At 42.2% G+C, this 134,575-nt stretch overlaps 20 protein-coding genes across 36 annotated transcripts in view; 10 read left to right on the top strand and 10 right to left on the bottom strand.

The window, feature by feature from the left end:
- LOC138405993 (uncharacterized) overlaps nt 1-576 on the top strand; it is a 2,005-nt gene extending 1,429 nt beyond the window's left edge. For both annotated transcript variants that reach the window (XR_011239665.1, XM_069517131.1), the window contains exon 4: nt 306-576. Coding sequence is in view for 1 of the 2 variants with exons in the window: in XM_069517131.1 (XP_069373232.1) it covers nt 306-335 (30 nt within the window). In the remaining variant the exon portion in view is untranslated. The remainder of the gene's footprint in view (nt 1-305) is intronic.
- Nucleotides 577-1,233: 657 nt separating this feature from the next.
- On the bottom strand, nt 1,234-4,007 carry rpp30 (ribonuclease P/MRP 30 subunit). Of its 2 annotated transcripts, XM_020109144.2 has the most exons (12): nt 3,804-4,007; nt 3,291-3,346; nt 3,156-3,212; nt 3,022-3,087; nt 2,833-2,904; nt 2,648-2,737; nt 2,431-2,547; nt 2,312-2,341; nt 2,190-2,227; nt 1,882-1,961; nt 1,692-1,784; nt 1,234-1,422 (listed from the first exon to the last, which is right to left on the bottom strand). In XM_020109144.2, the coding sequence occupies exons 1-12, from the start codon at nt 3,874-3,876 to the stop codon at nt 1,373-1,375; spliced, it is 822 nt and encodes a 273-aa protein (XP_019964703.1). In that variant the 5' UTR covers nt 3,877-4,007; the 3' UTR covers nt 1,234-1,372. The 2 variants fall into 2 exon arrangements, with proteins under 2 accessions (XP_019964703.1, XP_069373231.1); XM_069517130.1 differs by lacking the exon at nt 3,022-3,087.
- A 443-nt stretch (nt 4,008-4,450) lies between these two features.
- On the bottom strand, nt 4,451-7,906 carry nudt13 (nudix (nucleoside diphosphate linked moiety X)-type motif 13). Of its 4 annotated transcripts, none has more exons than XM_069517125.1 (10): nt 7,617-7,751; nt 7,320-7,357; nt 6,958-7,108; nt 6,741-6,883; nt 6,273-6,380; nt 6,091-6,197; nt 5,810-5,935; nt 5,537-5,648; nt 5,266-5,420; nt 4,451-5,151 (listed from the first exon to the last, which is right to left on the bottom strand). In XM_069517125.1, the coding sequence occupies exons 3-10, from the start codon at nt 7,038-7,040 to the stop codon at nt 4,933-4,935; spliced, it is 1,053 nt and encodes a 350-aa protein (XP_069373226.1). In that variant the 5' UTR covers nt 7,041-7,108; nt 7,320-7,357; nt 7,617-7,751; the 3' UTR covers nt 4,451-4,932. The 4 variants fall into 4 exon arrangements, with proteins under 4 accessions (XP_069373226.1, XP_069373228.1, XP_069373227.1 ...); XM_069517127.1 differs by lacking the exon at nt 7,320-7,357 and adding an exon at nt 7,203-7,246 and having other exon boundaries at nt 7,001-7,108; nt 7,617-7,657; XM_069517126.1 differs by lacking the exon at nt 7,320-7,357 and having other exon boundaries at nt 7,001-7,108; nt 7,617-7,906.
- A 310-nt stretch (nt 7,907-8,216) lies between these two features.
- On the top strand, nt 8,217-12,630 carry LOC109647503 (zinc finger protein 226). 2 transcript variants are annotated; one of them, XM_069517124.1, is made up of 5 exons: nt 8,217-8,844; nt 9,076-9,223; nt 9,321-9,379; nt 9,451-9,559; nt 9,702-12,630. In XM_069517124.1, the coding sequence occupies exons 2-5, from the start codon at nt 9,094-9,096 to the stop codon at nt 10,712-10,714; spliced, it is 1,311 nt and encodes a 436-aa protein (XP_069373225.1). In that variant the 5' UTR covers nt 8,217-8,844; nt 9,076-9,093; the 3' UTR covers nt 10,715-12,630. The 2 variants fall into 2 exon arrangements, with proteins under 2 accessions (XP_069373225.1, XP_019968873.2); XM_020113314.2 differs by having other exon boundaries at nt 8,475-8,791.
- A 404-nt stretch (nt 12,631-13,034) lies between these two features.
- On the top strand, nt 13,035-20,425 carry noc3l (NOC3-like DNA replication regulator). Its single transcript, XM_069517123.1, has 21 exons — nt 13,035-13,216; nt 13,926-14,130; nt 14,227-14,350; nt 14,447-14,601; nt 14,678-14,743; nt 14,830-14,960; nt 15,077-15,238; nt 15,307-15,400; nt 15,504-15,679; nt 15,792-15,920; nt 16,006-16,137; nt 16,265-16,345; nt 16,743-16,843; nt 16,920-16,992; nt 17,089-17,152; nt 17,238-17,309; nt 17,691-17,872; nt 18,026-18,154; nt 18,235-18,332; nt 19,802-19,886; nt 19,959-20,425. Exons 1-21 carry the CDS (start codon nt 13,208-13,210, stop codon nt 20,082-20,084), a joined length of 2,394 nt encoding a protein of 797 aa, XP_069373224.1. The 5' UTR covers nt 13,035-13,207; the 3' UTR covers nt 20,085-20,425.
- A 290-nt stretch (nt 20,426-20,715) lies between these two features.
- ch25h (cholesterol 25-hydroxylase) lies at nt 20,716-22,020 on the top strand. Its single transcript, XM_020111748.2, is given in 3 exon segments — nt 20,716-21,214; nt 21,330-21,376; nt 21,378-22,020. Coding segments are annotated over 3 exon segments (747 nt in total). The 5' UTR covers nt 20,716-20,785; the 3' UTR covers nt 21,649-22,020.
- A 6,197-nt stretch (nt 22,021-28,217) lies between these two features.
- acta2 (actin alpha 2, smooth muscle) lies at nt 28,218-35,698 on the top strand. Its single transcript, XM_069517699.1, has 9 exons — nt 28,218-28,358; nt 32,507-32,686; nt 33,144-33,272; nt 33,357-33,467; nt 33,567-33,651; nt 33,804-33,965; nt 34,040-34,231; nt 34,500-34,681; nt 35,019-35,698. Exons 2-9 carry the CDS (start codon nt 32,558-32,560, stop codon nt 35,160-35,162), a joined length of 1,134 nt encoding a protein of 377 aa, XP_069373800.1. The 5' UTR covers nt 28,218-28,358; nt 32,507-32,557; the 3' UTR covers nt 35,163-35,698.
- Nucleotides 35,699-35,705: 7 nt separating this feature from the next.
- stambpl1 (STAM binding protein-like 1) lies at nt 35,706-43,924 on the bottom strand. 5 transcript variants are annotated; one of them, XM_069517695.1, is made up of 13 exons: nt 43,723-43,920; nt 41,963-42,051; nt 41,889-41,922; nt 40,702-40,919; nt 40,537-40,612; nt 38,913-39,008; nt 38,501-38,716; nt 38,074-38,221; nt 37,832-37,956; nt 37,546-37,683; nt 36,766-36,878; nt 36,265-36,364; nt 35,706-36,075 (listed from the first exon to the last, which is right to left on the bottom strand). In XM_069517695.1, the coding sequence occupies exons 3-13, from the start codon at nt 41,916-41,918 to the stop codon at nt 36,019-36,021; spliced, it is 1,317 nt and encodes a 438-aa protein (XP_069373796.1). In that variant the 5' UTR covers nt 41,919-41,922; nt 41,963-42,051; nt 43,723-43,920; the 3' UTR covers nt 35,706-36,018. The 5 variants fall into 5 exon arrangements, with proteins under 5 accessions (XP_069373796.1, XP_069373797.1, XP_069373795.1 ...); XM_069517696.1 differs by having other exon boundaries at nt 41,959-42,051; XM_069517694.1 differs by having other exon boundaries at nt 41,967-42,051; nt 43,723-43,862.
- A 2,573-nt stretch (nt 43,925-46,497) lies between these two features.
- Nucleotides 46,498-49,267, top strand: ankrd22 (ankyrin repeat domain 22). Of its 2 annotated transcripts, none has more exons than XM_020110457.2 (6): nt 46,498-46,646; nt 47,118-47,309; nt 47,773-47,880; nt 48,021-48,098; nt 48,820-48,918; nt 49,002-49,267. In XM_020110457.2, exons 1-6 carry the CDS (start codon nt 46,596-46,598, stop codon nt 49,074-49,076), a joined length of 603 nt encoding a protein of 200 aa, XP_019966016.1. In that variant the 5' UTR covers nt 46,498-46,595; the 3' UTR covers nt 49,077-49,267. The 2 variants fall into 2 exon arrangements, with proteins under 2 accessions (XP_019966016.1, XP_069373804.1); XM_069517703.1 differs by having other exon boundaries at nt 47,779-47,880.
- Nucleotides 49,124-52,418, bottom strand: lipf (lipase, gastric). The gene is made up of 11 exons (XM_069517702.1): nt 52,278-52,418; nt 52,017-52,142; nt 51,501-51,612; nt 51,056-51,254; nt 50,839-50,948; nt 50,623-50,759; nt 50,374-50,520; nt 50,201-50,272; nt 50,021-50,089; nt 49,824-49,934; nt 49,124-49,639 (listed from the first exon to the last, which is right to left on the bottom strand). Exons 2-11 carry the CDS (start codon nt 52,137-52,139, stop codon nt 49,517-49,519), a joined length of 1,203 nt encoding a protein of 400 aa, XP_069373803.1. The 5' UTR covers nt 52,140-52,142; nt 52,278-52,418; the 3' UTR covers nt 49,124-49,516.
- Nucleotides 52,418-56,623, top strand: rnls (renalase, FAD-dependent amine oxidase). Of its 2 annotated transcripts, none has more exons than XM_020110370.2 (7): nt 52,418-53,332; nt 53,762-53,867; nt 53,968-54,110; nt 54,190-54,348; nt 55,254-55,427; nt 55,690-55,865; nt 56,358-56,623. In XM_020110370.2, exons 1-7 carry the CDS (start codon nt 53,215-53,217, stop codon nt 56,529-56,531), a joined length of 1,050 nt encoding a protein of 349 aa, XP_019965929.2. In that variant the 5' UTR covers nt 52,418-53,214; the 3' UTR covers nt 56,532-56,623. The 2 variants fall into 2 exon arrangements, with proteins under 2 accessions (XP_019965929.2, XP_019965928.2); XM_020110369.2 differs by having other exon boundaries at nt 53,107-53,332; nt 55,218-55,427.
- A 1,021-nt stretch (nt 56,624-57,644) lies between these two features.
- Nucleotides 57,645-69,608, bottom strand: ptenb (phosphatase and tensin homolog B). Its single transcript, XM_069517698.1, has 9 exons — nt 69,076-69,608; nt 66,759-66,843; nt 66,644-66,688; nt 66,482-66,525; nt 66,163-66,401; nt 64,264-64,405; nt 64,009-64,175; nt 63,490-63,750; nt 57,645-63,358 (listed from the first exon to the last, which is right to left on the bottom strand). The coding sequence occupies exons 1-9, from the start codon at nt 69,152-69,154 to the stop codon at nt 63,185-63,187; spliced, it is 1,236 nt and encodes a 411-aa protein (XP_069373799.1). The 5' UTR covers nt 69,155-69,608; the 3' UTR covers nt 57,645-63,184.
- A 13-nt stretch (nt 69,609-69,621) lies between these two features.
- Nucleotides 69,622-75,668, top strand: atad1b (ATPase family AAA domain containing 1b). Of its 2 annotated transcripts, XM_069517701.1 has the most exons (12): nt 69,622-69,738; nt 70,041-70,121; nt 71,429-71,622; nt 72,796-72,894; nt 73,150-73,270; nt 73,669-73,869; nt 73,960-74,066; nt 74,297-74,386; nt 74,469-74,519; nt 74,800-74,930; nt 75,131-75,278; nt 75,377-75,668. In XM_069517701.1, exons 3-11 carry the CDS (start codon nt 71,449-71,451, stop codon nt 75,249-75,251), a joined length of 1,095 nt encoding a protein of 364 aa, XP_069373802.1. In that variant the 5' UTR covers nt 69,622-69,738; nt 70,041-70,121; nt 71,429-71,448; the 3' UTR covers nt 75,252-75,278; nt 75,377-75,668. The 2 variants fall into 2 exon arrangements, with proteins under 2 accessions (XP_069373802.1, XP_069373801.1); XM_069517700.1 differs by having other exon boundaries at nt 69,623-69,738; nt 75,131-75,668.
- A 749-nt stretch (nt 75,669-76,417) lies between these two features.
- On the bottom strand, nt 76,418-82,237 carry minpp1b (multiple inositol-polyphosphate phosphatase 1b). Of its 2 annotated transcripts, XM_069517693.1 has the most exons (8): nt 81,650-82,237; nt 81,095-81,295; nt 79,981-80,175; nt 78,296-78,393; nt 78,054-78,184; nt 77,779-77,912; nt 77,186-77,442; nt 76,418-76,857 (listed from the first exon to the last, which is right to left on the bottom strand). In XM_069517693.1, exons 1-7 carry the CDS (start codon nt 82,053-82,055, stop codon nt 77,189-77,191), a joined length of 1,419 nt encoding a protein of 472 aa, XP_069373794.1. In that variant the 5' UTR covers nt 82,056-82,237; the 3' UTR covers nt 76,418-76,857; nt 77,186-77,188. The 2 variants fall into 2 exon arrangements, with proteins under 2 accessions (XP_069373794.1, XP_069373793.1); XM_069517692.1 differs by having other exon boundaries at nt 76,418-77,442.
- Nucleotides 82,238-82,449: 212 nt separating this feature from the next.
- On the bottom strand, nt 82,450-84,358 carry LOC109647371 (leukocyte cell-derived chemotaxin-2-like). The gene is made up of 4 exons (XM_020113162.2): nt 84,129-84,358; nt 83,618-83,729; nt 83,297-83,448; nt 82,450-83,218 (listed from the first exon to the last, which is right to left on the bottom strand). Exons 1-4 carry the CDS (start codon nt 84,157-84,159, stop codon nt 83,052-83,054), a joined length of 462 nt encoding a protein of 153 aa, XP_019968721.2. The 5' UTR covers nt 84,160-84,358; the 3' UTR covers nt 82,450-83,051.
- A 291-nt stretch (nt 84,359-84,649) lies between these two features.
- bbs1 (Bardet-Biedl syndrome 1) lies at nt 84,650-89,461 on the bottom strand. Its single transcript, XM_069517508.1, has 7 exons — nt 89,192-89,461; nt 87,388-87,804; nt 87,125-87,307; nt 86,693-86,824; nt 86,453-86,559; nt 86,197-86,317; nt 84,650-86,039 (listed from the first exon to the last, which is right to left on the bottom strand). The coding sequence occupies exons 2-7, from the start codon at nt 87,757-87,759 to the stop codon at nt 85,209-85,211; spliced, it is 1,746 nt and encodes a 581-aa protein (XP_069373609.1). The 5' UTR covers nt 87,760-87,804; nt 89,192-89,461; the 3' UTR covers nt 84,650-85,208.
- A 379-nt stretch (nt 89,462-89,840) lies between these two features.
- LOC109645440 (kinesin-like protein KIF20A) lies at nt 89,841-99,988 on the top strand. 3 transcript variants are annotated; one of them, XM_069517507.1, is made up of 31 exons: nt 89,963-90,145; nt 90,288-90,447; nt 90,817-90,923; nt 91,001-91,090; nt 91,174-91,278; nt 91,375-91,513; nt 91,827-92,011; nt 92,130-92,172; nt 92,345-92,487; nt 93,134-93,206; nt 93,291-93,402; nt 93,486-93,557; nt 93,640-93,786; nt 93,896-94,058; nt 94,151-94,426; nt 94,534-94,637; nt 94,719-94,839; nt 94,944-95,061; nt 95,158-95,219; nt 96,063-96,182; nt 96,301-96,619; nt 96,877-96,998; nt 97,341-97,514; nt 97,728-97,876; nt 97,970-98,106; nt 98,355-98,563; nt 98,643-98,732; nt 98,901-98,933; nt 99,016-99,100; nt 99,349-99,485; nt 99,668-99,988. In XM_069517507.1, exons 3-31 carry the CDS (start codon nt 90,819-90,821, stop codon nt 99,749-99,751), a joined length of 3,717 nt encoding a protein of 1,238 aa, XP_069373608.1. In that variant the 5' UTR covers nt 89,963-90,145; nt 90,288-90,447; nt 90,817-90,818; the 3' UTR covers nt 99,752-99,988. The 3 variants fall into 3 exon arrangements, with proteins under 3 accessions (XP_069373606.1, XP_069373607.1, XP_069373608.1); XM_069517505.1 differs by lacking the exon at nt 90,288-90,447 and having other exon boundaries at nt 89,841-89,975; XM_069517506.1 differs by lacking the exon at nt 90,288-90,447 and having other exon boundaries at nt 89,943-90,145.
- Nucleotides 99,989-100,546: 558 nt separating this feature from the next.
- Nucleotides 100,547-106,105, bottom strand: slc16a12b (solute carrier family 16 member 12b). Its single transcript, XM_020112681.2, has 7 exons — nt 105,854-106,105; nt 104,952-105,055; nt 104,727-104,870; nt 104,192-104,470; nt 103,712-104,102; nt 102,654-102,913; nt 100,547-101,538 (listed from the first exon to the last, which is right to left on the bottom strand). The coding sequence occupies exons 1-7, from the start codon at nt 105,958-105,960 to the stop codon at nt 101,393-101,395; spliced, it is 1,431 nt and encodes a 476-aa protein (XP_019968240.1). The 5' UTR covers nt 105,961-106,105; the 3' UTR covers nt 100,547-101,392.
- Nucleotides 106,106-116,156: 10,051 nt separating this feature from the next.
- On the top strand, nt 116,157-123,318 carry asah2 (N-acylsphingosine amidohydrolase 2). The gene is made up of 21 exons (XM_069517717.1): nt 116,157-116,214; nt 116,542-116,669; nt 116,741-116,814; nt 117,326-117,469; nt 117,551-117,727; nt 117,948-118,075; nt 118,172-118,249; nt 118,399-118,519; nt 118,630-118,755; nt 118,902-118,988; nt 119,112-119,216; nt 119,363-119,444; nt 119,958-120,073; nt 120,415-120,509; nt 120,772-120,811; nt 120,927-121,025; nt 121,108-121,203; nt 121,655-121,804; nt 122,068-122,124; nt 122,217-122,305; nt 122,595-123,318. The coding sequence occupies exons 2-21, from the start codon at nt 116,552-116,554 to the stop codon at nt 122,791-122,793; spliced, it is 2,181 nt and encodes a 726-aa protein (XP_069373818.1). The 5' UTR covers nt 116,157-116,214; nt 116,542-116,551; the 3' UTR covers nt 122,794-123,318.
- LOC109645046 (protein FAM13A-like) overlaps nt 123,033-134,575 on the bottom strand; it is a 16,022-nt gene continuing 4,479 nt past the window's right edge. The window contains exons 2-11 of the mRNA XM_069517718.1: nt 128,388-128,694; nt 126,947-127,088; nt 126,649-126,730; nt 126,470-126,533; nt 126,120-126,240; nt 125,925-126,008; nt 125,716-125,808; nt 125,374-125,585; nt 125,153-125,254; nt 123,033-124,852 (exon numbers count right to left, since the gene is read on the bottom strand). Of these exons, the coding sequence (XP_069373819.1) occupies nt 124,729-124,852; nt 125,153-125,254; nt 125,374-125,585; nt 125,716-125,808; nt 125,925-126,008; nt 126,120-126,240; nt 126,470-126,533; nt 126,649-126,730; nt 126,947-127,088; nt 128,388-128,694 (1,331 nt within the window). The 3' untranslated portion in view covers nt 123,033-124,728. The remainder of the gene's footprint in view (nt 124,853-125,152; nt 125,255-125,373; nt 125,586-125,715; nt 125,809-125,924; nt 126,009-126,119; nt 126,241-126,469; nt 126,534-126,648; nt 126,731-126,946; nt 127,089-128,387; nt 128,695-134,575) is intronic.

Raw genomic sequence — 134,575 nt, forward strand, 5'->3', positions numbered from 1 at the left:
GAAATGGAAGAGATTCTCAGAGAACTACAGCTGTAAACTGAACGAAGACGCCTCTCACTTGGTGTATGTGTCTCACTGTCAGTGGGGGCGGGGCCTATATGTGCGAGTGTAAACTCCGCAGAGGAGATGAGGACGCTTGTCGATCAGTTTAATGTTTCACCGGAGCTCTGAGGTTTTACAATGTCACCAGGCCCCGCCCAGACACTAAGCCTCGGCTGCAGTCAGTCAAAATTAAGCTCTGTGATTGGATTTATGTATGTGAAAGGCATCCTGGGAATTCAAGTTAACTTGTGCTTTTATCTCAGGGTCACATCAACCACATCATGGGACACTGATCGTCAACACTCCCACAGGAGGGGCCCCGAGTCCAGACGCCCAATTCTGATTCAGTTTCTCTGACTCTGATGATGTTGTTGTGTGCACGCCCACTTATAGGACCAATCAGGAGTTTCTTTATCATGTAGATGTTTTCCAGGAGAATCTGACATCAGAGAAATTCCCTCTGAACCTTGGATGTCCATGTGTTCTTGAATGCACCATAAGGTGGCATTTGGAGAAGCTGCCGTCCAATCACATGCTTCTCCTCATTCCTGACATCTGATTCAGACACAGCAACATCATCGGCAGTGATTCGTCCGTCGCTCAGTGAACTCATCACTTTAATAAATGCGTGTTTTTCTGTTAATAACTAATCAATAATCAATCACAGTAAAGGGCTGTTAAAATGCCACCGCCACTCTGATCACGACTTCTCATCGCTGTAAAACTTCAGATAAACTTTATTGATCCTGAACGATCATGTGACTCGTGTTCAAACTGAGGCTTTTAACGTCCTCACTCAACACTCCACATGATCACTGTCAGCCAATTAACGACTGTCACTTCCTGTTTGTACGTTTATATGAAGCAGAGTTCTATTTTTTAATCCAGTTTGTTTTTGACGTGACTGAAACAATGTAAAACTATTTCCCTCTTTGGTTCTGACCAATCAGAGGGCAGCATTTGCACCGCAGCCTGAGATACAATAAAAATATGACTAAAAAAACTTCTGAGGCGTTTTCTATGATGGAGGAATTGAACCCTGCACTTTGTCTAACAGCAACATCAATAATCAACCATTTAACTCTGTGATGAACAGAAACTGGAGGAAACTTAAAAACAAAGTTCTGTTCTCTGAGATCAACTTAACAAATTATTTGAATATTTGATTTAAATCACTTCATTAAAGACACATTTTAATTCATTTAGTTTTTTATTGAGATATTTTCACATAAAATGTCCCATTTAATAACAAAAACCAGAGTCTGGAGAAGAATAAAACGTCGGCTGCGTCACCCAATGAACCTGAAGAACTCAGTAAGCCCCGCCCTCCTCAGCTGTCAGTCGGAGCATTTTTGTGTTTCTTGGCAGCAGGAGCGTCACCTGTTGAGGTACAAACACAGAACATGAGAACTCTGCAGTCACATGTTCCTCACATTACAGGTAACTACACAGTTATGTTCATCAGGAACATTAATAACTAATGTTCACACAACGTTCCACAGCATAAGGAACATTAACAGGAACTATATCTGTCAGTGTGGAGAACGTCTCTGTCGGAGTGAATAGTTTCTGTTGATCAATGATCAATATTAAATAATAATAATAATACTGATTCCCTCCAAAAGTTTGTGGCTCCTCAAAGAACTTACATTGTTCAGACTGTGGTGGAGCCTCCTGCTGGTCACAGGATTCACTGCAGCTCTTCATCGTGTAGATGATCCCACTGGCCGTCTTCCTGGTTTCTGAACACAGTACAGATAATAAATACAAGTAATAGTAGTAATAATACTCTATAGAAATAGCAATAGTAGTGTGTGGTACTATTAAGAGTAATCTAACCTGCGTGTAGTAGAACTGATCGACAAGTGGAGGAAATAGCTTCTTTCGAATCTTTGTCTGACAAACCGAACAACAAACCTCTGACCAACAACTTCAGGAACACAACGTCTCACACAGTAACAGAACGTCACAGTAACACAACGTCTTGCAAAGTAGCACAACGTCTTGCACAGTAACACAACGTCTTGCAACAGTAACACAACGTCTTGCAACAGTAACATGTCTCACCCAGTAACAGAACGTCACAGTAACAGAACGTCTTGCAAAGTAACACACATACACACAAACACAGTGAAGCAGCAGGATACAGGTTGGTGACATCATAAGGACCTCTGAGTTCCAGAGCCTGAAACACACACATCAGTTTAGATCTATCACTCATCAACATGATGAGTCAATAATCAAAACTGATCACTGATTGATCACTGACCTTCTCAGCTGCACTGGACAGGATCACGTTCTGAAAAACAAACTTTCATCAGTCAACGTCAATCTGTGCCGTCAGAGTGATGTCACTGTGATGACATCACAGCTACGACTAGGACGTACCCTCCCCTTGCAGCTCTCCATCAGACTGACTGCGTTAGCGATGGTGTAACGCCTCATCGTCGAGTCTCTGATGGCCGCAGAGTACGAGACCTCGAACGCAACACCTCTGTCTACAGCCTGGACACGGACACACGGACACACACAGTGAATGCAGCTGTTGTAAAATAAATCACTGCCCATCCTCATTAATAATAATCAATGATGATGATGACCTCACCCCGCTCACTGGTGCCCTCTTGAAGAAGAAGGGAAGTTTCTCTGTGACTAAAATGCAGATGATGTCGACGTCATACAACAAACACGCCGCCTGAACACAAACGCATCCTTATCAACATGCGCTGCATTCAATGACATCATGTGAAAACTTTATGTGAACAGGATGCAGTTGTTAATGATGCTCACATGGAAGAGTTTCTCTGTGGTCGGCTGGACGGCCAACAGGTCAAAGCTCCGATACTCTGCAGCGTTCGGCCTCTGAACACACACACACAGATTAAACATTTACAATAAACTGCAGCTTAATCAACCCTATGCTTTTATCCCGAAGGTCTGAGCTTTTATATTGGTGATCCTGTGAACATGAACACTCACAAAGTGACTGGAGTCTGACATCACAACTGTAAGTCTGTTCAGCACTCTGATTGGACGAGAGCGGCCCTACCAGAAACACACGTTAACACACTGACAACTCATTTCAATCACCATCAGCATCATCCTCACTCTACCTGTACGATGGGCAGCTGATCGATCAGCTCATTGATCGGCTTCGGCGTGGGGATTTCCTGCAAGCAGAAAACAGATGTGTTTTATCCTGCGTGTGACTGAGTTCCTGAACGCTGCACAGAAGGTGACACACTCACCTGTTTCTTCTTGGAAGGTTCAAACACATAGTTGATGGCAACAGTGGAGAAACCAACTGAAAGAACAAGACATCACACTGATCGATCATCAATCGATCACTAACAGATCAGACCTGATAGTATTGATCAGGTTATTTATATATTATATATCCTCTGTGACCCCATGTTGATGATTTCAAAAGCACTGATTTAATTAATATAAAGTCATTTGAGAGAACAGCAGACTGATCACAGATATAATAATTATATCAAAAATAAACTGTAGTTAACATGTACACTTTAACTAGTACAAGATAACTAAAGGTTAACTAATAAAAGTTAACTACAGGTAAACTAACGACTGGTGAGTTTAGACTCTGAAACGGAAACGTTAATATGACGTTTTTTTAAACGGAGTCTGGTGTAAAGGGTCCACAGGCCTGGAGCTCAGAGCGGGAGTTCGCTGACTGCTCTCCCCGCTGCCTGGTGGTGGTCCCCGGGTACAGAGGCCGGTGGAGGCCGGTGCAGACTCACGCTGAGCCGCGGACTCGATCAAGCTCCGGACGCAGCAGCTGGAGCTCAGGTTCAGATCCATGAAAACCGCCATGATGCTGCACGTGCTCAGCCGAAAGGTCTGCTGGGTGCTGTAGTCCCGTCTGCTCTGACGTCACATTCCCACGGGACCGAATGTAACGTTTAAGGATCAGAATAAAGTCAGACATTTCAAATCGCAATGTTTCTGTTTTATGTGATTTTACTTTGGATTCAAATACTAACTACATATTAATACATAATAATGTTACTTTTTTAAGATTCTTGTTAATATGTTTTTACTCCACTACATTCACTTTAAAGCACCATTAAAGTGATAGATAATAATAATCCAGTAATATATAAACAAATGAGTACTTTTACTTGACTATTCTTGATTTAAGTACTTTATTACTTTTATTGCAGCAAGATTGTGAGTGCAGGACTTTTACTCTGATAGTTTATTACTTAGTGGTTTTATTGTGAATTCTCCATGTCAGTTGTTTGTCCCAGGTTTTTATGGAGATGCGATTGATAGAACCTTTAAAAACCGGTGGAATCATTTCTTTCAACTTTTCATTTCAAATGATCTGTGATTTAAACTTGATCAAAATATTCACATATGATCCAAATAAATGAAGCAGAGGAACTTTTTAAATGATCAGTTTAAAAATCTTCAGTGCTTTTTGTGTTTTATTCAAAGTCATCAGATTATATAACAGACAGGTATATGTTGTTTTATTAACATTAACATCAACTAAATTTACATGAATATTCATTTTAATGATCTTTAAAATCCTCATGTTTTCAAGTTGCCTTTGTCGCCATGTTTACAGTCATCATAACCTCTGACTGTCGTGTTGATCTTCATCATGTCTTTGTATTTACTGCATTATGTTACATGTTAGCATGCTAACTCATTAGCCTCCGTAGCTTCTAGACATCAACAGTATCGTTAACATTGGTGTCCATACTGCCTGCCTAGCAGCAGTGTTCTCTCAAACATATGCTAATTAGCTCCATCTAGAGGCACCATTAATTTGGCTCAATCATACAGTGAGCTTTGGAATTATACTTCCCATGATGCTCGGCAGTATGTGTTCCTTTTTTGGCTCTGAAATCTCTCTGAGTTTCAGGACTCATCAGAGCCTCTGAAACATGACGTCACTCTCCTCTCTCGCTGTTGTTCCATCCATTCCGTGATGAGGCGGTGGGCGATGGCGTGTTTCGGGGGGAGCCAGGTGACGGGAGGGTCACCTCTTCTGGGTGGAGACTTCAACTGGAGGGCCAAGGTGATTTCCTCCAGACTGAACCAGCGAGCGTCCTCCAGCTCCGTGTAGTCGACATCCAGCTGCACAGAAAACAGCACTTGCTCAAACAGCTGCTGCTGAGGTGTGCTTCAGGGCTCGACCCTAGTGCCACCTCTGTTTGTAATCAAACTTTTCACAGGTGTCTTTCAGCTCACCTGAGTGTGGGTGGGGCTTACAGAGGCATGGCAGCCCAGCATAAAGGAGCTGTGAGGGAAAGGCCAGTGCTGCGAGGAGCTGTAGGAAATGCTGTCAACTTCTAAACCCACTTCCTCCGCCACCTCCCTGCACAAAGCCTCTTCCACAGACTCACCTGGACCAGACACACACAGGTGGGTTAGACCCGGTGAACAGACAGGGAACATGTGGACAGACAGGGAACAGGTGGACAGAAAGGAAACAGGGGGGTGTGTGACAACTGAGACTGACCCATGTCACAGAAACCAGCCAGAGCACTGTACATCCCCCGTGGGAAGGACGACTGTCGCCCTAACAAACACCGTTTCCCATCAGACACAAGGACAATCACCACTGGAGACATCTGCAGGGAGACCAGAGAGACAAGGTGAGACCAGGAACTAGTCAGAACAGAACATCTATACATGCCACCAACAACAAAATTACAACCTGGTTCAGATCCAGTTCTGATCCAGTTTAGGTTGAGTTTGGATTTTTTTTAAATTAGGTTCAGATTTGGTTTACCGTTGGATAGTGGACAGTCCCACTGCTCCTGCAGAATCTCTGACTTCCTGCCTGATTTCGTTGGGTCGCCTGACCTGTAGCGCTGCAGAACCTGTTGGTTTGATGCCAGTGCAACAGAGCCTGACCCTGCAAGACCATGATCAGGACAAAAATCAATTGTCCACACTGGACACTGCATACAGGTCAAATCTTTGTCTGAGCTGAGCTTTTAAAAAGGAGTATTTCAAAACAAAAGCATGAATCAAATGACAGATACGAAGACTTTTGTTGTAGTTCCTGACCTTGGCCACTAGAGGCACCTCTGAACCGGTCAGCAGAAAGAATGATTTCCGAAGCTCCACAAAGTTCCCCTCACACTCTTCTTCTACTGCTGCCTGATCCAATTCTCCTACAGAACCGAACACAGCAGAACATCAGACCAGAACCGGCAGTCAGACGGAGGTCTAGATTCATGGGTTCTTACCAACGTCCAAACAGAACTGAGCCTGGTTCTGTTCAGAACAGCCGATCAGAACTGACTCCTGCAGCAGAAATCTGTCATAACCAAGTCGCTCCAGAATCAACTGCACATCTGGAATGTAAAACATCACCTGTGTTAGAACATCAAGCATATTTGTGCCTCAGGTTATGGTTCTACACATGATGTTCAGTGGTTCTACACCTGATGTTCTCATTGTCTTTCTTATTTACCCAAATTATATTCCCATCTATTAGCTTCTGTTCTTGAGGTTCTCCACCTGAAGTTCTGTTTTTCTGAGGTTCTATACCAGATGTTCTGTTTTGTGGTTCCCTAACTGAGGTTCCCTGTTTCTGTGGTTTTCTATCTGTTGTTCTGGTGTTCTCTACCTGGGATTGAGGTTTCCACCTGTAGGTCTGTTTTTCTGAGGTTCTCTAAATTAGGTTCTCTAAATGAGGCTTTGAGGTTCTCTACCTGAGCTGTTGAATGTTGCCGGTCTGAAGGTTCCTCTCACGGTACGTTGCAGGAGAGGAGACAGACGGTGGAACAAGAAAATGCAACTGTTCTCCAGCGCTTTAGCACACAATGAATCATCCTCCTTCAGCCTGTTCAAATACCTGAGAAGACGATCAATCAATTAACCAATCCATCAATCAATCAGCTAATCAGTTAGACGTGTATGTTTCTCAACCTCATCCTGGAGACATATCTTGAGCAGCTGCGGCTCGGCGGACCTTTTGAGGTAGAGAGGAGGATCCTCAGAGGTTTCAACATGGCTGCCACTCTGAACTAGTCTGGACCAGGCTGATCTGGACTAGAAGGGTTTGAACCACTTCTGCTTCCTGCAGACAAGTCAGAGGGAACAGTCATCAGCTTTTTACAGAAACAGCAACTAGCTTAGCATAAAGACTGGCGGAGGGGGGGTGTTAGCCTTACTTAGCATGAAGACCAGACAGTTATTGTCTTTAACTATAGACCCTCTACACAGCAGCCATGTTGACATGAAATCACAAGTAAACACAGGTGTTATTACACATGAATGTTATTACTTACTTGTTTACTGTTTATTACTATGTCATGTCAAATGGCTGCTGTGAAAAAGATCAATACATGATTAATACTTCATTGATTCATGTTGATGTAAGAGTGAATGACGTGTTCTGACCTTGTACATAAACACATTAATTCACATGTTAGTGTTTATATCATAAACACAGAATAATGACATGTGTCTGTATGAAACAGTCATGAAGGAAACATGTCTGATGTGATCAAAGTCACAGAACAAAGATGATGAGGAAGACGGAACTCAGAGTCACAGTGAATCATTTCAAAATAAAGCGTGTTTACCTGCAGCTCTTCTTCTTCTTCTTCAGCTGCTGCTTCTTCTTCTTCTGCTGCTGCTGCTGCTGCTTCTTCAGCTTCTTCTTCTTCTTCTTCTTCTTCTTCTTCTTCAGCTTCTTCTTCTTCGTGTGCCTGTTAGAGAGTCGGCCGCCTGCAGGAATACAGGCAAGGAAATAAATAAAATTAGTTTTTATTTCATTTTAAACAAAAACACGTGGATGAATTTACTTAAATAAACGTATGAAACCAAAACTCCACGCTGAACAATAATCACAAATTATACTAATGCTAACCCTGCTCCCTGTTTCATGTCGGACCGGAAGAGTGAAGGACCTTTTCCTGTTCCGGTCAGCGCTGTTTGTAGTGAGTTGATCTTAAACTCGTTTTTTCTCCTCAACCTTCGTTTTGTTCGTTTTGATGAAGTAAAGAGACGAAGCTGGTGCTGGAGCGCGTTAGCTGCGGTTTGCCGGTGTTAGCTGCGGTTATCTGGCGTTAGCTGCGGTTTGCCGGTGTTAGCTGCGGTTTGCCGGTGTTAGCTGCGGTTATCTGGCGTTAGCTGCGGTTATCTGGCGTTAGCTGCGGTTAGCTGGTGTTAGCTGCGGTTAGCTGGTGTTAGCTGCGGTTATCTGGCGTTAGCTGCGGTTATCTGGCGTTAGCTGCGGTTTGCCGGTGTTAGCTGCGGTTTGCCGGTGTTAGCTGCGGTTATCTGGCGTTAGCTGCGGTTATCTGGCGTTAGCTGCGGTTTGCCGGTGTTAGCTGCGGTTTGCCGGTGTTAGCTGCGGTTATCTGGCGTTAGCTGCGGTTATCTGGCGTTAGCTGCGGTTATCTGGCGTTAGCTGCGGTTTGCCGGTGTTAGCTGCGGTTTGCCGGTGTTAGCTGCGGTTATCCGGTGTTAGCTGCGGTTATCCGGTGTTAGCTGCGGTTAGCCGGTGCTAGTTGGTGCCAGCTGTGGTTAGCTGGTGTTAGCCAGGTTGAGCTGGGGTTAGCTGGTGTTTGCTGGCAGGATGAGTTCCTCCGTGGCCTTGCACACTCAGCTGGCCACCATCATGGAGTCTCTGGTTCACGCTGCGGTGGCGGAGCTCAAGAAGCTGGTGGAGAACAGCTCGATCTTCCTGGAGGTCCGGACGGAAGAGGAGCTGCCTCTGCCAGCCAAAGTGCCATCAGAGAGCTGGGAGAAGACGGTGAGGAGACGGGCAGCTGTGGAGCTGGACCCCGGAACCAGAGCAAGACCCTGGTTGTGCAGATTTATTTTAACTCTCTTTATGAGTAAATTCAGTGAAAAAGAGTTAAAACAGCCAGGACATCTGTAACATCTGGTTCAGTAATAAAACACAACATCATATTTGAACTTTTGTTGATAATAATCATTTATAATTTGGTGTAATCAGACAAAAGAGAGAACTACTTCACATTAACGCTGCAGTCAGAACATGTGGAGGTGAGTCTGACCTCTGACCTGTGTCAGGTGCTGTTTGCCTCCATCATGGAGACCCTCGGGAACGAAGCTCTGGGGAAAATTATGAACATCGTGGATGAAGCCGAGCTGGAGTCAGGACGGAGTGGAAATAGGCCTCAGACCAGCGTCCTCAACATCCTCAACAACACATGCGTCGGTATGTAAAGTATCCACGTCCCTGCTGATTACACACCAATTCGGAAATCCATGGTGATCATATCATGCTAACTTGATGTTTTCAATGTCTATCACAGAGCTGGAACACTCGTACGGTATGCGATTGCAAAGCTGCAACATGGACAGGTTGTCACAGGTAAGACCACTGCCCACTCACCTGTTCATCGTGGTGCATTCACTGGCCTGACTGATGTGTGTATGTTATAGACGTCGCTGTTGACCAAACCAGAGAAGGAAACAGTGGAGGTTCCGTTTGTGCCAGCGGTGACAGTCAAAGACGAACATGGAAACATCGACCTAGGAGCCATCGCTGAGAGTGAGCACCTGATCAAAATCAGTCAATATTTGATCAAACCCAGTGACCGTTACATGTTCCTGGTCAGATCAATTGATCAATATCAATCCCTGCTCAGACCTCAGGTTGTGTGGCTCATGATGATGATGGTTTTTCCTTCCAGGAGCTCATGATGAAGCTCAGCCTCTTCTTATTGACCTGCAGGAGGAAATTTCTGCTTCACCTGAGTTTGTTCTTCAGAGCGTCACCTGGAAGTACTTCATATGCACGCTGTGCTGCAAATCCTTCACGTCTCAGAGCAACCTTAAGTCTCACCAGCGCATCCACACGGGGGAGAAGCGGTTCTCCTGCAGCATCTGCTGCAGAGCCTTCCGTCAAAGGCAGAGCATGCAGAGCCACATGCGCATGCACACGGGTGAGCGGCCGTACAAGTGTCCCGAGTGCGGGAAGTGTTTCACCAAACAGGCACAGCTGAAGACGCACTCCATCGTCCACACCGGGGAGAAGCCGCACAGTTGCGACGTGTGTGGCCGCCGCTTTAGCCTGCAGCAGAACCTGTACCGACACAAGCTCACGCACACCGGCAAGAAGCTCTTCGTCTGCAATGTGTGCGGAAAAGGTTTCACCCGTTCCGTCACGCTTAAGACTCATGAGCTCATCCACTCAGGACAGAAACCCTTCAAATGTGAGGAGTGTCCCAAGACCTTTCGCCACGCCGTCAACCTCAAGAACCACCAAAGGATACACAGTGGCGTGCGGCCCTTCAACTGCGACCTCTGTGGGAAGAGCTTCCGGCAGTCAGTGAACCTGAAGATCCACCGCAGAATCCACACCGGCGAGCGCCCGTTTAGTTGCCGGGAGTGCGGCAAGACGTTCAGCCAGCAGAGCAGCCTGATCTCACATGGCCGCACGCACTCAGCCGAGAAGCCGTTCGCCTGCAGCTCGTGCGACAAGAAGTTTAACAACGCCAACAGCCTGAAGCTGCACCAGCGTGTCCACACGGGGGAGAAGCCGTACACCTGCGACATCTGCGGCAAGACCTTCAGTCAGGGAAGTCATCTGAGGACGCACAAGAGACACGTCCACGCTGGTGGCAAACAGTTCATCTGCGACAAGTGCGGGAAGAGATACTCGGACCAACGCAACCTGAAGTTGCACAAGTGCAGCTACGCATGAACAAGAAGTTTATCAAGGTTCTGGACATTCAGGGATTAAAACTCAGTTAGAATTTTATTGAACTTTCAACAAACGTGAATGTTTTTTAACGTTGAAAAATATTTTTTCAATGGTGAGGGAGGTAAAGTTTTAACCAATCAGAGGTCATATGTGTTGGTGTGGGCGTGGCTTTGAAAAGGTGTAAGTGATTCATTTTAAAAACTACATTACCCATGAGCCTCTGAGTGATTCTCACAGCAGTGCACAATCTGTGATGTTTGATATTTAGAAGTGAGAGAGGACAGAAATTATATGCGCTGTGACTATGACTAGACTAGAACAACATGAAGGGATCAGAGGAACTGCACTAGACTGGTTTCTCAGAGAATCACTGTCTGAACAGAGTCACCTTGGTGTGAGTTTGTCCTCCAGCTCCACTGTGAGGAACCTTGGAGTTATGTTTGACCAGGACATTTGACCAACACATAGAACAAGTCTCTAGGACAGCTTTCTTCCACCTGCGCAATATTAACAAAATTAGAAACATCCTGTCTCAGAAGGATGCTGAAAACTAGTCCACGCATTTGTTACCTCTAGATTAGATTACTGTAATTCCTTTTTATCAGGATGCCCCAGGAAATCTGTAAAAAGTCTCCAGTTGGTCCAAAATGCTGCAGCACGAGTGCTGACAGGAACTAGAAGGAGAGATCATATTACTCCTGTCTTGGCTTCTCTACATTGGCTCCCTGTAAAATCCAGAATAGATTTCAAAATCCTGCTCCTCACATTTAAAACCTTAACAATCAAGCCCCTTCATATGTCAAAGACCTACTAACACCATATTATCCAAATAGATCACAGGTTCTCTTGTGGTTCTAGAGTCTAAGAGGAGAACAGGAGGTAGAACCTTCAGCTACCAGGCTCCTCTCCTGTGGAACCAGCTCCCACTCTGGGTTCTAGAGTCAGACACCATCTCTACATTTAAAGTTAAAGTTAAAACGTTCCTTTTTGATAAAGTCTATAGTTCTGGATCAGGTCCTGAACCATCCCTTAGTTATGCTGCTATAGGTCTAAACTGCTGGGGGAACTCCCATCATCCACTGAGCACCTCTCCACTTCTCTCTGTCTCTCTGCCCCCCCCACATTCACTCATTTATTTATTTTAATACATGTCAATGACTATTTCACTTTGTACTCCCATAGTCTCTCTCTCTTTTTCTCTCTCATCTCAGATATCTCCGACCCCGGAACCTCAGGACAACAACTTTTACTATTACTAATTACAATATCTCAGTAATTCATGATGATATCAAATGTGTCTGTTATCAATAATAATTAATCGTCTTTACACTGTTTACATTTTAACTAGTCAGATCTGATACCTGAAGGTGCTCAAGTGTCCCCAGTCTTTCTCGCCCCCCCTCTCCCCTACTTCCCCCTCCCCACTATCCCTCTCTCTTCCCTCCCCTCTTTTCCACCCATCTCTCATCTCCTTCCCCCACTTTCTTTGCTCACCCCAACCGGTCAAGGCAGATGACCGCCCACATTGAGCCTGGTTCTGCTCAAGGTTTCTCCCTGTTAAGGAGGGAGTTTTTCCTCCACAGTCACCAAAGTGCTTGCTCATCTTGGGAACTGTTGGGTTTCTCTATATTTTGATTTTAAGGTCCTGACATTCTATGTAAAGAGCCTTGAGATAATGTATATTATGATTTGGCGCTATACAAATACAATTCTGTGATTGGTTGAAACCATGTATACAAATTATTTTGCTCAATGCGTCTGTAAATATTCGCATTGTAGGATTTTATAGTATTTTAGAATTTTGTAAAAATGTATAAAATGTCAAAGTTCTTTTGCAACTTGTCTGTTCTTAGAGGAACAGTGTCTAATTTAGAGTCAAAATATTTTGCAACAGAATAAATTTGATAATCACATCACGTTTGCACTCCTGTTTGTCTATTTGTTTGTGTGTCAGCAGGATGAACAGAATTTCAGTAAACCTGGTGGAAGATGTTTCATGGCCCAGAGTAGAAAGTTATTTTCATCTCTTTAACATTGTGAGATTGAATGTTTTTCAGTTTTCTCAGAATAATTCATGATGAAAACTTTCAGACTGATGTTCACAAGTCTTGGTGATTTGGTTCAGATTGATTGAATTTAATAATCATTCAAATGAAAAATTAACCAGTTAAAATAATAGTTGGTCTTGGTGGAGGAATGAGCTCAAGAAATGTTCTAGTTTTTTAATGAGTCTAACACAAAGTGAAGTTTGGTACAATGTTTCTGTGATTCCTTCCTCCTGCCACTGGGGGCGCTGCTGTCTCCACGGCGCAGGGCCTTTGTTGATTGTTTCCGGGTCGTCGCTGCGGATCCGGTTCTCACATCAACACACGTGAAGCAGCAAACTGGAGTTTTTCCTCAGAAAGTCTCCGGTGATTGTTCTCAGCGTGACCGAGGAGAAGTAACCGAAACCCGGGGAGAAGAAGAGCACTGAGGCGGGAAGCTGCTGACGTCATGGGTCCGGTGAGTTCACGCCGACGGAAGAAGAAATTAGATCCGTTAAATTAACAATTAGATATTGTCTAATTTATCTATCATCTATTTATTTATCCATCTATCTATCTTTCGGCCTATCTATCTATCTATCTATCTATCCATCCATCCTATCTATGATAGATAGATAGATAGATAGATAGACTGATAGACTGATAGATAGATAGATAGATAGATAGATAGATAGATAGACTGATAGATAGATAGATAGACTGATAGATAGATAGATAGATAGATAGACTGATAGATAGACAGACAGACTGATAGATAGATAGACTGATAGATAGATAGATAGATAGACTGATAGATAGATAGATAGATAGATAGACTGATAGATAGATAGATAGATAGACAGACAGACAGACAGACAGATAGATAGATAGATATATCAAATCAAATTTTATTTGTATCGCCCAAATTCACAAAACACATTTTGCCTCAGCTTTACAATCTGTACAGGGACACCCTCTGTCCTTAGACCCTCGATTCGAGTGAGGAAAAACTTGCCCACAAAAAAACCCTTTTAACAGGAAAAGAAGGTTGAAGAAACCTCAGGGAGACACAGAGTAGGGATCCCAACAAAGAGCTTTATTTTGACAGAATTAATCTGAACTCTTTTATCTGCTCATTTTGAATTCATGTATTTTATTCTAACTCTTGCTTCCCTCCTCTCCCGCAGCCTCGGTCGAAGAAGCGTCGTCCGACGTTCCGCCGCCTGTTGAAGACGAGCGGTGTGAAGCTGGAGAACAAACTGAAGAACCGTCAGCTGAAGCAGCAGAACGTCGCCAAAAAACAACGTAAAGAGCAGAAGAGGCTGAGACAGGCAGTGAAGGATGCTGCCATCCGGACACCCCGCCCACTGGAGACGTACAGGAAGAGACCGGGTGAGAGAATGATGTGTTGCTCTCTGATTGGTTCAGAGTTGAGTTTTATTTCCAGGGGGCCCAGGTGTCTGATGGTCTGCTTCGTGTCTCATACAGAGGAAGAGGAGGATGAGGAGTTTCTGGAGACTCTGCCCACAGACATGATGGAGGACGACGACCTGCAGCGGATGACCGCCATGGCTCGACAGGCATCCTTCATCACCAGAGACCTGTCATCATGGTAACAACACAAACATACACAGAGTTGTGAATAAAGTTGATGAATAAAAAAAATGGTGGCTGAGCTGTGTTTGTTTCTTGTGGCGGTGCGTCCCAGTGGGCCGGTGCACAGTGGGAAGAAGCGGAGCTCGGAGGTCGTTCACAGCTATGAAAAGGTTCCCAGGAAGATGGTGAGGACGGAGGAGAAGGAGGTCATCCACCTGCTGCCAATCAAAGACAAGACAGGAGTCATTCCCCAGACTGTAGAGAGAGGTACGACTATTGATCAGTGATGGATCAGCGATTGATCAGTGATGGTTAAAAAATCACTTGTATTTTGTTTTTGAAGTCATCAAACATCAGAAGGGAGAAGAGGAGGAGGAAGCAGCTGACGAACGAGAGGAGCCAGAGAACGGTATGAGTGAAAACAAGCAAAGATTAAAACACATGAAGTCACAGCCTGTTGGTCCTGATGCGCTTGTAATGCATCCTCTTGTCCAGAGGGGGAGCCAGAGAGTGTTGTAGAACTGACAGCGGAGCAGAGGGAGCGACTCAGAGTTCAGATAATAAACCAGAAGAAGCTGCTCATCGCAAACCTGGCGTCAGCCGTCATCTCTGACCCGTTCAGTAACGTGAGTTTGGATCCAGATCAGAACCTGCTGGATTTACAGAGACACTCAGAGTAATGTGTGTGTATGTGTCTGTCTGTATGTATGTGTGTGTCTGTGTGTTGTGTGTGTTTTTTTAGATCAAGAGGCTGAAGGAGCTGCGGGGGATGCTGATGGAGCCTGACCCCTGCGTGGCGGTGACAGTCAGGAAGCTGGTAATGGTTTCTCTCATGGAAATCTTTAAAGACATCGCCCCCACCTACAGGATCCGCCCCCTGACCGCCGCCGAGAAGGGCGTTAAGGTACATGTGTGTTTGTGTGTTTGTATGTTTGTGTGATGTGATGATGATGATGATGTTTGTGTCTCCAGGTGAAGAAGGAGACTCAGCGTCTCAGAGAGTTTGAGGAAGGTTTAGTGAGTCAATACAAGTTTTACCTGGAGGACCTGGAACAGACCATCAAAGGTACACAACAACTACACAACACAACACAACCTCAACTACACACTGGTAAAAAACACAACACACTGCCACAGACACTCACTGCCTGTGTGTGTTTTGCTGTCAGACTGGAAGCAGAAGAAGAAGAAGCGTTCACAGGTTGTGAGTCTTCAGTCGTACCAGAGTCTCGCTCACGTGTCGGTTCGTTGTCTGTGTGAGCTGCTGCTTGCTCTGCCGCACTTCAACTTCCACAATAATATCGTCGTCGTCCTCGTGCCGCTGATGAACGATCCCGCCAAGCAGGTGAGGCCCCGCCCACTGCGCCATACTGTCACGAAATGGTGATGTGTTCAGGTGACTCTGTGTTTACTGGTGTCAGACATGTGATGTGTTCAGGTGTCTCTGTGTTTTACAGGTGTCAGACATGTGTTGTGATGCGTTCAGGAAACTCTTCCAGGAGGACAAACTGGGCGGGGCATCATTGGCAGCAGTCAGAGTAGTCTCTGGACTTGTAAAGAGTCTAAACTACAACATCAGACCTGAAGTAACGAATCAACTGCACTCAAACATCACGTCCACTGTGTTGGTACAGCTGACTCACACACACTGACGTGTTGACCCCACCCCAGGTGCTGCGGACACTGCTCAGTCTGAGGATTCAGGAGGTCCAGCTGAAGAAGGACGTGGAGGAGACGGCGCCACAAAAGAAATTCATGAACAATAAAGAGAAGAAGAAGAATCTGTCCAGGATGAAGAGGAAGGTTTGTTTATAAACTGTTAATTAATATTAATCATAAGTTTATAAATGTATAATTACACATAAACAACATCTTTGTTAATGTTCCACTTGTTCACTGTGTGTGTGTGTGTGTGTGCGCGTGTGCGCAGTGGAAGAAGGCTGAGGAGAAGCTGGAGAAGGAGTTGTTGGAGGTTGAGGCGTCAGAGAGCAAAGAGAACAAGATAAAGTTGGTGAGTAGAAAGCTGAGAATCCGCCCTCATATCTCTGCAGTCGGTTGCTTAGTAACAGAAAATCCTCTGAAGGAGGAACAGTGATGGTGAAAAATCAGAGCAGGGATTTTTTCTCTGAGCGACAACGAGGTGTAATTGTTACACTGAAGCCCAGGTCATGCTTCTGCTACACAAGAAGCTTACACATGGCGCCAGACTAAAACACAACCCCAGAGTTTTCAAACTAAAACAAGATCAGTTTACACAAGTCTCTGATTTATAGGCTGGTGTTTCCATAGTGATGATGGGTGTCTGTGTGGACAGAGTCTGACTTAAAATTTCAATATAAAAACTTTATTGTAAGAGAAACAACAGGCCTCCTCCTCTAACTTCTCTACCTCTTGCTCTTCCTCCTCAGCACACAGAGACTCTGAACATCGTCTTCCTCATCTACTTCAGGATTTTGAAGAAAGCTCAGAGGTCTGTTCTACTTCCTGCTGTTCTGGAGGGACTGGCCAAGTATGACACCCACCCACGCACACACATTCACACAGTGTACTGCAGTAGCACTGACTCTGATGTCACTTCCTGTCAGTTTTGCTCACCTGATCAACCTGGAGTTCTTTGACGACTTGCTCAGCGTGCTGCAGAACCTCATCCAATCAGGAGTGAGTATTCACTTTGACACTGCCCCTCTGATCAGCTGTTAGTCCAGTGTCATAAACCGATTGATCAATTAATGATTGATGATGTCATCTCTGCAGGATCGGACGAATCGGGAGAGTCTTCACTGCATCCAGACCGTCTTCACCATCCTGTCAGGACAAGGTCAGACGTTTATTTTGAAAAGGACAGCTGGACTTCCTGTGTCAGGAGGTCAAAGGTCACTGACTCTGCCATGTGTTTGTATCAGGTGACGTCCTGAACATCGACCCTCTCACCTTCTACTCTCAGCTCTACAAGATGCTGCCACGGCTGCACGCAGGTCAGTTCATAGCTACCGCCACAGGGGGCAGTGTTTCTGCTGGTAACAGTTCATTGAGACCTATCAATGCTTCCAAAAATCTGTGCAGTGCGACTGAACGTATTTTGGTTGCACCAGTGGGACTAACTACACTAAGCTGGTGTTTGTGTATTGTGTCGCTTCTTTCATGTCCTCGGGTGGAGTTTAAACTTACACACAGGCCCCACCCCACTCATTCACACATGCAGAGATAAAAGAGAACGTTAATGTCCAATTCATTTCAGAAGAGTGGCAACAAAAAGTGTGAAAATAGAGTTCCATTCCGGACCAACGCTGATCACAAGTTATTAGAACCTGAACAGAACTGAAGTTTGAAACATGAAACCGTTCTGTCTGACCCAGGGGCACCTAATGATGACATCATCATCCTGCTGCGGTGTCTGGACACTATGTTGATTCGCCGTAGGAAGCAGGTCACCCTGCAGAGGGCAATGGCATTCATCAAAAGACTGAGCACACTCAGTCTGCACGTACTGCCCAACGCCAGTGTGGGGATGCTCGCTGCCAACAGAGCCACCATGCACGTGAGTGTGTGTGTGCGAGAGAGAGAGACATAGACCATTGTTCATCAAATTAATAAATGGAGAACTTTACTGTCTGAACACATTGTGATTTATTAACTGTGTGTGTGTGTGTGTGTGTGTGTGTGTGTGTGTGTGTGTGTGTGTGTGTGTCAGTCTTTTCCTAAGTGTGACTTCCTGTTAGATAACGAGGTTCAGGGCAGCGGATTTTTCCTTCCAGAACTCGATGAACCTGAACATTGCAATGCACAAAACACAGCACTGTGGGAGCTACACACACTGCAGGTACACAAACACACACACACACTGCAGGTACACAAAGCATATACACATATATCATTGTGTGTGCGTGTGTTCGTTCACAGAGACATTTCCATCCGGTTGTGCGACAGTTTGCAGCTCACCTCAGTCACGGAGCTCCCAGTGAAGGATCGGCGGCGCTCGGCATGGAGCTGAGCCGCAGGTATGATCAGCTGATGTCACCAGGTCCCTGAACCATGAAGCAGGATTTCTGGTTATCACTTAACTTCAGGGTTAATTCAGAGTTTTCAGTTTTACGAAGCTCAATCCCTTGTTATCAGGTAAATCACCATGGTAACATGCTGAACAGCTGACCTGCTCCAGGTTAAGATGGAGATAAAAGATCAAACAGTATTAAAGCTCCACCCACTGACCACTCCCTTTCTTTGAACCATGACATCATGTTGTTATCGTGGAGCTGCTGTGGATTGTTCCAGTCTCTGAGGAGGACCAGGGTCTTCAGAGACCCACAAGATCCTTTGAGATCCTCTGAGGAGTTTCTGAAAGATCTAGATTCTCCTCAGAGGATGAACCTTTGTCAGCTGCTGGAGCTCCAACAGAACCAACCTGACCCGTAGGAGCAAAGTACTCACAGTACCACAGACTGTCTACATGTACTTCACTTACTGATACTGATGTACTGGGAGTGTTAGCGGAGGAGAACCACACATACTTTAGTACTTTGACTTGAACACTCACCAAAGTGACTCTCCACTGTTGTGTGGTGCACACTGTCCTTAAAGGGACAGATCAGCGAAGTTCAAACGTCTGTATGGTTCAGTTGATCTCTAACTCAGTCAGTACGTCTCAGTCTCTCTGTCTCCAGATGCTCTGACTCGTCCTGTCCCCAAAACAACAAATACACTCAGTCAGGTCCTGAAAATATGTCCATGTGTTTTTATTGAATAGTGACGTCAGAGGTTTCCACCACAGTGTGTCCTCAGAGACAGTGTCTGTCCTCAAAGTCAGTGTGTGTGTCCTCAGAGTCAGTGTCTGTCCTCAAAGTCAGTGTGTGTGTCCTCAGAGTCAGTGCAGGCAGTGTGTGTCCTCAGAGTCAGTGTCTGTCCTCAAAGACAGTGTGTGTGTGTGTCCTCAGAGTCAGTGCAGGCAGTGTGTGTCCTCAGTCAGTGTGTGTCCTCAAAGTCAGTGTGTGTCAAACTAAAGCTCATTATAGAAACCACATCATGGGATTCTAACGTTTCTCAAAAGGCGTCTTCACTTCAGTTCCACTCGTCTTGTAAGTAAACAGAAGATTCAGATCTTGTGGCCCCGAGTTATTTATCTGGTTCACGCACATTATTATATCGTGGTCACGTAATACAGTATATACCAAATGCTACCAGGGGGCGCTGTAACTTACACATGGACACAATCCAGAAGTTTCACCAGCAGCTGGAACTGTTTCTTTTATTCTGATTTTTATTATACAACAGTTTGATCCTCGTCACAATCACAGTCAGGCTAAGTGTGACCACTCAGCCTGACTGTGATTGTGACCTCTTGAGCGAGGAGCGTTTGTTTTGATGCTGTGAACCTCCCTGTTCACACACACCGGTATCATGAAGCGTTTAAAAGCACTGTAATGCTCCTTTAAATATGAAATTCATGTGTATGTGTTGACTGTCTGTCCAGGTCTCCGGTGGAGCTGTTTAGTGATTACAGCGTCAAAGACATGACCTTTAATCCCCCGGTAGCTCTGCCCCGCACCAAGAAGAAGGTAGAGAAATCAAACTCACCTTTAAACTGCTGTTCACATCCAAACATCTACTAATTAAGTTTCATTCATCAGGATCGATTCACAGATGGAGCCACACTGCTGGACCCCGAGCTGCAGAGACGAGTCAACAGTGTCCTGAACATTACTGAGGAGACGCTGCTGGACTTTAATGCAACACATACACCGAGCCAACACTGACACTACACACACACACACACACACACACACACACACACACACACACACACACACACACACACACACACAGACACAGCAGGACATTGATTTCCTTTAAACAAATAAACGGTGAGTTCAGAGACACACATTCTCTGAGCTGCAGGACTGAGACATGTTTCCTGATCCAGAACAAAAAACAGAGTAAACCTGATGAGGAACTTTCAGTATTTCTGGAACTACACATCCCACGATGCTTTGTAAGAGAAATGTGAGAAACACCTCAGGTGACAATGTAAACTAGTTTGTTTTCTGTTGAAATGAAAAGTTTCATTTATACAATAAAAGTTTTCCATCAAAGAAAAGTGAAGTTTTGTTTTGGTCTGTGTGGTCATGTGTTTCTGTAGCTTCAGCTTCCTGTTTGTTGGACAGGAAGTGGAGACGTGCTGAATATATAATAGTATGTGAATGTGTGTATATATTAATAATAGATATGATGTCCCAGCTGCTGTGACGTTTATAGACCACCAGATGTCACTGTGCTGCTGCGTTTGAAGTTTACAATAATCTGAGTTTCTGTGACGTGTAAAGTAATTTCCTGTCGGAGCAGGAAGAGTCTATATAAGGTAGTGGGGGCGTGGCCAGGATCTCAGTCTAAGGGGGCGGGACTGAGCTGATATAAAGACGGCCGGTGGGCGTGTCTAGCTCAGACTGAACCAGGTGTGATGATGACGCTGCTGCAGCCGCTCTGGTCCGTCCTCTTGGGACACGCCTCCGTCCTGCGCTCACCTGTCTTCCCTGTCGTCTTCTCTCTGTCTGTCTACCTGTCCTTCTGTCTTCCCTTCGTGCTGCTCGACCTGCTGTCCTCCAGGTGGGCCCTGGTGCGCAGGTACAAGCTGCAGCCGGAGAGCTCCGTCAGCTGGGCCTCAGTGCGGAGCTACTTGATGCTCACGCTCTGTAACCACCTACTTTTCATTCTGCCGCTCACCGTGCTGTACTCTTACCTGCGGCCCCTCCCACTGCCCGAGGAGGCCCCGCCCCTCCCCCGGCTGCTCGCTCAGGTGTTCGTTTGTCTCCTGCTCTTCGACTTCCAGAGCTTCACCTGGCACCTGCTGCACCACAGGGTCGCCTGGTTGTACCACAACTTCCACAGGGTGCGTACCTGTCCACCTGCACTATCCACTTTTTATCCATTGATGTTTCATTCCTGATAGATAAGAATGAAAATGTAATAAATCAATAATGAATCTGTTTCTTCACTGTCTCCAGGTGCACCACACCTCCAGCTCCACCTCTGCGCTCACCACACAGTTCTCCGGAGACTCTCAGTCTCGGCGTCTTCGCCGCCGCCACTCCGGCGCTGCTGGGCTGCCACCCGCTCACCGAGCTGATGTTCTTCCTGGTCAACATGTGGCTGTCGGTGGAGGACCACTGCGGCTACGACCTGCCCTGGGCCACGCACCGCCTGGTACCACTGGGGCTGTACGGCGGCGCCCGCCACCACCACCTCCATCACCTCAAGTCCAAGTGCAACTACGCTCCCTACTTCACACACTGGGATCTTCTGGCAGGGACTCTGATGAACTGATGATGAAGATAAACTGATGATGATGATGAAGATGAACTGATGAAGACGTTGGTCAACGTCTTGACCTGAAGTTTCTGGAGATGTTTTATTTTATTTATCTTTATTTTCATTCATCAGTTTTTTACAAACAGAATCTGATGTTGTTTTTGTGAATTATTCTAAAATAATTATTATGTGGAGTAAATAAGTTCATATTGAACAAATGTATTAAATGTTATTATTTTTATAAATATATTTATTAATTACAATATTTATTGTTTTTTTCACGAACGGGGGTTGAAATTTGATTTTAAAGTCAAGACGTGAGAAAAGTTTTCATTTGAAATAAAAACGTTTATTGTCATGTGATCAAAATAAACTTTAACAACAAAATCAACCTTGAATCATTTTGTCCTAAACATCACTTAGAAAAATTTGCAAGTTTCCAACGTAACAAATCAATCACACCATGACTGATGAAACGTCAGCAGATGATAAATACGTGATTTATTCTGATTTATCAAAAGATAAAAAAACGATAAAATCTCCTCAGTAAAACTTTTAAACTCTAAAATGTCGACAAGATGAAAGTTTGATTAAAAATAAATGAATGTTCATCAACACATTCCAAATGAGAAAATTATTAATTTACATATAAAGTTTTGTATATTAATGTCATGATGGAGTAAAATCTGAGTTTGACCTGTGACCTCTGTTCATCTGCAGCGTCACACAGGGATTGAAGTTGGAGTTTGAAGTAACAGATTACATTTACTCCAGTACTCGAGTACAGAAACTTTCAGAGTGAAGTATTCTACCTGTAATCCACTCCATGTATCTGATTACTTTAGTTATTTAGTTACAGACCACAGGGAATATTGATCATGTAAGTAAATTGAAAATGTAAAATATTATTTTATTGAAAGACTCAAGATGAAAATGTTTCAGGGCGTGAACTCTGAATGAAGAAACATTCTCCCATCAGCCACTGCTGCATGATGACTCATCAAATATTGACTCAACACGTTCAGGAAGCTTCAGATAAGAATAAAAAAAATGGAAAATATCCTGAGGGAGAAATTCCATTCCTCCAACAAACCACCTCCTCAAGACGAGCGATAAGGACGTCATGGAAAAATCGTATCAAAAGCTCAAGTCCAGGATGATGATGATGATGATGATGATGATGAAGGTTCTTCCAGCTCCTTGTAATATTGAATGTTTCATTACATTTTAGAATCCAAAATAAAATATCTATCAGGAAACGACTTTAACGCTGAGATGACCTTTGACCTTTGACCCAGAGGAACGGACAGGAGCTTTAATGTTAAATGATGTTTTTTACAACATAATAAAACATCAATCATCAGAATCCAATACATCATGTATGCTGTAGTGAATGATTGTGTGTAATAAGTGTACTCAGTTAGTGTGTTTGTACACACGTGTGTGGAAAGTTTACCGTGTTCACTGATGTGACGCCACACAGGAAATGACTGGTGATCAAGTTCAACATCCCAATGTGAGTCAGTGTGTGTGTGTGTGTGTGTGTGGACTCACACCACTCACACCGTGATGACATCACTTTAAAAAGTTACCTCTTTGTCACAATTTGATGAAATCAGGAAACGTTTGTGAAAAGATGTTTGAGAGACAGTTTTAAAGAATCTAAAAACTCTGGAGACGTTTGAAACTTCTGCGTTCTGTTCAGACACGTTCTGTTCAGACACGTCTACAAAGAGAAAACATTTTTTAAAGGCAGAACATTCCTGAAAAAATCTATCTATCTATCTATCTATCTATCTATCTATCTATCTATCTATTTTATATATATATACATCCATCCATCTATCTTTATGTTTCATGATTTTGATTTAGATTTTGTGTTTTTCGAAAAAAATTAATTGTTTTAATTTGGAATCGAAATATTTTAGATTTTGATCAAATTGAAGTTGAATCAGTTCAATCAGCGCCACCTGCAGGTCACTTAGTGTTACTGCAGCAATATTGCACTGACACCAGACATCCAGCAGGGGGTGCTGCAGGATAACACAGCAGGTACAGAGAAGGTGGAACTGTTCATTTACTATTGTTCATTCAATGGGATTTATTAAATGAAATCTTATTCATTGAATCAATTAAAGATCACTACGTTTTAATATTAGCTAAAAACAAAAAAAAAATTAAAACATATTTCTCAGCAACATGTTACGATACTAAAAATATGCACATATGACGTCATCATTAAAAACAAACATGACTTGGTATAAAATGTATTAAATGACATTTTGATGATTGATTAATTCAGTTTTCATGTTTCCAGGTTCTCACGTGATCATTTATTGATTATTTTTCTAATAGTTCATTTGATAATTTTGAGATTTAATCTTTTACTAAATGATTTTTTTCCCAAAACCAAAAAGTGAGACACTGATTCATCAATAATCAAGAATGAAAATAATCAGTAGCAAACAGTCAGACGATATTTGATCATCATTTAATATGATAAATATTTGAATTCACTGAAGTAACAGGACACTTCAAACATTCCATTAACCATGAGGACCGGTCCTCACAACGACATAAGGACAGGAACAAACACACACATTCCTGGGCTGGTTGGGCGGCGGCTGCTTTGTTGATGTTGTTCAACCAATCAGAGGTCGAGTCTGAGTCTGAGGAGCCGAGGGTTTCCATGTTCGGTCAAAGTCCAGAGAGGATGGAGAAGACCGCTCTACCCCCTGAGCCACAGCCCACACTGTGTGTGTGTGTTACTGTGTGTGTGTTACTATATGTGTGTGTTACTATATCAGTGTGTGTGTGTGTGTGTGTGTTACCATATCAGTGTGTGTGTGTGTGTGTGTGTGTTACTATATCTGTGTGTGTGTGTGTTACTATATCTGTGTTTGTGTGTGTGTGTGTTACTATATCTGTGTGTGTGTGTGTGTGTTACTATATCTGTGTGTGTGTGTGTGTGTTACTATATCTGTGTGTGTGTGTGTGTGTTACTATATCTGTGTGTGTGTGTGTGTGTTACTATATCTGTGTGTGTTACTATATCTGTGTGTGTGTGTGTGTTACTATATCTGTGTGTGTGTGTGTGTTACTATATCTGTGTGTGTGTGTTACTATATCTGTGTGTGTGTGTGTGTGTGTTACTATATCTGTGTGTGTGTGTGTGTTACTATATCTGTGTGTGTGTGTGTTACTATATCTGTGTGTGTGTGTGTGTTACTATATCTGTGTGTGCGTGTGTTAATATATCTGTGTGTGTGTGTGTTACTATATGTGTGTGTGTGTTACTATATCTGTGTGTGTGTGTGTTACTATATGTGTGTGTGTGTGTTACTAAATGTGTGTGTTACTATATATGTTTGTTACTATATGTGTGTGTGTTACTATATATGTGTGTTACTATATGCGTGTGCTACTGTTTGTGTGTGTGTGTTGCTATATGTGTGTGTTACTATATGTGTGTGTGTGTGTTACTATATGCGTGTGTTACTATATGTGTGTGTGTGTTACTATATGTGTGTGTGTGTGTTACTATATATGTGTATGTGTGTGTGTGTGTGTGTGTGTGTGTGTTATTATATGTGTGTGTGTGGGTGTGTTATTATATGTGTGTGTGTGTGTTACTATGTATGTGTGTGTGTGTGTGTGTGTTACTATATATGTGTGTGTGTGTGAGTGAGTGTGTTAGTGTGTGAGTGAATGAGTGTGTGAGTGTGTGTGTGTGTGTGTGTGTGTGTGTGTGTGTGTTACTATATATGTGTGTGTGTGTGTGTGTGTTACTATATATGTGTGTGTGTGTGTGTGTGTTACTATATATGTGTGTGTACATTGATGATCAGCTGTTGTTTCATTTTCACGTCAGCATCTACTATAACATGTGAACGTTACTATGGCAACAGGAGGTGATGTCACTCATCAGATGTTTGTGGTCATCAGGAGCGTTTAAACCTAAACAGAGTGATGTCACTGAAAGCGACCAATCAGAGAACACCACAGGTCGTCACCTTCAACATGGAGGACGAGACGCTGACGACACGAGGAACATCTGTTCTGCAGTCGACAGCTGCAGTGCGTGTGTGTGTGTGTGTGTCTGTGTGTGTCTGTGTGTGCGTGTGTCTGTGTGTGTGTGTGTGTCACTGAAAATGGCTGAAAACACTGGTATGAAGGTATGAAGGGGGGGAGTGGGGGGGATACTGTACAACTAAAGAAGGATATACTGACGGACACACACACACACACACTCACTCACACTCACACACACACACATATAGTAACACACACACTCACTCACACACACACACTCACTCACACTCACACACACTCACACACACACTCACTCACTCACTCACACACACACACATATAGTAACACACACACTCTCACACACACACACACACACACACACACACTCACACACACACACACACACTCACACACACACTCACACACACACACACACACACACACTCACACACACACACACACACTCACACACACACACACACACTCACACACACATATAGTAACACACACACACACACACACACTCCCACACACTCACACACACACACACACTCACACACACACACACACTCACTCACTCACTCACACACACACTCACACACACACACACACTCACTCACTCACTCACTCACACACACACTCACACACACACACACACACTCACACACACACATATAGTAACACACACACACACACACACACTCACACACACACATATAGTAACACACACACTCACACACACACACACACACACACTCACACACACACACACACACACACACACACACACTCACACACACACACTCACACACACACACACACACTCACACACACACACACACACACACACTCTCACACACACACACTCACACACACACACTCACACACACACACACTCACACACACACATATAGTAACACACACACACACACACACACTCACACACACACACACACACACTCCCACACACTCACACACACACACACACACACACACACACACACACACACCCTCCTCTCTGACTGACCAGTTTCCTTTTTTGGACTTGACGACACAGACGATGTTTCTTCGTTGTGTCGTCACTGTTTCTCCTGTGAAGCAGAGATATTCCTCCCCTGAAAACTACATTACCCATGATCCTCACTGATGGTTACCTGTCCGACCAATCGCAGAACACCATCATGGTATAAATATCCAGGTCGAGCAGGGCACTTCCTGTTTGGCCTCTGAGGTTGGCATGTTGCTCGTTGAGCGGTGAGTTACATACATGTTCTGTTTGTTACAGCGCGGTTAGCTTAGCATACAACACAGAGGTCCCATAGAGAAACCGCTGATTTAAGAAATAAACGTTTGACTCGTTTCAGACTCATGTTAATTATTGTTGGACGTTTATGAGAATGTGGATCAACAAGGTTGTGAAGCTTCGTCAGCGAAGTCTCGTGGAATTAGCTTCATTTTATTTTCAGAATAAAAGCAATGGCAATATTTTTTCATTTTTGGTGTTCTTTACTTTCACAAAATAATGAATTTAAATTTTAACCACAGTCCAACACATCTCACTGATTTCTAATCAAACATGAATCAAACATTAATTCAAAGGTCAGTCAACACTTTTATTTTCTGAACAAACCAGAAAACCACACTAGAAGAATTTGGCTTCTCCTCATGCGGCGCCTACATTTCCCAGAATCCTCTTCACCAACTCCATACAAGGCTCTTTTCTGTGACGCACGCACGCGCGCGCACACACACACACTCCAAACACACACTCCAAACACACACACACTCCAAACATTCTTCTTCACCTCCTCCCTCCCATCGTGTTTGTCTTTTTAAGGAGATGCTTGCTGCCTCTTCCTCCTCCTCCTCCTCCTCCTCCTCTTCCTCCCCCTCTCATACTCAGATACAACAGAAACAGAAGCTTCATATTCAAACTCAATTCATTCTCTTATTCATATAATGTTTGTATCATCTACAGAATAAAAATATTTACTTTGGTAAAAACCTGAATTAATCTGATTCTTCAGGATTAATTCGAATAAAGTGAAATCAGATGAAAGTGAAATCAGAAGTGAGGAACAGAGAGTGACATCGAAAAATACAGAATAAAGTGATGTATCATTTGTAATAATATATAACAATATATAATTATGTTAATATATAAGCATAATGATATCAGACGAGGTATGAGACTGTGTCATCAAACACTGTTCCACCGTCACAGCTGGACACTCGTTGTCTCAGAGAACATGGATTCAACAGGAAACTGATCAGTAATAATCTCTTGATATTAAACAGTAAAACAATATTTGATTTCTTTATATTCTATTCACATACTTATTTTGAATACTCCATTACTATTACTTTTAATGGCATCTCTCTCTGTCTCTCTCTCTCTCTCTGTCTGTCTGTCTCTCTCTCTCTGTCTCTCTCTCAGGAATTCAGTGAATGATGGGAGAAAGTTTGATGGTGCTTCCAGTCGTCTGATTGGTCGATCCCTGAAGGTCCTGCCCTATAAGGAATGAAGCAGAGGAAAGACGGAGAGGGAGGAGGCCCGGTCCATGTTTGGGATGGAGGGATGGATGGAGGAGGTGGATGGAGGAGGTGGAGGGTTGATAAACTCAGTCACAGTCGTTCAGACTCTCACTTCTGTCCTGCCCCTCCCCACGTCCCAGCAGCCCCGCACTGCCACGGTAAGACCTCCTCTGTCCATCCTCACCTCCTCTGTCACGTCCTCTGTCACCTCCTCCTCTGTCACCTCCTCTGTCCATCCTCACCTCCTCTGTCACCTCCTCTGTCCATCCTCACCTCCTATGTCACCTCCTCTGTCCATCCTCACCTCCTATGTCACCTCCTCTGTCACCTCCTCTGTCCATCCTCACCTCCTATGTCCGTCCTCACCACCTCTGTCACCTCCTCTGTCCATCCTTACCTCCTCTGTCACCTCCTCTGTCCATCTTCACCTCCTCTGTCGTCCCCTCTGTCACCTTCTCCGTCACCTCCTCTGTAACCCCCTCTGTCCATCCTCAGCACCTCTGTCACCTCCTTTGCCCATCCCCACCTCCTCTCTCAGCTCCTTTGTCCATCCTCACCTCCTCTGTCAGCACCTCTGTCAGCTCCTATGTCCATCCTCACCTCCTCTCTCAGCTCCTCTGTCCATCCTCACCTCCTCTGTCAGCACCTCTGTCAGCTCCTCTGTCCATCCTCACCTCCTCTCTCAGCTCCTCTGTCAGCTCCTCTGTCCATCCTCACCTCCTCTCTCAGCTCCTTTGTCCATCCTCACCTCCTCTGTCAGCACCTCTGTCAGCTCCTATGTCCATCCTCACCTCCTCTCTCAGCTCCTTTGTCCATCCTCACCTCCTCTGTCAGCACCTCTGTCAGCTCCTCTGTCCATCCTCACCTCCTCTCTCAGCTCCTCTGTCCATCCTCACCTCCTCTGTCAGCACCTCTGTCAGCTCCTCTGTCCATCCTCACCTCCTCTCTCAGCTCCTCTGTCCATCCTCACCTCCTCTGTCACCTTCTTCTTCTCCTCCTCCTCTTCTCTTTTTCTCCTCTTCTCTTCACTTACTCCAATTCTTCTCCTCCTCTTCTTCTCCTCCCCTTCTTCTTCTCCTCCTCTTCTCCTTCCCTTCTTCTTCCTCTTGTTCTCTCTGTCTCACCTCCTTCTTCACCTCTTTCTTCATCTCATTTATCTCTTCACCTCCTCCTCTCCTGCACCTCTCCTCTTTCCTCCTGCATCATGTCTTTTCTGCCCCTAAACCACCTCCTCTTTCTCGTCTCCACCTTCATCACTTCATTCATAGACCTCTCCTTTCCCTCCTTCAGTGGATTGTCCTCCATCCTTCCTTCATCTCCTCCATGGTCCTTTTCTTCTGCTCCTCCACCTCAGACATCTCTGTCACTGACAGAGGAAACTTTCTGCTGTTTCTCCTGAATACGACACTGTGGGGAAACTTTACCCACGTGTTGTATTGATCTCAGTTTCAGTCAGGTATCAGTCAGTTATTGATCAGTGTCAGTCAGTTATTGATCAGGTATCAGTCAGTTATTAGTCAGGTATCAGTCAGTTATTAGTCAGTTATTGATCAGGTATCAGTCAGTTATTGATCAGGTATCAGTCAGTTATTGATCAGGTATCAGTATGTTATTAGTCAGGTATCAGTCAGTTATCAGTCAGTTATTGATCAGGTATCAGTCAGTTATTAGTCAGTTATCAGTCAGTTATCAGTCAGTTATTAGTCAGTTATCAGTCAGTTATTGATCAGGTATCAGTCAGTTATTAGTCAGTTATCAGTCAGTTATCAGTCAGTTATTGATCAGGTATCAGTCAGTTATTGATCAGGTATTAGTCAGTTATCAGTCAGTTATCAGTCAGTTATTGATCAGTTATCAGTCAGTTATCAGTCAGTTATTAGTCAGTTATCAGTCAGTTATTGATCAGGTATCAGTCAGTTATTAGTCAGCTATCCGTCAGGTATCAGTCAGTTATTGATCAGGTATCAGTCAGTTATCAGTCAGTTATTAGTCAGTTATCAGTCAGTTATTGATCAGGTATCAGTCAGTTATTAGTCAGCTATCAGTCAGTTATCAGTCAGTTATTGATCAGGTATCAGTCAGTTATTAGTCAGCTATCCGTCAGGTATCAGTCAGTTATTGATCAGGTATCAGTCAGTTATCAGTCAGTTATCAGTCAGTTATCAGTCAGTTATTAGTCAGTTATCAGTCAGTTATCAGTCAGTTATTGATCAGGTATCAGTCAGTTATCAGTCAGTTATTGATCAGGTATCAGTCAGTTATTAGTCAGCTATCCGTCAGGTATCAGTCAGTTATTGATCAGGTATCAGTCAGTTATTGATCAGGTATCAGTCAGTTATTGATCAGGTATCAGTCAGTTATTGATCAGGTATCAGTCAGTTATTGATCAGTTATTGATCAGGTATCAGTCAGTTATTGATCAGTTGAAATGAATAGTTTTTTTGTTTCTTCAAACATCAAAGGATTTATTTATTTATTAGAATTTATTAGAAACATTTAAACCAACATTTTATGTTCACACGTTCTTGTACTTCTCTTAGTGAGGGCATTCAGTTATATAATGCATTTCCCAACCCTTAACCTCACCTAACTTTAACTTAACCTTAACCTTAACCTAACTTTAACCTTAACCTAACTTTAACTTTAACTTTAACCTTAACCTAACTTTAACCTTAACCTAACTTTAACTTAACCTTAACCTAACTTTAACCTTAACCTAACATTAACCTTAACCTAACTTTAACCTTAACCTAACTTTAACCTTAACCTAACTTCAACCTTAATCTTAACCTAACTTTAACCTTAACCTTAACCTAACTTTAACTTAACCTTAACCTAACTTTAACCTTAACCTAACATTAACCTTAACCTAACTTTAACTTTAACCTTAACCTTAACCTTAACCTAACTTTAACCTTAACCTAACCTTAACCTTAACCTAACTTTAACCTTAACCTAACTTTAACCTTAACCTAACTTCAACCTTAATCTTAACCTAACTTTAACCTTAACCATAACCTTAACCTTAACCTTAACCTAACTTTAACCTTAACCATAACCTTAACCAAACTTTAACTTTAACCTCAACCTAACTTTAACCTAAACCAAATTTAAACCTAACCCCTAATCTTACCTTAACCTTAACATTAAAGGTACAGTGTGTAGAATTTAGTGACATCTAGAGGTGAAGTGTCATGTTGCAGCTGAACCCCCTTCCCCTCCCCCTCTCCTTCCAAACATGAAGAAGAACCTGTGGCAGCTTCATTCATCATAAAAACTCAAAAGGTTTTAGTTTGTTCAGTCTGGACTAATGTAAAAAACATGGTGGCCTCCGTAGAGAGGGTCCCCTCCATGTAAATACAAAGTATTTAAATATAAAGTCTCTAAATATAAAGTATTTAAAGATAAAGTTTTTAAATATAAAGGGTCTTTTCTGGGGTAAAGAAAAATACAGTTCATACAATTTAGATGAAATGAACTAGTGAAAACATCATGAGGATTATTCTACATTAAATGCCAATAGTTCCCTTTTACCTAAATCTTACACACTGGACCTTTAACCTTAACCTAACTTTAACCTAAACCAAACTTAAACCTAACCCCTAATCTAACTTTAACCTAAACCGAATTGTAAATGGTCCTCACAACAGAATAATATGGGCACAGATGTGGATTATTCCACCACAGAAAATAGTGATTGAAACTTTAAAAAGTTGAAACTTTAAAAAATGAAACTTTATTCTGATGATTCATCTTGATCTCAGTCGATTAAAAACTAAATGTGTTTAAAAAATATTCTCGTCTTCTTCATAAAACTGTGACAAAATATATAAAAGTAAAGGACTCAAGGTCGAGAAAGAAAAAGAGAGAAAAACAATGCTGAAGCAGAAACATCAGGTTTCATGACTAAATATGGAGCCAACTCAGAGAGAGAGAGAGAGAGAGACAGAGAGAGAGAGAAAAAAAGGAGAAAAGTGGTGGGTGAGTGAGGTGGGGTGAACTTAGAGAGAGAGAAACACACTCCAGTCTCGGCTTCATGTCCTAATTAGGACATTTTCCCAGAGTGCTTTGTTTCTTCATTTGGAAGGGGGGGGGCGTCTGTCAATGTTTTTATTTTCTCTGGTTTGGAACTTTAAATATGTCAATTTTTTTTGTCGAAATGAAAATGTTTAAATTTTTCAAGAGTTTCAGTGTGAAGAGGATTTAAAAAAAAAAAGTGGATGACAGAAGGGCGCCCCCAGCTGGAGGCCATGGTTCATTACAACAGATTTGCACAGTGTCTCATCACGTCTTGGTCTCTCCACAGTGTGAGTCGGTGTCGTAGTGTCGTTGCTCGTCCACAGCGCCCCCTGCAGTCATGTGTGATGATGAGGAGAGCACCGCTCTGGTCTGTGATAATGGATCCGGCCTCTGTAAGGCGGGGTTCGCCGGAGACGACGCCCCCAGGGCCGTTTTTCCCTCCATCGTGGGCCGGCCCAGGCACCAGGTGACCACTGATGGGTTGACAGGCTAATGCTAGTGCTAACACTGATGCTATCACTTCCTGTTTGTCTGTCAGGGTCACGTGAAACAAGGCAGCGACTTGTGTTAAACACTTCCTGTTGATGACCTCATCACCTGTTTCCAGTCGTTCTCTTTTTTAAAGCATCACTTTGTGACAGTTACTGAGCAACAGCGCCCCCTGCTACCACATGATGGGATTAACTCTCTGTGTCTTATGTTTTCCTTTAAAAACAAAGTGAATCAATGTGTTGAGCTCTGACTGTGTTGTCATGCTGGATATTACCCATGATCCTCTGCTTCCTGAACCAAAAGAGCTACTGCTCTAACAAATCAACCAAACTGTGTAGAATATTCATATTTTAAAAGTTTCCTGCTGAATATTGGAGATAAACTTTGGTTTCTAATGGTTGTTGATGACTTGTTCATGACGACTGTTTCAGGGCGTGATGGTGGGAATGGGGCAGAAGGACAGTTACGTTGGAGACGAGGCTCAGAGTAAGAGAGGAATCCTCACCCTGAAATATCCCATAGAACACGGAATCATCACCAACTGGGACGACATGGAGAAGGTCAGTGTGAATCCAACTGCTCCATGGACACTGGATAATCTAATGGTTATGACTCATCAGTGCATCTGCTCTGTGATTGGTCAGATCTGGCATCACTCGTTCTACAACGAGCTGCGAGTGGCTCCAGAGGAACATCCCACTCTCCTGACAGAGGCTCCGCTCAACCCGAAGGCCAACAGGGAGAAAATGACACAGGTAACACGGACTGTCACGTGTCCTGTATGTTATATCACATCATGTGATGAAATGTGTTATTTTGTTAACATGTTTCTCCTGCATTGTAACATGTTACAGATCATGTTTGAGACCTTTAACGTTCCTGCCATGTATGTGGCCATCCAGGCCGTCCTGTCACTGTATGCCTCTGGAAGAACCACAGGTTGGACCTCCCTCTTCATCATTGTCACACTCCTCGCTCTCTTCATATGTTACAAACAGTTTATTACACTGGGGGGGGGGGGGCATGTTTACTTTGAGCAGATTTATTTGCAGGGAAATTAATCAGTCACGTGGTTTCTAACCTCTGTCCAGGTATCGTCCTCGACTCAGGTGACGGCGTCACCCACAACGTGCCGATCTATGAGGGTTACGCTCTGCCTCATGCCATCATGAGGTTGGACCTGGCGGGACGTGACCTGACTGACTACCTCATGAAGATCCTGACAGAGCGAGGCTACAGCTTCGTCACCACCGGTAAGACGGCGATGTCCTTCAGCTCAGGAGATGTGGAGTCAGCCTGTCTCACTGTGTCTGTTGTGTCTCTGCAGCGGAGAGAGAGATCGTCCGAGACATCAAAGAGAAGCTGTGTTATGTCGCTCTGGACTTTGAGAACGAGATGGGGACGGCAGCGACCTCGTCCTCTCTGGAGAAGAGCTACGAACTTCCTGACGGTCAAGTCATCACCATCGGCAACGAGAGGTTCCGCTGCCCTGAGACGCTTTTTCAGCCATCCTTCATAGGTCAGACACCTGTCCACCTCTCTCTCTCTCTCTCTCTCTCTCTCTCTCTCGCTCTCTCTCTCTCTCGCTCTCTCTCTATCTCTCTATCCACCTGTTTCTCTTTCTGTTTGTCCACCTGTCTCTCTTTCTGTTTGTCCGCCTGTCTCTCTCTCTCTTTCTCTCCACCTGTCTCTCTCTTTGTCCACCTGTCTCTCTCCCTGTCTGTCCACCTGTCTGTCTATCAACCACACTCAGTCAGTTAACCTTCGTCTCGTCCTGTGTCTCTCAGGTATGGAGTCAGCTGGGATCCATGAGACGACGTACAACAGCATAATGAAGTGTGACATCGACATCCGTAAAGATCTGTACGCCAACAACGTCCTGTCCGGAGGAACCACCATGTACCCGGGGATCGCTGATCGCATGCAGAAGGAGATCACCGCGCTGGCACCCAGCACCATGAAGATTAAGGTACAACAGTAGTCGTCATGACGACAGCTGACGTGTTATTACTTCACCACAAACGTCACAAAGTTTGATGAAGCACAAATACTGAATTTAAGATCTTTAGTCACACATGTTTCCTTACGACTCAAACTGTAGAGTTAATCCTTAACTCCTCCCTTAAGAGACGTGTCTGGCTCTCCCTCAGTTAAGGTGAAATCAAAGGTGACTGTTAAGGGATGATCTAAGAATGTTTTTCATTGTTAAGGCTTTTCTGTCACTGAGAAACCACATTAAAATACCACATGATGAGAGTTGAGGATAAAACTAGATAAACATTCGATAAAATTCTAACTCGCCTCAGATCATCGCCCCCCCGGAGAGGAAGTACTCGGTGTGGATCGGCGGCTCCATCCTGGCGTCGCTCTCCACCTTTCAGCAGATGTGGATCAGTAAGCAGGAGTACGACGAGGCCGGACCGTCCATCGTCCACCGCAAGTGCTTCTAGACCCCCGCCCCCCCGCCAGAGCAGCACTGTCTTTATTCTCACTGAGCACAGATCCCCCCCACCCCCAACACACTCATACAGACGACAGCAGCAGAAAGTCAGTCTGTTGTTGTTGACGTCACTTCCTCCTTAAACTTTTCCAATGGCTGGAAAAAGGGAAGTGATGTCACGGTCTGAGTCCAGATGTTTTTAAATCCAGATGTTGAACCTTTAAAATTTTAATCTTAAACCTTGTCCTCTGTTCACCTGTAAACTGTGAATGTGCCGCTTGTCCTCCACCTTTAATCCCCCCGTTACTGTTTCCGTTTTTTATTTTTATTTTTGATGAATAAAGCCTAAATGTTGCCCCCTGGTGTTATCTTTCATTGTTGTGGAGCAGAACACACTCATACAGTGTTACAATGATGTCACATAGTGTTATGATGATGTCACAGTGGGAGGCGTGGCCTCGTGATGCCTGTCTTCATTAAAACAGAATCTGAAGCCAAGTCAACATGGAAAAGACAGAAGAGACAATAAAGAGCTGTCCTACGAGACACTGTGTCTGTCTTCAGTCAACACTCTATTCTAATAGAATAGATGAACTTTAATGATCCCAGTTGGGAAATTGTTGTGTCAAAAACCAAAACAGGAAGCTTCAGGTTTTTAATTTCCCAATATTTTATCAAAAAAACTGATTCATACTCTCACACACACACTCTCACACACACACTCTCTCTCTCTCTCTCTCTCTCTCTCTCTCTCTCTCTCTCTCTCTCTCTCTCACACACACACACACAGCAGAGGTGTGTTGACTTCAAAACAAATGTTTAAAACCAGTGTGGACACAGAGTGAGTTCACAGCGCCTCCTGTCTGTCACCTGAGGTCCAGCAGGCTGATCTTTGACTCTCTCACCACCACATGTTTACACACCTGAGAGGGCGAGAGACATGCACACAAGCAGAGTTGATCATGAATCCTTAGAGGGACAGTCTGAAACAGAGCTGCTGAGCCTGAGATGATGTGGTACAGCAGCACTAAATGGAGATTGGTCAGTGTCTAACATGTAGTGTGTGATGTCACTGAGCTGATGACATCATGTCAAGTGAACTGATGACTTACAGTAAAGAGAGGCGGCTCCTTGGAGTGAGGGTGGAAACCTTTCAGTCTGCAGCCGCACACCTCCAACATCCCTGGAGCAGTGAGCTGGAACACGCCAGTGCTGGGGGGAGGGGGATGGGTTAGAGCCACAGCGTCTTCATGTTCAGTTTCTGTTCAGTTCACTTCATCGTGTGTGTGTGTGTGTGTGTCCCTTTATGTGTGTAGCTGCATCCTCCTAATAACCTAATAACGTGCGTTCAGATTGTTGGCTGTTCCAGTCGCAGCGTCTTCAGTTTCTTTTAAGTGCTCCAGTGAGGTGCAGTGACTGATGGGTACTTTTTCGACTTCCGGTGAACTGAGGATCTGTTGTTCAGTTCTTTTCTGCACAGTTTCCACTTCCCTCTGAACTTGACCCCTACGGTCAATCATGCTCTTAATCATGTGTCTTAAGTGAGATGGTGAGTATTGCATGCTGTTGAAAGGCCTGATGGGAAATGTAGTTTTTATGTGTGTGGGACATACTCATTATGTTTGGGAGCGCAGACGATGGCGACGGCCTCCGGCAGCATCAGCTGGTATGAACAGTGAGTGTGGAGGTCAACGCTGGACAGGAAGGCAGTCTGAGTGGGATGAGTCTGAAACTCACACAAACAACACAACTCTTATTAGACACATCCCGACTGGCTGCTGACACTGTGAGGACGTAAAGACACATTGTGGGGACCGTCCAGTTGTAACAAGTGAAATTAAAAATGCGAAATAGAAAAACTGTTCAGAGTGAAACCTCTGTCCTTCTGTTCCTATCTCTGTCACTCCCTTTCTCATGTGCTGCTCAAACACTGTTGCCATGGTGATATTTGATCAGCAAATGAAGTACAAGAGAAAGTACAATGGAGGTCCCCAGTCTGTCTGTGGGATCAGTGGGTGTGTGGTTTACATTACGTCATTTGGCAGCTCTCCTTTATCTTAAACATGGAGATGACGTGTTCATCACGGTGTCAACAGAGCTCAGTGTGTAGTTAGCATGTGTTGAATGTACGCTTAGCATGTGTTGAGTGTGTAGTTGGCATGTGTTTAATGTTCCTTTAGCATGTGTTTAGTGTGTAGTTAGCATGTGTTTGGTGTGTATATAGCGTGTGCTTAGTGTGTATTTAGCATGTGCTTAGTGTGCAGTTAGCATGTATTTAGTGTTTATTTAGAATGTGTATTTAGCATGTGCATAGTGTGCAGTTAGCATGTGTTTGACATTTATTTAGCATGTATGTAGCACATGTTTAGCATGTACTTATCATGTAGTCATACATGGATCCAGCCCAGCGTCAGCAGGTTCTGCTGGTCCTGGAAGCTAAATAGTTCCTCCACGTTCTCCATGTCACAGAAGTCTGGACCGGCCGACTGTTTGGGGATCACGACATGAGTCAGCACAAACTCATCGTGTGTCTGAGGGAAAGAGACAGTCAGACAGGAGAGAGAGAGAATGAATACCTGGGTAGTTTTCAGGTGACTTCTGGTTTGTACTAACTTGTTAAACATTCAATCAGAGAATCAAATATATTTGATCATGATCATTATCAGTAGCTCGTCTCACCAGTCGTCCACACAGAACTCCACACATTTCTATTCCTCTGGCCGTGTTGGAATCAGCCAACAGGAGGAAACGATGCGTCAGATCTCTGGGAATCACCACCCGCCTCAGACCTTCCATCTTCTGAGCTGCACACACACATAAAACAAACGCATACAGGAACATAAAGGCACACGGTGTCGGTATATATATACACACACACATTGCACATACAGTTTGTAAAGTATGTGCACCTGGGAACTCACAATGTACTCCAGCCAAAGTGGCAGTTCGTTGGCTGATGGGAGCAGCTCTGTTTCTGTTTGGATCCACCCCCTGGGATCGTACACCATCTCTGATTGGCGGCCGAGATAGACAGGAGCCGTCCGTCACCTCAGGTACTTTGGTCTCCACCTGCAGGACAAACATGTTACTGCAAAAATACGACTGATACTGCTAATACTACTGATACAACACAGCACTGATACTACTACTGACGCAACATAGTACTGATTCTACACCAGAAGTTGTACAGGTGTACTGGGCTTGCTGTTGATATGAGTTGAAGCTGTCAAAGTAGTAGCAGTAATATTAGGTGTAGTGGCCCATTTTTTGTATTAGCAGTAATGGTTACAGGAATAGTAGCAGTTATAGTCAGTAGTCGTAATAGTAGTAATACTATTACAATGTGACCTTTTGTGGCGCATCCTCTCCTCTCCTATTAGCCAGTTCCTGACGCCTCAGCTGGTCTTCAAAGTAACGAAACTGTTCTGATTCAATCTGCATCCGTCGCAAGGCGGCGACACGCTGTCTCTCCCCCTCCAACAGCAAAAACCGCCTCCTGTCCTCGTCCAATAGGGAGAGGCACTGCAGCTGCTGGCCACACCCATCCACCACCACCGCCTGGCTCTAAGGAAACACAACTGTTGTAAAACACCTGTACTAACACACCTGTTCCCAAACATACACAACAGACTCCTGTATATGTAAAGAATAACACTTCCATCTCACTTCCACAAACCTGTGAGTCAATCTATCATCTATACTGATGATACAGAACAGGTAAACACACGTGGTAGAATCTGATTGGACAACACAAACAGACCTGGGCTCTGAGGTACTCGCTGTGTTCCCTGCTGTATTTCTCCTGAAGACGCTTCTTCAACTCGTCTTTACGAGGGAATGCCACTTCCTGAAGTTTCTACACAAACGAGACACAGAATATTACTACTACAACTAATACTGCTGTAGTCACCAAGACTGGTACGCCTACTGTGCCTCCATGCGCATTTAAAGACCAGCACCAGTCTTGAGTCTTGTAGTGGATCTGAAGCAGGGAGCCACTGAAGTAAACTGAGGACAGGATTTGTGCTGGAAACATTGGGGAGAGTGAGCACCAGGATGGAAGAAGCTTTCTGGACAATTTATAAAGGTCCCGGAACTATCACCAGAGTTCTGGGGGTCTAGCTCCAGATCTCTAGGGAAGTAGCTCTCAGAGTCTGAGGACAGAAGTATGCTCTGTCGTCAGACAGAGGTATGGGGACTATCCCCAGGAGTGTGGTCAGGGGCGGCTGGTCAAAAATGTAAATTTCCCCATTGTGGGGTGAATAAAGTATATCTAATCTAATCTAATCTAAAAAATGGTGATAGGGCGCCACCCTCCCAAAGAAAAAAAGGAAAAAAGATGATAGTCATACATATTGTGAATTATGATTATAATCGTCATTATTATTTTCAAAATCAATTAAAATATACAAATGTTCAAACAGTTTTTCCTGCCTGCTGCCTTGAATATCGTCTATAATCAGCTGCAGCGTTGAGCCCTGTTCAGTACACGCTTTCATAGACTTTTATTTTCAAACTGCAGGCACTGCAATGCATATCTTTGACTTCCGGGAAGGCTCGCACTAACGTGCTTTCATCATACGTAAGGTGGAGCACATGCACTTTGGTCCAAACATGCCGTGCCTATCATCCCGCCACTGGAGAGGAGCAGTGTTGTATATTAACGGCGTTCATTGAACGCGATCAAATTCTTTGAACAAATCAGTTTACATACGATGAACGTTCATTTTTCAAATCATCGTATCAGGCCATCATGAGAAATACCAGGAGTGGGCACACACACACACACACATTTTCTCTCAAACAGACACACATTGGCCCCGGGGCCCCGCCCCCACTCACTTGCTCAGAGCAACACACACAGTGAGATCAGAGCCTGTTCACGTGAAGCAGGTCAGAAACTTTGTTGAAGAACAGTGGAAACAAAGTGATAATACAGAGTTTCTCTCTGCTCACAGCTGCTCCATGATCAGTTGGTTTGTATCGAGCTGGAGTTTCTGTTTCCTCCTCCACTCTGAGCTGCTCTCACTTTAGATAACAAACACATCTTCACTAGTTATCAGGACCTGATCAGTACATGAAGTCACTCAGTGTTTGTTTTGATTCCAGAGTTTATGAGACTCATTTAAACATCATGAAAAATGGCTCGTCAACATGTTGTTCTCAGTTCAACATGAGACGTGACGTGAGCAGCAGGACTCAGTGTTAACGTGACGGAGCGACACACAAACATGTATCTACCCATTAAACAGGTAACCTTAGCCATCATTGCAACAATTCCCCGATGAGAACTTTGGCAGGAGCCGCCATTGAGTGCGGGGTCTAACTCTACAAGCCTGAACACAATGATGAGGCTCCCCATGGCTGGTGATCGGTGTTGTTACCTTCATGATGAGCTGTTTCTCTGGAATGCTGCACAGCTGGTAATCTCTGTGACTCGGCAGCTTCTCTACAAACAGACTGAACAAACATGTTTTCTATGAGAGACTGAAGATGTAATATAATCGTTGAGATGAAGACATGATGATGTCAGTCGTTTTATTTCTTACGTGATGAACTTGGTGTAGAGGACATAGGCATTCTCCAGACTGCCCTCCTCCAGGTACACTGCCGCCATGCGCTCCATCTCCACACCGGAGCGGAAGTAGCGTCGTGGTGTAATGTCGTCATTGATCTCCACACTGAATCCCATCTTCCCCAGTGCCCGAACACGCTCCGCTGCCGTCAGCGACACGTCAGTGTAGTCTGGTTCTGCTGCCAGCTTCTTCTACACAACACAAACACACAAGTAGAGAAACTGCTGGATGCTGCTATGATAAGGTAACATACCACAACATGTCCAGATTACTTGTGTTTGGACATCTATTACTGAAAAGAAGAAGACGACAGACACTCATTCATCAGGGCATCTCCACCTGCATCAGAAACAGGTAGTTTTATTTTAAGGAGGTAGTCAGTAAGGAAACCTCGGATTCTATGTAGCTGCCTCTTGATATCACAGTGACAGTAACACTGAGTGGAATCTGTCCGGAATCAGTGCAGGACTCTGAAGTGTCCCACCACCTCTATAATGTGTCTAAACAGTCCTGATATTAGACATAAAGAACCTGTGTCATGGTGACTCCACCTCATCCATCACTGTCTCACATCAAAACCCTTCATCAAACACATTAACATCTGAGCTGAGATTTCAGGCAGGATACTCTTTTCCGTCGCTGCCCGGAGTCTGAATGCAGCGTTTGTTACTCAGATAACCAGTCCTCTGTTCACCATGTTTTCTATTCACAAGACGCAGCAGAGACAAGACAGAAAATGAAACGATGGAGGCAGAGATTAGCAACAGAGAAGGGGAAATGAGGGAGGAGGGAAAGACAGAAGGAAGATAGAAGAAAATAATAGAGGGCAGAAAATGGGGAGAAAGAGAAGGAGAGAGAAGTGAATCCCCCTTTCTTAGCATTTTTCATTTCAATGTTTTCTATTTGATATGTGTTTTATTATTTTTGGATGAATGTTAAATATGAATCTATTAATGCTGCTTGTGTTAGCAATGCTAATGTTAGCTACACTCTATGATTCTGATCAAACTGTTATTAATTAGTTGTTTTTCAATTTTCCTGACAAGTCAATCATTTGTCAAAAACAACCAACGTCTCTGCTGTCTTCAACTAACAGGATTTAAGCTTTTAATTTGAAGGTCTGAGAGGACATTACACTTCCAGTAGAGTCACACACTCACCAGTGTATTTAAACTGAAGTCTTGGTCCATGATTTGTGTGTGTGTGTGTGTGTGTGTGTGTGTGTGTGTGTGTGTGTGTGTGTGTGTGTGTGTGTGTGTGTGTGTGTGTGTGTCACTCGGTCCACGACCAGCTCGTCCATCTGCCACCTCCCATCATGCTTCACTGCAAAGACAGAAAGACATTGGTCGTCACTCTTCAGTTTTGTGTGAAATGTCCCTTTAACTAAGAGGCTGTGAGAAGCAGCTAGCACAGAGGCTAAAGCTAACAGCAGCAGCCAATCAGAGCAGGTTATGTGTGAGGGCGTTTTATTTCCCATCAGCCCCTTGTCCTCACACCTGCTTGTCCTTCAATTGATCCACAGTTACCATGACGACCGTAACTAACAATCCAGTGAGTCATCCACTGGAGCAACAGAGAATTAGAAAAGAAGAAGACGCAGCAGAAGAAGAGGAAGACATCAGGTTTCTTGTCTGAACCTAAAAACAACCAGCAGCTCTGATTCATCCCATCATCCTGACTGGAGGACGTCACTATGGCAACAGCTGCATCATCCTGGAGGCCGCAGAGAGTTTCAGTCAGACACTGAAACCACTTGTTGAGTTACATCTGAATCCAGATTCAGTTCTGATCCTGGTCCTGATCCTGATCCTAGTCTTGATCCTGGTCCTGATCCTGATCCTGGTCTTGATCCTGGTCCTGGTCTCTAATCCTGATCCAGATCCTGGTTCTGGTCTTTGTCCTGTTTTCTGGTAACTATCTGCTACTAGTGAGTGTCTGCTGTTCTCCAGCCTCAGGGGGCAGTAATGAGGTGAAGACAAAGACTGGCGATGTGTCTGTTTTATCAGAAGAACAGACAATAATAATAATAATAATAATATTAATGATAATAAAACAAAGATGACCTGAGGTCGGTTTAAATCCGTGAATCATTTGAAAAAATGATTTCCTGTCCAGTGGGTATGTACTGTCGTAATGTCGCATACAGCCTGCAGGGGGTGCTGACAACTCACACTGAGTCAACCTTTGATAGCATATTTGTGTCATAGTGCATTAACATGGAGAAGAACCACAGCGCTCGACTGCAGCAACTCATGATTCACTCAAACTTCCTGCTCGTCCACATTCTGCTGCTGCTCGACCTTTGACATCCGCCCCACCTGCACAGGCGACAGGAAGTGCTGAAGCCTCACATAGTATAGAAGCTAACCATGCTAATGCTTAAATCAGTCACTTAACAATTAAGGTGTTTTATTGACATTTAAGGGGGAAATGAACTGTGATGTTCATTAGAGAGATTATTTTCCTCAGTTTTTATTTAAGGCAAAATTATTATTGTTTTAATTAATGAAGAGCAATGTATTATTTTAAATGATTTTCCACTTAAGGGACTTGAAAACCCATTAAATAACATGGCTGTCTGTTAAGAGTTATTTTAAGGATTAAGTTTGAATGTACAGGTCTAATGTTCTGATGTTTATTATGATTAATATATATTTTTTAATCAAAAATCATCACAATCCATTCATTTGTTACAGAAAAGACACTTCATGAAAAAACGATTTAATATTGAAAAACATTACATAAATAAATGTTCAAATAAATAAATCAACAAACAAACAAACCAAGGTGTTTTCACCTGAAATCCGGATTTTCAAAATAAGAGTTCATGAGAAATGATTGATAAATAATAAATGGAAAAGTTAAAACTGCTCCTTTTAAAGTCATTATTATTTTTCATTATAAATCGTTAAGAGACGCAGTGAAAAAGGAAGTGAGTTTTGTCCTGAGGGGACAGATGAAGACCGTGGACAGAAAGCTCCAGGAGACATGTACCTTTAATCCAGCGTCACATCTGGAGCTGAGAGCGGGACACAGCTGGAGAACCGCCCGGGTCACAGGCTCTCTACTCGGACTGAATCCGCACCACGTCCTGGGTCTGGATCCGGGATCGAACCCACGGCTGAGGGTGAACGTAAATTTAAGAAGACGGTGAAACGCGTGACAGCTGATGATGGTGGAACTCACAGATCGTCTCTGCGCACAGATGACTCACTACACCTTCCGGTTAACACTCCGCACATGCGCACCACTGCTGCCAAATACAGGAGCCAACAAGTGGAGATGTGTCACTCTGACACGTTTTCCATAAACCAAACTGATGCATCCAGAGATGACCAATCAGCAGCAGGTACACACAGTGACGTCATCACCTCTGATTCATTAAAACAGTTGTCCCTTTTCATCATCGACATTAAAGTGACCATGATGAAAAAACTCTCTTACACTAAATGGTCGCATAGCTAGCTTAGCTTAGATAGCTAGCTGGACCCAGCTGGATTGACCTGTCCACCTGTCCTGTGTCTTCTTCTTGGACCTCCATGGAAATTCAGAAATTTGTAAATTCACTAGTTAAAGGTCAAGTGTGTAGGGTTTAGGTGAAAGGGATCCATTGGCAAAAATGTTATATAATTGATCCTAGTGTGTTTCGTCTAAACGAATGTACGAATTGTTGTTTTCTTGACTAAAATGAGACTTTACATTTAAAAACTCTGGATTTCATTAGTAGTGGGTCCTCTCAATGGGGGCCGCCATGTTTTTCAAAGCAGTTCACACTGAACAAACTAAACAGCTTTTGAATTTTTATGACAACTGAAGCAGTTTTCACGTTTGTAAGGGGGGGTGAGGTGAGGAGTACTCAGCTGCAACATGACACTTCACCACTAGATGTCACTAAATTCTACACACTGAACCTTTAAAGTGACGTTTGCAATCGCAGTGTTTGTTGGGAGCGGACAAATGAAATGACACACACACACACACACACACACACACACACACACACACAGTGTTGTGTACCTTACTCAGGTTTGAACACGTCTCTGAGGTAAAGGTCTGCGTTGTCCTCCACTGGATCTTCAGTGCTGAGCTTGAATTTGTTTAGTTCCACGAGATATCACATATCACCAGAGAGAAGAAAACACACGTGTGTCGACTGCAGGTGTGAAATACGTCAGGTGAGAGTAGTTCCACATGACGCCACTAGAGGCGGAATCCTCCACATGTCACCGTTTCTACAGTGACACCAACAGCTCCGCTGCCGCAAGGACAGATACAGGGAGTCTTTCCTGCCTACAGCAATACAACTGTACAATTCCCACCTCTGATAGTACTTAGTAATTACTGCTGCAATAACTGTCAATTATTTATTTCTTTTGCTCATATTATATTCATACTCATTTTACTACATATAGTCATATTTATTATTTTAGTCATGTCAAACAAATACTGCAATCATGCACCTTGTCTCTTTGTGTCCTACTGTTGTGAACGTTGACCTGCTGCTGTGACACAACAAGTTCCCATGGGATCAAGAAAGTTCATCTAATCCAATTAACCTGAAAATGTTGAAATGTATTTTATTTATTTTTTTCAGTTTGTTGCTGCATCTTCAACACGTTTGTCGTCACGACTCATCAAACTTTTTCAAAATATGATCTGATGTCAGATCAGCTGATTTCATCTGTTCGGTCTGTGTCACTGCGATTGTTATTATGACATCGTTGGTTCTAATCCATCATGAGTCAAAGTCATTTTATTGTGTTGTATATTGAGCGGCGATGATGTGAAGATGATGAAGGAATCCTCGCTGATACCGTCTTGCTTGTGTAAATGGTTTATGACAAGGAGTTCAGCATCATAACAAGCACTGCAGTCTGCCTGGAGACAGATTCTCAGATCTCCCTGACAGCTGCAACTCCCCGTTTATATCGGGAGAGTTGTCGTCGTAATCTTGAAAAAACACATCTGGTTCCCCAAATCTCCCATTTCCTCTGAATTAGAAACAGATCATTTGCGCCAGCTCAAATTAGAGCGGTAATTAGAGCCTTGACCTATGGACCTGACGCCCACACTTAGCTTTTCTCAGGAACCTAAAGGCACATGGACCTCCAGATTATCAGGGCCTGTGGACCTCCGACACGTAATCAACTTCCTTCAGAGATAAAATCAACACATGGCCTTTTAGACACACAATTGAAAAACTGAACACAAACGATTCTCAATTAAATGAATAAAACACAACACATTCATGTGACGTCATCGTGCTGATGTTTGTGTCGGATCTTGTTTAATTTCGCTTCAGACTGAATTCCATCTGTGAAGCCCGGCCTCTCCGTGACGTCACTCCTCCTCAGGCGTGAAACGGACGGAAAGAAACCGGAAATTGCGTTACAGTCAGTTTCAGAATCAAACTCAACAGAGTGAGGTGAGGACAGACAGGAAGTGGTAGGTGTATGATTTCAAAACAAAGCAAAGTTTTCCTGGAAATCTGTTTTACATCGCTGCTGTTTGATGATGACGTCATGATAATGAAGGGAAGGACCATCTTCATCTTCATCTTCATCGTGAAAAGGAAAACCACTTGAAAACTGAACGTTTTAAGAATCTGTGAAGTTTTGAGTAGTTATAGATAAAAATAAATTGATTGTGAAATTTTTAAGTTGCAATGTTTATTTGATTTAGAAATTTTCATTTTGAGTTAACATAAAAAAATGACAGAAAACAAACAGTATCCTTCATTCACGTGTCACTGATTCAAACTCTTTGTATAGAAGTAGACCTGAAATTTAAGAAATTAAATGTGTCTTTTATTTTGATATGTGGAACAGGAAGTAAGTGTGCAGACGTGTGTGTTTGTGTGTGTGTTGATGTTCACAGGTGAGTTCCTGTCAGCCGCCATGGGTCTCGTTTACTCTGAGGTAACAACTTTATTTATTTCATCTTTATCACACACACAGACACACACACACACACACACATGTATATATACATATATATATATATATATATATATATATATATACTCATACACACAGACACACACACACAAACAGACACACACACACACAAACACACACACACTTTTAGTAACTAGTTACTGAGTGAGAACATTAATTAATGTTTTTCTGAAAGTATTTTTTTCTGATCGTTCAAATGAATAAAAATGTGATGAAATAATTGAAGTGTGCATGTGTGTGTGCGTGTGTGTGTGTATGTGTGTGTGTGTGTGTGTGTATGTGTGTGTGTGTGTGTGTGTGTGTGTGTATGTGTGTGTGTGTGAGAGATTGTGGAGAAAACTTCTAAAACATCAGCAGAGAAGAAGAATGTGATTCTCATCTCAACAGAGAAATGTCTTGTCCTGTCTCTCCCCCCCCCCCCCCCCCCCCCAGCCGGCCTGTCAGTCAGCGTACAACGGAGACGTCCATCAGCTCTATCGCATCCTGAACGATGACCCAAACAAACTTAATGTCCAGGAGGGACGAACCGGGGACACGCCTTTCATTGCTGCCTGTCGCCGCGGCAACCTGAGGATGGTTCGATACCTTTTGGACAACCAGGCCGATGTCCAGCTGACCAATAAGGTGCTTTCACAGGATGATGATGTGATCATGTTACTGTTAAGCTCTGGATCTTCTCTGGAGGACGAAGTCAAAGTCAGAGTGAGACTCAGTTTGTCTGTCTCCTCCTTCACTCCTGTATAAAGTCTAAGTCCAGGAGAAGTGAGGACACAGCAGAGCGTCCTCCACTGATCCACTGGGAGGGAGTGGGGGGGTGATGAGCTTCTAACACGTGACACAAACATGAAGAAACACAAACAAATGTCTCTGGTGACAAAGTGCTGACACACACGTAGAAGACACAGACGAAGACGTGAAGACAGTTCTGAGCAGAAACCTGCTGCTGTGTGGTTCAGCTGTGAAACACAAACTCTGGAGACGAGTCTCTGGACACGTTTCTCTGATTCATCCTGGAGCTTATGTCTAACAACGACTTAAGTATTGTGTCAAATTGAAATAAACTTTATTGACAGTGTGTGTGTTTCAGAAACAGAGGACATGTCTCCACTACGTGTCCAAGAGGACTTTTTCTCTGCTGGACTATCTGATGATTTCCATCCTGATGCCCATCCTGCTGCTTGGATACTTTCTCATGGTGTGTTCACTGTCTGTTGCCATCCACCAGATATTTACTTCAATAAAGTTTTAATGTTTTGATTAATAACGTAGAATCTGATTCTACTTTTTTCCTCCACAAACTGTCCAAGACACTGAATCTTTGTCGTGTGTGTGTAGAGACAGAAGCAGAGGCAGAATGTGCGTCTGATGGAGGTCGTACTCGGCAGTAAAGTCAACGTCAACGCTGTCGATTATGTGAGTTTACGTCATAAAACCTGAACCTGAGCTGACTTCAGCAGAATATTCTCACATCACTCAGAAGAATAAAACTCAGCCACCAGGGGGCGTCTCAGTCTCTATAGAAAGAGAAACCTCAGAAAGAGTTTGCTGACAAAGTGCATCAGTGAGGAATGATGGGAGTTGTAGTCTTCTTCCTTCAGTGTTGATGATTAAGGGGTTTTTATCTGAATTCTCCTCAAACGTCTCCTCCCCCAAAACAAGCAGCAGCTGATTCACTCCAGTAAAAACAGAAAGAAGCAGCTTCATGTTAAACTCAGTGTTTCTCTGATGAGTCGAGCTGCCGCTAACGTTCGCTCAGCTTGTTTCTCTGAAAACTTCAGATCCAGATGTCCAACGACTCAAATCCTTCATCTGCTTCACATACAGAGTTAAAAACCACCAAGATGTAAAAAGTGTTTCATAATAATGTGACTCAAAACTGAATAAAGTCACTTTTGACTCTTCAGACAAACACTGACACTTAGAGAGGATGTTACGCCACCAACTGGCGACTGAATGAAACGTTACCTTGATTAAAACTACAGATTTCTGCAGGTGTGAAAATATTAAGTAAATATGATGTAAATGTAAAGAACACAATTTAATGTTTTATATGTTTGGACTGAAGAGTTCAGATGTTAATGGACAGCTGAACCACTGGGGGGCGACAGTGTGTTTGAATGATGTGTTTGTGTAGAAAGGAAACACGGCGCTTCACCTCGTCTGTCAGAGGAAGAGTCATTATCTGGTTCCTCTGCTGCTGCACAGAAACGCTGACTCCAGCATCAAGAACAACGTACGTATTAAAATGACCACAAGCATCAAATGTGACCTGAAGAGACGTTAACACCTGAACCCCGTCTCTGTCCTCTTCTACAGGATGGAGAGACACCACTGGACATCGCCACCAGACTGAAGTTCAACAAGATTGTCAACATGTTGAAGACGCAATGATGGACGGACGAGAGGAGAGAGAGACAGACAGAGTTTCTCAAGTAAAATGAATTTAAATTGTTTTATTAAAACTGTTTGATATGAATCAGTTTGAAAAAAACATGTTAAAAATCTTAACGTTAACTTTAGTGAAATCAGAGTCAAGTTAAAATCTCAAATGTCCTGTCAAAATAAAAGCATCTTATATCAAACAGTCTGTGGTTGGTGCTGCACACGTCCCACAGTCACATGACCCTGGGCACTCTGTTGTGGTCATGTGCACAACTCCGTGACTTCACAGACCAGGTTGATGATGTCACAGGAAGTGAAGGTTCACAACAGAAGTAAACATAAAATTCAGTTTGAATCGCAAGAGTGATTCTGGTTCTGTGAGTCACAGTTGTGGGGGGGTGAAGCTTTAAACAGAAAACAGTGTCCTGACGGAGTTCTGACGGCGCCCTCTAGAGGTGCTCCTGCAGCAGCTTCAGGATGGAGGGAAACATCTGTTCAGGAGCATCAAGACCCCAAATAAAATCCAGATGTTCCCAGTGTTCGATGTACTGATGGTAGATCAAGTTAGACACCTGAGGAGAGAGGGAGAGAGACAGGTGAGTGAGGACGTAGACAGACAGGCTGCAGGTTCCTCTTCAACCAATCATCATCCACAACAGTTCTCATGTCTTCAATCTGAGAACTCAAACATGTGACATGTTTCTATGGGGATGATGATGTCATGTGTGAGGACAGACTTGTTCAGCACACACTCACCTGAGTGAGGAGGACAGCGACGTCTTTGGGGTCAGCCAGCGTATCCTGTCCCCCTGAAAACAGAGCGGTGGGAACCTTCATGTCCTTGACGTTGTACTGAGGGGGAGTGGACTGAGAGGGACACGAGGGACAGAGATGGACAGTGAGCTTAGTGTCTTCATCACCGGATAAAACTGATCTGGTTCTCAGAGACTCACCTGGTTGTAGTGTCTCATGTTTCCTGTGACACCAAAGTCAAACGCCGTCAGTTTCCCTCCATGAACGTGCTGAAACAACGACAGTGTCAGAGTGTGTGTGTGTGTGTGCATGTGTGTGTGCGTGCGTGTGTGTGTGTGCATGTGTGTGTGCGTGCGTGTGTGTGTGTGTGTGTGTGTTACCTGGGCCCAGTGCACCATGTTCTGGACTGAAGTCCCAGCAGGACAGTGTGTTGTGTAAACCGGAGTCCGAGTCTGCAGATGAACAGAATCATGTTACGCATGTGACCTGATCATGTGATCTGGATCATGTGACCTGGATCATGTGACCTGATCATGTGAGGTCTCTTACTAACCATGTTGAGGTTTTTCTCATCAAAGCCACAAAGGATGAAGAAGAGGTTTCCACACAGCTCACTGAGCGGCTGCTTCCCACACACGTGCTCAGCAAACCACTCGATCATGTGACTCTGAGGCAGGAAGTTCTGACTACCAAACAAAGCCTGCAGGGGGCGACAGCAGGTCATCATCAACACAATAAATACATCATCATGTGCCATGGTTAACAGGTGATTGACGGTGTATCACAGGTGGTCGGGTCTCACCCAGATGACTGACTCTGGCAGGACGGACAGTTTGGTCATGGGGCTGCTGGTGAAAGCGACGGTCGCAACGGGGGCCAAACCGATGAACAGTCTTATCTTACTTGCCAGTTCAGGGAGCGTGGAGAACGCCATGAATGCTGGGAAATAAGAGACTGTTACAGTGATGTAAGCAGAGACAGGTGTGTGTGTGTGTGTGTGTGTGTGTGTGTGTGTTACCTATAGTGGTTCCTTGAGAGTGGCCGATGTAGTAGATCTGTTCTTGTCCCGTCACCTTCAGGATGTAGTTTACAACAGCGGGAAGATCCTTCAGAGCCATTTCATCATGACTACACAAACACACACACACACACACACACAGGAGGAGGATGATGATGTCACACAGGTGTTGTGATGTCATACAGGTAGATAGTGATGTCACACAGCTATTGTGTACCTGAACCTCCAGAACTCGTCCTGGTCTGGTCGTAACGTCCGGTGTTTCCTGGACCACGTGTTTCCTCGGCTGTTTCCGAGCCAAACGTCGTACCCGGCGTCCGCCAGCACGTATCCCAAACTGGAGTTTGGCGGGTTGGTGATCCAGTTACTTCCGGCGGCGAGGAGGCCATGCTGGAGCAAGACCGCCGGCCTCGAGCCTGCAGAACATAAAGCATAAAATATGATTCTGACATGTTTGATTTGATCTGATTCCTCCTCTGACTTTGTATTTTGAAGGACTGGTTATTGTAACTGTGTCACATGACCATCACCAGTTCAACTGTTTAAAGAAACAGGAAGTGAAGTTCTGATGTTTCAGCTTCTTTTTCCTCCTCAGACTTTTTAACCACAGAAAAAACATCCTCTCTTTTACTGTGTGTGTGTGTGTGTGTGTCGAGTCTGACCTGCAGCGTGTCTCAATCCGTTTGGGATCCTGTTCACCATCAGGATGAACCCGTCCTCCGTCAGAACCTCGTGTTCCTCTGCAGGGTAACTCCACCGTCTGATGATCTCTGTCTGAACAGTGACATCATCATTAAAGACAAACTTCCAGTCAGACTGAACTGAGGGTTGAACTAAGTCAGAAGTGTGTGTGTGTGTAAAAGAAGTTTTATTTACTTTCAGCTCTACAACTCAGCTTTTCTTTTTCAAAAGAACAGGAGGTTAGGGTTAGTTTGACCTCTGAGTCATTACTGATCGATGATGTCATCTGATATCAGCCGGTCAAAGGTCAGACAGTGCGGACTTCACAATAAGAGTCAAAGATTTAGAGAAATGTGACATTTCAAAATAAATATTTAGAAAAAATCACAAATAATTTGAGGCCAATGAAGCTGTTTTATTTTGTGGTAGAAAGGTTAACTGTTACGTTAGCTGCTGGTTACCTAAGTAACCATGACTGACAGTTAGCGTGTTCTTACAATGTTCATGTGAACTTCAGGGTCCAGCTCCAGATGTGGGATCCCAGAGCATCGGTGGAGCTGAGTCGGTCCACTGTGCACGAGACCAGAGAGGAAGAGCACACACACCACAACACACAACATTGTCTGTGTGAACACACACACACACACACACACACACACACACACACAGATACAATCATCTGATGTTTGTTTCACTTCTGTTTAAACCGGAGGTTCATGAGATTCTAACAGTTAATAACTAGTTCATAAACTTCTCACCTGTCCGCGCGCTCCGATGATCTCTCACGAACTGAACTCTCTCACCGTCGTCCCGAAAGTACAGAAGCGACGTCACAAGAAGAGCCTCGCTGTGATTGGTCAGACTCAGGTTATAGGAACCCTTTGTTTTCTATAAATCGATCAACGAATATTTCTGATTGAATTTTCTCCCTGATCGAATCATCACAGACCGGAAACAGAAACCGAACACTGATCGGGAAGGGAACAGAAGACAAAGAGCTGCTGATCCTGTTAAAAAACAAACATTCAATTTAAATTTAAAAAATAATTACGTGATGTGATGACGATACTCATGAAATAAAACAATCATCTACAACATATTCAGCTATAAAAGAAGATTTTTAAAGGTTTGCTTGATTATTTTTTGTAACGTTTCCAAAAGCGAGCCCTTCAAAATAAAAGTTCAGCCTGTCACAGAACACACAAATCTGATTTATAAACATCTCTAATAATTAATACAAAAACAACAACATCAAAATATAAAAAACTGTGACATGAACTGTTTAATATAAGAAATTTTACATATAGTATTTGGAATAATATTTATAATATATCATGTTTCCTAGAAGCAGATGTGTAAAACAATAAAACAATAAAAAGGAATCTTAATCTTAAAGTTGAATAAACAGAGTTTGACAGGTTGATACGTAAAATAATTTAACTATAAATACATTTATACATTGCAGTGATTTTACTTGCTGATTTATTTGGAGGCGAAAATACGTTTATTGTGAAAGTGTCAGCCGGATGTTTCTCTCAGAGTCCGGGATAGTTTTTGTTTGTTCTTCCTCTCTGGTGGTTTTATAATAGAGCTTCGACTTCCGCTTCCGGTTCAACTCGGTGGAAGTTAACCCGGGTTTGAGCCCAGTGGAAGTTAACCCGGGTTTGAGCCCAGTGGAAGTTAACCCGGGATAAGATGTCTCGGGTGTTGATCGTTGGTGCGGGTCTGACAGGAAGCGTGTGCGCGTGTCTGCTGAGGAGAGAGCTTCAGAATAAGGTTCACATCGTGGTGTGGGACAAAGCCAGAGGTTCAGGTGAGTTTAAAACACAACAAGTCTGTAACAAATCAAATGACTTCAAGTTCCTGTGAATCAGCTCAGAGGTCAAGTCTGTCAGAGGTCAGAGGTCAAGTCTGTCAGAGGTCAAGTCTGTCTGAAACCAGCTTCAGCCCAAACCTCCATTCAGAAATGTGATTATTTAATCATTTACTACATTGAACTGAACAGAAAATCACTGTTGAACACCAGTGACATCAGATTCAATATCAGATAAATGTTCTCATCACATTCAGCTTGAAAAAGATCAAAGAATGTAACTTAAATCAAATCTGTGTAATTAAAATCTTCTGGTCAAAGTCTGAGTAGAAACAAGAGCTGAGAACAAACATGTCAACTGTAATAATCAATAACCACATGTCAGTAATCACATGTCATCTGTAATATCTGTCTCTTTGTCTCTCTCAGGAGGCAGAATGTCCACCACTCGTCCTCCAGACCATTTGTCTCACTCAGCTGATCTTGGAGCTCAGTACATCACGGCCACATCGGCCTACGCTCAGTCACACCAGAGGTACGACATGCCATGGAACATAACCAAGTAGGCTTTTATTGTGAAACCCTCACTTTGTGCGTATGCGTGTGCGTGTGTGTGTGTGTGTGTGTGTGTGTAGTTTCTACTCAGAGCTCTTGTCCTCTGGCGTCCTGCAGCCTCTTCTCGCTCAGGTTGAAGGAATGAAGCACAAAGACGACGACAGGAACTACGTGACGCCACTGGGCATGTGCAGTGTGGTCAAACACTTCCTGTCTGAGTCAGGTACACGCCCACCTGTCTGTCCACCTGTCTGTCTCTTTCACGTGTTCACTATCATGTGTGTCTATGTTGTTTCTGTCAGGAGCTGATTTGTTCTTCGAGCATCATGTGACCGGCGTGTACCGCTGCGGTGCATCATGGGAGGTGGAGAGGAAGGAGGGAGCCAGCGAGACGTTTGATGCCGTCGTCTTGACGATGCCAGTGCCTCAGATCCTGCAGCTGCAGGGAGACGTGGGACAATGTGAGTCTCTGAGCGAGCAGCTGTAAACTCTGCTGGTCTCATTTGGTTTGAAAACTCTGGGGATGTGTTTTAGTCTGAACAGAAACTGAGACTTTTGTGAACGATGACGCCCACGATCTCTTCTGATTGGTTCTAATCGGTCACATGACTCGTGATGTGTGTGTTTGTGTGGACAGAGATTATTTGACACCGGAGATCACTGTGAAATTGTTCATCACAGATTTTATATAAAGTTAGATGAGTGTTATGGATTTTGTAATGTATGTTATTGGTTTATGATCAGCTTTGTATTGATTAACACTAAATTTAACTGTCGCAGCATCTGAAGATGATAAAAACAATAACGTTTTATTTGAATATAACCATGGTGTTGCTGCTGCACTGAAACATGTTAAACATCTGACTTCCTGGTTGAGTGATGGCGTTATGATATCATTTCCTGTGAGCAACTCAGTGTAGCTGCAGTAACATGGTTTCACCACATGGGGGCAGAAGAGTCAGATGGAAGTGTCAACAGCTGCGATTTCAGTTATAATTAATATTATTGATTTTATCTGTGATATATTTATTGATTCTCACTCATGTCAATGATTGGGATCAGTCACAGGTTAATTGATAATGTCAATTAGTGTGTGCGTGTGTGTGTGCGCGTGCGTGCATCTGTTCTTGCAGACTGTTTTATTTCCTCTGGTAGAATCAATATAGAAAATAAAGAATATGAACGGAATCAAGTGAAGAACATATAAATATAATTCATGATGAACTTTGACCTCATTAAATCAAATGTAAACAAATAGATTGAACAGTTTAAAATGTATCAGTAAAGGATTCATTCAGCAACACTGGACCATACATTTCCCATCATGCAGTTGGACAGAGTCTGACTCTCTCTGCCTGTCTCTCAGTGCTGTCCGTCCAGCAGAGACGGCAGTTAGACGGGGTCGTGTACTCGTCTCGTTTCGCCGTCGCTCTCTTCTTCCCTCCTGACGTTGTCTTCAGTTTCCCGTGGGCGGTTCGATACGTCACCAACAACTCCTGCATCTGCTACATCGCTGTGGACGACCGCAAACGCAACACAGGTCTGTCTGCTCAGCTGTCTTCTCCTGTCTGTCTGCCTGTGTACTTTATAATGTTCAGACCAAACTGACCTTTGACCTCTTCAGTTAGTGATGTCATAGACTAGCAGCAGCTAATGCTAATGTCGCCAGAACTCACCTGGTTGACACCTCCATGTCCTCCATGTTTGATTCTCACTGATGTCAGGAGAATCTCGATGCTGATTGGCTGTCACGCCACAGCGTCTCAGAGAGGTGACGCACTGACCATGTCTGTGAACCTTAGATGCTTCCGGCCGAGGTCCATCCCTCGTCGTCCACACTAGCGTTCCTTTTGGCCTGGAGCACTTGGAACGAGACAAGGAGGATGTGCAGCCAATCATCTTACTGGAGCTCAGCAAGCTGCTCCCTGACCTGCCTCAGCCAATCAGCATCAAGTGTCAGAAGTGGCGGTACTCCCAGGTTAGTCTGAGAAATTCCACTGACTCACTGCAGAGGTGGGAAGTAATGAAGTACAAATACGGGGCCGATCCAAGGACCTCAGTAGACCCTCCAATCTATGGTAGTACGGGTGGTGTGTACAAAGGGCAGGAACTTAATCAAGGCCAGAACATTCTCTATCCATTTATTCCCTGTACAGACCGACCCAGGTGCAGGACCTCGTTCACTTAGAACCAGACTGTGTCCAGTGATTTTGTTTCTCTGGAGGTTGTTCACAAGAGGAAACTACCCTGTTTTGTTTGCTGACAACTTTTTTCATTTTGCAGAGTTATCAAAAGAGGCTTCGTGTATCATTGAAGTTAAAAATTTATTTTTACTTTTGTACTTAAGTTCATTTCAGAGCCTATAATTTCTTAGCAACGAATGTGAGTACTTTTGCCACCTCGGCCACTGACCCTGAAGTCATCGGAGCATGGGAGCGCTTGAGTCATGATTCCCTCGTTCCTTCTGCAGGTGCTGACCTCTGTGCCGGACTGTCCGGGTCACATGATCATCCTCGACCAACCCCTCCTCATCTGTGGTGGCGATGCGTTCAGTCACTCCAACTTCGATGGCTGCGTGGAGTCTGCATTGAGCATGCTCAGTGTGCTGAAGGCCTCGCTGACACCGACAGGAAGAGCTAACTGATACCTGATCAATACTCGATAGTTAATTCAATTTTCATCAAATGTTCCATTCAATGTTTTTTGTCTTTCAATAAATTTCTGATCGAATTTGAATTTGATTATTTTATTTTCAGATGTTTGTTCGACCTGCAGCAGCTCTGACACAGACATTGATTACTGGCAGTGAAAGAACCAATCAGGAAAAGCATGTGGGCGTCCGCGTCATGTTTTACAAACGTCTGATTTAGAGGCTGGAAAACTTTGCCAGGCGTGATCATAGCAACGGTGATGATGTCAGTGGGCGGAGCCTGTGGTATATTCTTGTTTCACTGTTTCTTGAGCTCAAACATTTTCTGATCAACTGATACTGATCAATATGCCCCCCCCCCACATCATCACCCAACCCACCTCCAAACAACTAGAACAGTTACTGAATCAATGAGAACATACACCTTCCTTGTTTTTACTGTAAATGCTGCTCATCATACTACAACTGCTATTTACTACATGCTGTGCATGTACATTACCTTCCATGAAGTATTTTACACTCAATCCGTTTTTGCCTGTTCTGGTTTGCATTACTCTCATCCAATCCATGTATGCCTTTTGACTGTATACTACGTTGTACTATGACACATGATATACTAATTTGAGTACTTAATATGTTGCGTATTTATATGTGCTGTCTATTTTTACACCGGGGATCAGGGAGAAGCAGCATTTCAATCGTTCTATGTCCTGTACATACATGTACGTCTTCTTGGAAAAAAACCATTTTAGATTCAGGAGAACAGTGTAAATGTCAGTAAGTCGTGGTTTTAACATGATCAGCTGAAGATGAATTCATCACGTGTGGAGATAAACTTGTCACGACTATGACCTTTGATTGGCTGATGCTTCCTTTGATTCTTTAATGCAGCAGATAAGACAGAATTAGTTATGGTTCAATGTGTGTGTGTCCTAATCTTTCCGGCCTGTTCTCCAGTTGTTCTGGAGTGCTCAGTCTTGCTGCAGCAGTGCATTGTGGGTGAAAAGATGATCATTTCTGCCAAGTCACTGATGGATAACAGTTGTAACCTGTTGTACAAACTTAAAAACATTTGTTTGACCTTTAAAACCAACAGTATCAATGAAATGTTGTTTATAAATAGTTTATTCACCTTTACAGTGTTTTATTTCATTATAAAACGGGGGGGGGGGGGGGGGGGGGGGGGGGGGGGGGGGGGTAAAGGGCAGAATAAAAGAACTGTGGGGGGGGTCAGTTTCACTTGGAATGTTTCCAAGGTGATACAGGTCAGAAGTTATAAAGACATTTGTGTGATAAAATAACCTGATAAATAAAAACACCATCATGATGACAAACCGAAACAGTGAACACGAAACGAGATGACAAAACCACATCTGTCACCACAATCATTAATCAATGCTAATTAATACTCATCCATACCGATCAATGTTGATTCTACTCAGAAACTTAAACCCAGGTACAAGTTTCTCTTTAATTTCTGTTGGATTTTTTTCCCAGGTGAAAATGTTGAACAGATTTTTTTTAACACAGGCTACGTACAATGTCACAAACACGGTTCAGTTAACGTGAAGATACAAACTAGTTTACGGAGTTACTTTAAAAGATTTAACGTTTCTATTGTTCAAACTTTAATGAAAGGGACGAAGTGATGTTTCTATGACGTCTACACAGATCATCTCTTACCCAGAACCAGCTAGCTTTAGCCTCAGCACTCTAGCATGATCTGAGAACTGTTAGCTTGAGCCTTAGCATATTCACATGGATCTGGGACCTCTTAGCTATTAGCTTTAGCGTTAGGATGTTCTCATGATATCATACATGTGTCCATACTGTCATTACTTTTTACCAAGTGTTTGTTCTTGAAATGAGATTAAATTAAAACGTCAGCAGACATTTCTTTCACAGACTCACGTAGCTAAGGTTAGCTTATTATCTAGCTAGCAGACATTGATAAAACTCAAATGTCAATGAATGAAATTGTTTTGTCAAGTGAGGATCAAATAGTTGTTAAATTTAATGAAACATGTTGGTTGTTGTTGAATTCTAGTGTTGACGACGTCTGTCCTCGTGGAGACGTTCAGCTTTTTGTATGAATGTGTTAAAAAACATTTTAGGCTGTTGATGTCCAACACCTGCACATAATGTCTTCATCTTCTGCCTGATGTTGACCTCTGACCTCTCATAGACAGATGTGGTTTGTAACCCCGACTCTTGAGACACAGAAAACCTTGAAGGTGTTGTCACATGACGCCTCCATCCTGAACACGCTCTTGTTCAAAAAACAAAAAAGACAAATTCAATTGTGAACTGTTATTTTTGAATTAGCATTTCTCAGCCAATACAAACACTCTGGTTTTGAAATGCAGAAACCAACAGATGATCCTGACGTCATGTCCTGTACTAGTCTGAATGTGCGGAGCAGGTCTGTTGACCGGAGGACTAATGTGACGGCACCTTAAGGCTACACAAAGAAAGAACAGATCAAGTTCACCTCATCAACATAAAAACATCAGTCTGAGCTTCGTCTGGCAGGTTTGGTGATGAGATGTAAAGAAGGAGCTGAAGCATTGTCTCATCAGCTCAACAGACAAAACAAAGAAACGTTCTCACTGACTGGATTGTGTCAAACTTGAGTTAATTCTGATTATTGGAGGTTAAAGGTTAGATCCTGGTGTGAGTTTAAGGTTCCTTTACAGATCTGCAGACGGACACATTCAGAATATTATTCGCTAAGTTCAGTGTTTAAGGTTCAGGGTTTTAAATCAACAATTTTGGTAAAGAACCTTTTCTAAGTTTTGGTCACTTCCTCTTTTTTTTTTTCCTTTCTGACTTTCTGTTTCGGTACAGGAACCATAGACGTCCATCAAAAACAGATCATTTTTAAACAGAATACAATGTTTGAGGATCGACCCTGGTTAACCTACAAAATATTTTCTGTCCAAAGTTCCTAGATGGATTTGACACAGCTGTTGTGGTCCTAAGATAAAGACATGGAGCACCAGAAACAGTCGAGAGACGTGGACGACACCTGCCTGACCTCAAAATCCCCAAAACCTGTTCAGTTCACGCAGTGTTCAGTGTAGCACCAACGTTCAGCAGGTTAGAGTCGTTTCACGAAACACATTTTCAACTCATCAGTGTCCCAAAGTTACCCACGATACCATCTACGAACACAATGATGAACCAGCCATTTTATTTGCCATATTTGGGCTGAACACCACAACATTACAACGCTGAATGGAAATGGTTGTTATTGCATTATGATACTGTGAAAGTTATCGTTTTTTTGGATCAGTAAGTTCAGGTTTTAAGCTGCTCTGCTGAACAGGTCTACACACCAGTCATGTCTGAACGGGTTGATGGCAGGAGGTGAGGTCACGCCTAACAGAACCCAGCAGAAGTTGTGTTATTGTTGCTGAAAACCTTTGGCAGCTACACAAACAACCTGCAGATAGATGAAGACTGGACGAAAACACGCTCTGGACACAAAGCACCACAGATGGACAACGGCATCAGCTCTGGTTAGATAAACTTAGCACCTAAAACCCAACATGGTGGACTACGGGCCCAACAACTACAGCTCAAAGCACCAGTTTGCTGGTAACACACGGCTGAACAAGATATGATCACACAAGACGCAGTATAATCAGCACCAGCCACTTTTTCTACAAGTCCTGTGATCCAGGATCTGAATCACACTGAACGTCTGGAAACATCACATCTATGCTTGTTGTTTTTCAGCCTCTGGCACAGAGGCAATCCCTTTCTTATTCCAACCTGAAATACTCTGATTGGCTTCCAGACTGGATCGTAACTTCATTGAAATTTCTGTGTCCCGCAATGAGTTGTTGATTCTTTGAGGTCGGGTATTGTTCTGGGAAATGTGTCCTATCCAAACATCATCCTGTGGGCCACAGTCAGAACTTCTGCCTTCAATGATTCTACAATAAGTGTTGTGGACTTCATGTGTCAGCTTCCAGAGTGTGTCCTGTGTGATCAGGGCCTACAGACATCAGGAACCTTGAGTCCCAGCTCGGCCCAAAGAAGAACAATCGAAGGGCTGATGATTTGGTTGTAGCACCAAACGTAAGGACGGAGATCAGGCCTCTGGAGGCAGATGCTGTTTCAGACACTAAGGGATTCTCTGATCGACTGAGTGGACTGATATTATTTACAGGTTTTCTTGGCTGCTGTCTAAATGTTTTGCATTAGAAAAATCACAACTTATGTGAAGCCAACAAACCATAGAACAATAAGAAGGTGCACATCCAGAAGCTTCCCAACTATTTTGAGAAAAACTGAAAAATAGCTTGTGGCATGAAAAGACAAACCTTAACATCCAGAAGAGCCTGAAGAATACAAACTAACTGGAGATTAGTTTTGGATAGTTTCATTCTGATGAAATTAAATCGGTGATTTAAGAGATACTGATCTGAGAATCCCTGACGTGCTTCTGTAGTAATGGTAATGTGATCCTCAAACTGTCATCCTTGGCATTAAAGGTTCAGTTTGAAAGAATGTAGGCGCTTAAATGTTTGGACAAAGTCATGGCGAAGACAAAGATTAATAGTCTACAAACAGAGTAATAATTACAGAGTGACAACCTTATTGAAATGTCAAAATCCAAAGACACACAGAGGCCAAACCTTGACTTGACTCTCAACAACTGTGGTTGTGAGAATCTACGACAAACCCATGCTGGGTCCTGATGCCAAAGTTGAGGAACTCTGCGTTAAAACCTCCCGAACAGCAGCTTTACAAAAGGACTGGATCTTTCAGTGCAACAGAACTCAGGATTGCTGTGCACATCACACTACATGACTCGATGTCTTGTGATTGGGAGTCTTGTGATTTCATACTATGCAACTGACGTGACGGGGTCCCACGATACACCGTCTTTCAACAGGAGAAACCCCGACTAGCATGTCTGCTCTGCTCTGTCGCCGGTTTGTGTCAATGTTACGCTGCTAGAAATCTAGTCCCAGGGAGCCTCTTGAATCACATCTATGAAGAGTCCACACATAGCAGCTGCTGATCAAACACCAATTTGGCTGCGATCAGGGGCTTTTGTCTGCAAGTTCCAAATACCTGTCATCAAGTGGAAAATCTGGCGAACAATCATGTAGTGGGAACGAGGCATAATCGGCTTTCTAGGATGGATTGACCGTGTCCAGAAGTACTTACAAACTCAATCGTCCTTTATAAAGTGCAACCCCCCCCCGCCTGGCACCCAGGCACTTCAAAAGTAAGCACTCTGTTGTTGTAGATTTCTGCTTTAGTTTGTAGCTCACATAGTTGTAAAGCTCAACAGCAGATCTGGCTGAAGGAATGGTTATAACGTGTTTGTTTAGCTTAATGATTGATATGAGAGTATAACAAAAATAGTTTTTCTGTAACTGTAGAAGTGATTGAAGAGCTGAAGAGAATCATTCTGTGCAAATCTGTGGACAGAGACGATCAGAGGAGCGTTTGTTCACAGTAGGTTTGAACTGTATGTGGTTTTAACAGTGGATGATTGACAGAAGTGCAGCAGATTGTGAATAATCCAAGTTTCTCTTCTTCATTGTCACATTCAAACAAAAGGTTGTCACTTCTCTGTGTATGCTGCTTCTTTACGAATCTAATTCAGTCCAAGTGAGACCGGTTCAAACTGGGTCTAGACCAGAACCAAGTCCAGTCCAGGCCAGTCTGGACTCAATTTACTCAAAGGAGTCAAAAACGTAAGACCCAAATGGGAGGAGTCCAATCTAAGTCATACTTCCTGGTCTCCATAAGCTCAGATCCAGAACAGTCCTGAACCAGCTCAGACTGACGGATTCAAACTCGGTCCAGTCTTGTTCTTTGTGAGGAGGACTTTTGAAGACCAGGGTGAAAAACTTCAACTTTGGTTGAGTACTGTTGAGCCAATATTCTCTTTTTATAACAAAATGATGCTGTAATTTTCGTCTCCACCTATATCAGATTTAATCAAGTTGGGTGTTCTGTCTAATTTTATATGAATCAGTGATCACAGGTTTCACTTTGCCGACATTCAAACATAAGAGTACTGGCCTTCAAAACACATGGAACCACACTCCCCATGTTGAAGTTAGCACACAGAGAGAAGAGTCAACTCTGACAGCTTAATAAAACCGAAAAGGGCAGAGACCAACAAAAGACTGTTCTGCAAGAAGCTTCCTAAAACTGGTTAGGAAGGAGGGAAGGAAAGAAGGAAGGAAGGACACATGGGGGCTCGGGATTTATCTTCTTTCTTTCTCATCTTGTTGTCGTCACTAAAGAAATCTATTCGTCTCTTGGTTTGTTTATATTCAAGTTTTACCCCTTTAACTCTCTGTCCATTCATCTGTCTTATTGTCCATTCGCTGTCCTCACCACCGACCCCCATGTCATGTGATTGTCCAGGTGTGGACCTAGCAGAAGATTGGAGGTGGGGGAGGTGGGCGTGGTTTATCATTTGATCCGAGTCCCACTGATCAGTTCTGGTCAGTTATATTCCCCATAAGCTAACAATGCGCTAGTCTTACTCAAGGATTCATGTGTGTACATATATATGTACATATATATGTATATATATGTACATACTGTGTATATGTGTGTATATACACACGTATATATGTGTGTATGAGTGTGTGTCAGACTTTTGTCTTCTAATTGTTGTGGTCCTCTTCGAACGGCTCGTTCTCGGGGTCAGAGTCCGTTGTGTCAGAGTAGCGGTAGTGATCGGGTTCGTTGTCGCTGACGTCCGGGGTCACTGAGGTCGACGTGCTGCTCGTGTCACAGTTAGCTCCTTCCTCCACCGTCTTGGTAAAGAACAGCTTCACCTAAAGCAGGAGAACAGAGACTGAAGACTTCAGAGCCAATAACCGGCAAATGACGTCACCAGAACAAGATGGTTGTGCCATAATCAGGGATATTTTAGTTCCATTTTTTTTTTACAAGGGGTCAATGATACCTTGAAGTTGGGGGAGAAGTTCCTGTTGGCCTTGTCTTTGTTGGCCTTGTCCAGGTCGTTCTTGATCAGCGTGAGGATCAGATATTCCCTGTCGTTGGTTTCTCCTCCCTTTGTCACACTCGCCATCGTCATTGCCAGGTTCTGGTGCGTTCTGTCGGCCAGTTCCCGCAGCATCCCGGTGCTGCCGTTCTCCAGTTTGTCCGTGTTCTCCTCCGGCCCCGGGATGAAGAAGGTGTTGACCCAGAAGTGAAACATCTTTTCCTGGAGGGCAAACAGGTCGAAGTTCACTTAGATCCCCAGAGAGGTGTAGATATAAATATGACTTATGAACTGGCTTCCTGTCATGTGATCAAACTCTTCTTTAGGATTTATCGCTCAGGTTGTTCATCATCATTCAGGCAGTAATTATCTATGAATTCACTTGGGACAACAGGTAGTGAGTGTTATGTTGTGATGAGTGAGTGTGTGTGTGTGTGTGTGTGTGTGTGTGTGTGTGCGTGTGTGCGTGTGTGTCCTGACCTTCTTCATCATCTTGTTCTGCTTGTGGAAGAAGTCCACCTTGATGTCTCCACAGACAGGAAGTGGCTGCGGGAACTCAAACAGCATCACTTTGTCTTCCCGCCGAGTGTGGGCGGGGTTAGAGGTGTGAATCTTCACCTTCAGCTGGTAAACGACAAACTGAGGATCTGAGAGAGAGACATCAGAGTGAACGAGTGGATGAGTGAGTAAAGGAGTGTGTGAGTGAACGAGTGAACGAGTGAAGGAGTGACTTACTGCAGGTTCCAGCTGTGAACATTGGGATCGTTTCAAACAGCATCTTGTGGAAGAGCAGAGCCACAGGTTTATACTGAAGCTGGTTCCTCAACAGGAAGCTGTAGTAGATGACGTAACGCCGCTGACTAGGGATGGTCACACCCTGATCACACACAGAGAGAGAGAGAGAGAGAGAGAGAGAGAGAGAGAGAGAGAGAGATGATCTGTTACTTTTAGTTTCACATTGTAATTTAGGGACTAAAGAATTCTGTGTGACATTCGTACGTCCTGTCGACATCACGGCGTCGTCAAGCTGTACTTGACTCTGATTGGTTTGTAGACGTGTTGTCAGTTGGGGGGGGTAGTAGTTTGTCTTTTTGAATGGAGGAAATGAAAAAAGCTTCATCTGGTTGCCATGGTAACATCTAGCCGCATCATCACCTTCAGGCGCAGTACTCCACAACACTACAGTACTCCACTCCACTGTACTACAGTACTCTACAGTAATCCACAGCACTACAGTACTCCACTCCACTGTACTACAGTACTCTACAGTAATCCACAGCACTACAGTACTCCACTCCACTGTACTACAGTACTCTACAGTAATCCACAGCACTACAGTACTCCACTCCACTGTACTACAGTACTCTACAGTAATCCACAGCACTACAGTACTCCACTCCACAGTACTACAGTACTCCACAGTACTACAGTTAGGGCTGGGCGACAAAGCAGTATTGATAATTAGAGTTTATGAGACACATGTTTAAACACAACAGGAGACATAACGTGACACAGTCAAGACATCAGGGTTAAAGTCTGACACCATCGATTAATGAATAAATGCATGTGATTATCAGTTTGTGTGAAGAGGGACAGAGACACACACACACACACACACACACACACACACACACACAGATTATGACGTAACACAGTGTTTTGACTTCGTTGTTGCAGAAGAAGCGACGCCCCGTTTATCCAGGAACATAAATGTAAATTCATCATGTTTTTATAAAGATCAGTTCTACGTGTGATGATCAGAGAACATCAGAGGAGCAGAGTCAATTGTTGACCAGCGGAGTCAGTGCAGTGGCGCTGATTTAAGATAAGATCAAACTTATTGGATCCACACGCCGAGATGCAGCAGGCAGCTCAGAATGAGGTAGACAAGAGAATATAGAAATAGAAAAAATTTGAATTAAAAAATGAGTATGTACATTATATAAACCTTTTCACTGTAGTGGTTTGTACGAAACGTTATAAGTAAAGTGCAGAATAAACTTTTGTATATAAGAAAAACACTGTAAATAAACAAATGTGCAAAAGATTTCTCTTCTGGTTATTTGATCTATATCTCGATTTATATATTGATATAGTAGAAATTATCAGGATAAAAATATGTCCATCTCGCACAGCCCTATCTACAGTACTACAATACTCCACAGTACTACACAGTACTCCACAGTACTCCGCAGTACTACAATACTCCACAGTACTCCACAGTACTACAATACTCCACAGTACTACGGTACTACACAGTACTACAATACTCCACAGTACAACAGTACTCCACAGTACTACACAGTACTCCACACCAGTTCAGATGCAGTAAATCAACGTCCTCTTGGTTCAAACATTTTATCGTCAGAGGTGAAGACTACTTCTTCTTCTTCTATGGTTTAATGTGTCTCTACTTCCTGTGATTGGTCCAAAAGTCCAAACTGTCCAACAAAGTGTTTTCACTGTGAACCAACAGAACCAGGTTCAGTTTGATCCAGACCCAGAACTCCTCTTCTGGTCTGAGGAACCGTTCACACCTGATGTTCTGATGATCAATACTAAACGATCGTTGTACAGTTCAACTCCCCAGGTGCCATTAAACTTCAAGTGTCATGTCACGGGCAGTGTCGTTACCTTCTTGTCGTGTGTGCGGACCTCGCCGTAGAAGTCCAGTGCCTCCTGCGGCTCCTGAAACTTCCCCCGGTGCAGCAGGTATGCGCAGATCATGACGCCAGTGCGGCCTTTTCCTGCCTTGCAGTGGATGGCTGCGACGTGCAGCTCGTCCTCGCTGAGCCACTGGTCCAGGTCCTCGCAGAACGGCTTGATGAGCTCCAGCTGGGGCGGGTTGTGGTCCTCGAAGGGATACTGAGCAACTAAAAGAGAAAGAGTGACAATCAGTCACATCCTCCGCTTCACATCAACGAGACGCTGACGTCCAATCACGGGGCCTCACCTTGACAGTTAAACTTTGCTGCGTCATAATGTCGCTCGGCACATCTGTGGACAGACAAGTGTTCACACATGTTCTGAATTAGCAGTGAAAGCATCTGATTGCAAATGACACACGACATGTTCTGAGGCTTCTGGACAGAAGAGTGCCAGTGAAGTTACTCACAGGTTGTAGATCTTATAGTGATTCTTGTGCTTTGAATCTAAAAACCTGAAACAGAGACAGAGTTTCAGCTTCTGTTCATTTCAGAGGTCAAAGGTCAGGGAGAGCGGCATCTTACCGGACGACATCGTCGATGTTGTTTCTATAGACTCCCTCCAGTCGCTCTGCAGGGAAACCCATGGCAATGATGTTGGGATAAATGTCTGGTCGCACCATTAAGGATCAATGACTCAGGGCAGAGACACGTCTTTGTGTCTCAGTCGAGTCCCCAACATCCCACATTCATGTCAACAAACACAGAGAACCTGAAGCCCACGGAGACAGAACCAGCCACTGTCTCTGAGCGGAATCATAATCGAAGTAAAACACACTGAACCAGATTTAACGGATCAAACATCTGGTCTGAGAAACGTTGTGGTTGGATCAGAGAATCGTCTTTTTTCAGATCCAGAGGAACCAATCATCTCTCTGTTTGGTTCAGAGGACTTCCTGCATTTCCCACAATGCCTTTCAGCAGAGGCAGGGTGATGTTCAGTCTCAAAATGTTTTGCTACCGTTTCGGTGTTAAACGACATGTTTCCTTTAAACAGTGTGAACAACGGTTGTTGTGTCCTCTGGTTTGGTGAGTGTGTCAGAAGTGTTGTCCAATCAGCAGTGATGTGTATAAAAACCCACCTTTTAAAGAGATAGAGACGCAATGACTCTGGATCGAGATCGTGTTTAAATTGTGTTGACATTAGCAGTAACAGAGCAGCAGCAGCAGTAACAGAGCAGCAGCAGCTCACAGAGGCAAATAGAGCAGCTCTCACAGAGCAGCTAACAGAGCAGCTCTCACAGAGCAGCTAACAGAGACTAATAGAGCAGCTCTCTCAGAGCAGCTAACAGAGGCTAATAGAGCAGCTCTCACAGAGCAGCTAACAGAGCAGCTAATAGAGCAGCTAACAGAGGCTAATAGAGCAACTCTCACAGGGCAGTAGTTAACAGAGCAGCTAACAGAGGCAAATAGAGCAGCTCTCACAGAGCAGCTAACAGAGACTAATAGAGCAGCTCTCACGGAGCAGCTAACAGAGCAGCTAACAGAGGAAAATAGAGCAGCTCTCACAGAGCAGCTAACAGAGACTAATAGAGCAGCTCTCACGGAGCAGCTAACAGAGGAAAATAGAGCAGCTCTCACAGAGCAGCTAACAGAGGCTAATAGAGCAGCTCTCACAGAGCAGCTAACAGAGACTAATAGAGCAGCTCTCTCAGAGCAGCTAACAGAGCAGCTAACAGAGGCTAATAGAGCAGCTCTCACAGAGCAGCTAACAGAGACTAACAGAGCAGCTAACAGAGCAGCTAACAGAGACTAATAGAGCAGCTCTCACAGAGCAGCTAACAGAGACTAATAGAGCAGCTCTCTCAGAGCAGCTAACAGAGCAGCTAACAGAGGCTAATAGAGCAGCTCTCACAGAGCAGCTAACAGAGACTAACAGAGCAGCTAACAGAGACTAATAGAGCAGCTAACAGAGCAGCCAACAGAGACTAACAGAGCAGCTCTCTCAGAGCAGCTAACAGAGACTAATAGAGCAGCTCTCTCAGAGCAGCTAACAGAGACTAATAGAGCAGCTCTCACGGAGCAGCAGTTAACAGAGCAGCTAACAGAGGCAAACAGAGCAGCTCTCACGGAGCAGCTAACAGAGCAGCCAACAGAGACTAATAGAGCAGCTCTCTCAGAGCAGCTAACAGAGACTAATAGAGCAGCTCTCACGGAGCAGCTAACAGAGCAGCTAACAGAGGAAAATAGAGCAGCTCTCACAGAGCAGCTAACAGAGGCTAATAGAGCAGCTCTCACAGAGCAGCTAACAGAGACTAATAGAGCAGCTCTCTCAGAGCAGCTAACAGAGGCTAATAGAGCAGCTCTCACAGAGCAGCTAACAGAGCAGCTAACAGAGACTAATAGAGCAGCTCTCACAGAGCAGCTAACAGAGACTAATAGAGCAGCTCTCTCAGAGCAGCTAACAGAGCAGCTAACAGAGGCTAATAGAGCAGCTCTCACAGAGCAGCTAACAGAGACTAACAGAGCAGCTAACAGAGACTAATAGAGCAGCTAACAGAGCAGCCAACAGAGACTAACAGCAGCTCTCTCAGAGCAGCTAACAGAGACTAATAGAGCAGCTCTCTCAGAGCAGCTAACAGAGACTAATAGAGCAGCTCTCACGGAGCAGCAGTTAACAGAGCAGCTAACAGAGGCAAACAGAGCAGCTCTCACGGAGCAGCTAACAGAGCAGCTAACAGAGGAAAATAGAGCAGCTCTCTCAGAGCAGCTAACAGAGACTAATAGAGCAGCTAACAGAGCAGCCAACAGAGACTAATAGAGCAGCTCTCTCAGAGCAGCTAACAGAGACTAATAGAGCAGCTCTCTCAGAGCAGCTAACGGAGCAGCTAACAGAGGATACAAGTCAGGTCCAGGTCGAACCCGTCCTCCTGGTATCGCCTCTTGTTTCTGCTCACGACCCCTTTGATTAACGCGGCCATGATCCGCGTGTCCGTGAGGCACGTAACACCCGGGGAGAAGACACAGTCCGCCCGGGTTCCTCCGTCCCCGCTCCGGAGCCTCCGCAGTCTGGTCACCGGGGAGAGAAGTTAACTGTCCGCCTGCAGCGAGCTCAGCGCCGCGTCCCCGGGCTCCAGAGTGCGTCTGTACGAGAGTCTCGTAGATGTAGAATCAAGAGAATAAAACCAGGTCCGAGTGGATGAAGCGCGGCCCCGTTATCCGGTCTCCTCGGGAGCGACACTGCGAGCCCCGGTGCGGCCAGAAGCTACCCGGCCTGTTAGTAGACGGGCAGCCCGGCCGTCGGTGCTGTTTTCTGGATCAAAACAAGGGGACGTCGGGGCCTCCTCCCTGTGCGGGCCCGGGTTTCCAGGTCCCCCACCCGGAGACAAAACCATCCGCGGGTCGGTGTTCGGTGGAGATCCAGGCCTCCGGACGTCTGATGGATCCTGTCGGACGGTTCCCGGCCTGATTGGAAACCGACAGGCGGAGAGAAAGTGTCTGTGAGCGGGTTGAGTCCGGAGGAGGAGACGGTACCACACATCCGCTCTGCGCCTTCAAAACAAAGGTCTGTGGTAACTACTTCCAAAGTGTATTATTATTAATACAATGAACTGACGAATTCATATCAATATTTAATTCTGCGCAGTAAATGATCGTTATAGAAAGAATAGAAAAGACGAAAGAACAATAAAACATGATTGACTGAAGTCTCCTGCTCAGACTGAGCTGCAGAGCTAATGTTTCCTTCAGTTCTTTGTCTCGTTTATATTCTTTGCTTTTGTTTTTGGTTTGATCATTTTTGTAAATCTGATCGTATTAAATCAAGTTGTTTTTAAAAATCCACCCTCTCCCTCGTGCTCCCTGCAGGGGGCGGGACTGAGCTCACACTCAAGACAACCCGCACCACAGAAGAAGAACAGACCGGAAGTGCAGCTGTGACCGGAGCAGGTGAGTGTGTGTCCGTGTGTGTGTGTGTGTCCGTGTGTTTATGTGTTTTACCGGATAAACATCACTCTGGAGCTTTTCTCTCGGTCTCAGCGGAGCTTCTCCCCGGTCTCTCCCCGGGGAGAAGCTCTGCCGCGGCCGGAGAGCCCAGAAGGTCAAGCTAATGCTACAGTTAGCCGCTAACCGTGCGGGTTTTCAGTTTCATAATGAGGGTGACGGGTAAAGAAACACTAGACCTACATCACATAGAACAACACTAGACCTACATCACATAGAACAACACTAGACCTACATCACATAGAACAACACTAGACCTACATCACATAGAACAACACTAGACCTACATCACATAGAACAACACTAGACCTACATCACATAGGACAACACTAGACCTATATAGACCTACATCACATAGAACAACACTAGACCTACATCACATAGAACAACACTAGACCTACATCACATAGAACAACACTAGACCTACATCACATAGAACAACACTAGACCTACATCACATAGAACAACACTAGACCTACATCACATAGGACAACACTAGACCTATATAGACCTACATCACATAGAACAACACTAGACCTACATCACATAGAACAACACTAGACCTACATCACATAGAACAACACTAGACCTACATCACATAGGACAACACTAGACCTACATCACATAGAACAACACTAGACCTACATCACATAGGACAACACTAGACCTACATAGACCTACATCACATAGAACAACACTAGACCTACATCACATAGAACAACACTAGACCTATATAGACCTACATCACATAGGACAACACTAGACCTACATCACATAGGACAACACTAGACCTACATCACATAGAACAACACTAGACCTACATCACATAGAACAACACTAGACCTACATCACATAGGACAACACTAGACCTACATAGACCTACATCACATAGAACAACACTAGACCTACATCACATAGAACAACACTAGACCTACATCACATAGAACAACACTAGACCTACATCACATAGAACAACACTAGACCTACATCACATAGAACAACACTAGACCTACATCACATAGGACAACATTCACATTCATCTGTGTCTTGATTCACATGTGATGTTGATGAACTCTTCTCTTCTCAGATTGTTTGTATTTGTCTCAAAAACACAAGAGGGACTTTCTTCAGATTTGGGGTCAAACATGAGCTGATTAGAATTTGGAGGTTAAAGGTCACAGTGACCTCATGATTAAGTAGATTTTAGTTAGTTTCATTAAGTAACTGGTTGTTGTTTGTGTTGTTGTGTGCAGCTCTGTGTGTATTCATCACCATGGTATTGAGGGAGGTTCCAGTTGAAAACATAGCCCGTCCTCTGGGCAGGAACGAAGTCATCGGCCTCCTCTTCCGTCTCACCATATTCGGAGCTGTCACCTACTTCACCATCAAGTGGATGGTGGACGCCATCGACCCCACCAGGAAGCAGAAGGTGGAGGCTCAAAAACAGGTGAAAGGAGGGGGAGGAGTCAGTCACAGCGTGTCCGACACTTGGCCTGTTTTAGTCACTGGTCAGAGAGACAGGAAACCTGCAGCAGGTCCGTCAGTCAAACTGGTCCCAAGACTTTAAGGTTTCTGGAACCTTGAGGCTCCACCCACACCAACACCTTAAAACACATCACATGACCATTCATGTATACTGGTCATGTGGTGTAAACAGGCAGTACTCTACAGTTGGTTGCCTAGTTACAGAAAATACTATGAATGAGTAAGAGAAGGAGCAGGGATTTATTTTTTTGGAGTGACAACGAGGTGGAACTGTTGCTGACAGTTCAGTCCGATTTATGGTTCTGCTACACCATAGGTTCTCACAGGGCCTACGCCGTTGTGAGAATTCATAGTGTGCATGGGTGTGTGTGCGTCGCTCTGCAATTACATCGCAGGAACGCGAGTGGGCGTGGAGCCGAAACACTAGTGGCTCCTGTGTCGACTCTCTTCCTGAACTCTGTTTACTTCAGAGTGTGATCATGTTGGAGCTGATATGTGTTGAAGAGCAATTACTTTTTCTTAAAGAACTGCAATGAAGAAAAGATATCGAGGAGATGGTTTGTAGCACTAGACCTACATCACATAGAACAACACTAGACCTACACCACATAGAACGACACTAGACCTACACCACATAGAACGACACTAGACCATTAAACGGGTTGAGGCAAAGCAGGAGATTCCAGAAATACTGTCGGCCAGAAATGCGATGCTACGTAGAGGACCAATCACAGCTCTTGTGGTCTGCGTCGCCTTGATATGTTGTTACATTTTTTGGGATGTGCACGTCAGGGTTCTGCGGAGGGTACGTGTTGATGCGTAGACTACGCCGTAGATTCAATGCAGAAGCATGAATTGGTGTGTGGGCGTCACCGTTTACTAAAGATTCAGTTTCTGTTCAGACTAAAACACAAAACCGGAGTTTTCAAACTAAAAGTCTATGATTTAGTGGCTGGAGAACTCCGCCAGGTGTAACCATAGCAACAGTGATGACGTGCCAATGTGGGCGGAGCCTAACTCATTTTACAGGGATCTGCAGCGTTTGTGAAAATGTCTGGGTGCTGATGAAGATCACGTGTTGTGTATGAAAGCCACTAAATGGACGCTGAAGTGAGACGTTGTCTTTGTGTCTCAGGCCGAGAAGCTGATGCGTCAGATCGGAGTAAAGAACGTGAAGCTGACAGAATACGAGATGAGCATCGCAGCTCACCTGGTCGATCCGCTCACCATGCAGGTAACACTGCTTCATTTATTCACTCATTTAATCTTCATTTAATCAGACACTTCAGTTCAGGACGACGACGTGTCTGCAGCTTTTATTTCCAGGAACTTAAGGAACGAAAAGGTTCCTTGATCATCCGAAGATCTAAATAAACAGGAAGTTGATAGTAACAGACATTTTATTTTAGTAAAAAATTGATTGATGAAGAAAATAATGAGCAGATTAATTGACAGTGAATGTGATTGTTGTGGTCATGTCACTCTGTAGATCACCTGGAGAGACATTGCAGGTCTGGACGAGATCATCACAGAGTTAAAGGAGACGGTGATTTTACCTGTTCAGAAGAGACACCTGTTCCAGGGCTCCAGACTGCTGCAGCCCCCTAAAGGTCAGAGACGGAACGATTGGAGGGAGAGGGATGGAAAAAATACAGGATGAAGGAACGGAGGAAAGTAATGAGGAAGGAAGGAAAAAAGACGGTAAAAATAAGCAGATGGATGGATGAAGTGAAAGTAGGAAAAAAAGAAAGTCTAAAGAAAAGTTGAAGTTAAGAGATGGACGGATGAGGTAAAGGAGGGTAAGGGAGAACTAAGAGTTGGGTGAAGGAAAGAGGTTAAAGAAGGGGGAAAGTGAAGGAAGTAAGGAAAACAGGCAGTGTAAGAAAAGAAGGAAGGGAAAAAAGAAGGAAGAAGGATGGAAGGAAGGAGGTAGAAAGGATGGATGAAGTCAAAGGGATGAAGTTGTAAAGTCCAGGCCATAATTCTCATCCTGTCGTCATGGTTACAGGCGTTTTGCTGTACGGGCCTCCCGGCTGCGGTAAGACGCTGATCGCCAAGGCGACAGCCAAGGAGGCGGGGTTTCGTTTCATCAACCTGCAGCCGAGCACGCTGACGGACAAGTGGTACGGAGAGTCCCAGAAACTGGCGGCCGCCGTCTTCTCATTGGCCGTTAAACTGCAACCGTCAATCATTTTCATCGACGAGATAGGTGTGTTAGAGATTTAGGGGCGGGTGTGTGGTGCAGTACCTGTCTCCGACCAGCAGGTGTCAGTGTGTTGACGTGTGTTTGTTTCGTCAGACTCGTTCCTGAGGAGTCGCTCCAGCTCCGACCACGAAGCCACCGCCATGATGAAGGCTCAGTTCATGAGTCTATGGGACGGACTGGACACTGACTACCACTGCCAGGTACAAACACGTGTTCAGGTCACATGACTGGCTAGCTGACTTTGTCAGGGGGGGGGGTCTTAAAGAGACAGAAGCTAAAACTTGAAAAGAGGAGATGCAGCAATGGACAGTCTGAGGAAAGTTATGTATTAATGTGTGTGTGTGTGTGTGTGTGTGTGTGTGTGTGTGTGTGTGTGTGTGTGTGTGTGTGTGTGTGTGTGTGTGTGTGTGTGTGTGTGTGTGTGTGTCAGGTGATCATTATGGGAGCCACCAACCGTCCTCAGGATCTGGACTCTGCCATCCTGCGTAGAATGCCGACCAGGTTCCACATCAACCAGCCTGTACGATTGACTCACGACACGAACAACGATTTAAAATGTTAACGACGACGTCGCTGACTTTTTGTTTGTGTTTTTTGTGCAGAGTGTGAGGCAGAGGGAGCAGATCCTCAAACTCATCCTGGAGAACGAGAGCGTGAGTGTAAAGAAACACATTTATTTAAAAACAGTGTCTGATCTTTGTATAAGGTCATTTATATTTATATATATACATTTAGATGACATATATATATATATCTCTATATGTATGTCAAACCTCTCGTCACGTTAACTTGAGGGTAAACAACAGAAAACTCCACATTTACAGATGTTGACAGATGTCGTAGATAAAGTGAGTGGTTACATCTGATGATGTCACTGACCTGGAGCCACATGGGTAAAGCTGATTGTTATTGTCTGCCTTGGTCTCTCTGCAGGTGGAATCCTCGGTCGACCTCATTGACATCGCCAAAGAGACAGACGGTTTCTCAGGAAGTGACCTCAGAGAGATGTGTCGTGACGCTGCTTTGCTCTGTGTACGAGACTTCGTCCACAGTCAGGACGACAGGTATCTGACAGAAACGTCTCATAACGACCAGTCGTTTATCATTGTCGTGTGGTAATATTAAATATTTATTCATCGTCACATCATGACTGAGGGACGGTAAAGTCATAAAATGTGAAGGTTGGATTTTCCAGACGAATCTCAAAGGTGAAATTAAACCTTGCACACTGACTTTATTGATATTAAACGTTTCTGTCTCTCAGCTTATCCGAGGACTGCATTCGTCCGATCCATCAGTCGGACCTTCAGAAGGCCATCGGCAAGATGAAGAAATCTAAATCCGCAGGCGGACAGGGCGTCCTGCTGCACACGGCTCTGGACTGATCACATGAACTCAGCCTGCCATCGCAGGTTGGATTCCACTCAGCGTGTCCTCACGTGTTTAAATATGTTCAACATGTGCCACTGCTTTTCTCTGTTGGTCTGATTTCATTATCTCCCACTTTCAGACGCAGGGAAACAAACCTGTCACAGAAACGTTAGAGAATCTCTGGATGATCCAGAAATTAAAACTTTTAATTTTGTGTTGAACTCGTCCAGAGTTCTTCTGCCTGAAGATGTTTAAACTTAAAAAAAATGTCTCATTATTTTTTAAATATAATTTGATATATGAATATGAAACTTGAAATTTGATTCTGCTGTCGAACTCATGTCAACATTTAAACACCTCACTCGCTGCTCGCTGCAGAAATGACTCTAAATAAAGTTTGTTTGGAGATTTCCAGACTCAACCTGGAGGAAGAGGGGAGTTTGTTGGGACTATTTTCTGCGGTGGATTGATCCACATCAGCTGAGTGGAAATCACCTGAATTACATTTTTGATTTTTCTTAGAATAAAAATCCTCCTCAGGTTCAGAGTCGCTCAACGTTTCATCCTTTTTAATTTTGCTCTGAATACCCATGAGCCTTTATGGCCCATTGCTATGGAGACGCCTCCAGCTAGAGTTGTATCATTAGGTGCATTCGAGATGGACTTGGTCCGACTGTGTCTGACTTGATTGGCTGATGTGATCTGACATCAGAGGAACTAACTACACAGCTCAGTAAAGTGAGGGAACCTTAAAGGTTCAGTGTGTAGAATATAGTGACATCTAGTGTTGAGTGTGGGGAGGAACAGGAGGTGCACTGCTCTACAAAATGACCTCAGCATGTTACTGGTGTGTTTTGAAACTGTCAGAAACAGACTCCATGAGGAGACACAACTTCCTCTAGTGGGACCTGAGCTCACAGTCCAGCACCAGCAACTCCATTCACCAGAGAACACCAGAACCAGCAGACAAGAATCGAAGCACATAATATATTTAACTTCTCAAATTAGACATTTACAATCTTTCCCATGTTACTTTTTCTTAACTGAAAAAAGTACGTTAATTTTAAAATGTGTTTCACACCGAGCCAGACACATGAATATTTATTGTTAATAATGTGACTGTGATTACATGTTTTTTCGTTACAAGATAAAAAAAAGTTACACAAACACTGTTAAGATCTTTTTTTTTTTTTTTTCAAGCTTTTATTTAGAAAGATTTGGCATCACAGAAAAATTAAAACATAAACACATTTTAAATAATCTGAAAAATGACAATTTATAAAAAGCTGCATCGTCACTTTAAACCATTTAAAAAAAATTAAAAAATGTTCACCCTGAAGACAAAACTAATTTGTTTCCATCACCATAGACAAACCAGAGCTTTTATTGTGAAAATCTTCTCTCAGACAGACATCCCATAAGTAAAATCATCAACAAATCAGAATCAGTAGAAAATCAAACAAACCCGTCACATGATCATAAACATCTGAATAAATAAACAACGTAAAGTTCCAAAGTAAAACTGTTTCCTTGTTGAGGTGGAAAGGTTAAAGGTCAGTTCACTGAGGCGTCTTGTCTCCTGAGGTGATGACCAGCAGAGGGCGTGCTGCTGTTAAATCGCTGCAGAAGAAGAAGACATTAAATCCTCGTGTTACTTGTCACACGTAATAAATCGTAAACTGGACGAACATTGGTCAGTCGTCAACTTTCTCGACATCAACTGCAGCGTGCAGCCTCGTCTGGATGACTGGTCTCGAGTATTTCACACGGACCGAACGCGTCTCCTCACTACAGGACGATGCTCGGTCACATGATCAGGATTAACATTCAACGTTTGTGATGGTGCTCTGACATCACAGCTCCACCTGCTGCCGCCAGGTGCTGCAGCTGGGCTGTGATTGGACAGCTGGCATGGGGGTGGGGTTAAGGGAGTCACTTGGTGTCTCACCTCTCAGAGCTCAGTGTTCGGTGCTCGACCTCCGCTCCTCCCCTCACACTCCCTGTGGAAGTCGCAGCCGTCCAGCAGGTGGCGGTACGTGGCCCGGACGTCCCGGTACAGCGGGGCGACCTCCGCCTCTAGCCCCGGGAATCTAACCGGAGACTCGTTAATGAGCAGCTGCAGCCGGGGGCCTCGCGGGCAGTCGTACAGGACGAAGAGCAGGTTGGCAGCGTACGGGACGATCTGGCTGGTTCGGAAACTTCTTCCTGTAAAAACACGACAAAGCGTCTGTTTTCAAATATAGTAACAAAATCTTACAATTATAATAATAATAAAATGTAATGTGACTGAAACCTTGCTTTAGTTTGACGAGACCAAAAATAAAGACGAAACTAAATCAATAATTAATAATCATAAATTTACTTAAATAAACGTTTTGATTTCTTGGGGTCGGGTGTCACATGATGAGCGCAGGCGCTGCAGTACTGGGAGTGGCCACTAAGAACATCTGTAGCAACCATGTTGTAAGAAACCCAGGGACGTGATCTCACGTTACGTCCTCATGTCTGATTGACCGACAGGGCAGAGGTGGGGCTTTGTACCGTGCTGGGAGTGGTAGTTGTTGGCGGTGGGCGGAGTCTGGTCTTTGTAGAGACCCAGCAGGGAGAGGAGGGGGAGGAGCGTCTCAGCATGACCCAGCAGGATGGAAGCCGGCTCGGGCGACGCCTCAGTGGACCTGATGGACACAACAGTCAGAGTTCAGAGATCATGTGATGATGATGAAGATGAAGATGATGATGGTCGGCGATGCGACAGCTTCGTCCATTGTCAACAAATTAGAAGGAGAAAATTAACGGCATTGTTCTTGAATCTCGACCTGCGGGGACGTCCAGCTTTGTCGAGCGTCCTGAAGATGTGATGGAAGAGAGGACAGCTGGACAGACCGCTGATCGCGTGACCATGAGAGCGCTTCCAGTACTGCTTCAGGTCTGACTTGTACTCCAGCACCTGAGAAGAGGACGACAGGTACCGTGTGACATCATCATCCGAGGATGCATCTATGAGTCTGTCGTAAGTGGGAGCGTGAGCGAGCGAGTGTGATGAGTCATACGTCTGCACCTTGGCGTCGTTCTCGTCGAACAGGAAGCACCACGGAGAATAAAGAGATTTGATGGAGAGCTCATAGGAACACAGAAAGAACGCTGCTTCAACAAGATCTACAGGAGACACAGAGGGACAGACTTCAGTTCACAGGAGACAGAGAGGGACAAACTATAGTCTTCAGGAGACAGAGAGGGACTAAACTAAAGTCTACAGGAGACACAGAGGGACAGACTTCAGTTCACAGGAGACAGAGAGGGACAAACTATAGTCTTCAGGAGACACAGAGGGACTAAACTAAAGTCTATAGGAGACAGAGGGACAAACTATAGTCTTCAGGAGACACAGAGGGACTAAACTAAAGTCTACAGGAGACAGAGAGGGACACACTTCAGTTCACAGGAGACAGAGAGGGACAAACTATAGTCTATAGGAGACACAGAGGGACTAAACTAAAGTCTTCAGGAGACACAGAGGGACTAAACTAAAGTCTATAGGAGACAGAGGGACAAACTATAGTCTTCAGGAGACAGAGAGGGACTAAACTAAAGTCTATAGGAGACAGAGGGACAAACTATTAGTCTTCAGGAGACACAGAGGGACAAACTATAGTCTTCAGGAGACACAGAGGGACACACTTCAGTTCACAGGAGACAGAGAGGGACAAACTATAGTCTTCAGGAGACAGAGAGGGACTGAACTAAAGTCTACAGGAGACACAGAGGGACAAACTATAGTCTTCAGGAGACAGAGGGACTAAACTAAAGTCTATAGGAGACAGAGGGACAAACTATTAGTCTTCAGGAGACACAGAGGGACAAACTATAGTCTTCAGGAGACAGAGAGGGACTAAACTAAAGTCTATAGGAGACAGAGGGACAAACTATTAGTCTTCAGGAGACACAGAGGGACAAACTATTAGTCTTCAGGAGACACAGAGGGACAAACTATAGTCTTCAGGAGACACAGAGGGACTAAACTAAAGTCTATAGGAGACAGAGAGGGACAAACTATAGTCTTCAGGAGACAGAGAGGGACTAAACTAAAGTCTACAGGAGACACAGAGGGACAAACTATAGTCTTCAGGAGACAGAGAGGGACTAAACTAAAGTCTATAGGAGACAGAGGGACAAACTATTAGTCTTCAGGAGACACAGAGGGACAAACTATAGTCTTCAGGAGACAGAGAGGGACTAAACTAAAGTCTATAGGAGACAGAGGGACAAACTATTAGTCTTCAGGAGACAGAGGGACAAACTACTAGTCTTCAGGAGACACAGAGGGACAAACTATAGTCTTCAGGAGACACAGAGGGACTAAACTAAAGTCTATAGGAGACAGAGAGGGACAAACTATAGTCTTCAGGAGACAGAGAGGGACTAAACTAAAGTCTACAGGAGACACAGAGGGACAAACTATAGTCTTCAGGAGACAGAGAGGGACTAAACTAAAGTCTATAGGAGACAGAGGGACAAACTATTAGTCTTCAGGAGACACAGAGGGACAAACTATAGTCTTCAGGAGACAGAGAGGGACTAAACTAAAGTCTATAGGAGACAGAGGGACAAACTATTAGTCTTCAGGAGACACAGAGGGACAAACTATTAGTCTTCAGGAGACACAGAGGGACAAACTATAGTCTTCAGGAGACACAGAGGGACTAAACTAAAGTCTATAGGAGACAGAGAGGGACAAACTTCTACCTGGTGTGAGTCGGTGCTGAGGAAGGTTAAGTCTCTCCTCTGTCCTCCTCCTCACTCCCTCCATCTCGTCCCCATGTTTGAACTTGTCCACCTCCAGCAGCGCAGAGCGGTTGTTCTCCACACCCTCCACGTAACCGCGGCAACGCTCAAAGAAACGCATCAGCTGGTCGTCAACCTCGTGGCTGTACCTGTCCTCTGCAGAGACAGTTTCACACAGATGGTGTTACAGGTGAAGCACACCTGAGGTGTGTGTGTGTGATGGTGTTACAGGTGAAGCACACCTGAGGTGTGTGTGTGTGATGGTGTTACAGGTGAAGCACACCTGAGGTGTGTGTGTGATGATGGTGTTACAGGTGAAGCACACCTGAGGTGTGTGTGTGTGATGGTGTTACAGGTGAAGCACACCTGAGGTGTGTGTGTGTGTGATGGTGTTACAGGTGAAGCACACCTGAGGTGTGTGTGTGTGTGATGGTGTTACAGGTGAAGCACACCTGAGAGGTGTGTGTGATGATGGTGTTACAGGTGAAGCACACCTGAGGTGTGTGTGATGATGGTGTTACAGGTGAAGCACATCTGAGAGGTGTGTGTGATGATGGTGTTACAGGTGAAGCACACCTAAGAGGTGTGTGTGATGATGGTGTTACAGGTGAAGCACACCTGAGGTGTGTGTGATGATGGTGTTACAGGTGAAGCACACCTGAGAGGTGTGTGTGATGATGGTGTTACAGGTGAAGCACACCTGAGGTGTGTGTGTGTGATGGTGTTACAGGTGAAGCACACCTGAGGTGTGTGTGTGTGATGGTGTTACAGGTGAAGCACACCTGAGGTGTGTGTGTGATGATGGTGTTACAGGTGAAGCACACCTGAGGTGTGTGTGTGTGATGGTGTTACAGGTGAAGCACACCTGAGGTGTGTGTGTGATGATGGTGTTACAGGTGAAGCACACCTGAGGTGTGTGTGTGTGTGATGGTGTTACAGGTGAAGCACACCTGAGGTGTGTGTGTGTGTGATGGTGTTACAGGTGAAGCACACCTGAGAGGTGTGTGTGATGATGGTGTTACAGGTGAAGCACACCTGAGGTGTGTGTGATGATGGTGTTACAGGTGAAGCACACCTGAGAGGGGAGTGTGACCCCAGTGCTCCATCAGCCCGTCCTGAAACGCCTCCACGCTGCTCACACATCGATGCTTCGAGCTCGTCCTGAAACTGATCCTCCTCTTCATCAGGTTCTCGTCCGACAGCAGAGACGGAAACAAGGCGGCCAGACGTCTGGCCAACTGTCGGAGGTCGTCTCTGCCCTTCGTCACCAGCTGACCTGAGGAAACAAAACATTCTTATCTGATCAAAGCAGTTTCTGACTCTAGATTCTACGACACGTCTCCGTGATGAAACAAGAAGATTTGAATGGAAACATTTCTAAACATCTTTACAATTAAATTAGTGACGTTACACACACACACGAACAAATACAACTAAAGCATCAAACTAAAACCACAGGAAAGATTTAGTATCAACAGAAATGAGAATATTCAAGAGTCCATGTGAGAAAACTGCTGTTCTCACACAAAACCTGCGCAACAGTGACTCAGCAATTTTTACGGAGAAAAACTGGTGAGATATAATATATATTATAAATTATATATATATATATATATATATATATATTTACCGTCCATGTCCTCGGTGTACCACATCTCCCAGCGGCTCTGGATGTCCCGCAGCCAGTGCTCGGAGCCACCGGGGCCTCTGGAGGCTTCTCCCCGGACCAGCTCGCTCAGTCTCTGGATCCTGCGGATGTTCTTGACGGTCGGGTAGCGGCTCCCGTGCCTGATGACGGCGGTCAGGTGGACCGGGGAACAGCGCTCGGTGTCCGGGGCCATGAGGACGGACGCGTTAACGGAGAACACGTCCCGCAGCAGCTGCGGGTTCACCTCCTCGTACCGGGTCTTTGTCCCGAAGTAAGCGGCGATGTGCGGGATGTCCGGTACCGACGGAGAGGAGGAAGACAGGCGGGTGAGCAGCAGGCTGACAGCCGCTACCAGGACACTGTTTGTGGTCAGTGAAGCGGGGAACATGTCGGTGAGAACCGGAGCAAGACGGAACTCACTTTGTTGATGTTCCGGGTTCAAATGAACTTTGACCTCTGTAGTCCCGCCCTCTCTGACAGCAGAGATTCGATATTTTGTTTGTTTTTATGACTTTGATCTGATGACGTCTTGTTTGTTAAACTAAAATAAATCGTGTTCAAACTCAAGAGTGAAAATAAAAGAATGAAATATACATATATATATATTTATATATATATATACATATATATATATATATATGTATATATACATATATATATATAAGTTAGTTTCTGTGGCTGCACCGCATCAGATATATATATATCTGAAAACTTTATCATCTTTATTAAAATAATTTCACATAATTATAATAATGAAAAAAAGAAAGACACAAACAACAGCAGTGGTTTTAATATTTTATTCGTTTTTGACTGAAGGGGGAACAGTGATTTGTGGACTACTAGACTGACAAACAGTTTTTATCCCCAGGCCATCAGGCTTTTGAACCGCGGGCCTTAACCACCATCTACCTCTATGTTTGCAATTTTTGCACAAGACACTGCACATTACATCTCCTATTTGTTTGAATTGCCATCCTACTTCACATTGATCTGTCACCTGTTATCTTATTCTTTTTTTTAATAATGTTTATTTTTCATTCTACTTATATATTTTGTTTGACTTATGCACTTTATATTTTATATTTTGTATTTATTATATTTCTTCTTTTTTTCTCTTTATATTAGTAAGCATAGATCAATGGTCGGGCAGTTGCAAAAAAGGAATTTCATTACCCAATAATAAACCGCTGTGTCTGTTATTGTGTACATGACCAATAAACATCTTGAATCTTGAATGTGACTAATGAGAGCCAATCAGGAAGAAGCGTCATCGTTTACTAAAGTCTCAGTTTGTGTTCAGACCAAAACACAAAACCAGAGTTTTCAAACTAAGACGAATCAGTGTGGGCAGAGCCAGTGATGCCGTCAGCTCCCCGTGAGGCTGTCAGAAGTATTGCGTGGGGTCACTCTTGTCACACATCTGGACGTGGACGTGTGACGTGATTCCTGGATAAACACTCTGCATGGGCATCATGGTGCCGATTCGCTGACCCTTCCTCACCGAGCCTAAGGTTCGGTCCGGATTCACGTAGAACAGCTTGAAGCACAGACCTGCAACAACACGACCAGTGAGCTGATGACGTCACAGTGACGCCTCTGTATTCTGCTGTGAGGGGGCGGAGCACCGACCTTCTCCTCGCAGGTTGATGCCGTTGTTAATGGCGGCCTTCTTGGTGTCGGTGTAGACGGTGAGTCGTCCTTCGAGGGTCACGTCAAACGGAGCGTAGACGATTGAGCCGTCGCTGCACACGATGTCCAGACCTTTATGTTCCCGGGTTCCCCTGAAACACACGCAGCCGATCAGCAATCACTAATCGATTCATCTGTTTACTTTTTTCAGTCAGTTAGACGTTTGTCTTATTTTATCTTTATTTTCTGGTGTCAAACTGTAAACAACTGCAGCGCCTATGTTTCCCACGATGCCTCTGTGTGGTTGTGTTTTTTTGTTACCGTCTGGCTCCATAGTGACCTTGACCCCAACTGTCCAATGTCCGTCTGGTGTTTGCTGAGTTTCCACTGCAGAGCTGACCGAACCTAACAGCATCACACACACACAACACAGCTGCACACACAGTCACACACACACACACACACAAACAGAATTGATTGTGTCTTTTGAGTTGTGTCAACATGTGTTGGTCAGTTAATTTTTCCACAAACCAGACTTCATTTAAAAAACACAGATTTAAAAAAATGTTACATATCAAATACATTTTCCAAATAAGAATCAATGAGATGAGTTTCTCGTGCTCGCTCGGTTTGGAACAAGTTTGATTTTGTCTTTTTTAAGATCTTTGGACGTTTGTGCAGCACCCTGAGACAACTGTTTGTTTTGATACAGTGCTAAATAAATAAATGTGATTGATTGATTGAGACATTTAAATATGTTTATTACATTTAAATATGTTTAAATGTCTCATGTTTTATGAGAAAGATCAGAAAAGTAAATTCAGTTTCTCACCCAAAACGACCACAGCCCCGACACGTCTCATGTTCAGATCCAGGTTCCTCTGTCACACTGAGCTTGGTTCAGATGCAAACAGTTACAGGATTTTCTATTATTTCACAAAATCCAGCTGGGTCACGTTTCTTCTCTGTGACAGAATCAAACCTCTGGACTCAGACAGCAGCTGTTTACCTGACCTCTGACCTCCTCGGGTTCAGTCAGTCAGGGCTGAGTGAAAACTGTCTGCAGGTTCTTTGTTGTGCAGGTGACGCGTCAGTGAGTCATGTGTGACAGGATTAATCTGATTGGTTGAGTCTAGCTTCACATGTTCATGTTGTTCTGAAAGTTGTTTACATGTGATCAGATGTAAACAAATAAAAGCTGGACGACCAGACGGCTCCTTAAAAGTGAAGCTACTTCATCACGATTGCACAGAATCTGTTTTTTTGATGTTGTAGAATATAATAAATGATCATTAGTGCAGCATTGAGCCAAGTGGCAACAATTACAAACATGAAAAATAATTTCAGTAGAAATGTGTTAGTTATAGTTTATTTTATTTTTCTACAAACAAGACTTCATTTAAAAAACACAGAATTTAAGAACATGTGTCTTGTTCATGTTTTTTATCCCTGAGTTGAAACTACATGAAACTTTCTGACAGAAATAGACGACAAAGTGAAAAACATATTATAATATATATATATAACACAAATTTACATCAGAAAAATCTACATTCACCTGATGAGTCAACATCTCATTTTACCATTCTATATAAAATCAGTTTCCTTTGTGATAATGACCTGAATGGATGGTCACTGCGTTTTGCATCGTGTGACTAACAGAACAGAGTCTGATTGGACCGTTCAAATCGCTCAAGTTTGACTTTTATTTATCTATTTATTTATCAATATGACCCACCTTCATCTATCAAAATAAAATATTTAAATGTAATAAATTGAGTGAAACTCAAATGTCAGTTTTGCTCTTTCTTTGCTTCCGTACTCTGATTTAATGATTTTTAACTTTAAGTTTCCAAATGTTAAACCTCTGTGTCCTTGTTTCTGTTTTAAATAAAGTTGCAACACGGCATCGTCAGTTTAGCATCAGTCCCTCGCTCACCGGCATGTTGATGTGAGCGGTCAGCAGGGGGCAGCTCTTTCCCTCGTGCAGGACGAACACCTTGATAATGTCAGAGATGCCCTTGTCACTGGTGCACTCCACAAAGGTCTCGACGGGGTAGACGAGTCCAGGCACCAGCAGCGGGATCCTCATGTACGGGTTCCTCATGCGGTACAGGCTCTGGTCGTACAGGAAGCTGATGGCCAGGTTCATGATGGGCCGACAGGCTGCCGTGTTCTGGATGTTCAGGGTCAGTTTGAAGGATGGACCCAGACCCTGAACCACGGCGTTCATCTTGAGCGGTTCGGAAAGGCTTGAGGACACCGGTGTCAGGCTGGACTCCAGAGCCTTGACGTAAGCTTTGGCAGCAGCGAGACGCATGCGGCTCAGGTCCATCTGGAAGGCGCGGTGCATGGTCACACCATTCTCTCGCTCCCGCAGCGTTTGGTCAACGTACAGCTTGGTCTTCTTGGGCACGTTGAGGCGGACGCTCTGGGCCAGCGGTGGCCCGGGGGCGCTGTCCCTGTCGTCGAACGCTGCCGTCCTCTTCAGGATCTTTACCATCAGGCCACCTCCCTTGGTGGTCATGATCATTGTCCCGTCCTCACGTCCATACCGGCCAAAGCAGATGCTGGTGACCACGTCAGGCGTCTTGATGGTGCTCAGCAGGTTCTTGTCTCGGAACAGCTGCACCTCACAGTTAGCAAGGCCCACCAGAACTGCCTGGAACCCCCGTGTGGGAAGGTCCATGACCGCCATGGTGGTGATGGGAGCAGGGAGGACGGTCTGCCACAGCTTCTTCCCCTGAGGACAGAAAGCCAGACACAAAGCTCAGCTTGTCCTGTGTTTGGTCAGATTCACGTCAGGTGGTTCAATGAAGTGGAAGTTCAAGACCCCCCTCAGTCACTGTTGTCTTGGTAACAATGGTTAAAGTCAGGTGGTTTTGTGCGGTGGAGTTTACCTTCTGCGTGAAGCCCTGGAGACTTTCATTAGTGCAGCCGACTACAACATTCTTCCCGACTCTGACCAGACCCACCGGGTGAGACGCCAGCTCGATGCAGTACTTCGGTTTGTCCGATTCCCTGAGGAGCAGCACAGACGTCAGTCAACATGCAACTTCACGTTTGTTTTAAAACAAATGTGCGTCTGTGACGTCAGTGCACATCTTCTTGTTCTGACACATCAGAGGTTCCCTCCAACACGTGTGCGTGTCTCACCTGCGCAGGATGTAGATGTTTCCATTGCGACACGCCACCGTAATGCGAAACTCCACGTCGAACTGACCCGTCACATCCATCATGGTGGGGGGAGACGGCAGCGTCATCTACGACAGATGTTTCATTTCAACACATATAAAAATCAAACCAGGCTGATGTTACAGATCAGAGTCTGATAACGACTCCCGTGTTCCTCCGTGGCTCAGACTGCAGAGAAAATAGTCCTCAGTGACACGTTACCTTGGACAGGATGATGAAGGCCTCGGGGTCGAGGACGTAGACGTCGCTGCTCTCTGTCCCGATCACCAAGCAGCTGACGCCGTCCTCATCGGCCGTGCTCTTCTTCAGAGTCCCGATGCAGGTGATGACCGTCTGAAACAACATCACAGATAATCAATAATTGATAATGATCTGATCACCACTTCCTGTCTCTCTCTTCTGCTGCTTTCACGTCACTTTAAAATAAGCTAAGCCATATCATCTTGGTCGCCCCCTGGTGGCTGGCTGCAGTATAGGTTATAAACCTCCTACATGTTAGCAGATGGGACATGGACCAAACAAAAAAATCTGAATAGACATTAAATAAATGTTTCTAAAAGATGGTTTCTGATCAGCGCTAAAGTCACTTGCCATGTTTGTTCATCAATGAAATGATGATGATGCGACTGTTACCTGTCGTCTGATTGGCTGCTGTTTGTGCAGCTGGACAAACTCATCCATGTGGTTAGTCTCCAGAGAGAGGAACCTGAGCGAACGCACAGACAGTGGGACATCTGCCTTCTTCCTGATGCTCTCCAGCATCTCCTTCAGGGTCAGAGGGTCGATCTGACCCTCCCTCACCTGCTGCCACACGTCCTGACCAATCAGAGCACAGACACATGTCACAGAGAAATTTTTATCACAACCCTGAGACCAACCACGACACAAACACTCACCTGCTCCAGCATGTTCACCTCCAGACCGGGCAGCGTGAACTTGAAGTACGGCCTCAGGTTCTTGTAGACATAGACGCAGGGTCCGGACGCCACGGCAACGGCGGGGATGCGTGGCTCATGCAGGTCCATGAAGAAGGCGACGAGGCCAGCGGGAAGGTCCAGAAGGGTGCTCTCACTCAGCAGCGCTGTCCCCCGGTACACCTTTAGCTTCATGCCTGATGAACCCGAGCCCAGGTCGCCAACCACCAGCCGACTCTCCCCGTCCCCGCTCAGGTCCGCCAGGTCCACACACGACGAGAAAGTGAAGAGGCCCGCCACCGGGTCATAGTGAGCGTCCAACCACTTCCCTCCATCACTGCTTGACTCAGACATGACGAATAACTTGATTCACACAGAGACGTCTGACAGGAACAGCAGCTGCACAGGTGAGTCACACGTGAGATACACATATGTAGGTCACACACATGTTAGTCACACATGTCAGTCACACACATCTAAGTCACACATGTAAGTCATACACGTAAGTCACACATGTTAGTCACACATGTCAGTCACACACATCTAAGTCACACACGTAAGTCACACATGTAAGTCACACATGTTAGTCACACATGTTAGTCACACATGTAAGTCACACATCTAAGTCACACATGTAAGTCACACATGTTAGTCACACGTTAGTCACACATGTAAGTCACTTGGTCACACACATGTACGTCACACATGTTAGTCACACATGTTAGTCACACATGTACGTCACACATGTTAGTCACACACATCTAAGTCACACACATCTAAGTCACACATGTAAGTCATACACGTAAGTCACACATGTAAGTCACACATGTCAGTCACACACATCTAAGTCACACACGTAAGTCACACACGTAAGTCACACATGTAAGTCACTTAGTCACACACATGTAAGTCACACATGTAAGTCACACATGTTAGTCACACATGTTAGTCACACATGTAAGTCACACATGTAAGTCACACATGTTAGTCACACACGTTAGTCACACATGTAAGTCACACATGTAAGTCACACAAGTAAGTCACTTAGTCACACACATTTAAGTCACACATGTTAGTCACACATGTTAGTCACACATGTAAGTCACTTAGTCACACATGTTAGTCACACATGTTAGTCACACAAGTAAGTCACTTAGTCACACACATGTAAGTCACACATGTTAGTTACACATGTTAGTCACACATGTAAGTCACACATGTTAGTCACACATGTAAGTCACTTAGTCACACATGTTAGTCACACATGTTAGTCACACATGTTAGTCACACATGTTAGTCACACATGTAAGTCACACATGTTAGTCACACATATTAGTCACACATGTTAGTCACACATGTTAGTCACACAGGTGATCTAGAACTGATCCACAGCTGATCAATGACAGATCCATGAAGCACCCCTCAGGGTAAGTAAAGATATTTGATCGATAAGTTGATAAAAGTAATAATTCTGATAACTGATTAATTAATTTAAGTTTGTCAAACTGATAAGTGAACATAAACAATGTTATTGATTAATAATCAGACTGACAATGATATTAAAAGTTATTGATAATAAAGACTGAGGAGGTGTTAGAACTATCGACTATTGATTATTTTAGCCTCTTTCAAAGTTATTGTGATTAAAAGGCTGAAACACCTGATGACACCGAGGTACAGGATTATTATTTTCATTACAACAACCAACCATTACAACTGAACTAATAACTTTTATTATAATTCGTTATTCATGAATAATAATAATAATAATAACAATAATCAGGACCTGTTGTATCAGCACAGTTAATCCCCTTCCTCCGTCACCGTTGTCATGGAAACGTCTCGTCAATCCTGGCGTCGTCTTGATTTGGTCGCGAGGCAGCGCGAGGTCCGAAAGAACACGAGCGATGAGATGGATTCAGAAAAAAATGATAATCCAAGTGGTCCTGATCCTGGTCCTGATCCTGGTCCTGATCCTGGTCCTGGTCCTGGTCCTGGTCCTGATCCTGGTCCTGGTCCTGATCCTGGTCCGTCTCTGCGCCGTCCTCCTCTGATCACGTCATCACCACCCGCCGGCCAATACTTTCTGATCTTTTCTTTATTTGATTTCCTTTATTTCTTTAATTATTTTATTTTAATCTCTAAACATTTGAATCGTGTTTTTGTTCTCGTAAATAATAATAATAATAAAAATAATAATCTTTGTGTCTGATCTTTTCTCTTCAGTCGTAATCTCGCGAGATCCTGACCGAACATTCGAACTACACCTGTGACGTTTCCTTTTTCCGGCTCTCTGATTGGTCGTCAGGTCCCAGTTTAAACTGCTGAGCTGCGTTCACGTTCGAATGTTGTTTACATGTTACTAACATGTTTGTCTGCCACATCACAGGCTTTAACATCAATGAATCTCACAATGTCATGACAACATATATGATCACATTCATTTTAGTTATTGATCCATCATAATGGAACCCCTGAAACCGCGGGTTCTTCTTAGTCTCGCGAGATTAGACGACGCTGGTGGAGCCATTGGAACAAACGGCGGCGACAGCGACTCGATGTTGAGTTGTGTGAGTTCAGACTTTAAAGTGTTTCACTGAAGTTCAGAGACTCAGCGACTCACTGTCATGTTCCTGTCATGTTCCTGTCATGTTCCAGCACATGTGAACACGTGACGAGGGTTGTGTCTGTGAAAGACGTAAAATCTCAACGAACACACTCGGAACTTTGTGTTAGTGAGGTGAGCTAGTTGTGGCTAATGCTAACAACAAAGTTAGCACAGTTCACACTGTTGTTAGCTTCAGTTAACGCTGACACCTTCTAGCATGTTCACATGTGCTGGAACATTGAACTGATGTGTTTTCTTCTGCTCTAACTTAAAGTGAGTGACTTCCTCCAGGTTCCTCGTGAACAGGTGAAGACAAACATGACCGAGTATTAGAATGTGACGTGTTTAAACTCATCGCTGTGCAGCGGTGACTTGATGTTCATCCCTGATTATTCTGCTCAGTGACTCCACAGACTTCACACAGTTTTTTAATGGTCTCTGTTTATTGTTGAATCCATTCAAATGTCTGTTCCGGACAATAACTCTGTTGTGCCCTGTATCAAAGGGAGAATACGTTTCCTCAAAACATCTTTGTCATTTACATTATTAAAATGTAGTTCAGCTTTTCAGTGACTATTCCATAATTTCCTTAATTCCTTATTTATTATAATGATCTTTTTTCTTGTTTTGATTGTGTCTAGTTTATGGTTGTAACTTTTGTCTCTTGTTTGTTTTATAATTGTTGTGGTTCACATTATTGTCCCGTTCTTTTTCTCATCGACAACCAGGTTATACATCTCAAGGGGTTCGTCCGACAACAAGAAATATTCTCTAAATGACAGTATGTGTGTGTGTGTTGACAGACATGATGGAGTCTTGTTTAGCCTGGAAGCCGGAGAGAGTGGGACCGGTGGAGGTGGATGACATCAGGAGAGACCTGCTGGGTGAATTTGCTGCTCTCCCTACAAAGGTAGGTTTGCAGGAGTGTTAACCTGGACTGAGCTGATGAGCGGAACGTTGTGACTGATGTTTTTCTCACGTCGACAGGAGAGTGTTCAGTCGCAGGCAGAGAACCTGCAGGTCTACCTGAGGGTTCGACCGTTCACTGCAACTGAGAGCGACAACGGAGAGTCACAGGTAACACTCGCCCTGTTTGGCAGGGATTTCTTTTCAATAAAGGACAATAATAAAAAACTGAATAAATGTATTTTTTTCTGGAGGAGTGTGTGACCATTGAGGGGCCGGACACCGTGGTCCTGAAGGCTCCCAGGAGCTGTCAATCAAAGTCCCTTCCACAGACAGCACAGAGGTTCAGCTTCACACAGGTAACCATGGTAACATCATTGTTCTGTGCTGTTGAAATGTTCACGTTACCGTTGAACCTTTTTAAAACTGGTGTTCATCGCATGTCTGTGGTCCAGGTGTTCGGTGCGGAGGCGAGTCAGAGGAGGGTGTTTGATTGTTCGGTTCGTGGTTTGGTCCAAGATGTTCTGGAAGGAGGGAACTGTCTGGTGTTCACGTACGGAGTCACCAACGCTGGAAAAACCTTCACGTTTCTCGGTCAGAATGTCTGAGATCATGTCATTTAATTCAACCGAGTCATTTGACAGAAAAATAATTCAGAGTTTCACTTTGATTCCAGCTTTTCAGTTTCTTTAGTCTTGTTCAATAATAATGTAAAATGTTGTTGATTATTTTTCTGAATAATAGTTAGTGAATCAGCTAAGTTTTGCTCCAGAGAATTTCTAGGTGATGTCCAATCAACAACTGGAAACCAAAAATCAGCCAAGAGAGAAAGACAGAAAACTCAAACTTTAAGACACTGGAACTAGGAAACATTTGCTGGCGTGTTCTGAGTGTCCTTCTCTCTCAGGTCCGGATCATGACTCAGGTCTGCTGCCCAGGTCTCTGTCCATCATCTTCAACAGCATCGAGGGTCGTCTGTATGCTCGCTCCGACCTGAAGCCGCAGCGCTGTAGAGACTTCAGCCGACTGACTCCAGACCAGCAAGTGGCTGAGAGCAGCAGCAAGAGGAACCTGCTGCGGCTGCTTAAAGAGGTGACGCACGCACGCACACACACACACACACACACACACACACACACACACACACAAAACCACACAAACAAACAAACATCCTGACACAGCTTGAGGACGGCATTTTTTCTTTCTGCAGAGCGACAAAAGTCTGACGGCTGGAAGGTCAACATTTCTTGAAGGTTGGTGACTGATTGATTCCTGCACGACAATGAGAAATCACATCAGCTGCAGTACTGAACGTGTGTGTGTGTGTGTGTGTGTGTGTGTGTGTGTGTGTGTGTGTGTGTGTGTGTGTGTGTGTGTGTGTGTGTGTGTGTGTGTGTGTGTGTGTGTGTGCGCGCGCGCGCCCAGGCTCGTCTCTCAGCACCGACAGTATGAACAGTGTCTCTGAAGTCGACAGTTTCTGTCTGGACGTCGACTCAAACATCTGTTTCTCTGTCTGGGTTTCATTCTGTGAGATTTACAACGACAACATCCATGACCTGCTGGAACAGGTGACACACACACACACACGTAACGATTTCAAATCTGTTTTAATTTCTCACTGGCAGCAGTTATGTTTACTGTTCCATCCAGCTGGTGGGACATGGTGTCATCACATATTTTATCCAGCAGGGGTTGCTCCAGATCTGCACCAAAATGTAATGGGTTCTTCTTATTTGTATAGCACCAAAGTATTTGCAATACTTTTGAATTGTTATTTATATATGTGTATAGTGTGGGATGAATAAAGTTTATCTTATCTCACTTTATCTAAAATCCTAACATCCATGATCTCAAGACTCTTCACATAGAAGGTCAAGAGCTTCAGATCTTCTTCATATAGAGAAACCAACAGGTGAACAATGAGCAGCACTTTGATATTGTGGAGGAGAAACTCCTCATTAGCAGAGAGAAACCTCTAGAACCAGACTCAGTGTGGGCGGTCATCTACCATCACTAAATGTACTGGTTCCTCCTGCTGACTAACAGACAGGGGTGAAAACAGTAGCCTTGTTTGCGGAGGTAATAATGATGTTGGTACAAACATGTCAAATCACTGTGTTATTAATTTATGGAGTCGTGAAAAGAAAAACTATCCTGATAACGAACAAATCAGTCGCTCAGCTGTGATCGATCGTATGATACGTCTCTGTTTAGGTTCCCGGGGGTCACCACAAGAGGACAGTGCTGCGTCTGTCTCAGGACGTCAAAGGGAATTCCTTCATTAAAGGTAACACTGTGTGTTACTGATTGGCTCATGTTTGATATTTTTTGTTGTATGATGAAACTGAGGTGTGTGTGCGTGTGCACTCAGACCTGCGGTGGGTCCAGGTGAACAGCTCTGAGGAGGCGTACAGAGTGATGAAGATCGGGAGGAAGAACCAGAGTTTCTCATCCACCAAACTGAACCAGGTGTCGAGCAGGAGGTCAGCTCTCTCTCTCGCTCTCTCTCGCTCTCGCTCTCTCTCTCTCATGATTGTGTGACCAGCGTCTGTCTTTGTCTCTGCAGCCACAGCATCTTCTCCATCAGGATCCTGAAAGTGGATGATATCGGAGTTCCCAGAGTCCTCGGCATCAGCGAGTACGACTCACTGCACACTTTACTTGCGGGGTGTGTTGTAACCTTAGTGTACAGGCTGCATTGACTGTGTGTGTGTGTTTAGGTTGGCGCTATGTGATCTCGCCGGCTCTGAACGTTGTTCTCGGACACACAACACTGGAGAGAGACTCAAAGAGGCGGGAAACATCAACAGCTCTCTGCTGACGCTCGGGAAGTGCATCAACGCCATGAGACTCAACCAACACGCCAAGTACGACATGCGTGTGTCTGTCTGTGTATGTGCGTGTGTCTGTCTGTGTATGTGTGTGTGTGTGTGTGTGACAAATGCAGGAGTGTAACTGTGTCTCATGTCTCTGCAGGTTCCAGCATCACATTCCCTTCAGGGAGTCCAAACTGACCCACTTCCTGCAGTTCTTCTTCTGTGGTGCTGGACGTGTCTCCATGGTCGTCAACATCAATCAGAATGCTTCCTGCTTCGACGAGACTCTCAATGTCCTCAAATTCTCTGCCCTCGCTCAGAAGGTTGATGACTCAATTCATATTTAACCTCCTGAGAGGTTTGATATAATCTCGGACGCTGTGTTTGACTAACAATGTGACGTTTACATGTTCAGGTGGTGGTGTTGAACTCCAGGCCCGTGGTCCCAGATGACGCCCCCCACAGGTCGGCCATGGAGCTGTCGATGATCATCGATGAGGCCGACCAGCGCAGGAACGTGTTGGGCCGGGGCAGGAAGAGCTCGCTGGTCGCCTGGGAGACGACCTTGGAGGATGTGTTGGAGGATGAAGATGATGAGGGGGAGAGTGAGATGGAGGGAACTGTGCTGGAGGCAGGAGGCGAGGAAGACGAAGGGGAGGAAGAGGACAAGACCATGGAGGAAGAAGAGAAGGTAAAAAGTTACTGATCGTCTTTATATATAAACACTGATGGTATTGAGTTCAACACAGCTCAAGGTGTGTGTCTGTCTGTCTGTCTGTCTGTGTCTGTGTGTGTCAGCCGGACAGGGAGGCGGCACTACGTTTGGTTCTGGAGGCGCAGATCAGAGAAGAAGTCAGCTCTGAGTTCATGGAGCTTTTTAACAAGATGGAGAAAGATTACAGGTAAGAGCATCGTGAACATGTGACTGAGGCAAACTGAAGATCAATAGAGAAGATTCAATAACAAAAACGTGTGTGTGTCAGTGATCGTCTGGAGAAGGAGAGGGAAATCCTGGAGGAGCGAGCGGAGAAGCGAGTAGAGATCCTAAAGAACCTCGTTAGTAAGACGCTCGACTTCTCTGCTGTAAACGCCGACAGCTGCAAGGTCAGTGTTTCCATTTGATCTGTTAGTTTTGGTTTCACGCTGTAATTTAGGGAGCGCATTGAAGAACGCACGTCCTGTCAGCTGATTGGTTGGTTGGTTGTCAGGAGGAACAGGTGGCTGTGTTGGAGGGAATCATCAGCTCAATGAGTGAAGACCTGGAAAAGATCAGAGAGGACGCACAGAGCGTTCAACACTGTCTGAACAGACACACACAAGCTGCAGGTACACACACACATAGACACTGCAGGTACACACACACACACTGTGTTACTGTTTGCTCGCTGTAACTTAGACCTCTGACCTCTGTGTGTGCTGCAGAGCTGGAGATGTTGCGCTTGGAGAAGCAGCAGTCACATGATCAGCTACAGGAAGCTCTGGAGGTACTGTAGCCAAGCTGTCTTCTTCTGTGGTGTGTTTGTGACGTCCCTTTCTTCTTCTTCTTGTTCGTTCTATGTGACGTTGAAGTCACCTGTTCTAGAAACAAGACCACAGATGATATCAAGGAAAATGTGTTCATATGAAACCCTTGTTCTACTAAATATAGCAACAGAGCAGTACCTGAATGCATCACGTGGCTCCGAAGGGTTAGCATGCTGTGTTCATTGCACGTGGGATTTAAATCAATTCCGTTTTTTCTGTGTGGAGACATCTGCCTTGACCGGTGAGTGAGAACTGCTCAGTGCATGATGGGAGTTCTCCCAGCAGTCTAGACTTATAGCAGCATAACTAAGGGATGATTCAGGACCTGATCCAGAACTATAGACTTTATCAAAGAGAAACGTTTTTAGTTTAACTTTAAATGTAGAGATGGTGTCTGACTCTAGAACCCAGAGTGGGAGCTGGTTCTACAGGAGAGGAGCCTGGTGGCTGAAGGTTCTACCTCCTGTTCTCCTCTTACAGACTCTAGAACCCAGAGTGGGAGCTGGTTCCACAGGACTCGTGCTGCAGCATTTTTGACCAACTGGAGACTTTTCATAGACTTGCTGTGACATCCTGATAATAAATAGTTACAGTAATCTAGTCTAGACGGAACAAATCCATGAACTAGTTTCTCAGCGTCCTTCTGAGACTGTTTCTAATGTTCCTAATATTGCGCAGGTGGAAGAAAGCTGTCCTAGAGACTTGTTTTATAACTCAAGGTTCCTCACAGTGGAGCTGGGGGACAGCTTGTTTTACTTACTCCACTCTGATTCCCATTGTGACCTCACCATGCTGTTTTCTAGAGTCTGGAGCAGCAGAGAAAGAAGTTCTCAGAGCTGATGGACATGTGTCAGCAGAAAGACAACATCATCAACAAACTGCAGGGGGCCATGGACAAGACCGTGGAGGATGCCACTCGAGATGTAAGCACACTGCCAACCCATCAGAGCACAAATGATTCATCCATTAACCAATCAATACATCGACAGAAAAATAAACAGCATCTGTACCAATAAGTGATGTCATCTCCTGGTGTGTCAGAGAGCTCTGGTGGAGTCGATCAGGTCGGAGCTGCTGCAGCTTCAGGAGACGTGTCGCTGTCGGCAGAGACAAGAGGAGGACAAGGAGAGGGAGCAGAGGATGGAGGAGCAGGTGGACGAGAGGTTGAGGAGGAGAAGGGAGGAGGAGTTTGTGGAGTGGATGAAGGAGATGGTGAGGAAACAAAGGAGGGAGAGGGGGGAGGAAGACGGGGATGTGGCGAGGAAGGACCTGGAGGATGAGCTGTTGAGACGACTGAAGGAGGTGGAGAACTTGAAGATGATGCAGAGTCAGCTGACGCAGACGGTTGATGCTCTGACGGGTGAGAGCTCGACTCTTTAGCTTTCAAAATACATGCATAATAATATGTTAATAATTATATGTTTATAATGATTTGTTAATAATAATATGTTAATAATGATAATGTTAAATAGCTCTGAACATTAACCTCGTGTGTAGACAGAGTGTAAAATACATTAAACTACTTTTCTGAATGCTTTTGGTCAAATTTGTGTCTGGGAGCAATGTCACCGATGATGATTCTGTTTGGCCCCCCCCCCCCCCCCTCTCCCCCTGTAGAGGTGGAGTGTGTTGAGTGTCTCTCGCTCTTTTCATCTCTGGAGTCAGAGCAGAAAGAAACGTCTCGACTGACAAAGGAGAACAAAGCTCTGGTTAACGGAATCTTCCAGCTGCAGACGGAGGTACAGCTCTTCTTCTTTGACACTTTCTTCTTCACTGCACCTTAAATGTATGACCTGGACACAGCAGTGCCCACAGTGACCTGGTGGTCAGTCAGAGAACTATAATGAAGAAAGTCTTATACAGTCCAAAAACATTTCAGCATAAACTAAAGTAGAAAATTATCACAACTGAGTAACTGGAACCAGGAGTTGTTTCATATTAAACTGTTAATTCAGTAATTGATTGATTATATAACAAAATAGACGATGAGTCATTTTCAGTTTTTCCATGAATAGATTGTTTCCATTGATTGGTTTTGTTCTCTAACCTTTTTGTATCCTGTTCATTCATGTTCCCTCCAGGTGACCAGCGTCCAGAAGCAGCTCCAAGAGAAGACTGACAGTTCTGACAGCCTATCAGAGCAGCTCAACAGCACAGAGACCCGCCTCCAGGAACTGCAGAGCCAATCAGCAGAGAAGAGCAGAACCATCAACAGTCTGACGGATGAAATGGAGAAACTGAGAAGCAGAGTGGAGGTTGCTTGTCTCTTTGATGTGCTCTGGTTCATTGATCATTAATTGGTCAGCTTGTAATGATTTCAAAAGGGGGCGTGTTAAAATTGATAATCCTGTCATTAGTTATTATTGATCTAACCTCCATCCCGTAGTTAACTTAATATTTTAACGTGATGTTGACGACAGGAGAAGGTTCTTTGGTTGATGCCGCTGATTGATTGATTGATTTTTCAGGAGGGGGAGGGGCATAGTGTTTTCCACTCCGCCATGGACAAACTGAAGAAGGAGAGCGAGGCGGCGCTGGAGAGATCGGCCGACAAATCACAACAGATCCAAGATCTGCTAAGAGAAAAGACTCGACTGCAGGAAACACTGCTGCACAGGTTGACTGAGCGCTCATCAATACTGTTATCAATCAGGTTTATTGATTAGTGTACAATAATATAATGTTGACACCTCCTTTGTTTTTGAATCAGTGAGAAGAGGTGTGAGGAGCTCATGGAGGAGCTGGCCAATCAGAGAGCAGAATTCTCCAGTCTGAGGGCGGAGCTGGAGTCTGAGGGCGGTGCTCTGCGAAGTAGACTGGGAGAGAAGAAGAGAGAAGAGGGAGAAGGTGAGAAAAACAAGAAACTGTAGAATCTTCTTCATGAGGTGGAGGAGACCAAACAGTGTTCACATCTTTGAATGAAACTTATATTTTAAAATTTTCACTTGCAGCAACTTTTGTGTCCATGTTAATCACATGTTCCCTGTTACTGGGTTTTACTCTTGATGTGGGTTCAGAGCAGACGGTTGGGATTTGTGAATATGAGAAGATCCGATGATCTGATCATTTATTGAACTGATTTGTTTCCTGTTCAGAGCTGCAGCCGAAGGTGAACGTGGTGGTGGAGGAGAGGACGGTGTCGGTGGTGGAGGAGCTGAAGGAGGAGATGCAGAGACTCCAGGAGAAGAGGGGGAGACAAGAGAGGAAGGAAGAAGAAGGGGGGAGGAGCAGGAAGTATGAGGAGGTGAAAAGAGAAATGGAGAGACAACAGAGACTGAAGGAGGAGAGAGAGAAACACAAACAGGTCCGTTCATCACAGAGGAATCAAAACTCACCTGTAAGACTATGAACTTCAACGTGTGTCTGTCTTTGTCCTTGAGCAGGACGTACACGTGTCTCCTCAGAGATCCAACATGGCCGACAGGAAGAAAATCAAAACCACTGGGAGGAAGAGGAAGAGCTACAATTTGGAGGTGTGTGTGTGTGTGTGTGTGTGTGTGTGTGTGTGTGTGTGTGTGTGTGTGTGTGTGTGTGTGTGTGTGTGTGTGTGTGTGTGTGTGTGTGTGTGTGTGTGTGTGTAAAAGCCACTAGACGTATATATCTGACACACTTGAGTGAACATCATCTTGTGTGTGTTTCAGGAGCTGGTGACCAGCGAGAACAAGAGGAACAAGGTAAGAGGAAACACACAAGGTCATCATCGGGGGGGGGCAGGTGAAGGCGATGACGCTGTTTAACATGCGACTCTCTCTCCAGTCAGCGGCGACAAAGAGAGACGGCGGAGCTCTGCAGAAGATCGGAGAGTTGATCCACAGCTCTCCGTCCATCTTGGGCAGCAAAGGTCAGTGAACTTCAACTTCCTGTCACTGTCACACCTCAAACATCCCATCGACACAGCAGGAGGGCGGAGCTCGCCACCGTCGGCTCTGTGTGATGGCCCTTCAGAAAAGTCAATGAATTTTAATGTTTAAACTTAAGGGAAAAGATTAAATGTTTTTATTTCATTTGTAGTAACAATCCGTATTTAAATCCACAACTGAAAAACAGGAAGTTGTTTTCTCATGTGGTCTCTACTCGTCCTCTCTCCAGCTAAAACCATCATCGGCCTCGTCAGCGGACACTCTGTGGAAAGGGAAGCAGTTACCACAGTGACCAGACCCCGGCGAGGACGGAGGAAGCTTTATAAAACTGATGCTTCGTCTCCGCTGTTTGTCTCTCCGCACATGGTGAGACAGGCGGCCATTTTTCAACAAGGCACACAGGATTATAAAAACAGTTTGAGCCAATCACAGTAGAGCACGAGATGTGTCCCACCTGAGGACGGACAGAAATGTCACCTGGTCATGTGATGTGTCAAGAGGATGATTTTATGACGTGCGTTTATCTAATGTGACGTGTTTTTATTCAGATGTCCGTAGGAGCAGAGGAGGAGAAGGAGAGTGATCACCTGATCATCAGGAGACAGCTGCGCTCCAAAACCTGCAGGAAGTGACCTCATCATCTCGTGACATCACTACGACGTGACAGAAGGTTTTTAAGACGTCAGAAGAATCAAATTGGACACTTTTCTTGTGTTTGGGTAAATAACTGCACAGTTCATGTTTGTGTGATGATGATTTTTAGATTTTTAATTTGTGGTTTCTGGACCTTTTTGTTGTCGGGTCAATAAAGAGAGAAAGTTGAATCGTTTTCATTTGATAAAAAAATAAAAACAAGTCTCTGCCTCCTCCCCTGCTTCACTTTACTGCTACAGTGACTGAGAAGGTCCCAACTCAGTAAACCACTCATCTGATTTTAAATATATATAATTTATTCCATAGTCACCTCTGTTACCTGCCCACATTACAGTCAGAACACAACTCATATTGAAAAGTATATACGTAGCACACGTTCACTGTATATATGCAGAGTATATAACAGGCCTACTCAACTCGTGGCTCCTTTGATAGTTTGCTCTGGTGACGTCCTGTAAACGAGTGTGTGATAAAACTCTGATCAATTGTGTGTGTGTGTGTGTGTGTGTTAGAGTTTTTTTTTATATGATCTTCTCAAATGATTCATATGAAACCAGATTAAAGTGAAAAAAATCAATAATTAATTCTATGTGGTAAAATATCTACAAACATGGTATTTATATTTTTTCAACTTTAAAATCCACAGAGTAAATATTTGAAACAGGAACTGATTATTTTGCAGCTGCTGAGCCTTGGGTGGGCATGAATCAGTGCTGGGGAGAAAACTGTTGATTAAACAAATGACTGGAGGATATAAAACAAACAGCAAACATGTTCATTGTTTTCTTTTCTTGTTTTTCTTATGTGACAAAATATGACATTTTATTTTCTGTAAATATTCTAATGTAGAACTGCAGCTTTTACAGAACAGGATCAATACCTGCGATAAAAACCTAGACGATGGGTTTGTCCCTTAAACAAGAGTTCAACATCCTGCAGCAGCAAAAAACTAAATCAAATTCATTTGAGTTGCTCACGACAGTTACTGAGAAATCACTGACAGATGAAACCTGAGATCAATAACATCAACAACTCAGATCAATAACATCAACAACTCAGATCAATAACATCAACAACTCTGAGATCAATAACATCAACAACTCAGATCAATAACATCAACAACTCAGATCAATAACATCAACAACTCTGATCAATAACATCAACAACTCTGATCAATAACATCAACAACTCTGATCAATAACATCAACAACTCTGAGATCAATAACATCAACAACTCTGATCAATAACATCAACAACTCTGAGATCAATAACATCAACAACTCAGATCAATAACATCAACAACTCTGAGATCAATAACATCAACAACTCTGAGATCAATAACATCAACAACTCAGATCAATAACAACAACTCAGATCAATAACATCAACAACTCAGATCAATAACATCAACAACTCTGATCAATAACATCAACAACTCAGATCAATAACATCAACAACTCAGATCAATAACATCAACAACTCTGAGATCAATAACATCAACAACTCAGATCAATAACATCAACAACTCTGATCAATAACATCAACAACTCTGAGATCAATAACATCAACAACTCAGATCAATAACATCAACAACTCAGATCAATAACATCAAGAACGGATCAATAACTCAGGTGCGCCCTCGTGCGGTGGAGGCAGCAGCGACGAATCCCAGCGACGGTAGAGAGGATGAGCGCGCTCGCCAACAGGGCAGCGCCACTGAGCAGGAAGGTGGCTGTGTAACTTCCTGTGATGTCAACCAGCCAACCTGCAGACCACAGAAGAAGAGTTAAGTTGTGACATCACCACGGTCCAACTGCGTCTGTTCGAGTACACACAGACCAATCAGAAATAAGAGTGAGCATGTCGTCAGGCGGAAGAGTTACGCTGATGGCACCGACAACAAACCCAAAATAAGTCGGACTGTCAATCATGACTGACAGTAAATGTTCGAATGCTAACAACAAAAGGCTAATTTTAAATTTCAAATTATAAAATGTTTAAAAATGCTAATAACAAAACATTTGAATGCTAATATTGTTAAAATGTAAATGATAAAAGTGATGTTCATGTAGAAATGTTAGCTGCAAAGCTAAAGCTAAGAGATAAACTGCACATGGACGTTTCTTGCAGTTGGAGTTTGAGGATGAAGATGACGTGACGCACGTTAAAGAGTCGAACTCTCCACAGTTAAAGGAGACGTCAACGTTGCTGCTGCTTGAACAGAATCACTTTGTTGTGTGAACTCGACATATTTAAGATTCTGTCCCGCTCACGTGTTGCTAACATTGACTCATCAGAGATTTCGTTCAACAGTTTGTTTACATATTATTGTGCTTTTGTTTGATTATAATTTACAGACTATAGATATATATAAAAATCAAGCTTTCTTGTGGGATATTTCAGGCTCTTTGTGGCCCTCTAGTGGCCAGTTTCCTTCTGACTAAGACTTATTACTGAATCTTTCTTTCTGTTTATTTGACCTCGGAATGAAATTAAGATTTTTGTTCAATTTAATGTCGAAAACTTAAAATACATAATAAACAACAGAATAATATGTAAAAGACAAAATAATTCAGTTGACCATATGACACAGACGTGGGCGGAGTCTTTGGCCTCATACTGCATCACATTGTTTCCTGCTCATGAAGTTTCTCTGGTACTTTGACTCTTGATGAGTTAAGAACAAAAGACGTTGCTGCTTGTCGACATCAATGAAACAAATCAAATGTGATTGATCTTATGAATATGTAATGGGGGGGGGGGGCTATTTAAAAAGAAAAAACATGGAGGTGACTGTTTTGTGAAATGTCAGATGATAAACTGTTAAAATAATATTTTTAATCAAATATTTTGAAAACAAAGTGTGGTCATTTTGCTCACCCCCGATGGGCGGGCTGACGAGATACGGGATGGCGTGGAGGAAATAGACCACACCCAGTGCCGAGGACAGGTATGGAGCTCCCACCACATCCGAAGTCACCACAGGGATCAGAGCAACGTAGGCTCCGTCGAAGTATCCGAAGAGAACTGCGAAGGGCACGAGGATCGGGAAGGATCGAAGCAACGGCACGAAGAGGCAGCAGAGACCCTCCATCGCCACGGAGACGATATAACAGGTGAGACGATACGGCTTCAAACACCTGAGACAGTAAAACACCACATTTACATAACTGCAGTTTATCAATGATCCGCTCATTATCTCTTTGTCCTTTAAACTCTCTGTCCTCTGTCCTTTCTACATTAAATTTCTGCCAATAGATCTTTCACCTGAATCTTACACACTGCACCTTTAACAGAAAAGGAAGGAAAGGTAAGATTCGAAAGTTTGGACTCGAACGATAAGTTTTGTCTGTCAGTCAGCAGAGTGAGACGTAAAGAAACATGTCCGCTCGTCTCCACTTTCTCCAGAAATGAAGTTAAAATATCTCAGATTCAAACGCTGCCCTCTTGTGGTGACGTCATTTGGAGTCAGATCAGTGGGGGAGGAGCCGGCAGCTCACTGATTGATCATCAAGGACATTTTCGAAACCAGGAGACGAACTGACTCTTCAAGGTTTCAGGTCGACAGGTTTTATCTCCACGTTGAGCTGACGGGGTTTTCTGACGTCGTGTCAACAGGACAGTTGAGGAACAGAGTTCAGTTCAGGGTCGTCCTGTACGAAGGAAGTTGAATGACTATTGTCACACTCTGTTTGTTCCACTGTTCATCGTCAGGATGAAAAGTCCGAGTCAACGACGATAAAGTCAAACAAACAACAGTTTCAACAAATTCAGTCGTGATAATTCAACTAATTATGTGAATAAAAGGGAAATAATATCGTTCAGATTGTTTCAATTAAAAGTGACGAAATCATTTTCATGTTAATCATCGTTTACACCCCTGAGCTTGTCCGCTTTGATTGGTTCACAGATTGACTTCCTGTCTGGCGGAGTCGTACCTGCGGTCTGTCAGCCAGCCGAAGGTGATGTTCCCCACGATGTCAATGACTCCAAGGATCGACATGAGGAAAGCGGCGTGCTGGTGCCTGACGCCGGCATGCAGAGCATAGGGCACCAGGTAGACGAAGGGGAGGCTGCAGCCGCTGGCTAAGAACAGGAAGGACACGGCCAGGAACAGGAAGTCGGGCAGCAGCAGGAAGCGGTACTCCTCACTTGACCAGAAGCAGGAGCTGGAGCATCTCCACCTCTCCACCTGAGGGGTGGGGTTTCTCTGCAGGAGGGGTAGCGACGGTAAAGAAGGAGAGGGCGACGCACCTGATGAAGAACATCCAACGTCAGATTCTTTGGAGAGCTTCACTGCGAGTTCGGCATCCTGCGATGACACAGGACCTGTGGTGGGAGACGGACAGGTGACCACGTGTCAGTTTGAATAAACGTGTTCTGTCAAAATGAAGGACATGCTTATCACTGCTCCTCACCACGTGTGTCCTCCCCCGCTGAGTCCGTCTCCTCCTCCCGCAGTGTGATCGGTCGAAGAAGCGCCCCACAGACACAGAGGTTGGCGACGAAGGCGCTGAGGACGAGCAGCGCCCCCCTCCACGAGTACAGCTCGATCAACAGCTGCACGACCGGAGCCAAGACAAACGTCCCGATCCCGCTGCCTGACATGGCGACGCCGTAGGCCAGAGCCTTCCTCCGCTGGAAATAACAACCCACCATGGCGATGGCCGGCGTGTAACAGAGAGCGAAACCCAGACCTGGACAACAAGGACAGTTTGAAAAGTGAGGACATTTTAGGAAAACAATACTTTTTAAATTGAAGACATTTTTGATAATAGAGACATCCTTAACACATGGTGACACTTGAAGACATATTGACAGAGTGGAGACATGTTGACCTGTTGCACTGCAGGGACCGATCGACCTGTGAGGCGGTTTCAATTGCAGGGACATGTTGACCTGTGTGGACACGTTGACCTGTGTGGACATGTTGACCTATGAGGACATGTATACCTGTGAGGACGCCCATGAAGACATAGAGCAGCTCTAGGCTGCTGGTGAAGGAGCTGAGGAGGAGGCCACAGGACGAGATAAGTCCTCCCAACATCACCGTCCCCCGGCATGACCACCGGTTCCCAACCAGACTGCCGACAGGAGCTGGACACACAGAAACACACAGCTGATGTCAGAGCGGTGCAGCGCCCCCTGCAGGTTGCTGACGGGTGTGATGGCACTGACCACCGAGCATCGTGGTGCAGTCCACCAGACTGTGGATCCACGCTGTCTCTGAGTAGTCGGCTCCGAAATGAGCCTGAAACTCGGCGAAGAAGATGGAGATGCACCTGCAGGCAGAGTGTGATGAGTTATTGATCAGTGATCAGTTAATCTGTTGATGATCAGCTGAGCCAGTGTTGTGTAACGTCCACTGAGGTTTCTGGACTTCACAGTTCACTTCCTGTTATGTAAATGGTTTGAATGGTTAAACTGGGACCACAGTCCACCTGCGCTCACAACGATCCGCTTCATGGTAAGTGGTTGTCAGGGGTAACCGAGGCAGAGCTAGTTTCTTTTCCTCCGACATGGTTCAGAAAATGATTGGCTCGGTGGTCTGGACCCGATCCTCCATTAACAACATTTTCCCGATCACATGCTTCTGGAACATCGGACTCGAGGTTCATGAACCTTGAGAACAACGTTTTATCTGTGAAATAAAAACTAGACTCAACGAATAGGATTCAAAGTGAAATGCTTCCTGTCTGTGGCTCAGCAGCTGATCTCAGGGTTGATGGTTCCAGCGCCAAGTTCTGTTGAGCAACTTCAACCCAAAGTTCTCCTGATGTTTGCTTCTTTGTGATTCTTCACATTATCGAGTTATTTTCTGTGGTTGATGATGAAACGTCTCAGACGTCCATCGTGTCTCAAACTGCTCGTGTCTCAACCCAAACAGTCCCCCCCCCCCGTTTCCAGTCTTTATGCTATGCTAAGCTATCTGTCTCTTTATAGAACTACAAACTGTGATGAAGAACAGAAAAATTAAGTTTAATAGAAATCAACATATAATAGTTTAAGAGAGAGAGCTTCTGTTGTGTCTCTGTGTGTGTGTGTGTGTGTGTGTGTGTGTCTGTGTGTGTGTGTGTTACCTGGTCACTGCTCGTGTGCAGACCGTCACCATGAAGCAGCAGCCGACGATCACCCAACCCCACCCCCCGTCCGGAGGAGACACCCCGCTGCTCCGCTGCTTCACCATGACTGCAGCTTCAGGCTGAACTGGACTCCTTTGGTCCTGGCTCAGATCCTGGTTCAGGTCCTGGTCTTGGTCTTGGTTCAGATCCTGGTTCAGGACCTGATTCTGGTTCAGGTCCACCCGTGAGGAGTTTGTCGAGTTGACTCGATCTGTCCTTGTCCTCCTGCAGCTCAGGTCGGGTCAGGGGTCAGTCCTCGGCTGATGGGAGGCGACTGGCCGGGTGGAGCTGAGCAGCAGAGTCAAGAAGAAGAAGATGAACAGATGAAGGAGAAAAGAGTAAAAACAGACGAGTGGAGCTGATCTGAAAACCATCTTTCATCCTCTTTTCTTTCCGCGGAGTCAGACGAGCCGGTTCGTTGTCTCTGAGTTAGAACCGTCTCCGGTCAATAAGTCACCAGCTGACCCTTAATCATTAACCCACCTCTCTGCCTGATCCCTGGATGTGATGAGATATTAACCAAGCGCTCCCACATCCACAGGAGCGTTTGATTTCAGGCCCTCTGGTTGTCCGGTGTCTGTGTTTGTCTGTCCCCTGCTGAGACTCCATCAATATGTGCAGCTGTGACAGGAAGCGCTTCACTCAGCTGACCCCCCCACCCTGTCCCCGAGTGACAGCTGCGACAGGACGGTAATTATGTCCCACATGTGTTTATTTACGTCCTGAGAGGTGTTTACTGCCCGTGGGACAGATCAGTTATAGATCAGTTATTGATCAGTTATAGATCAGTTATAGATCAGTTATTGATCAGTTATTGATCAGTTATAGATCAGTTATAGATCAGTTATTAATCAGTTATAGATCAGTTATAGATCAGTTATATATCAGTTATAGATCAGTTATAGATCAGTTATAGATCAGTTATTAATCAGTTATAGATCAGTTATAGATCAGTTATTGATCAGTTATTAATCAGTTATTGATCAGTTATAGATCAGTTATATATCAGTTATAGATCAGTTATAGATCAGTTATAGATCAGTTATTGATCAGTTATAGATCAGTTATTAATCAGTTATTGATCAGTTATAGATCAGTTATTGATCAGTTATAAATCAGTTATAAATCAGTTATATATCAGTTATAGATCAGTTATAGATCAGTTATAGATCAGTTATTGATCAGTTATAGATCAGTTATTAATCAGTTATTTATCAGTTATAGATCAGTTATTGATCAGTTATTGATCAGTTATTGATCAGTTATAGATCAGTTATAGATCAGTTATAGATCAGTTATAGATCAGTTATTAATCAGTTATTTATCAGTTATAGATCAGTTATTGATCAGTTATTGATCAGTTATTGATCAGTTATATATCAGTTATAGATCAGTTATAGATCAGTTATAGATCAGTTATAGATCAGTTATTGATCAGTTATAGATCAGTTATAGATCAGTTATAGATCAGTTATTAATCAGTTATTTATCAGTTATAGATCAGTTATTGATCAGTTATAGATCAGTTATAGATCAGTTATTGATCAGTTATTAATCAGTTATAGATCAGTTATTGATCAGTTATAGATCAGTTATTGATCAGTTATAGATCAGTTATAGATCAGTTATTGATCAGTTATAGATCAGTTATAGATCAGTTATAGATCAGTTATAGATCAGTTATTAATCAGTTATAGATCAGTTATAGATCAGTTATTGATCAGTTATAGATCAGTTATAGATCAGTTATTGATCAGTTATAGATCAGTTATTAATCAGTTATTTATAAGTTATAGATCAGTTATTGATCAGTTATAGATCAGTTATAAATCAGTTATAGATCAGTTATAGATCAGTTATAGATCAGTTATAGATCAGTTATTGATCAGTTATAGATCAGTTATAGATCAGTTATAGATCAGTTATTAATCAGTTATAGATCAGTTATAGATCAGTTATTGATCAGTTATAGATCAGTTATTAATCAGTTATTTATCAGTTATAGATCAGTTATTGATCAGTTATAGATCAGTTATAGATCAGTTATTAATCAGTTATAGATCAGTTATAGATCAGTTATTGATCAGTTATAGATCAGTTATAGATCAGTTATAGATCAGTTATTAATCAGTTATAGATCAGTTATAGATCAGTTATTGATCAGTTATTGATCAGTTATTAATCAGTTATAGATCAGTTATAGATCAGTTATAGATCAGTTATTGATCAGTTATAGATCAGTTATAGATCAGTTATAGATCAGTTATTGATCAGTTATAGATCAGTTATAGATCAGTTATTAATCAGTTATAGATCAGTTATAGATCAGTTATAGATCAGTTATAGATCAGTTATTGATCAGTTATAGATCAGTTATAGATCAGTTATTAATCAGTTATAGATCAGTTATAGATCAGTTATTGATCAGTTATAGATCAGTTATAGATCAGTTATTAATCAGTTATAGATCAGTTATAGATCAGTTATTGATCAGTTATTAATCAGTTATAGATCAGTTATAGATCAGTTATTAATCAGTTATATATCAGTTATAGATCAGTTAAAGATCAGTTATTGATCAGTTATTAATCAGTTATAGATCAGTTATTGATCAGTTATAGATCAGTTATAAATCAGTTATAGATCAGTTATAGATCAGTTATTGATCAGTTATATATCAGTTATAGATCAGTTATAGATCAGTTATTGATCAGTTATTAATCAGTTATAGATCAGTTATTGATCAGTTATAGATCAGTTATAAATCAGTTATTGATCAGTTATAGATCAGTTATTGATCAGTTATAGATCAGTTATTGATCAGTTATTGATCAGTTATTGATCAGTTATAGATCAGTTATAGATCAGTTATTGATCAGTTATTGATCAGTTATAGATCAGTTATTGATCAGTTATAGATCAGTTATAGATCAGTTATAGATCAGTTATTGATCAGTTATAGATCAGTTATTGATCAGTTATAGATCAGTTATTGATCAGTTATAGATCAGTTATTGATCAGTTATTGATCAGTTATAGATCAGTTATAGATCAGTTATAGATCAGTTATTGATCAGTTATAGATCAGTTATAGATCAGTTATTGATCAGTTATAGATCAGTTATTGATCAGTTATTGATCAGTTATTGATCAGTTATAGATCAGTTATTGATCAGTTATTGATCAGTTATAGATCAGTTATTGATCAGTTATTGATCAGTTATAGATCAGTTATTGATCAGTTATAGATCAGTTATAGATCAGTTATTGATCAGTTATAGATCAGTTATTGATCAGTTATTGATCAGTTATAGATCAGTTATAGATCAGTTATTGATCAGTTATAGATCAGTTATAGATCAGTTATTGATCAGTTATAGATCAGTTATTGATCAGTTATTGATCAGTTATAGATCAGTTATTGATCAGTTATAGATCAGTTATAGATCAGTTATTAATCAGTTATTGATCAGTTATTGATCAGTTATTGATCAGTTATTGATCAGTTATTAATCAGTTATTGATCAGTTATAGATCAGTTATTGATCAGTTATAGATCAATTATTGATCAGTTATAGATCAGTTATAGATCAGTTATAAATCAGTTATTGATCAGTTATAGATCAGTTATTGATCAGTTATTGATCAGTTATAGATCAGTTATTGATCAGTTATAGATCAGTTATTGATCAGTTATAGATCAGTTATAGATCAGTTATTGATCAGTTATAGATCAGTTATTGATCAGTTATAGATCAGTTATAGATCAGTTATAGATCAGTTATTGATCAGTTATTAATCAGTTATAGATCAGTTATAGATCAGTTATAAATCAGTTATAAATCAGTTATTGATCAGTTATAGATCAGTTATTGATCAGTTATTGATCAGTTATTGATCAGTTATAGATCAGTTATTGATCAGTTATTGATCAGTTATAGATCAGTTATTGATCAGTTATAGATCAGTTATAAATCAGTTATAAATCAGTTATTAATCAGTTATAGATCAGTTATTGATCAGTTATAGATCAGTTATTAATCAGTTACAGATCAGTTATTGATCAGTTACAGATCAGTTATTGATCAGTTATAGATCAGTTATAAATCAGTTATAAATCAGTTATTGATCAGTTATAGATCAGTTATTGATCAGTTATTGATCAGTTATAGATCAGTTATTGATCAGTTATAGATCAGTTATTGATCAGTTATTGATCAGTTATAGATCAGTTATTGATCAGTTATAGATCAGTTATTAATCAGTTATTGATCAGTTATTAATCAGTTATTGATCAGTTATAGATCAGTTATAGATCAGTTATTGATCAGTTATAGATCAGTTATTGATCAGTTATTGATCAGTTATAGATCAGTTATAGATCAGTTATTGATCAGTTATAGATCAGTTATTGATCAGTTATTGATCAGTTATAGATCAGTTATTAATCAGTTATATATCAGTTATTAATCAGTTATTGATCAGTTATAGATCAGTTATTGATCAGTTATTGATCAGTTATTAATCAGTTATAGATCAGTTATAGATCAGTTATTAATCAGTTATAGATCAGTTATAGATCAGTTATTGATCAGTTATTAATCAGTTATAGATCAGTTATTGATCAGTTATAGATCAGTTATAGATCAGTTATTAATCAGTTATAGATCAGTTATAGATCAGTTATTGATCAGTTATTAATCAGTTATAGATCAGTTATTGATCAGTTATATATCAGTTATAGATCAGTTATTAATCAGTTATAGATCAGTTATAGATCAGTTATTGATCAGTTATAAATCAGTTATAGATCAGTTATAGATCAGTTATTGATCAGTTATAGATCAGTTATAGATCAGTTATAAATCAGTTATAGATCAGTTATAGATCAGTTATAAATCAGTTATAGATCAGTTATAGATCAGTTATTGATCAGTTATAGATCAGTTATAGATCAGTTATTAATCAGTTATTGATCAGTTATAGATCAGTTATTGATCAGTTATAGATCAGTTATTGATCAGTTATAGATCAGTTATAGATCAGTTATAAATCAGTTATAAATCAGTTATTGATCAGTTATAGATCAGTTATTGATCAGTTATAGATCAGTTATTGATCAGTTATAGATCAGTTATAGATCAGTTATAAATCAGTTATAAATCAGTTATTGATCAGTTATAGATCAGTTATTAATCAGTTATAGATCAGTTATTGATCAGTTATAGATCAGTTATTGATCAGTTATAGATCAGTTATTAATCAGTTATTGATCAGTTATTAATCAGTTATTGATCAGTTATAGATCAGTTATAGATCAGTTATTGATCAGTTATAGATCAGTTATTGATCAGTTATAGATCAGTTATAGATCAGTTATTGATCAGTTATTGATCAGTTATAGATCAGTTATTGATCAGTTATAGATCAGTTATAGATCAGTTATATATCAGTTATTAATCAGTTATAGATCAGTTATTAATCAGTTATAGATCAGTTATTGATCAGTTATAGATCAGTTATTGATCAGTTATAGATCAGTTATAGATCAGTTATTGATCAGTTATAGATCAGTTATAGATCAGTTATAAATCAGTTATAAATCAGTTATAGATCAGTTATAGATCAGTTATAAATCAGTTATAAATCAGTTATTGGTCAGTTATTGATCAGTTATTGATCAGTTATAGATCAGTTATAGATCAGTTATTGATCAGTTATAGATCAGTTATAGATCAGTTATTGATCAGTTATAGATCAGTTATAGATCAGTTATTGATCAGTTATATATCAGTCATAAATCAGTTATAAATCAGTTATTGATCGGTTATTAATCAGTTATAGATCAGTTATTGATCAGTTATATATCAGTTATAAATCAGTTATAAATCAGTTATTGATCGGTTATTAATCAGTTATTGATCAGTTATTGATCAGTTATTAATCAGTTATAGATCAGTTATTGATCAGTTATAGATCAGTTATTGATCAGTTATAGATCAGTTATAGATCAGTTATTGATCAGTTATAGATCAGTTATAGATCAGTTATAGATCAGTTATAAATCAGTTATAAATCAGTTATTGATCAGTTATAGATCAGTTATTGATCAGTTATTGATCAGTTATTGATCAGTTATAGATCAGTTATTGATCAGTTATAGATCAGTTATTAATCAGTTATTGATCAGTTATTAATCAGTTATTGATCAGTTATAGATCAGTTATAGATCAGTTATTGATCAGTTATAGATCAGTTATTGATCAGTTATTGATCAGTTATAGATCAGTTATAGATCAGTTATTGATCAGTTATTAATCAGTTATATATCAGTTATTAATCAGTTATTGATCAGTTATTGATCAGTTATTGATCAGTTATTAATCAGTTATTGATCAGTTATAGATCAGTTATAGATCAGTTATTGATCAGTTATAGATCAGTTATTGATCAGTTATAGATCAGTTATAGATCAGTTATTGATCAGTTATAGATCAGTTATTAATCAGTTATAGATCAGTTATATATCAGTTATTAATCAGTTATAGATCAGTTATTAATCAGTTATAGATCAGTTATTGATCAGTTATAGATCAGTTATTGATCAGTTATAGATCAGTTATTGATCAGTTATAGATCAGTTATATATCAGTTATTAATCAGTTATAGATCAGTTATTAATCAGTTATAGATCAGTTATTAATCAGTTATAGATCAGTTATTAATCAGTTATAGATCAGTTATTGATCAGTTATAGATCAGTTATAGATCAGTTATAAATCAGTTATAAATCAGTTATTGGTCAGTTATTGATCAGTTATTGATCAGTTATTGATCAGTTATAGATCAGTTATAGATCAGTTATTGATCAGTTATAGATCAGTTATAGATCAGTTATTGATCAGTTATAGATCAGTTATAGATCAGTTATTGATCAGTTATATATCAGTCATAAATCAGTTATAAATCAGTTATTGATCGGTTATTAATCAGTTATAGATCAGTTATTGATCAGTTATATATCAGTTATAAATCAGTTATTGATCGGTTATTAATCAGTTATTGATCAGTTATTGATCAGTTATTGATCAGTTATTGATCAGTTATTGATCTGTTATAGATCAGTTATTGATCAGTTATTGATCAGTTATATATCAGTTATAGATCAGTTATTAATCAGTTATATATCAGTTATAGATCAGTTATTGATCAGTTATATATCAGTTATTGATCAGTTATAGATCAGTTATTGATCAGTTATAGATCAGTTATTGATCAGTTATAGATCAGTTATAAATCAGTTATAAATCAGTTGTAGATCAGTTATTGATCAGTTATAAATCAGTTATAAATCAGTTATTAATCAGTTATAAATCAGTTATTGATCAGTTATTGATCAGTTCTAGATCAGTTATAGATCAGTTATTAATCAGTTATAGATCAGTTATATATCAGTTATAGATCAGTTATTGATCAGTTATAGATCAGTTATTGATCAGTTATAGATCAGTTATATATCAGTTATATATCAGTTATAGATCAGTTATTGATCAGTTATTAATCAGTTATAGATCAGTTATAGATCAGTTATTAATCAGTTATTGATCAGTTATAGATCAGTTATAGATCAGTTATAGATCAGTTATTGATCAGTTATAGATCAATTATTGATCAGTTATAGATCAGTTATTGATCAGTTATAGATCAATTATTGATCAGTTATAGATCAGTTATAGATCAGTTATTGATCAGTTATAGATCAGTTATATATCAGTTATAGATCAGTTATTGATCAGTTATAGATCAGTTATTGATCAGTTATTGATCAGTTATAGATCAGTTATAGATCAGTTATAGATCAGTTATTGATCAGTTATAGATCAGTTATTGATCAGTTATTGATCAGTTATAGATCAGTTATTGATCAGTTATAGATCAGTTATAGATCAGTTATATATCAGTTATTGATCAGTTATAGATCAGTTATTGATCAGTTATTGATCAGTTATAGATCAGTTATAGATCAGTTATTGATCAGTTATTGATCAGTTATAGATCAGTTATTGATCAGTTATAGATCAGTTATTAATCAGTTATAGATCAGTTATAGATCAGTTATATATCAGTTATTGATCAGTTATAGATCAGTTATTGATCAGTTATTGATCAGTTATAGATCAGTTATTGATCAGTTATAGATCAGTTATAGATCAGTTATATATCAGTTATTGATCAGTTATAGATCAGTTATTGATCAGTTATAGATCAGTTATTGATCAGTTATTGATCAGTTATAGATCAGTTATAGATCAGTTATTGATCAGTTATTGATCAGTTACTGATCAGTTATAGATCAGTTATTGATCAGTTATAGATCAGTTATTAATCAGTTATTGATCAGTTATAGATCAGTTATAGATCAGTTATAGATCAGTTATTGATCAGTTATAGATCAGTTATTGATCAGTTATTGATCAGTTATAAATCAGTTATAAATCAGTTATAAATCAGTTATATATCAGTTATTGATCAGTTATAGATCAGTTATTGATCAGTTATAGATCAGTTATATATCAGTTATTAATCAGTTATAGATCAGTTATATATCAGTTATAGATCAGTTATTGATCAGTTATTGATCAGTTATTGATCAGTTATAGATCAGTTATGAATCAGTTATAGATCAGTTATTGATCAGTTATAGATCAGTTATATATCAGTTATTAATCAGTTATAGATCAGTTATAGATCAGTTATTAATCAGTTATAGATCAGTTATAGATCAGTTATAGATCAGTTATTGATCAGTTATATATCAGTTATTGATCAGTTATAGATCAGTTATAAATCAGTTATAGATCAGTTATAGATCAGTTATTAATCAGTTATAGATCAGTTATAGATCAGTTATAGATCAGTTATTGATCAGTTATATATCAGTTATTGATCAGTTATAGATCAGTTATAAATCAGTTATAGATCAGTTATAAATCAGTTATAGATCAGTTATTGATCAGTTATTGATCAGTTATTGATCAGTTATAGATCAGTTATGAATCAGTTATTGATCAGTTATAGATCAGTTATAAATCAGTTATAAATCAGTTATAGATCAGTTATAAATCAGTTATAGATCAGTTATTGATCAGTTATTGATCAGTTATTGATCAGTTATATATCAGTTATAGATCAGTTATTGATCAGTTATAGATCAGTTATATATCAGTTATAAATCAGTTATAGATCAGTTATAGATCAGTTATTAATCAGTTATAGATCAGTTATAGATCAGTTATAGATCAGTTATTGATCAGTTATATATCAGTTATTGATCAGTTATAGATCAGTTATAAATCAGTTATAGATCAGTTATAAATCAGTTATAAATCAGTTATAGATCAGTTATAGATCAGTTATTGATCAGTTATATATCAGTTATTGATCAGTTATTGATCAGTTATAGATCAGTTATTGATCAGTTATTGATCAGTTATATATCAGTTATTGATCAGTTATAGATCAGTTATAGAACAGTTATTAATCAGTTATTGATCAGTTATAAATCAGTTATAGATCAGTTATATATCAGTTATTGATCAGTTATTGATCAGTTATAAATCAGTTATAAATCAGTTATAGATCAGTTATAAATCAGTTCAGTAATAGATCAATAATATATAAATACATAGTATTGATTGATCTCTTCCTCCTCTGTTTGTTTGTGCGACTGAGGATTATTTTGTCTCAGTTTCATGTTTTTATGAACACAGATAATATTTATGAAATATTAAAATCTTCTGTATCTCAAACCTCCAAATTCACATTTTGTTGAAAAACTATCCAAACTTTATAATTTCTTTCCATTCACACAGATCATCTCTGTGAGCAAGTGTGAATATTACCCATAATCCTCTGCTTCCTTCACCAAATTCTGTTTCAAATTTAAATTTAAAAGCTTCCTTCTGATTATTGGAAATAAACTTTAATAACTTCTCCATCTTTTTAAGATATCTACAGCTTCAGTCTTCATCACCACCACCACCGATGAAGATGATGATGGTGATGATGATGGTGATGATGATGATGATGATGATGGTGATGATGATGATGATAATGGTGATGATGATGATGTGATGGTGATGAAGATGAATTGGTCTTGGTTTTTAATCATGTGTTTGATCACAATCCATAATCTATATTATATAAGTGTGTGTGTGTGACGTCCAATTGCAACCTTTGGAGTATGTGTGTGTTTATCAGTCAGATAAGAGCTGAACTGTGAAACACACACCACACACAGACACACACAGCGGCAGCAGGTGAGAACGACCTCGTCTTCATCAAGGTTCTGATTCGTCTCAGGCTCGTTTCCTGAGTTGTCGTCATGAAATTGACCTCAGATACTTTAACTTCCTGTTTCTGCTCAAACTGATTCGATTTTATATGATTCACATGACCAATGGTTGTGTGGCATGGTGTAGATGTTGTGTGGACGTTGTGTAGATGTTGTGTGGACGTTGTATTGAGGTTGTGTAGATGTTGTGTAGTGGTTGTTTAGATGTTGTGTAGTGGTTGAATATATGTATATGTAGAAATATCAGCTGAGGATCCTGGGTAATAAAGTTCTGATGACGTGTTACCCTCAGTGTCTGAAAGATGGCAAACAGGAAGTCAACGTGTTGTGGTGTTTCGGTGCTGGCCGTTCTCTTTATTGCCATGACGACACTGTGTGTGGTGCTGCTCACACTGTTGGTTACCCAGAAAACACAAGCAGGTAACAACACACACACACATGCACACACACATGAACATCCTCAGTAACAGCAGCAGTCTCTGTTCCCTCAGGTGTAACTCCTCACTCGTATCTGATTGGCGTGGGTCGAGCCGACTGCACCGGGCCACCAGCAGAGGTCCCTCTGGTCAGTACCAACACTCACCAGCAGGGGTCCCCTGGTCAGTCACCAGCAGGGGTCCCTCTGGTCAGTACCAACACTCACCAGCAGGGGTCCCTCTGGTCAGTACCAACACTCACCAGCAGGGGTCCCTCTGGTCAGTACCAACACTCACCAGCAGGGGTCCCTCTGGTCAGTACCAACACTCACCAGCAGGGGTCCCTCTGGTCAGTACCAACACTCACCAGCAGGGGTCCCTCTGGTCAGTACCAACACTCACCAGCAGGGGTCCCCTGGTCAGAGGTTATGATTCATGATGTGTGTGTGTGTCTGTGTGTGTGTGTGTGTGTGTTTCTGTGTCTGTGTGTGTGTGTGTGTGTGTGTTTCTGTGTCTGTGTGTGTGTGTGTGTGTGTGTGTGTGTCTGTGTGTGTGTGTGTGTGTGTGTTTCTGTGTCTGTGTGTGTGTGTGTGTGTGTGTGTGTGTGTGTGTGTGTGTGTGTGTGTCTGTGTGTGTGTGTGTGTGTGTGTGTGTGTGTAGATGGGCTATGCGAACCCTCAGCAGTTGGCTGCAGGTATACACACTCGTCTGTACAGCAGAGCCTTCATCATTGACGACGGGAGAAGAAGAGTTGTGTTCGTTACAGTAGACGTAGGAATGATATCACAGAGACTACGTCTGGAGGTACACACACTACACAACAGACACACACACTGTGTTGTTGTTGTGTTATTGTGTTGTGTTATTGCGTTGTGTTGTGTGTAGGTGTTGCAGGCCCTGAAGTTGAAGTTCGGGGACGTCTATCGTCAGGACAACGTTGTCCTCAGTGGAACTCACACTCACTCTGGACCTGGAGGATTCTTTCAGTACACACTCTTCATGATCAGCAGCAAAGGTTACATCAGGTCGTCCATCCTGCCGCTCGTCAACGGCATCGTCAAGGTGACTGACTGATCGATTGATTGATTGATCGATTAGCTGTTCGCTGCCTGTGCACAGTGCATGATGGGTAGTCAGTGTGCTGCAGGCCAGATAGATATGTTATTTATTAAATATAACATATAACATGTAATTACTAACATGTGTCCTGTAGAATATCTGAACAATGTGTTATTAGTGAGGAGACGTCACCTGCACTAAAGGGTGTGAACCTTGTGTCCAGAGTATAGACATAGCCCATCGTTACATGAAGCCAGGCAGGATCTACAGGAGCCGAGGACAACTGGAGGACAGCAGCCTGAACCGAAGTCCACACTCGTACATGAACAACCCCGAGGACGAGAGACACAGGTACAGAGAGAGAGACGTGTTCATAATACATGTTTTCATATGTCAAATACATCATACATAGATGACATGTGTGATTATTATCATTGACGTGTTCAGGTACACGTCAAACACAGATAAACAGGTGATGGTTCTGAAGTTCACTGATCTGGACGGAGACGGGATCGGAATGCTCAGGTGAAACACACGGAACCAAAGTTTAATAACAATAAAACAACAACAATGATCATAATCAATTTAATATCATATTATTATTTGTCATTGTTGTGTTTTTGATGAACGAGTTGTCGTCACACTTTCATCTCGAGCCTCTGATGTTCCCACAGCTGGTTCTCCGTCCACGCCGTCAGCATGAACTACACCAACCGCATGGTGAGCAGCGACAACATGGGCTACGCCTCCTACCTGCTGGAGCAGGACAAGAACCCCGGTGACTTACCTGGTCAGGTGAGAGGAGCCTGAAGTACAGACTACAGAGTGTGTGGCAAACACACTGAGTCAATTCACTGTGTGTGTGTGTGTGTGTGTGTGTGTGTGTGTGTGTGTGTGCGTGTCAGGGGGGGTTCGTCGCTGGTTTCTCCTCAAGTAACCTCGGTGACGTGAGTCCAAACACCAGAGGACCTCACTGTGTGAACACTGGACAGTCCTGTGACTACCTGAACAGCTCGTGTCCTGTAGGAGGGGTAAACACACACACACACACACACACACACACACACACACACACACACACACACACACACACACACACACACACACACACACACACACACACACACACACACACACTACCCTAACAGACAGTAAACCACAGTTGTGTGTCTGTCAGACTAAGATGTGTCAGGCGTTTGGACCTGGAAACGACATGTTCGACAGCACGAGGATTATCGGACACAACATCTACAGGAAGGCCAAGGTACCTGTTTTCTCTACATTATGGGGACGCCTGTTCCTGCAGTGCATTATGGGGACTCTTCCCCTCAGAAAGTGTTTAGGTCAATAATGTCCTCACAAGTGTTTGTGTTGCTGCCCCCTGCAGGAACTGTACAAAAACGCAGTTGAGGAGGTGACTGGTTTTCTTCACTCTGCTCATGAGTGGGTCAACATGACAAACGTCACTGTGCAGATCAACAGTACACACACGGTCAGCAACACACACACTCACACACACACACACACACACACACACACAAACTGTTAACACTGCAAAAACATAAAAGATAAATAAATTACATTTTGTTACAGTTTACAGTTTTTTTAATCGTGTGTGTGTGTGTGTGTGTGTGTCAGGTCAGTACTTGTAAACCAGCTCTGGGTCACAGTTTTGCAGCAGGAACAACAGACGGAGGAGGAGACCTGAACTTTACTCAGGGTGATTCAACTGTCGCTTCACTATTCTGCTGTGACTCTGCTGCTCACAGTCACTCATTCAAACCAGTGTCTCTCTCTCTCTGTCTCTGTTTCTGTTTCTGTCTCTCTGTCTTTGTCTCTCTCTCTCTTTCTCTGTCTCTCTCTCTCTCTCTGTGTGTGTCTCTCTCTCTCTTTCTCTCTCTCTCTCTGTCTCTCTCTCTCTCTCTGTGTGTCTCTCTCTCTCTCTCTGTGTGTCTCTCTCTCTCTCTCTGTGTCTGTCTCTCTCTCTGTCTCTCTCTCTGTCTCTCTCTGTCTCTCTCTCTCTCTGTGTGTCTCTCTCTCTCTCTCTGTGTGTCTCTCTCTCTCTCTCTGTGTCTGTCTCTCTCTCTGTCTCTCTCTCTGTCTCTCTCTGTCTCTCTCTCTCTCTGTGTCTCTCTCTCTCTCTCTCTGTGTGTCTCTCTCTCTCTCTCTGTGTCTGTCTCTCTCTCTGTCTCTCTCTCTTTCTCTCTCTCTGTCTCTCTCTCTCTCTGTGAAGGGGCTGTGGAAGGCGACCCGTTCTGGGACGGCATCAGAGACGCTATCGTTGGAGAACCTTCCAATCAGACAAAGGAATGTCACCATCCCAAACCGATCCTGTTCAGCACAGGGGAGGTGAGGTGGGGGGGTCAATAATAATAATAATGATAATAATAATAATAACAAGTTATATAATAATGAATATAGTGTTATCAAGAGACCCAGGGACGCTTTACATATCATTAACTGCATCACATTAACTGAGGCCAACGACCTTGGAGAACAGGTTGATGTGCTGCCAGAGTCTGTTCAGGATGTCGTCTGGTGTCGACAGGAACGAGTGAAGAACGAGGAGCTACGTTCTGTGCTGCTTGAAAATAAATGTTTGTGTGTTGTGTGTTGTGTGTTTGTGTGTTTGTGTGTTGTGTGTTGTGTGTTGTGTGTTGTGTGTTGTGTGTTGTGTGTTGTGTGTGCAGATGAACTGGCCTCTCCCGTGGCATCCTCAGATTGTTGACGTTCAGATCATCACCATCGGATCTGTCGCTGTCGTAGCTGTCCCTGGAGAGATGACGTAACAACACTTATACTACTATGTTACAGTAATACTACGACTACCAGTATTATACTAATGAGAACTTCTATTTGTGACTTCACTACAAAGACCTGTTTGATCTTTGATTATCATCTCGATCAATATTAATTATAGATATTGTTCAGTTAACAGTATTTTCTTCACAATGAAAAATGAATCGGAATTAAAACGTTTTTTAAAAAGCTCCAAGTGGAAATTGAGATTTATCAGTTGTTGTTGTTGTTGTTGTTCATGTGAGCAGCACCATGGCAGGGAGGAGGCTGAGAGACGCTGTCAAACAGGTGAGACACACACAGACACACACAGACACACACACACACATACACACACACACACACACAGACACACACACACACTTGAAACCTGTTGGCTGACGTCTCTGTGTGTTTGAGTCAGGAGCTGCAGTCCGAGGGGACGTTCGAGGACACGGAGGTGGTGATCGCCGGCCTCAGCAACGTCTACACTCACTACATCACCACCTACGAAGAGTACCAGGTACACAACAGCTATGGCTCATGGGTATTGTAGTTTTTAGATTCAGTGTTCTACTTACAAGCATTTATTAATATTTTTTCAGGTGCAGCGATATGAAGGAGCCTCCACCATCTACGGTCCACACACGCTCAGTGCCTACGTGCACAAGTTCCGAGGGCTAGCCCGAGCCATCGCACAAGTGAGACTGACGGGATTTCACCTTTCACACCAAACATGGAGCCTCCTGTTGACACTTTGATAACTGGATGTAGACAATTTATTCTTCTCTGAGTTTAATGATGAGATGAAGTTAAACAAAACAAATTATGAATAAAAACCTAAATCTTATGAATGACATATTTGGATGTATTGTAAACGTTTGCAATTTAATGTCACCACAATTTGGAACTGGATAAAGTTGTAGCTGGTTTTTATAATGACACACGTTACAGTGTCACATGCAAATTGATTTATTACCTGTTTACATTCTCTGAAGCATTGTGGGTACTGTAGTTCCCAAATTAAAAGTCAAAGAAAAAGAATCTGACAAAGTCTGTTATTGAAACATTCCAACATATTTGTTGGCAGCAGTGAATCTCTGTGTCGTATGGTTCTCGTGGAACAGTGAAAGTATGTTTTTGTGTTTCCAGGACAAAGTGCCGAAGGAGCCGGTCGGGCCTCAGCCTCCGTTCTTCACCAAGAATCTCTTCAACCTGCTGCATCAGGCCTCCGTCGATAAAACATCAGTGAACAGCAGCTTTGGAGACGTCCTGCAGCAGGTTCACCCCGTCTACAGACAGGTATATAATCTCCTGTCCTGTGGTGTCCCTCAGGGCTCAGCACTTGGCTCAGTTTGTTTGAGTCGAGGTTTGATAACATTCTGTCAGATTTGAATCCTCTTCAATCCCAGATTTGTTTCATCTCATGAAGTTTTTCTATTAAATTTCAAATTGATGTTGAAGTTGAAGTCGATCCAGGTCTCAAAATACTGTGGGGGATCCGGCCACATGCTGACGACACCCGGCTGTTTCTACGTTAACATACGTCAACTGATGTTTTTCAGGGTGATGTCGTTTCCATCACGTTCGTAGCAGGAAACCCCCGACACTCCGGAGACATCGTAAGACTCAGAAACGTCTTCTGTCTCCATCTTTGTTTTCTCACTCGCACTTTCATTCCTCTCTGACCTTCTCGCTCTTCTGTCGGCTGCAGAGAGATAAAACCTTTGTTACCGTGGAGATCTACGACAACAGAACAGACAGCTGGGAGGTCGTACACACTGATGCATCATGGGAGACCAGGTGGGTTATTGTGTTCTAGATGTGCGAGAGTATAAATGTATTACAAGTAGAAGTACTCCTTGGCTGCTATCCTGTATATTATTATTATTACTAATAACAGTATTTTACTGTGGTATCTGAAATGCAGCTAGTTTTAATTTGTCAAGCAGCTAAAGTACCATGAGTTACAGGCAGGAGGCGATGATACACATGAAACTTGATGAAACGAAACTAAGAGTTAAAGTTAAATCACATCGGGTTCCAGGTTCAGTCCTGCTCAGATCTTTTTAAACTACGTCTCTGGCTGCAGGTTTCATTGGCTGAAAGGGTCAAACGGGCAGAGTAACACCACAGTCGAATGGTTCATCCCTCCATCGGCCCCTGGTGGCTACTACAGGATTAAACACTTTGGACACTTCAAACGGATGAAAGGCCTGCGACCCGTCATCACACCGTACGAAGGCACGTCCGACGTCTTCAGAGTCTCTACCAGCTTTTACTACCAGTGACATCATCAGTCCTGATCATCAAGGAACAAAACACAAATAGCACGACCCAGAGGACATTTCCAGTAACAACTGTTTCCATCAGAGACGAGTCGAATGAGACACATTTTTTAAATTAGTATAAAAAATTTTAAAGTCAAATTTAAAGTCCTGCATCTTGGGAATAATGAAGCGTTAATGATCAATAGTTACACTGACAGTAAAGTTCAAACATTCTTCTAAGAAATAATACTTTAATCAACTCCTGCTAATAGCAAAAATATTTATTTTGACTTTGTATAGAAATGTATCAAGCAAACCAGAGTTACACAACACACGGAAGATTTTATCATCACAGCACGAGTCCATGTTCAAGATCATGACATCTACACGGACGTGCACAAAGTCAAACCGTCAGGAGACGTCCAACACATCTTACACAAAACGTTTCCATCGTCAGAGCTTCTGGTGAAATCACATCTTCATAGAACTAAATGCTTTTTCTTTTTCAAAGGTGAATCAAAGAAATGGATCCAATTAAACATTTTGACAAAACAGTTTTGTTTTTTCTGGCACAAACACTCAGCACATCTCATTTTCATTCTTTATCCACTGAGTTTGTGTTTGTAATTTCATTTTGGTGGTTGAGCCCTTTTCTACAACATCCAGTCAAGATTCTTCACAGGATTGTTTACCTGCAGCATTTCTCAGATAATGTTAATGCAAATATCTCAAACTCTGATCGGAATCTGAAACACAACAATGATCTGTAAACACAAATTGCATATTAACTCTGGCTAAAAACAAACATCTGTAAAAGGTGTTAAAACATCTTTTTAACATAAAGTGCTGTGATATAATCTTTTCACATCATTTGTAAATTGCATCTTCATCCTCAAATGTTTCCAGTCGAGATTTCACTGAGACACTGAACATCAGCAGCTGATCCAGACATTGTTTAGTTTGTCACGTTTACTTTTATGAAACCAGAGCAGTAAAGTCAGGGCCCAGCTCTCAATGAGATTAACTCTTGAGTTGGAGCCTCTGATCATCAAAGAATCTCCTCAGTTTGATGAAGTATGAGGGAAATGTAGATTTACAAAAGTAACTGAGCAAAGTACGAGTCGACCTCATGAGATTTCAGATACTTTGTAGTCTGACTGTAACGGACTTGTCACAAAATGTCTCATCTCCATAGAAACTAAGAAATCTTAAGTGAACAGGATGATTTTTTGTTTGTCATTTAACAGCTGTTTTTTTTCTCAACTCTCAGAAATGATGGTTCAGTTTCTCATTGTTTTACTGACAATGTAGTTCTTTGTTCGGCTTATTGGCCTGGTAACCAACTTTAAGAGGCATTACCACCATCTACTGTCTTCTTCTTCTCTGTTCGGCCCACCGCCCACAAGCTCGATCCCTCCAACAACCTACTGCCCCCTGCTGATGTTAGTTTAACCACCTCACTTATTGGTGGTTCAGTTTATAACCGCCATCCACCGTGCCGGTGCACCGCTCCAGGAGGCCCTGCTATCAGCCCGACCATCTTCTTCTTTCTTTGTTCGGTTCTTTTTCTTCCTTCCTGATGAAGTATTTTCCTTAAAGTGCTTTCAGTCTGACACTCACAAAGTCTCGTATGAAAATGTTGGTCCTTTAAATCAAAAACAAAAATCACATGGAAAAAAAAGTTCCGTTACAAAATGGAATAAAGGCAGTTTCACAATAATTCAGGTGAACAGATACTGTAGGACGCTGGTTTACACTGGCACATACACAACAGAGACGTCTGGTCTCTCTGTGAAACTCTGGATTATTTACACTTTTTAGAAATGCTCAGTCTGAAGAGGAAGCAGCAATGAACCAAAACTCCTGACATCCCGAACGTTCAGCCGTCAAACACATTATGATCTGATGTCGTAACTTTGGAGCCCAGGTTTGATCCACTGGAGCGTCTGTCATCTCTCACATGGGTTTGGTGACGTCCTGTTTGCTGAGCAGAACTTCCAGCAGCCGCAGTTTAGCTTTCAGCTGTTTGTACTCCTGGTATTCTTCTTTCATCGGGCTGCGATCCTCTTTTTGGCAGATTCTGTCAGGAAACACAAGAGTATGAACGTCATCATTCCAGAGGAAGAAAAAGACAGGATGTGAATATTTGTTGATTTCTGAGAGTAACCTCGAGAGTCTGTGATGTTTTGTGTCAGTATGTTAACCTCACATCTACTTATTAAAAACCACTTGGTGTCATTACCCTTTTACTTTGCGAATATTATTTAAATCTCTAAAATAGTTTTCTTCAACATATTGTGTATTTAACAGAGAAATAAGGTTTTGTGCAGCCACGCTGGAGGTTTGGCTTCCTGTTTAGTTCCTGAGGTTTGTCTCTCACCTCCCGGTCTGACGGTAAAACTGGTCCTCGAACTCTCTCAGAGCTTTGCGCCTCGTCTTTTTCTCTGCTCTCGTATCCCGCAGACTCTGAAGCAGCTGAGACCTGGTTCAGACACGCCGAGGTTAATGAAGGAAAAGCAAAAAACCAAAGAAACAGTTTTCAGCTGAGTCATCTCACAGTGACTCTCAGTTTCTGCACCGTCATGGCATCAGTTTCCAGACCTGGAGGCTTCGTGCAGGTTGGCTGTGGTGACGGCCGCTTGTTGACGGACGGCTTTCACTTCGTCTAGTGGGGACACGAAAGCCGGGTCGCTGTCCCGGTCGCTGTCCTCCTCGCCGACTGAAGGCCGGGCTGCTCTGAGAGGAGGCGGGACAGGACATTCCACCACCGTCACTGAACTCACAGAGTCTTCATCAGATCCATCCTCTTCCTCCTGAGAGACAAAAAGAGTCAAATGACAGAAATAACCAGTGTAATAATAGGGATCAAACAACATGTGTGTGTGTGTGTATGAGTGTGTGTGTGAGTGAGTGTGAGTGAGTGAGTGAGTGTGTGTTTCTCACGATGGTGGAGATGGGGCTGGCGCACAGTAAACGTTTGATCATCTGGTATCTGTCATACAGCGGCTTCACCAGGTTCTTCTCCTGTTTGGTTCCCTGAGATACAGGCAGACGTGGTCACCATGACAACACAGAGTCACTGTAACAACACACTGGATCAGCTGATCATCACATGTGATGTCACTGTGCGTGAACAGGAAGTGAAAACTCACTGGTCGACCATGAAGACTCTCAAAGTACAGAAGACATTTCTGCAGAGTGATCTTCTCCAACACCATCTGAGCCTGAGTCATCTCCTGCACACACACACACACACACACACACACACACACACACACACACTGTAATGAAATCACATAGTGACATCACACGATGTCATTGTGTGATGTCATCACATGGCATCTCACCTTCATGTTGTCGGGGAGACCAAGATCTCGTCTCTTCTCCCGCAGACGTCTGAACAGAGACTCTACTGTTTCCTCCAGGGTTGGTTTGTGCTCTGACGCCCCCTGCTGCCCGGAGCTGTACCTGCAGGACACATTCACATTGACTGTGTTGAGGCCAATTCAAGCTTCTGCGTCTGAGGTGCGCATGTAGCCTATGTACGGGGACGAGCATTCATACAATGAGTTTCTATGCTGGTGTTGAGTGTCTCCTCTGTTTATTCAGATCCAGGGAGAGCGTTACTGAGACGATCGTGTTGGAGCTGATAGATGTTGAAGAGGAATTACAGAGACAATCAATGTGTGTTTGTTACCTGAGGGTGTTCTCTGGACCGTCCTGCTCCTTCGACTCAAACACCGACTGTCTGAGTCTGAGCTCTGCAAACACACACACACACACACACACACACACACACACACACACACACACACACACCTTAAAGCTTCTCTGATGGATTTAGACTTTGTAGTTTCCAGTTTTTCAGGTTTTTACCTTTGAGCTGTTTCCGAGCTTTGGCCAGTTCACTCATCACTCTGATCATCTCTGGGTTTGAATATTTATCGTTGTGTGACGGCTGAGAGACAAAGAGACAAAGAGACAAACACAACAGGGCTGTGATTTAAATCCAGTCAGTTTATCTCTTTCAATGAACAGAAGTGTTATTTCACATGTCTGGAGCTGGTGTTTGTCTTACTTTAGTTTTGGCCTAAAGTCCTAAAGACTTTTCTTTGGTCTGGAACTGGTCCTGGACCTGATAGTGAGCTGGAGTTTGGCTCCCTGCTGTGTTTACCTTGTAGTTCATCTCCTGCTCAAACTGATCCTCAAATTTGCGAACTTTCTTCTTCAGCATCTGAATCTGTCTGGTGAGGAAGGGGATGGAGGGGGGACACTCGTCCTCCAATCCCTGCGTCCTGTCCCCCCGACCTCGAGACCTGGACACAACCACACAGATAATCAACCTAAAAACATGTCAGCAGGAAACAATGCTTCATTGGGGACTATTTCCAGTGGTGATTAATCCACATTGGTGCTGCAGAGAAATGTTGAATATATTATTCTTTAAAAAACAGAGATAAATGTGGACATAAAGACGAGATGAAGAACCAGAGATAGGAAGTAGATTCAGTGAATTATAACGATGGTGGGTCACAGTCACATGATGATGGATGGTGGACTATGACTACAATAAGACTGCTTGATATACAATATGTCTTCTCAGATACTCGACCATTGTTGTCAATATCTCCTCAATTCATTTATCTTCCATCAAGCTACAAACTGTTTATTCTATTCTATTCTTATTTTTCTGATGTTCTCAGTAACACGTGGCGTCTACTGCACTTCTGTCCGTCCAGAGAGACGGATCCTCACACGTGTCTCTCTGAGGTTTCTACCTTCCTTTTCCCTGTGAACAGTTTTTTTAGTAGTTTGACTCTTGTTGAGGGTTAAGAAAAGAGGATGTCCCACCGTGTTAAGATCTATGCAACAAATTGTGATTTGTGAATATGGGCTTTACAAATAAAATTTGATTGATTGATTGATTGATTGACTGATTGACTGATTGATTGAGACTGTGGGTCAGATGGAGGATAAGTTATATAAGACGTATTAGACAGACAGAGACCAAACAGAAACAGATTCATCCTCCAGAACAGATACTCTGACGGGATCCACATATTCTGACAGATATGAATTCTAGACGAAGGACTAGGAGGTTGAAGAACTCAACCAGAACCAGATTTTCATTTGTGCGAAGCAGATTTTTCATTTAGACAAAGAGATGAGATTTTCCAAATTTGTTCAGTCTCATGTCCAAGCTCAAGAGTATAAGACCAACAAGACCAACAAAAACCAAGTAAGGACCAATAAGAATTAGGTCAGGACCATCAAGTCAAATCAAGTCCCAAGTCCAGACCAACCAGACCCATAATTCTAGTTTCAATTCAAAACCAGTGAGACCCCTGAGTGCAAAATTAAAAAGTCTCAAGTGCTTTGCCACATCAAGGATATCAAGACCCAAGTTGAACAAGAACAAATGGTCCAAAGTCAATTTAAAGGCTCCCAAGTTTTATCCCGAAGTGGACCAGTGAAGAAACAAACAAACAGTGAGCAGACAAACATGTGAAAGACAGACAGATCAGTCAAAAAGACAGACAGATCAGTCAAAAAGACAGACAGATCAGTCAAAAAGACAGACAGATCAGTCAAAAAGACAGACAGGTGACACTCACTGTATGTACTCCTGGCTACAGGGCGGTGAAGGCGCCATGTCAGGGTCAGAGTTGAACCTCAGGCTGTGGTTGAGGCATCTTGGGGAGGGGAGGGGGCTGGGGCCACCTGCCAGCAGCTGGAGCAGAGCTCCACTCCCTTCTTCTCCTCCCCCACCTCCTCCGACCCCCTCACATCTAGGGCTGCTCCTCTGGGGGGAGTAAGGTGAGTGGTGAGGACTAGGGGGCAGTGCTCCGTCTGAGGTCAGAGGCTGCTGGCTGGGATGGAGTCTGGGGGACTGGGGGGTTCTGCCCTGGACCTTTAGCAGCTCTGTAAAGACACAAGATATGGTTCTGTTCAAATTACAGTTTTTTAGGCAAAATAAAATGTGAGTAGTGAGTCTCTTCTGAAATTAACCAAATAAAAGAACAGATGTGAAAAGTCACTGTCACATCAGCAAGATGTTCAAAATAAAACATTCTAATAAAACAGCATTTCTGTAGTACGGAAGTGTACTGCATTCACTTGGACAAAAAACTCATTTTTTTCTGAGTAATTTATTTTTAGGTTTGTTTCCTGGAATAACTTTTTCTGTTTTTCTGACAATTTTTTTTTTCTGTTTTTCAGTCTAATTTTTTTAGTTTAGTTTAGAGATCATTTGAAACAATAGACGCATTCATTCCTTGAGGACACTGGGAGATCGACATGCCTTTAAGTCATATCGATGTTAAAATCATTAGTTTGTCGAAAAAAAATGAGTCCGAAAAACAGAAAAAAATGAACTGAGTCCGAAAAACAGAAAAAAATGAACTGAGTCCGAAAAACAGAAAAAAATAAACTGAGTCAGAAAAACAGAAAAAAATGAACTGAGTCAGAAAAACAGAAAAAAATGAACTGAGTCAGAAAAACAGAAAAAAATAAACTGAGTCAGAAAAACAGAAAAAAATTTAATGAGTCAGAAAAATAGGAAAAAAAAAATGATTCAGAAAATCAGAAAAAAATTGAGTCGGAAAAACAGAAAAAAATTAATTGAGTCAGAAAAAAATTTAAAAAATTGATTGAGTCAGAAAAACAGAACAAAATTAATTGAATCAGAAAAAAATAAATTGAGTAAGAAAAAAAAGAAAAAGATTCAGAAAAACAGAAATAAATGAATTGAGTCAGAAAAACAGGAAAAAATAAATTAGGTCAGGAAAACAGAAAAAAATACATTGAGTCAGAAAAACAGAAAAAAGAAAGATTCAGAAAAACAGAAAAAAGAAAGATTCAGAAAAACAGAAAAAAATAAAATGAGTGAGAAAAACAGAAAAAAATAAATTGAGTCAGAAAAACACAAAAAAAAGATTCAGAAAAACAGAAAAAAATTGATTGAGTCAGAAAAACAGAAAAAAATAAATTGAGTCAGAAAAACAGAAAAAAATTGAGTCGGAAAAACAGAAAAAAATTAATTGAGTCAGAAAAAAATAAAGAAATTCAGAAAAAAATAAAGAAATTCAGAAAAAAATAAAGAAATTCAGAAAAAAATTAAAAAATAGATTGAGTCTGAAAAACAGAAAAAAATAAATTGAGTCAGAAAAAAATAAAAAAAATAAATTGAGTCAGAAAAACAGAAAAAAAAGATTCAGAAAAACAGAAAAAAATTGATTGAGTCAGAAAAACAGAAAAAAATTAATTGAGTCAGAAAAACAGTAAAAAATTAATTGAGTCAGAAAAACAGAAAAAAATTAATTGAGTCAGAAAAAAATAAAAAAAATAAACTGAGTCAGAAAAACACAAAAAAAAGATTCAGAAAAACACAAAAAAATTGATTGAGTCAGAAAAACAGAAAAAAATTAATTGAGTCAGAAAAACAGTAAAAAATTAATTGAGTCAGAAAAACAGAAAAAAATAAACTGAGTCAGAAAAACAGAAAAAAATTAATTGAGTCAGAAAAACAGTAAAAAATTAATTGAGTCAGAAAAACAGAAAAAAATAAACTGAGTCAGAAAAACAGAAAAAAATGAACTGAGTCAGAAAAACAGAAAAAAATGAACTGAGTCAGAAAAACAGAAAAAAATGAACTGAGTCAGAAAAACAGAAAAAAATGAACTGAGTCAGAAAAACAGAAAAAAATAAACTGAGTCAGAAAAACAGAAAAAAATTTAATGAGTCAGAAAAATAGGAAAAAAAAAATGATTCAGAAAATCAGAAAAAAATTGAGTCGGAAAAACAGAAAAAAATAAATTGAGTCAGAAAAACACAAAAAAAAGATTCAGAAAAACAGAAAAAAATTGATTGAGTCAGAAAAAAATAAATTGAGTAAGAAAAAAAAGAAAAAGATTCAGAAAAACAGAAATAAATGAATTGAGTCAGAAAAACAGGAAAAAATAAATTAAGTCAGAAAAACAGAAAAAAATAAATTGAGTCAGAAAAACAGAAAAAAGAAAGATTCAGAAAAACAGAAAAAAATAAAATGAGTGAGAAAAACAGAAAAAAATGAACTGAGTCAGAAAAACAGAAAAAAATAAACTGAGTCAGAAAAACAGAAAAAAATTAAATGAGTCAGAAAAATAGGAAAAAAAAAAATGATTCAGAAAAACAGAAAAAACTGAGTCTGAAAAACAGAAAAAAATTAATTGAGTCAGAAAAAAAAAAAAAAAAATTGAGTCAGAAAAACAGAAAAAAAATGATTGAGTCAGAAAAACAGAAAAAAAAAATTGAATCAGAAAAACAGAAAAAAATTTAGTCGGAAAAACAGAAAAAAATTAATTGAGTCAGAAAAAAATAAAGAAATTCAGAAAAAAATAAAAAAATAGATTGAGTGTGAAAAACAGAAAAAAATAAATTGAGTCAGAAAAAAATAAAAAAAAATTGAGTCAGAAAAACAGAAAAAAATTAATTGAGTCAGAAAAAAATAAAGAAATTCAGAAAAAAATAAAAAAATAGATTGAGTGTGAAAAACAGAAAAAAATAAATTGAGTCAGAAAAAAATAAAAAATATAAATTGAGTCAGAAAAACACAAAAAAAAAAGATTCAGAAAAACAGAAAAAAATTAATTGAGTCAGAAAAACAGAAAAAAATTAATTGAGTCAGAAAAAAATAAAAAAATGAACTGAGTCAGAAAAACAGAAAAAAATGAACTGAGTCAGAAAAACAGAAAAAAATGAACTGAGTCAGAAAAACAGAAAAAAATGAACTGAGTCAGAAAAACAGAAAAAAATAAACTGAGTCAGAAAAACAGAAAAAAATTTAATGAGTCAGAAAAATAGGAAAAAAAAAATGATTCAGAAAATCAGAAAAAAATTGAGTCGGAAAAACAGAAAAAAATAAATTGAGTCAGAAAAACACAAAAAAAAGATTCAGAAAAACAGAAAAAAATTGATTGAGTCAGAAAAAAATAAATTGAGTAAGAAAAAAAAGAAAAAGATTCAGAAAAACAGAAATAAATGAATTGAGTCAGAAAAACAGGAAAAAATAAATTAAGTCAGAAAAACAGAAAAAAATAAATTGAGTCAGAAAAACAGAAAAAAGAAAGATTCAGAAAAACAGAAAAAAATAAAATGAGTGAGAAAAACAGAAAAAAATGAACTGAGTCAGAAAAACAGAAAAAAATAAACTGAGTCAGAAAAACAGAAAAAAATTAAATGAGTCAGAAAAATAGGAAAAAAAAAAAATGATTCAGAAAAACAGAAAAAACTGAGTCTGAAAAACAGAAAAAAATTAATTGAGTCAGAAAAAAAAAAAAAAATTGAGTCAGAAAAACAGAAAAAAAATGATTGAGTCAGAAAAACAGAAAAAAAAAATTGAATCAGAAAAACAGAAAAAAATTTAGTCGGAAAAACAGAAAAAAATTAATTGAGTCAGAAAAAAATAAAGAAATTCAGAAAAAAATAAAAAAATAGATTGAGTCTGAAAAACAGAAAAAAATAAATTGAGTCAGAAAAAAATAAAAAATATAAATTGAGTCAGAAAAACACAAAAAAAAAAGATTCAGAAAAACAGAAAAAAATTAATTGAGTCAGAAAAACAGAAAAAAATTAATTGAGTCAGAAAAAAATAAAAAAAATAAACTGAGTCAGAAAAACACAAAAAAAAGATTCAGAAAAACAGAAAAAAATTGATTGAGTCAGAAAAACAGAAAAAAATAAATTGAGTCAGAAAAACACAAAAAAAAGATTCAGAAAAACAGAAAAAAATTGATTGAGTCAGAAAAACAGAAAAAAATAAATTGAGTCAGAAAAACAGAAAAAAATTGAGTCGGAAAAACAGAAAAAAATAAATTGAGTCAGAAAAAAATAAAGAAATTCAGAAAAAAATAAAGAAATTCAGAAAAAAATTAAAAAATAGATTGAGTCTGAAAAACAGAAAAAAATAAATTGAGTCAGAAAAAAATAAAAAAAATAAATTGAGTCAGAAAAACAGAAAAAAAAGATTCAGAAAAACAGAAAAAAATTGATTGAGTCAGAAAAACAGAAAAAAATTAATTGAGTCAGAAAAACAGTAAAAAATTAATTGAGTCAGAAAAACAGAAAAAAATTAATTGAGTCAGAAAAAAATAAAAAAAATAAACTGAGTCAGAAAAACACAAAAAAAAAGATTCAGAAAAACAGAAAAAAATTGATTGAGTCAGAAAAAAATTTAGTCGGAAAAACAGAAAAAAATAAATTGAGTCAGAAAAAAATTGAGTCGGAAAAACAGAAAAAAATTAATTGAGTCAGAAAAAAATAAAGAAATTCAGAAAAAAATTAAAAAATAGATTGAGTCTGAAAAACAGAAAAAAATAAATTGAGTCAGAAAAAAATAAAAAAAATAAATTGAGTCAGAAAAACTGAAAAAAAAGATTCAGAAAAACAGAAAAAAATTGATTGAGTCAGAAAAACAGAAAAAAATTAATTGAATCAGAAAAAAATAAATTGAGTAAGAAAAAAAAGAAAAAGATTCAGAAAAACAGAAATAAATGAATTGAGTCAGAAAAACAGGAAAAAATAAATTGAGTCAGAAAAACAGAAAAAAGAAAGATTCAGAAAAACAGAAAAAAAAGATTCAGAAAAACAGAAAAAAATAAAATGAGTCCGAAAAACAGAAAAAAATGAACTGAGTCAGAAAAACAGAAAAAAATGAACTGAGTCAGAAAAACAGAAAAAAATGAACTGAGTCAGAAAAACAGAAAAAAATAAACTGAGTCAGAAAAAAAAAAAAAAAAAATTGAGTCAGAAAAACAGAAAAAAAAATGATTCAGAAAAACAGAAAAAACTGTGTCTGAAAAACAGAAAAAAATTAATTGAGGCAAAAAAATAAAAAAGAATTAATTGAGTCAGAAAAACATAAAAAAATTGATTGTCAGAAAAACAGAAAAAAAATTTATTGAATCAGAAAAACTGAAAAAAATTAAATGAGTCCGAAAAACAGGAAAAAAAAATTATTCAGAAAAACTGAAAAAACTGAGTCTGAAAAACAGAAAAAAATTAATTGAGTCAGAAAAAAATTAATTGAGTCAGAAAAAAAAAATTGATTGAGTCAGAAAAACAGAAAAAAAAAATGATTCAGAAAAACAGAAAAAACTGAGTCAGAAAAACAAAAAAAAATGATTCAGAAAAACAGAAAAAACTGAGTCTGAAAAACAGAAAAAAATTAATTGAGTCAGAAAAAAAAAAAAAAAAAATTGAGTCAGAAAAACAGAAAAAAATTTATTGAGTCAGAAAAAAAAAAAATTAAAAAATTTAGTCAGAAAAACAGAAAAAAATTGATTGAGTCAGAAAAACAGAAAAAAAAAATGATTCAGAAAAACAGAAAAAACTGAGTCTGAAAAACAGAAAAAAATTAATTGAGTCAGAAAAAAAAAAAAAAAAAATTGAGTCAGAAAAACAGAAAAAAATTTATTGAGTCAGAAAAAAAAATATTTAAAAATTGAGTCAGAAAAACAGAAAAAAAATTGATTGAGTCAGAAAAACAGAAAAAAAAATGATTCAGAAAAACAGAAAAAAATAAACTGAGTCAGAAAAACAGAAAAAAAAGATTCAGAAAAAAATAAATTGAGTCAGAAAAACAGAAAAAAAAAGATTCAGAAAAACAGAAAAAAAAATTGGTCAGAAAAACAAAAAAATTATTCAAAAAATCGAATCAAAAAATAAATTACTCAGAAAAACCAGAGTTCGTGAATGCAATATGCTTCCATACTGTAGCGCCAAAATAAATGATGAATAAGAGATTTGAACACACAAACAAAAGATT

This window comes from Paralichthys olivaceus, chromosome 21, assembly GCF_024713975.1.
Source record: "Paralichthys olivaceus isolate ysfri-2021 chromosome 21, ASM2471397v2, whole genome shotgun sequence".
NCBI lineage: Eukaryota > Metazoa > Chordata > Actinopteri > Pleuronectiformes > Paralichthyidae > Paralichthys > Paralichthys olivaceus.

Excerpts from the sequence above, each read along its gene's own strand:
- ptenb (XM_069517698.1), bottom strand. The coding sequence starts at position 69,154 with ATGGCCGCGTTAATCAAAGGGGTCGTGAGCAGAAACAAGAGGCGATAC. Across the intron at positions 66,526-66,643 it reads CACTATAAGATCTACAACCT|ATGTGCCGAGCGACATTATG; the intron begins GTGAGTAACTTC and ends GTCTGTCCACAG. Across the intron at positions 66,402-66,481 it reads AGCAAAGTTTAACTGTCAAG|TTGCTCAGTATCCCTTCGAG; the intron begins GTGAGGCCCCGT and ends TTTCTCTTTTAG.
- LOC109645440 (XM_069517505.1), top strand. The coding sequence starts at position 90,819 with ATGATGGAGTCTTGTTTAGCCTGGAAGCCGGAGAGAGTGGGACCGGTG. Across the intron at positions 93,787-93,895 it reads AGACTCAACCAACACGCCAA|GTTCCAGCATCACATTCCCT; the intron begins GTACGACATGCG and ends ATGTCTCTGCAG. Across the intron at positions 98,564-98,642 it reads AGAGAGAGAAACACAAACAG|GACGTACACGTGTCTCCTCA; the intron begins GTCCGTTCATCA and ends GTCCTTGAGCAG.
- stambpl1 (XM_069517694.1), bottom strand. The coding sequence starts at position 42,028 with ATGGACGAGCTGGTCGTGGACCGAGTGACACACACACACACACACACA. Across the intron at positions 40,613-40,701 it reads CTCTACACCAAGTTCATCAC|TCTGTTTGTAGAGAAGCTGC; the intron begins GTAAGAAATAAA and ends ATGTTTGTTCAG. Across the intron at positions 37,957-38,073 it reads CACTTTGGCTGGAGTACATT|CTCAGAAGATGGAAGGTCTG; the intron begins GTGAGTTCCCAG and ends GTGTGTGTGCAG.
- minpp1b (XM_069517693.1), bottom strand. The coding sequence starts at position 82,055 with ATGTTCCCCGCTTCACTGACCACAAACAGTGTCCTGGTAGCGGCTGTC. Across the intron at positions 78,394-79,980 it reads TCAGCACCGACTCACACCAG|ATCTTGTTGAAGCAGCGTTC; the intron begins GTAGAAGTTTGT and ends TGTCTCCTGTAG. Across the intron at positions 77,913-78,053 it reads AAAGCTGGACGTCCCCGCAG|GTCCACTGAGGCGTCGCCCG; the intron begins GTCGAGATTCAA and ends TGTGTCCATCAG.
- rnls (XM_020110369.2), top strand. The coding sequence starts at position 53,215 with ATGTCTCGGGTGTTGATCGTTGGTGCGGGTCTGACAGGAAGCGTGTGC. Across the intron at positions 55,428-55,689 it reads CGACCGCAAACGCAACACAG|ATGCTTCCGGCCGAGGTCCA; the intron begins GTCTGTCTGCTC and ends TGTGAACCTTAG. Across the intron at positions 55,866-56,357 it reads AGAAGTGGCGGTACTCCCAG|GTGCTGACCTCTGTGCCGGA; the intron begins GTTAGTCTGAGA and ends TTCCTTCTGCAG.
- ankrd22 (XM_020110457.2), top strand. The coding sequence starts at position 46,596 with ATGTTCACAGGTGAGTTCCTGTCAGCCGCCATGGGTCTCGTTTACTCT. Across the intron at positions 47,310-47,772 it reads ATGTCCAGCTGACCAATAAG|AAACAGAGGACATGTCTCCA; the intron begins GTGCTTTCACAG and ends TGTGTGTTTCAG. Across the intron at positions 48,919-49,001 it reads ACTCCAGCATCAAGAACAAC|GATGGAGAGACACCACTGGA; the intron begins GTACGTATTAAA and ends CCTCTTCTACAG.
- acta2 (XM_069517699.1), top strand. The coding sequence starts at position 32,558 with ATGTGTGATGATGAGGAGAGCACCGCTCTGGTCTGTGATAATGGATCC. Across the intron at positions 33,652-33,803 it reads TGCCTCTGGAAGAACCACAG|GTATCGTCCTCGACTCAGGT; the intron begins GTTGGACCTCCC and ends ACCTCTGTCCAG. Across the intron at positions 34,232-34,499 it reads TTTTCAGCCATCCTTCATAG|GTATGGAGTCAGCTGGGATC; the intron begins GTCAGACACCTG and ends TGTGTCTCTCAG.
- nudt13 (XM_020109141.2), bottom strand. The coding sequence starts at position 7,040 with ATGTTGAAACCTCTGAGGATCCTCCTCTCTACCTCAAAAGGTCCGCCG. Across the intron at positions 6,884-6,957 it reads AGATATGTCTCCAGGATGAG|GTATTTGAACAGGCTGAAGG; the intron begins GTTGAGAAACAT and ends TCGTCTTCTCAG. Across the intron at positions 5,649-5,809 it reads GGACTGTCCACTATCCAACG|ATGTCTCCAGTGGTGATTGT; the intron begins GTAAACCAAATC and ends GTCTCCCTGCAG.
- bbs1 (XM_069517508.1), bottom strand. The coding sequence starts at position 87,759 with ATGTCTGAGTCAAGCAGTGATGGAGGGAAGTGGTTGGACGCTCACTAT. Across the intron at positions 86,560-86,692 it reads CCTTCATCATCCTGTCCAAG|ATGACGCTGCCGTCTCCCCC; the intron begins GTAACGTGTCAC and ends CATCTGTCGTAG. Across the intron at positions 86,318-86,452 it reads AACATCTACATCCTGCGCAG|GGAATCGGACAAACCGAAGT; the intron begins GTGAGACACGCA and ends GCTGCTCCTCAG.
- lipf (XM_069517702.1), bottom strand. The coding sequence starts at position 52,139 with ATGTTGTGTGTTGTGGTGTGTGTGCTCTTCCTCTCTGGTCTCGTGCAC. Across the intron at positions 51,613-52,016 it reads CTGAAGTTCACATGAACATT|ACAGAGATCATCAGACGGTG; the intron begins GTAAGAACACGC and ends GTCACTGTTCAG. Across the intron at positions 50,949-51,055 it reads GACGAGTTCTGGAGGTTCAG|TCATGATGAAATGGCTCTGA; the intron begins GTACACAATAGC and ends GTGTTTGTGTAG.
- LOC109647503 (XM_020113314.2), top strand. The coding sequence starts at position 8,615 with ATGAGTTCCTCCGTGGCCTTGCACACTCAGCTGGCCACCATCATGGAG. Across the intron at positions 9,380-9,450 it reads ACATGGACAGGTTGTCACAG|ACGTCGCTGTTGACCAAACC; the intron begins GTAAGACCACTG and ends TGTATGTTATAG. Across the intron at positions 9,560-9,701 it reads CCTAGGAGCCATCGCTGAGA|GAGCTCATGATGAAGCTCAG; the intron begins GTGAGCACCTGA and ends TTTTCCTTCCAG.
- slc16a12b (XM_020112681.2), bottom strand. The coding sequence starts at position 105,960 with ATGGTGAAGCAGCGGAGCAGCGGGGTGTCTCCTCCGGACGGGGGGTGG. Across the intron at positions 102,914-103,711 it reads GGCTGGCTGACAGACCGCAG|GTGTTTGAAGCCGTATCGTC; the intron begins GTACGACTCCGC and ends TTACTGTCTCAG. Across the intron at positions 101,539-102,653 it reads CGTCAGCCCGCCCATCGGGG|GTTGGCTGGTTGACATCACA; the intron begins GTGAGCAAAATG and ends TGTGGTCTGCAG.
- LOC109647371 (XM_020113162.2), bottom strand. The coding sequence starts at position 84,159 with ATGAGACGTGTCGGGGCTGTGGTCGTTTTGG. Across the intron at positions 83,730-84,128 it reads CGGGGCTGTGGTCGTTTTGG|CTGTGTTGTGTGTGTGTGAT; the intron begins GTGAGAAACTGA and ends CTGTGTGTGCAG. Across the intron at positions 83,449-83,617 it reads GGTCACTATGGAGCCAGACG|GGGAACCCGGGAACATAAAG; the intron begins GTAACAAAAAAA and ends CGTGTGTTTCAG.
- asah2 (XM_069517717.1), top strand. The coding sequence starts at position 116,552 with ATGGCAAACAGGAAGTCAACGTGTTGTGGTGTTTCGGTGCTGGCCGTT. Across the intron at positions 117,470-117,550 it reads CACAGAGACTACGTCTGGAG|GTGTTGCAGGCCCTGAAGTT; the intron begins GTACACACACTA and ends TGTTGTGTGTAG. Across the intron at positions 121,204-121,654 it reads TAGCCCGAGCCATCGCACAA|GACAAAGTGCCGAAGGAGCC; the intron begins GTGAGACTGACG and ends TTGTGTTTCCAG.
- rpp30 (XM_020109144.2), bottom strand. The coding sequence starts at position 3,876 with ATGGCGGTTTTCATGGATCTGAACCTGAGCTCCAGCTGCTGCGTCCGG. Across the intron at positions 2,905-3,021 it reads TGTCAGACTCCAGTCACTTT|AGGCCGAACGCTGCAGAGTA; the intron begins GTGAGTGTTCAT and ends GTGTGTGTTCAG. Across the intron at positions 2,228-2,311 it reads TGTCCAGTGCAGCTGAGAAG|GCTCTGGAACTCAGAGGTCC; the intron begins GTCAGTGATCAA and ends TGTGTGTTTCAG.
- atad1b (XM_069517701.1), top strand. The coding sequence starts at position 71,449 with ATGGTATTGAGGGAGGTTCCAGTTGAAAACATAGCCCGTCCTCTGGGC. Across the intron at positions 72,895-73,149 it reads TCGATCCGCTCACCATGCAG|ATCACCTGGAGAGACATTGC; the intron begins GTAACACTGCTT and ends GTCACTCTGTAG. Across the intron at positions 73,271-73,668 it reads ACTGCTGCAGCCCCCTAAAG|GCGTTTTGCTGTACGGGCCT; the intron begins GTCAGAGACGGA and ends TCATGGTTACAG.
- noc3l (XM_069517123.1), top strand. Across the intron at positions 14,744-14,829 it reads ACGAGAGGAGCCAGAGAACG|AGGGGGAGCCAGAGAGTGTT; the intron begins GTATGAGTGAAA and ends CCTCTTGTCCAG. Across the intron at positions 16,138-16,264 it reads TGTCCAGGATGAAGAGGAAG|TGGAAGAAGGCTGAGGAGAA; the intron begins GTTTGTTTATAA and ends GCGTGTGCGCAG.